The sequence below is a fragment of the Nuphar pumila genome, chromosome 12, assembly GCF_984573655.1.
Source record: "Nuphar pumila chromosome 12, dmNupPumi1.hap1.1, whole genome shotgun sequence".
NCBI classification, from domain to species: domain Eukaryota; kingdom Viridiplantae; phylum Streptophyta; class Magnoliopsida; order Nymphaeales; family Nymphaeaceae; genus Nuphar; species Nuphar pumila.
The window spans coordinates 34153437-34297615 of record NC_143260.1 but is presented as its reverse complement, the minus strand read 5'-3'; the positions used below and the strand labels follow the sequence as shown (position 1 = coordinate 34297615).

At 37.6% G+C, this 144179-nt stretch overlaps 4 protein-coding genes and 2 pseudogenes across 6 annotated transcripts in view; 3 read left to right on the top strand and 3 right to left on the bottom strand.

Annotated features, from left to right (window-relative positions):
• Positions 1-8306, bottom strand: part of LOC149820640 (inositol phosphorylceramide glucuronosyltransferase 1-like) — a 9303-nt gene extending 997 nt beyond the window's left edge. The window contains exons 1-9 of the mRNA XM_089983332.1: positions 7966-8306; positions 6907-7027; positions 6589-6774; positions 2304-2461; positions 1404-1511; positions 1143-1280; positions 841-978; positions 385-634; positions 155-278 (exon numbers count right to left, since the gene is read on the bottom strand). Coding sequence (XP_089839458.1) covers positions 155-278; positions 385-634; positions 841-978; positions 1143-1280; positions 1404-1511; positions 2304-2461; positions 6589-6774; positions 6907-7027; positions 7966-8202 — 1460 coding nt within the window. The 5' untranslated portion in view covers positions 8203-8306. The remainder of the gene's footprint in view (positions 1-154; positions 279-384; positions 635-840; positions 979-1142; positions 1281-1403; positions 1512-2303; positions 2462-6588; positions 6775-6906; positions 7028-7965) is intronic.
• An 8843-nt stretch (positions 8307-17149) lies between these two features.
• LOC149820639 (high mobility group B protein 15-like) lies at positions 17150-20407 on the top strand. The gene is made up of 3 exons (XM_089981839.1): positions 17150-17373; positions 19481-19587; positions 20007-20407. The coding sequence occupies exons 1-3, from the start codon at positions 17150-17152 to the stop codon at positions 20405-20407; spliced, it is 732 nt and encodes a 243-aa protein (XP_089837965.1).
• Positions 20408-26656: 6249 nt separating this feature from the next.
• LOC149820638 (uncharacterized) lies at positions 26657-92552 on the bottom strand. Of its 2 annotated transcripts, none has more exons than XM_089983816.1 (16): positions 92226-92552; positions 91777-91971; positions 90264-90338; positions 89972-90136; positions 89552-89715; positions 73830-74045; positions 68970-69096; positions 59665-59853; positions 58824-58910; positions 58540-58697; positions 30077-30196; positions 28469-28694; positions 28019-28078; positions 27767-27940; positions 27475-27584; positions 26657-27041 (listed from the first exon to the last, which is right to left on the bottom strand). In XM_089983816.1, exons 1-16 carry the CDS (start codon positions 92409-92411, stop codon positions 26975-26977), a joined length of 2319 nt encoding a protein of 772 aa, XP_089839942.1. In that variant the 5' UTR covers positions 92412-92552; the 3' UTR covers positions 26657-26974. The 2 variants fall into 2 exon arrangements, with proteins under 2 accessions (XP_089839942.1, XP_089839941.1); XM_089983815.1 differs by having other exon boundaries at positions 26657-27015.
• Positions 92553-102425: 9873 nt separating this feature from the next.
• Positions 102426-104414, top strand: LOC149820637 (pentatricopeptide repeat-containing protein At5g66520 pseudogene; annotated as a pseudogene).
• Positions 104415-139072: 34658 nt separating this feature from the next.
• Positions 139073-140298, top strand: LOC149820636 (calcium-binding protein CP1 pseudogene; annotated as a pseudogene). Its single transcript, XR_016426534.1, has one exon. The product of XR_016426534.1 is annotated as a calcium-binding protein CP1 pseudogene (transcript).
• Positions 140299-142541: 2243 nt separating this feature from the next.
• SLD5 (DNA replication protein-like protein) overlaps positions 142542-144179 on the bottom strand; it is a 15236-nt gene continuing 13598 nt past the window's right edge. Inside the window, exons 5-6 of the mRNA XM_089981838.1 lie at positions 144170-144179; positions 142542-142683 (exon numbers count right to left, since the gene is read on the bottom strand). The exon at positions 144170-144179 is cut by the window's right edge and continues 66 nt beyond it. Coding sequence (XP_089837964.1) covers positions 142584-142683; positions 144170-144179 — 110 coding nt within the window. The 3' untranslated portion in view covers positions 142542-142583. The remainder of the gene's footprint in view (positions 142684-144169) is intronic.

Here is a 144179-nt window from a genome sequence, read left to right as displayed (position 1 = left end):
GTTGATGAAACTGTGGTATCATTAAGATTTATGAGGGTATAAATTTGTGTGAAACTTGTCTGTGTATGTTTGCGTGCACCAACATAAAATCAAACAGGTATAGGGTTCATGCGCACAATTATGAAATAAAGCACCAACTGCTAAATGTGCTTACCTGAAAAATAGGGCGCTGATCCCAAAGAGTAAAGGCAAGGATGGGGCAACGATAGCAAGAACTGCCATCCCTATCCAGTAGAAAGCTGTGGCATTATCACAGCTAGACAGTTGACGTTGATTACCTACATAAGGATTAAAATTGTAAAAAAGGGGAAAATGAACGAGATAACACAAGTAATATGAAGATGAACCGGAAGGCATAAAATGAAGATGAACAGAAAAGCATACCCTTCATAGCTCCTCCAGAAGCAGAAGATTCCTTCCCTAACTCACAAATGAAACGGAGATAGCTTCCAAACATGATGAAGAACAACGTGAACGTCCATTCATACAACAAGAGTAAACCCGTCCATGGCATCACATTCCTTGGCACAATCAGAAATGTGAAACCAAGGGACAATATGCAGGTCCCAAAGCACATGAAAACAGAGATGCTACCGAGGAACGAGGGCAGCTTTAAATCTGTACTGTTTGAGAACTGCAACAGAAGAAAGGAATTCTTTTACCGTACAGCAATATGTTAAAGAATTAAGGAAACCAGCAGAAGCTCAGGTATAAGTTGTAATAAGCTGTTACTAGAAAGTGTAGATGTCAGTAATTCAATTTTGAACAAACACAAAGATCATGTCTAGTGAAATGAGTAACCAGGACAAGCAAATTGTGCAAATGAGAGAGAGAGAGAACCTGTTGTTGACCAGATGCAATAGCAGATGAAGAAATCCCAATAGCTGAATAACCACTCCCAGATCTATAATTGAAGCAAATATTTCTCATATAATTCATGGAGCTAGTACAAAAAGTGCCAACTTTTTCCTTCCCTGCCTGTCAAATTAAGGTCATGTTCAGAACCGTAAACACATTCCCTCGTCGCTTCATCCAAAATATCATCTTTATATATATATATATATATATATATATATATATATATATATATATAGAGAGAGAGAGAGAGGTGAATAAAAAAAAGGACTGAGATGCACTTTGACCTGGTGATATGATTTGTAGCAACAAATGCACACAACAATAAATGGAAGAAGAAAGAGAATTTTGACAAGCTGCTGCTCTGTGGGATGACTTCCACCTCCTGTCCCTGGAAGTGATTCCTCAAGCCGTATCCGGACTTCCTTCCACAGCAAAACAATCAGAAAGAGCTTTCACTTGAATTTCATTTAACTATAAAACATTAACAGAGGTGCCAAACATATCTAGGCCTCGAGGGCATAAATCAGGAAAAGGCAAGCAAGTACCTGCCAAACATCAACAGGCTTCAGGAGCCAAGCTGTCCACCAGTCCCATGGCTTAAGAGGCCCAAGGGTGTAATGAATAATTCTTAATTCCCTCTCATCAACCATCCACTGCATATATAAGCCAAGGAATAAAAATGTTTCTTTCGCAAATGAGACCAAAAAGAAAAATCTATGCATGTTTTCAAAAGGTGGAAGCTTTCAATTATTCTCTAACCTAGATCATCAACCAATATGAACGAGGAAAAAGAAACCAGTGACAGAAGTTGCTCTGAACGTTGTTATCACGCTAAGAAGATATTTTTTCACAACATAATTTTGCGATCTGGGGCTTGTTCCAAGAAAGAAAAAGTAGCTTGTATAAAACACCTAAACATGGGGATGCAGAAACATCTAAACATGCAACCAGAAAAGGCGTAAAGAGATCCAGAAAGAAGAACAAATAACAAAATTACACTATTTCATCACCACAAAGGTCTGCAATATCAGCTTCTTCGATTAGGTCTGAGCAAGAAAAAGCTTATTAAACCACAAACTTTGGAATTTCTGCCTGTCTGCAACAAGCTAAAATCTACTTACTATTTTTCCAAGATTATTTATAACAATATCAGGCTAGAATTACTGCATTCAGGTTTGCTGTCGAAACAGTCTTCATGAAAAAAATTTCTAAAACAGTATTTGTCACAATATCAGACTAGAATTACTTACTGTATTCAAGTTCGATATACAACAGTCTTCATGAACTAATTTTCTAAAACATCGTTTGGTGATGTTTATTAACACAACCTGATGGCAATGACCTCAAACAAAAAACTCAATAAAAGAGGAGCAGTATATGATAGAAAATCCACCAAATATCAGAGACAGGTAGATGATTAATACAATACAGAACAGAGCAACTACCTTATTTGCAAGCATGTACAACCCCACATCTGCATTATATAGAGTTGAAAGTCGCTGCATTTCAGGCTTCAAAGTCATCTCATTCACTGAAGCATTCGGCTCAAAAATGTGTGCATTGGCAAAACCAGTGTAATAAGAATTAAGGAATCCTTGATCTCCTATTAACATCATAGAATATGGGGTTACAAACTTAAGACAGACTGAGAGATACAACTGACAACAAAGTGAAAAAGAAAAGGACAATGCAGCATCATGAAGATAACATGGATGATAGAGAAGTCACGCTAGATCATGGAGACATCAAGCCTGAAAATATCCTGCCATTGTTTTAACAGTTACAAACAAGTATTTTGTTAAAATAATCTATATATGTCTACATATCTTAATTATGGAGTAGTTAGATGTTCTCAAAAAATTACACAATGCTGAAAGTGAGAAATGATATCTAAGCTGTACAACCAAAGGAGAGAAAAAGAGAAGCAACTGAAAAAATAGGACAAAGTACTGTACAAGTTTGTTTCTGAGGGCAATGTGCAATGAAGAGAATCACCAAGACCTAGAAGAATAACTCTGCCTTCTGAAACATTGAAAGGTCTCACAAGTGTAACAACCACAGTCGCATTAATCAATTAAGATTGAATCATCAAAACCACCCTTTTAGTACTAGCATCAGTCCCCTTCTATAACTCTCTTTTTTTCTTTTGTCTTTATTGAAGAACAAAGATACTCCAATTATTAAGTTTGGAAGTTATCGCATGATTCTCAAGTTAAATATGCATGCACATGCATATGCATAGAAATGTGCAAAACCTTGTTGCAAATGAGCAGCCATTGACTTCCAGCACAAATGATATCTTGCTGCCATGATGGATTGGTGAAAGGTAGCTTGGATGATAACTTCAAATATGCTTAACAAGTAGATAAAATTTTAGAAAATTGGCATGAGGATGACACCTCCATAAACTCCTTCTATAGAGTCTATGTCACACGGACACACCACTTAGGTACTGAATTGTGTGTCAATACGACACGGCACGGATTTGGACATGTGACACATTGTGATTCGCATAGGACATGGTCCACACCAATGTTGTGAATAGCATCAAGGTGTAGCGAGGTGTAAGACCCGCTCGTGAAGCGAGGCATAAGCCTCGAGGCATAAAGCGTAAGCTTCACAAAAAATATTAAAAAGTCAACTAAATAAATAAAAAATTTAAATATGCATTATTTATGTTCTATTAATGAATAATTGGATAAAGTGAAGAATCTACACTAAATTATAAAACAAATTCCAAGCAACGACTACACAAATACCTGCTTGTTCAAGAATACAAATTGCATGGAGAAAGAAAATTGTTTTCAATAATTATAAGCTAAACATCAGCAACTGCCACTTGTGCCAATCATCATTTCATCAATATCTCAGATACACCAGATAACATTTGTCAATTCATAATTCATTAAGGAGAACATACACACAAACTTGTAGATCAACAAAGGGAGCACTTAGCACACACACTCAACTACATTTACATGTACACTACAGTAATACACATGCAAATGTCGATTGGACTTAGCCTATGCCAAAAAGTAAGCAGGAATAATTTTTTATGACTGCTAATAACAGAAGCACCACATAAAACCAATGGAACAGAGAAAACTGCATTGATTACAATTCAATCTTCTCAAGTAAATTGAACTTGTTGCAGTAACAAAATGAAAATGAAGGCCAATCGAATTACAGCCATTAAGTAATAAGACAAGAAAAGAGAGATGGAAGACAACATAGACCATTTTTATCTTTTTCTGAACATGTTAGATACCAGGGATTTTTTTAAAGTTATGAAGATTGGTAGGTAGTAGCTGTTAAAGGATCCGTTTGATTAACACAATGTCTTGATGTTTATGCAGCAACTTAAGTATAAATTACTACAAACACATGGTGAATCTATAAATTTCACATGACAAATTCGTGGTTTCTGTTCTTTTTCATAATATTTTGAATGCTACTCTTTCACAATCCGTTTGACTAACAAAATTTTTTATTGATTTTTCAGGTTAGATTTTTTACTTGAGCTTGGTGATAGAAAGGCAAGCCCCAACAATCACTGAACTTTAGTTATATACAAATACAAGTTTTCTCAATAAAATATACAAATAAAAAATGAAAGAATAAGAAGAAAAAAACCGATAAAAGAAGGAACAGAGAAGAAAAAAAAGAAATATAGAAAAAAACATAGAAGAAAAAGAAGGGGGTTACGAGAAGAAAAAACGAAAGAAGGAGATGGGAAGAAAGGGGGAAAAGAAAAAGGAAGAAAAAAGGGAAAAAAGAAGAAGAAGAAGAAAGGGGAAAAAGAAAAGGAAGAAGAAGAAAGAATGAATGAAGGAGATGGGAAGAAAGGGGAAAAAGGAAAAAGAAGAAAAAGGAGAAAAAGAAAAAGAAGAAGAAGAAGAAAAAAAGAAATAAGGACAACCTCACCGGAAAATCTCGCTGATGTACCATCAGTTGGTCACCGGAAAATCTCACGGAACAGCGAGAGACAGTGTGTGTGTGTGTGTGTGTGTGTGTGAACCGTCAGTCGGTCGCCAGAACAGCGGGTCAGTAGCCAGAAAATCTCGTCAGTGGAGAAGGGGAGACGATGCCCTAAACCCCTTCTCCTTTTCATGTTTTTCATAAAAAGTTTTTTTTTATTTTTTAACAACATTAAGATGGTCAAATAGGGCCTTTGACCACATTTGACCACCTTATATACGAGGCATGCGCCACATGTGTGAGGCACATGCCTCATACCCTAATGTGCTTTGTAGGTGCGCAACGAGGCATAATATGCTGTGTCTCGCTTCGAGGCGCACAATTTATGCCTCGAAGCGCGCTTTTAACAACTATGGTTAACACGGTGTCTGACACAGCCAACATGTATGACACGGCATCCAACATGTATGACATGGTGTCCAACACGTATGACATGGTGACCAGCACGACCAATACTGTGTCTGACACAGTCAATATATGCCTTTAAATAATTTTTATTTTTAATGTATAATATATATATATATATATATATTATATGTAATTATATAAATATATATAATATATACGGCCGTGTCCCTGAATCCTAATTTTTGAAAATTGCCATATCATACCAAGTAAATCTGTGTTGTGCACCTACATGTGCATCCATGTGACACGGGCACAATCAAGTAATTCAGATCAGTTAAAAGACTTGAATGTAATGCATCTATTAAGCCTCAAGTACCCAGACAAAAATGCAATCTAGTTAACACTTAATAACCAGCTACAGTAACAAGTCAATTAGCTGCAAAACAAACCATTAAGAAATTATTCAAGTGAGAACACAACTCTCACAATTCCATATTGATAGACTTAAGGTAGAGCTTGTAATTGTATTCAATGGGAATGATATCTGTCGGGCGATATGATGTATTAAAACAAAATATGAGGCCAGATAACCATTTTCTCCCAACTCTGGGCATCAGTTTCCATCTCAACAAAGGCCTCTCTACATGTTTCAAACAAAACTATTACATAAATAATAAAGAGAAGCAGAGATAAAGAAAAGGATAACACAATAAACCCTACTTTATGAGGTAAAAAGATAAACATGATGCAAGGACAACAATCTAAATATTTATAAAATAGGGCAGAATGGAGAGAGCAGAAAAAGGTATTAGAAAGGCAGAAAGTCATTTCTCACAACTTCTACCCTGGTTAACCTTACCAGTTTTAAAAAAGTACTGGAGATGGAATTTGGTTGCTGGAATAACCATGCGAAAACTTTAGATGGCCATTTGACATGTGTTTCTATGTTTCCGCAAAAAGTTATCTGGAAAATTGAGTTGCTGACAAATTGTGAAGATGCATGTTTGCCTCCAATAATGAAATAATACAAAGCAAAAAGAGAACCTCCTGCAAACCTTTGGGGATAGTCTAGTCACATGAACGTGCAGAAATATGCACTCTCAGTAAATGATACCAATCAAAATTAATCGTTTTTCCTAGAAAAAATAATCAAGCATTGACCAGATGCAACACATTAATAAATGAAGGACGGTGCTGAATAAGGTTTCTGCAGGTTGTAACCATAGAACTTTACATACAAGTGCGAAGGAGAATTACAGACCAGCACAGACATAACATTGAACACAATGTAACAAACAGATGCTAAATTTCCAAAAGCTTGCAATTGGAGAGTTTTGAATGTGAGTGCAGAAATAAATTGTAATGGAATGTATCGAATCAAGTAGAGATGAGAATAAGTAAAACCTCCAGTGTAAGAAGGCAATGTGTTCACTTTGCTTATCATGTCTTTGAAGACAGTTTCTGATGGATCCACTACCAGCACACCAGAATTCAATCTTTCAGAATGCTTCAAATTTGCACAGAATTTTCCACATTTGAAAAGGTCTTCAATGCTTCTGAGTACAATGGTGTCAGCATCAAGGTACACAACTGTAAAAATCAAAGGTTACCATATAAGGCACGTGAGGGCAGCATATGACCACGCTGCCTGAAAAGAACAGCATGGACACGTAAAAAGGAAATTCTAACAAAAATGAATTTAATAAAAAGATGGGAAATTGCCTTTCGTGTACTGTGTCAAGTTGAATATTCTTAGCTTTGTATAAACCCCCCAAAATCTCTTTGGTCTTTTAAGATTCGGATTAGCCAGTAAACTTATGGACTCTACAATCCATCCATCAGCCTGAGCAACAAATACCAAGGTTAGACAATGTCTATCAGAGGCCGAGGGAAAAAGAAGGATATCAAGAGCTTCTAGAACAAAATAAAAAAGGGTACCCCACCAGTCGGTCATTCAAAAATATCTAACCATTTAAATGCTTCTTTCTTGCAAATTAACCAAGCATCGCAGCACCATACACTAGCATAACAAGAAGTTGTGAAACATATCCAACATTAAAGGAAACAATAAGACAAATAGGGTCTCAACTGATCAGAATCAAATCAATAACAAGGCACTAGTAGGTCACCAGCATTCTAAACTTCTAGTTCGCAATTCTGGTGCTGACGTCACTCTATTACTGGTTCCAACACTTTTTTTTTAGAGAGAGAGAGAGAGAGATTACAAACACATTCTGAGTGCTGCTTCACTGGCCACTCCATGCTACTGTAAGTACGTATTCATGTAAAATAAAACCTAAAACCTCCTCGAAGCAGACAAATATAATTATGAAGCAGAAACCTCACTGAACTCAAATCTAAACTATCTCAAAGAGTTCTTTTTCTTCAATAGGATACCAAAATCCATCAATAGTTCGTTACGGCGTTACGCCTACACGTTTTTCATCTAAAAACAATGACACATACCTCTTTTTTCGATTCATTCTATTGATTTTTGGCGGAAAAAAATATCGTCATGATCAAGCAATTTCCCTTGCTAACATACAAAACAATAGAGAATAGTTCCTCTCTATTGAAGGCAAAACGAATCGCAATTCACTAACAATTATACTAAAGGAATCGAAAAGAAAAAAGAGAAAACCCATTAAACTCATTCATCAAGGCAAAAATATGCAAAAGAACGGCAAAAAAACGCATTCGTTTCTCAATCTATCCGAACCTCTCCTGCAAATTCGGAGTCGGGGGTTTCCGAATTCCCGGAAAATGAGCACGGGAGCTTACCCGGAGGAGTTCCTTCGCGTAATCGGAGACGCCATCGGAGACGAGCACGACCATGTCCTTCTTCGTCCCAGTGTCCCGGATCGACTTCCCGAGCACGCGGACGCCGAGCAGGAACTCGTCGCCGTACAGGAGCGTCGCGTACGCCTCATCGGACCGCGGACTCTGGAGGCAAGATCCCGATCGGAGAAACGCGCACAAGATCGCGACGAGGACGAAGGAGCGAGCGGCCGATCCCATCTTTTTCGCGTTCCGAAAGGAACCCTAAAACGGGATCGAGAAACGAAGGGTCGATGAGCTTCGTCCCCGCGGAGGAAAAACACCAGAGATCCCGAATTTCACCTCCGCGGCGGAGCCCTAGCGGTCGAAGCCAAACGGGATTTTGGTGCATTACAGGGGCGGCGGAGACAGTTCAGGAGCAGACGCGGTCACCTGGCGGGTCGGGTCTCGACTGATCTTTGGTGAGACCCGGACCGAACACTCCTGATCCAATAAGTTTCCTGGTCGGGCCTAGGCCCAGTCTGCACAATGACTCCATACCCATAAGAACCAAGGAGAACAGGACGGGATTAGTCAGGGGTAGGGATGTCAACGGATTGGGCTTACTCTGACCCGACCCGGACCAAATCCTATAGGGTCCAGGTATCGATTAAGATTGGGGTCCGGATCCGGAGGTCCCCTTAATACATGGAACCGAGTATAGTTTTTGAAATTTTATACCAGACCCAGGCCCAACCCAAGTTCCGATTAAGACCCGCAATTTATATTATTTTACCAGGTATGGTATGGGTCTGATTCATTTAAGCTCTTATCGGGCCTGGTATGATTTCTCTTATAGTAGACCAGATTTGACCCGGGTTTAAACCAAACCTGACCCCTTTGACACCCCTAGCCAGGAGTACCCTCATCGTAAGGGTCCGCTAGGACTCTGCTCATCTGGTAGGGGCACTAGTGAATGCCACCAAGTTGACCAGACATTACGAGTTCCAAATCCACATGAAAGATTTCTAAACGCAAGGTCGAAGTTGAGTGTACTCCTTGGTAAACAGGCGCAAACCTTAAGGGTTTTATCAACCGGATGTCAGCCAATGTGCTAACTGTGAATAAGGCTTTTTCCTTTTTCGGCCTAGCCCTAAATAAAAAAAAAAAGTTCCATCGGATGCTATTTGTTTGCTCATGTTCTAAATGAACCCCACAACTATTTAAAGGTGTTAATGCTTTATATAGATGTGCATGAGCAAAGCAAGCCAAAAATTGTGGTGGTTGGATGCCTGTTAGGGTTGGTAAACAAGCTGAGCTCGGAAGTGTTCAAGTTTGGCTAATTGTTGTGGCGAGTCAAGCCAAGTTCAAGCTCATAATGAAATTGAGTTAACCAAGCTGAGTTGGAGGTGGAAACGACTTGTTAATAGAAAAAATACATTGTTTTAGAGATAGAAAAAAGATGATTGAAAAAAATGCATTTTTAACAGCCAGAAGTAGTAAGATTTTACCAACCTAAACTTTTTTAAGAGCCAGAAGTTATACAACGATATCATTGGGATTTGAACTTGCAACGTCTCAACACAAAGTGGCGTGCACTAGTGGCCATTATTGTGAGAGGCGTACGCCTTAGTACCTGAAGCGTACGCCTCAGAGGCGAGGCGCACACTCAAGGTACTGAGGCGTTGCTGTGATGCGCAAATTGCCCCTCATCACAGTTCCCCGGTTACAAATTCCCCGGTGGCGAACTTCGCCGTTGGCTGCTCAGTCTTCTCTGACCACCGGATGCGGGGCCCCCTCGCTTCTGTACCAGCTGGGCGCGTGGTCCTTATCCTACGGCCTCCCCTCCCACCGCTTCACTTCCAGTCTAGTTGTGAGAGGCGTACGCCTTAGTACCTAAGGCGTACGCCTCAGAGGCGAAGCGCAGGCTCAACGCCTCGCTTCGCCTCATCGCATTTAACAACCTTGCTAGTGGCTCCTACCAGACAAGCGGAGCCCCGTTGGTGACTATTCGTCGTGTTCTTGTGTTGACCGTCGCGCACAGGTGATCTGTAAGACAGCTGGATGCCAAAATCCAATTGGAAATTTAAAAAGATAACAATGTAATTTTGTGAGTTATTCATATGTAATGAAAACATCATGACGATTCCATGTTTTTTTTTTTAAAGGCAAGTTGGGGTTAAGCAGACGCCTATCAGATATCTCTTAAGCCTCCTGTGGCAGAGGGATTCGAACTTGGGCCTTCAGCTTGGCACAGGACCCCGCTTACCAAATGGGATACCACCTCGGTGGTACTTTCAAAGACAGCTAGGCTAAAGAAAACAAACCAAAATCTTTTGGAAAAATTTGGCACAAATTTACAGGCAAAAACACATTGATTTGGTTGGCCTAAAGAATCCAAAAAAATTGCCCCCTGATAAATCAGATGTGAAATCCACAAATAAATGAAAATTAACGGCATTCCTTCTCTAACAATCATGTTTTTCATAGATAGGAATTTACATATTAAAATTTTATCATTCATTGAGTGAGTGACATGTTTTGGATTATGAATTTTCAATATTTTGATGCGCTTTTGAAAGCACTAAAAAATAACGGCCCACAATACTTTGTGTTGTAGGGTTTTAAATGCATTGTGAGCCATCAATTTCTTTATGTTTTGAAAAACATGATTAGCTGTTCCAGATCCAAACCGTTTGCATCCCTAACCTAAATGAAATGAACCTACTTATACACAAATAAATTTATATAGACCCAAACCTTCGTACCAAACAGATAAAAATCTAAACAAAATCCCACTTACCGACTTAAACCTTACATGAATAATAACATAATTCCAATTATATGAAATTAATTAATAAAAAACATTCTAATTGTTTAGAGCAAAAATATCTAGTTTGAGTTAAGTTTGAATTGAAACCCTCATACGAATGCAAATTCTTCTCTTATGAATTGTATAGATTGATATCTAAAAGAGAGGAAGGAGGACCGTCCAACCAAAGGAAGGTAAAAAATTTACAATCAACGACCATATGATGGCTTCCCTTCTCCAATGCTTGAGCATCTCATCGACCAGAACTCATATATTTGTTTTTTATAATTATTTAGTAAGAAATATACTTTACATGAAGACTTTCCCTCTTTTCTACCTGAAGTATTACCTCCAACTGGGCTTAACTCTGTAGAATCAAGATTCGAATTCAAATTGCTTACGATTGACTTTCTTTCAAGGAAGCTATCAATTTCCTTGATATGGACGAGAAAGAAAATATTCTTGATATTGCGAGAGCTATTGGTGAAAGAATATTGATAAAAGAATTTCACAAAATTAAAGAAAATTCTTGATAAATTTGGCAGTCTGATATCCTGGGATTCTTTTCTCATGATGATCTTTCTGCACTCTTTTTTTTTAGCAGATTCGAGCTCTCTTGGATTTTTTGGGAATTACATCATCCTTCATTTTGGAGATGTCCTGACTTGTCTCTCTCTTTTTTTTGGGGGGGGGGAAGGGTACGCCACAAACTCCTTCATCTCAGAGATGTTCCGATCCTTCTTTTCTCTCAGGGATTATCATGATAGTTATTGGCTCTTTGGTAGGAAATCTCTTGATGATAGCTGGAATTAAATATCTTTTAGGGTTTGTCGGTAGGCTCATCACACTCGCCTTCATCTTGACGGTGATCTGAACTTTTCCTGGAAGGATCCGTCACAAACTCCGTCATCTTGGAGATGATCCAAATCTTCTTTGGCCCCGGGGGTCGACTAGCTTAATTTGCCTTCATCTTGACGACAATTGAGAGATCCCTTTTTGCAGATATTTAATTGCAGCTTGGGTGTTTGAGGAGATATGGAGATTGAGTGGATTTTTTCTGTATCACCCAGGATATTTCGACTGCTTTATTTTTCAAAAATGATCCTTAAAACCGTGCCATTGACTGCGATCAATATCAATCACTCATGGCTTTGCAACAACATTGAATTATCTTTGATGGCCATATCGCAAATTTATTCTTCATCCTTTTGGTTGGCCAATAAAAAGATTTTGAACTTTGAATCTTTTTTCGTGAAAGCCTTGTCCTTTCGGAAGTAATACTGAAGGTATTTTGAGATAATAATTTTGTGCAATAAAGATTTTTAAAATCAACAAATATTCGACGACAAATTGGCAAGATTTTCTTGAAATCCTTTGTGAAAGCGAGCATTTGAAGCACAACGCAACACATCCATGACAAAAATTCTCTTCTCCTTTCCCCAAATGAGAAGATTCAAAAATTAGAATTGGGAATTACTCCTCTCTTCCCTGAAGAGGAGGTGTTTGCAAAACGAACTTTCGAAGAGAAATTAAGCTTTCGTCAAAACTTCCTAACATTAGGCTTCTCTTATGGAAGGAGGGCCGGAATTGGTGAGGTTGGTAAATTGGTCATGAAGGAACAAGTTCATCACACTCTCCCTGAAAAGAGGGTCCTTCATGATGAAATGGCCTAGTCTGAAATTATGGGGCCACAAGGAAAGCAAGTCTTCGTCGAGTCTCTCCCTATAAAAAGGGTTTCTTGTGTGAAATTTGGAAAGCAGCCAAAAATTATAAAACCCACATCTTGGATCTGACCCATTTTCATCCTCAATTTAGGTGCGTAATACAATGAAAGAATTGGGTTGAGTACAAGTGGGTTCAAGTCTTGAGGGCTGCCACCAAAGTATTCCCTTCCTCAGTGCCTAGCGATGTATACGGTTCAGATTCGGGTCAAATGTGGCAAATACCAGATCCGGCTAATCCGAAACGGATTCAAGTTCATATTTGGATTCAGATGGTGAAAAGTTCATACCAAATCTGTTTTTTTACATGTAATTGGATTCGGATATCCATTAGATTTGGATAGCCTTCGGAATTTCCCATAAGCTCCTGCAATTGAATCATCATGTTGCAGGAGCTTATGAGAAATTTATATATTGGAGGCCAACTTATCGCAGTTTCACATTTAACCACTTCATGTTTCAAATATTTAAGATGAACACTCATTTTTTTAGGAAATTATCATCGCAGTTATCGGCCCTGAATCATTTGGCCACCGATTCAGCTGTATCGAGCCCGATACCGATACTCAACTGAATGGTTCTGTATCGGCCCAAAAGTCATAAAAATTTATTATGTATGAATCATAACATGACACATGTTAAAACTATTAAAATAATAGTAAAACTTAATTTTTAATATTTTTTCATTTATTAAAATAGCTGATTTACCCCAGAATTGTATCGGTTTTCTACGATACGATGCATATCAGCGATACAGGCCGATACACACCGATATTGATAACATTGGTTTTAACGATTCCCTTTTCAAATCAGGTGGTGGTTATTGAGAGAATGAAGATGGTGGTTCTGTAGATTATCTGAGAAGTTGGTATATAGAAACTGAGGAAGGCATTTAGTTGCAGATGAGATAGCTACACACATAGGGGTGCAAAAGTGTCGGGTTTGGTTTGGACACAGTTAAAACCAGACCCAAACCTGATTTGAGATGCTGGTATCGAGTCTTGACCCAGGTCCAATCAGACCCAACATAAGAGAAATCATACCCGGATCCTATAAGGATTATATGAACCAAACCCATACCATACCCGGTAAAATAAAAAATTTATTCTTTTTACATTGAAAAATAATATATAGATCTTTGTCGGAACTCTGGTCGGTTCTGGGTCTGGTATGAAATTTCAAAAACCATAACTGGCTCTATATATTAATCGGACCCTTCAGGTGCAACCTGAATTCTAATAGGACCATATTTATCACCAAGGTTAGGCCTGGGTCAAACCTGACCCATTGACACCCTACACACAAACACGTGTGGACACACGTGCACATACAGACACAACTTGTTTTGCAGTAGAATGTTGCAATGAAAACCAATGAGCACATTCTAGTGAGTAGGCCATAAAAGATCAGCGATATTTATTTTTTCTGATGAACATTTGATTTTTTTCAGCTTTAACATATATATGAGAAACATAACTGTAATAGTAACATTGAAGGAAAATATTGAGACTCAGATCCAAAACCTTGTTAATCACTTGGGCTGATTTTCTATCCATTTGTCCTTATCAATAAAATCCATGCTTACAAACTCTTTAAGTTGGACTTCCCACTTTACACGATTGGCAGTGCTTGAACAGGCCCAGAAACATGCACTCTCTCCATAAAATAGGTTACTGGCATCACACAAGCAGATGACAAAGAAATAAATGACTTAATTAAAGTCTAAAATATAAAAACAACAATAAAAAGCAAAAGCAATAGTTAAACACATGCATAACCACAGTAATTAGCCTTGGACAGTTTATTTTTTAGAATATATATCTATTCAAACATGGAACATGCATAAAATCTAGTCCAGTTTTAATAGTTCATGTCGACTCTTTCATAAAGAAGATGAGCAAAACCTTATCTGGCAACCCAAGGAGTAGCTATTAGCTATTCATGTTGATTATGGAGAAATCTTTAGCCATGATCATAATGAGATAAGAGACTTGCGGGATTGACATGAGAAGATAGTAGGCCATCGGCCCCAGGCCCATTTAGAGCTCGGCCTGCTGGGCTTTAAGTGCGGCTGGGCTTTTGCCTGGTTTTTAACGGGCTGGGATTTGAAGAGCAATCCATGACGGGCCCAATGGGCCAATGTGAAGCGGGTTGGGCTCAGCCCTGGCCCAAATCCAATTAATTAGTGTAACTAATTAGGTAAATAATAAATAACTAACAAGTTTTCATGTACCCAACTAATTATCTTTCTAGTTTTTATAAAATTAATGCAACTAATTAAATAAATAATAATAGTCACTAAGTTACTATGTAAATAATTAAATTCTTTAATTCTTATATCATTAAAAATTAATACTCGAACCCAGAGGGTAGCTAATGGGTTCGGGCTTAAAACCTTGATCCAAACTCGGCCCATGGTAAGCTGGGTCAGCTTGGCCCATCGGGCCACCCAGACCGTTGCCCAGCCCTAGAAGGTAGGAATGGCCCGGAAGTGAACTTCATGCTAATATAAAGCACATGGATACTTTAAATGGTGTAGAGAAACAAAGATAATGCAATGTAAAACCAGATTCATATGCTAAGAAGACTTACTCTGTTGTCTGAGCCATTGAATTTTATCCATCTGGAACAACATCAGACATACTTGTGTTGGAAAATATTACTCTTGAATAGTTTTTACATGCTCTACCAAGGTATGCTTTCCCAAAGACACCAACTCTGCATCCATGATCCATCAAACACAAAACCACTAGGATCTCCTTCATTTTATCTGTTATTGCTCCAATTACAGGGTGGCTAGTGTACTTCACAACAAGATCACAGTCCTGCATAGACATGCACACAATTGTCATAAGGACACGGGACACGCCATTGTTGTGTGATTTTCCGTTAGACATGACACGGCAGTGAATTGGAGTATCCCTGTGACAGCCACAGAGTAAGACCTATAAACCATCTCAACATCCATGAAGTGCTTCATGCACCAGAATTTTGAAAACAGGCAAATTCTTCACCTGGTACAGCAACTGCCCGAATCCGAAGATGAAATCAGTAACAAGCGCTGAAGAAGCATCTCCCCAGGTAATCATTCAATGTATCCTGGAAGCCATAGAATCCAAAAATGCCGACCAATAGCCGCCAATGGTTGCTGCAACAGCCGGAGCAGTGGCTGTGACTGTTGGCGTGAAAGAATTCTTGGAACAGAAATAAAACAGGATTCACACATTAATTCAGCCAAAACACAGATTGTAACAAAATGGTCTTGCCATTTACATTGCCACAAAATCGGTAGCTGTTACAGTGAAGGTGGCACTGTCTTCTGTAGGACTATCAGAGGGTGCATGGCCTCCCCAAACAATGGTTGGTCTGAACTTTTCCATCAACATCAAGAATGATGAAGGGCTTGTTGGGTGGTATGTTGACCTTCTCACTGAGGCCAAATTAAGCCCAGGGATGAGGATCACTCCAACAACCATGAATTAATCAACAATGGAACTATACTAACATAAACCAATATGAAGCTCTACCAAAACCACTGAAAATAATCAACAATGAAGCTACACTAACATAAACCAACAGGAAGCTTAAAAAATCACTGAAAAATCACAATGAAACTACATAACATAAACCAACATGAAATTCTCAACAAAGATACTTTTATTTTTTGTTAATCCAAGGGGAAAACACCCCTCCTCAAACCTCCCCCTCCCCCCCCCCCCAAAACAAAAAAAAAATCACCGCTATGGTTGGTAGGTCCCCCCTGCCCACCAAGAAGTACACCTGACTTGGACCTTACAGCAAAAGATGCCACCCATGGGTTTCGAACTTGTGACATCTCTTCAACTTGATGACATTCACAAGTCGCTCCTAAAAGATGAGCAGAGCTCATGTGAGCAACAACAAAGATACATTTACATGTGAACTCATGTAGAAAAAACTACAGAAAAGTGAAGATGCTACTGGTATGTCCCAGCCTTGACATGAATAGGTCTGGACCTAGATCTGATCGGCTCCACCACAAGAAAAACCATACTCGGATCTCATTATGGTTATGTGAACCCGACCCAGTACATACTCGATAAAATGAAAATGTTTAGTCTATTTTACATTTAAAAATCACGGGTTTTAATCAGAACTCAGGTCGGATCAGGGTCTGCTATGACATTTCTCAATTCTTAAACCATACCCGGCTTCATATACAAATCAAACCCTTTTGGTTCAACACAGTTTCTAGTCAGACCTCCTTTGTCACCAAACCCTGACCCTGTAGGGTTTGGTACAGTTAGGGTTTGAGTCAAACCCGATCCATTGACACCCCTAACCTACTCCCAAGTATGCCAAGACTCTCACCTAACTCTCCCATGACTCGATCCAAACCTGGTGGGTTTGGTCCGAGTCAAATTGCTTGAGATTAAAACCGAACAAGCCGAACCTGAACGGGATCCCCGGACTCGAGCCGAGACCGAATCCACATGGATTAGTTCGAAATGCGCACCCCGATAAATGTTCGAATTTCAGCCGTCGATCCGATTAAAAACAATTCTTTACCGTCGATGCGTTACACGTGGTCCGCTACAATAAATACCCCTCCCATGACCATGACGACCCGCTCTCTCTCTCTCTCTCTTTGGAGCATAGAGCTCTCTCTCCTCTGCGTGACATTCCCGCCCAAACGATGCACGAAATTTCCGACGAAACACTAATTCGGGACGTCTTTGCACTCGCCGGAAACCGTTCCAGTGCCGCTTCGGAGGGACCCGAGGGTGCCGGATTCGATTTTCCGGCGAGAGTTTCGCTGGAGAACCTCCCCGTGGACCACGACGCTCTCGTGAGAAACGAGGCGTTGTTCTACGAAAAGCTTCGTGAATTCCACGCTTCTTTTCCTGAAGAGAAACTAACGTGAGTAGTCAGTTTCCCAGGGTTCTAGTCCCTTCCCTCGTAACGGGCTTCAAATCCTTCTTTTCGTTGTTCTTGCAGAAAATTGGTGTTTTTCTTTGTGTAATTCTTGAGTTTTGGTTGGATGAATCGTTTAGTTTTACTTCGGATCGTTATTTTAATCGAAATGTGTTACTCGGATCCTTAGTTTTTCGTTGCAATTGCAGATCATTGATGGGTTTTTTTGGTGGGATTATGGTAATCTCATTTATTCCATAGTCTGGTTTGGGATCTTCATTGTTGTTTTCTGTTTTGACTTTGCTGTTAATTTCTTTCTTGTGAAGAATGTTTTGATATTTTAGGACGAAAAAGTTTTGTTTTTGTTGTTTTGAGTCTTATTTGTGGAAGCAATTGGCTATTGGGAAACATTGATTGTTTTGCATTTTATTATGGAGTTGAAAAGAGTGCCAAGATGCTTCCATGGTGTTCTTTGTGTGTCACTTAATGTTGTAATATAAAGCGGGCTTGAATATAGGATATTTTGTTTATTCTTGCCGTTTGTTTCCATTCTAGAATTCGAGGACAAAGGCATTGAATTGTTCATTTGAATGAAATTTCCTGAAATTTGCATATGCTATTATTTTTTTATACCCATTGGTTCTGAGAAATGCTTTAGCAAAAATATTTCAGGAGTGCTCTGCAATACCAAGTATGTTTTATCCTGCTATAAACCAGAGGTAATGAGAGGTTTCAATTTTGGTAGTGTGGGAGCTGCGGGCAAGGCTTTGGACTTGTATATCTTTTACAAAGAAGTAACTGCACGAGGAGGAATTTGAACGGGTAAACTGTTTGTCCTTTGACACTTTTCCTTTGTAGATCTTTGCGCAGTGGCACCGAGAATACCTGAAATGTATTTTTCTCATTTTTCGCATCCTTTGATTTCCTGAAGCTTGCAGTAGAAAAAAGTCATGCTTCTAATCTAATTTTATTAATGCAAAGTTTCTGTCTATTATTACTAAAAAGAGTCCATTCTGTTCTTTATATTGTTCATGTAATCGGGCATCTAGCTACTAACGGTGATTGAGGATGAGCTTGTTGATCTCTTACATAATGCGCTTACTAAAAAATGTGTATTTCATGTTTTTGTGATTTGAAAATGGTATGTCTGGTCTAGTATCCATTTTGATCCAGACAAGCTTATGTTGTTGCATTTTATCCAATCTGGTGCTACTGCAGAGGTGATATATTTTGTTATAATTTCCCAATAATTTGTGGTTTTCCCATTTAAGTAAACTTTTGGACTTGGCGATTGACTGATTATTGTGAGCTTGCACCAGAAATGTTAACCAAAAACATTCACTTAGATGTTTGCTATGGAACGACATGGGTGTGTTCTTGTTCTGTTACCATGATAGAACTTCTTGCTTCTTTTACATTTTGTATGTGCACTTTCCTATAGCTTGTTGATACTATATTAGGTACTGTTTATCATGTACTTGTCCTCTAACGTCAGCTTGAATGAAGGGCGGTCGGGTACAAGAGCATGCTTTTGACATTTTTAGCAGCAAGAAGGGCAGGAACCTCTGGGATCTACTGTTCAGCTTTCATGTTTGTAAATTTTTTATATTTGCAACAAACACTCCATAACCTGAAGCTATACTGTTCTTGGGCATGTTATGACAAGTTCTGAGTAATTAAAAAATCTGTGTATTGGGACGACCTATTAAGGTCATTCATGCATGGCAGGATTCCAAGTATGTCCTAGATTCTATTGTGGGTTTCAAGCTTGTGAAGAATGCCCCCTGTATATCTATATGCATGTAGACACCCACATCGATGGCTAAGATTTTCATAATGGGTTACTCATGCTTTCAGATTTTACTATAATACCAATTTCATAGCATTCTTCTATCGCATGTTTCTGAGTTTTTACTGTACCATACAAAATTAAAAAAATTTGTGCAAGTACTTTCCCATTTGCATCTGATATACATCTTTTTGTAGTCCTCAGATAGATGGCCACCCTAAGGTCATATTCAAATTCGATTTGACTATTTTTCATGAATTTACGTTTAGGTTATTAAGGAGAAGGGATGGGATGAAGTTGCATCGCTTTAAACTTGACGTGCAGGATTCCAGATCCATCATTTACATTCCAAAAGCACTACATGGATCTGCTTTATCACTTTGAACAAGTTTACTACTTTCAGATGCAAGGGAAGCTGCCTCCACCTCCTGGTAAGTGAAATGATTGAGTTTCCTCTACCCAATGAATAGTTTTGATCATCATGTGCTAATGTGCCGATATAGATGTACGTGATCATCAGAGATTCCTTTGTCAAAATAGTACGTGTAACTCTACATTCTTTTATGGCAGGACTATTGCTGATGCCTGCTAAGAATTCAACAACCAAGCAATGTAACGAGGATTCTTCATCACTGAAAAGGAAACACAGGAATGACCCCAACTCTCTCTCTCTCTCTCTCTCTCTCTCTCTCTCTCTCTCTCTCTCTCTCTCTCTCTCTGCAGGCATGAAAAGTTGGCTTATGATGTGGTTACTGACCTTGTTTTTCTAAGCATTTATGTTCTCTTTCTCCTGGAAGTAGTTTGCATTTAATAAGTTTGCATTGTTCTTGCCTTCTGGGCTTACTCTCAGCCGATCCAGGATCTCTTCCTAGCAAGACTGTGAGTGGCGTAATCAAAACCAGGCTTGATGGTGGTTATCTTGTTTCAGTCACAGTTGGCTCTGAGAAACTGAGTGGCTTACTATACAATGCAACAGAAGGTGAAAAGGAACAATTTGCCACTGTCCCTGGGCTCATGAGTGATGTAGATTCCGCAACCAAAAGTGAGCCAGTCGGACTGGAGGTCTGTGTGACAACCTCGAAGAGAAAGCAAAATACAAATGCTAAGAAAGACCCAGATGCTCCACGGGGAATTCGCACATCTTATCACTTCTTTTGCGCTGAACAGCGTGAGCATCTGAAGAAGAGGAACCAGGGATCAACAGGAGGGATAAGGAAGATGGCAACAGATACATGGAAATGCTTTTCATAAAGTGAGAAAATGGTAAATGCGGTTTCTTTTTTCTCCCATTAAACATGTTAAATTATCTAGAGTCTAGACTGCTGGAAGTTTGAAGCTCGAACTTCTTGATTGGCAACTTTGATCTCTGCTACTCACCATATAAATGTGTATCCGGTTCTTTTATGATGACATAAAAATGATTCTTTTTTTGCAAAATCTCTCTCTCTCTCTCCACATAAGCACATGCACCCTGAAGAAATCTTTTTTCCAAGAGTCGTTGGTTAGAATGCTAAAATTAACCATTTTGGCCACTTTTGTTGCTCTATCCTTGCAAAACAGGTGCACTATTTCCCTTCATACTCATTGCAGCTGTGTATCCTCATGTTGGGTCCAACCCTATCCCTCATTAATGGTACGGGGAAGTGAATTAGCCACTCACTTATCATTAATGCAGAAGAAGTTGAAGGGTCCCTATCCCCTCATTTAATGATGTGGGGAAGTGAAATAGCCACCTAACTCCCATTAATGCAGGAAGTTGAAGGGTTAAAACCCCTTCGGTTTCTGGAATGAGTCTAGAAGGCTCACTTCTAGAAAGTTCATATCTAGAAGACTCTATGTCATCTATAAATAGGGGTGCAGAGGCTGTGTGCTGGAAGGAGAAGGGTAGAGTGGCTGTGTGCAGTGTGCAGAGAGAGAAGAAGTAAGAGAGAGAGAGAGTAGAAAGAAGAAAATGAAGGAAGAAGGTTCGCCACCACGCATTGATCCTTAGAGAGAGGTGTTGGTTGTGGTGTGGGCTTTAACTCGGGTTGTGCACCCGAGAGGTAATCTTGTATTCATTTCTTCCTGTGATTTCTTTGTTGTTATTATCTTTAGCTTTGGGCAAGCTGTTGTCCGAATGGGAAACACAGGAACGTCAGAAATTGTAGGTATTGGAGATATTCATTTCCAGACCAGTCTTAGGTACATGTTGGTGCTCAAGGATGTCAGACATGTTCCAGACTTGAGGTTGAATTTGCTTTCAGTAGGAAAGCTTGATGAAGAGGGTAAAAGCAGTGTTTTTAGCCAAGGACAGTGGAAACTCAGCAGCGGGTCATTGGTTCAGGCCAGAGGAAAGAGATGTTGTACTCTTTACAAGATGCAAGGCAAGGTATGCAAGGGACAGTTGAATACAACTGAGGACTCTTCTATTGATTTGTGGCACAATCGATTAGGCCACATGAATGAGAAGGGCTTGCAGATTCTTGCTAAGAGGGAGCAACTCCCAGAGTTAAAAGGTACACGTCTAAACCCATTGTTCATTGCTTAACTGGTAAGCAATATAGAGTATCCTTTGTTAGAAATGCCTTTCATAGAAAATCTCACATTCTGGAGCGAGTTTATACTGATGTTTGTGGTCCTCTGAGAACAAAAGTTGTTAATGGTTTTACTGATGTGAAAACTTTCAGTGGTGCACTTTATTTTGTTACTTTTATAGATGACTTCTCCAGGAAGGTTTGGGCATACCCTCTGAAAACAAAGGATCAGGTTCTTAATGTATTCAAGCAATTCCATGCTATGGTTGAGAGAGAAACATGAAAACAACTGAAATGCATCAGGTCAGATAATGGTGGCGAGTACACAGGTCCATTCCATGAATATTGTAAAATTCATGAAATTCGTCATGAGTTGACAGTTCCAGGTACCCCACAACACAATGCAATTGCAGAAAGGATGAATCGTACAATTACAGAAAGAATCAGGTGTATGCTTGCACAGTCCAAGCTGCCAAAGAAATTCTGGGGTGAGGCCTTAAGGACAACAGCTAATGTGATCAACTTGTTTCCTGCTTATGTCTTAGCAAATGATGTTGCAGATAGGGTATGATCAGGAAAGGATGTGTCTTACAAGCACCTGAGGGTATTTGGATGCAGGGCATTTGCACATATCTCCAAGGAGGAGAGGTCCAAGCTTGATGATAAGACGAGGCAATGCATTTTTCTGGGATATGGTGATGCCGAATTCGACTACAGGCTATGGGATCCAGAGAAGCAGAAGGTATTCAGATCCAAAGATGTGGTATTCTTTGAAGACCAGACACTTGAAGATATCAAGAAAGAGGTGTCAATTCAGACTTCTGCAGGTGGATCTATCCACTTAGATCCAGTTACTCCTCCAGTGGCACAAGTAGAAGGAAGAACAATGCAGGAAGATGATGCATAGGCAGATGTTGATTTACCCGCAGGCCATGTTGAGCAGGAAGAAGTTAGAGAACAATCTCTTCCAGAACCCCAATTGAGAAGATCTTTCAGAGAGTCACAACCTTCTAGAAGGTACTCTCCACATGAGTATGTGATGCTTACTGATGCAGGTGAATCAGAGAGTTACCAGGAAGCACAAGAGTGTGAGCAGAAAGAGCAATGGCTAATAGCTATGCACTATGAGATTGATGCATTGCAGAAGAACCACACTTATAATTTGGTGGAACTACCAGAAGACAGAAAGGCCTTGAAGAACAAGTGGGTTTTCAGGTTGAAGACTCAAGAACAATGTTCTCAACCAAAGTACAAAGCTAGATTGGTTGTGAAAGGCTTTGGTCAAAAGCAAGGTATTGACTTTGATGAGATTTTCTCTCCTGTTGTTAAAATGTCTTCTATTTGTGTTGCTCTAGGTATTGCTGCTAGCCTGGACTTGGAGATTGAGCAGCTAGATGTGAAGACTGCTTTTCTCCATGGTGATTTGGAGGAGGAAATATACATGGAGCAACCAGAAGGCTTTAAAGTCAAAGGTAAAGAAAATCTTGTATGCAGGTTTAAAAAAGAGTTTGTATGGGCTGAAGCAAGCTCCAAGACAGTGGTACAAGAAATTTGATTCATTTATGGTTGAAAATGAATACAATAGATCGGTTGCAGATCATTGTGTCTACATAAAATGGTTCGGTGAGAATTTTATTATTCTCTTGTTATATGTTGATGATATGCTTATCCTTGGAAAAGATATGTCTATAATTGGCAGGCTTAAGAAGGAACTGAGTAAGACCTTTGCAATGAAGGACATGGGGCCAGCAAAGGAAATATTGGGCATGCAGATCTCTCGTGATAGAAAAACCAAGAAGATATGGTTATCGCAGGAGAAATACATCGAAAATGTGTTGGACAAGTTCAGTATGAACAATGCAAAACCAGTTGGTTCTCCTTTTGCAGGTCACTTTAAGCTGAACTCGGAGCAGAGTCCATCAAGTGACGAGGAGAAGGAGAAAATGAAGAAAGTTCCTTATGCTTCAGCAGTCGAAAGCTTGATGTACGCGATGGTATGTACGAGACCAGACATCGCATATGCAGTAGGTGTTGTTAGTAGATTCCTTGCAAATCCAGGAAAAGAGCATTGGGCAGCAGTAAAGTGGATCTTTAGATATCTCAAAGGGAGCTCCAAAGTTTGTTTAAGCTTTGGTGGTGGATCACCTGTCTTGACAGGTTACACAGATGCAGATATGGCTGGAGATATTGATACGAGGAAGTCCACATCTGGTTTTGTACTCACTTTTGCAGGGGGAGTTGTGTCATGACAGTCAAAATTGCAAAGGTGTATTGCTTTGTCTACTACTGAGGCATAGTACATTGCTCTTACAGAAGCTTGCAAAGAGATGTTGTGGATGAGAAGATTCTTAATGGAGTTGGGTTTTGAGCAAGACAAGTACTTGGTGTACTGCGACAGTCAGAGTGCCATTCATCTCGCCAAGAATCTGAGTTTTCACTCAAAGTCAAAGCATATAGATATCAGGTATCATTGGATCCGAGATGTGTTTGAGAAAAATTTGCTTCATCTTGCAAAGATCTCCACAAATGATAATGGTGCAGATATGCTAACAAAGGCCTTACCGATGAAGAAACAAAATAATGTCGGCAATTGGCCGACATGAACTTCAGTTGATTAGTTGAATTGGAGTATCGCCTTGGGCTGGAGGGGGAGATTGTTGGGTCCAGCCCTATCCCTCATTAATGATATGGGGAAGTGGATTAGTCACCCACTTGTCATTAATGCAGAAGAAGTTGAAGGGTTAGCCCTATCCCCTAATTTAATGATGTGGGGAAGTGGAATAGCCATCTAACTCCCATTAATGCAGGAAGTTGAAGGGTTAAAACCCCTTCGATTTCTGGAATGAGTCTAGAAGGCTCACTTCTAGAAGGTTCATATGTAGAAGACTCTATGTCATCTATAAATAGGGGTGCAGAGGTTGTGTGCTGGAAGAAGAAGGGTAGAGTGGTTGTGTGCAGTGTGCAGAGAGAGAAGAAGTAAGAGAGAGAGAGTAGAAAGAAGAAAATGAAGGAAGAAGGTTCGTCACCACGCATTGATCCTCAGAGAGAGGTGTTGGTTGTGGTGTGGGCTTTGACTCGGGTTGTGCACCCGAGAGGTAATCTTGTATTCATTTTTTCTTGTGATTTCTTTGTTGTTATTATCTGTAGCTTTGGGCAAGCTATTGGACACTGTACTCTCTACTTTCATTATAGTGGATTATTCTCTCCGTGTTCTGTGGATGTAGGTCGTGTTGACCGAATCACGTAAACCCTTGTGTTGTGATTTGATTGTGCCTTTGTTAGATCCTATATTGCTTCCACATATTTTTTGTTATCTTAATTTCTCTACACCTCATTGTGTTCCTTTGAATTTCTTCTCGTAGCCATCATACCTGGAGATGAGTCGGCAGGACAAAGAAAGATATTGTCGGGAAGTGCAGGCCCCATGAAAAGCACCAGAAAGAAGAAAGTGTCAGTGGCGTGGGCATGGCCTCAGTCGATGAGCAAGCACGGCAGGCGAAGCATCGGCCTTATTATCTACAAGAAAATGACAATTGCTACCGTGTATCGTTGGATATGGAGGCAGAAACCGAATTCTCCGGCGGTCTTCTACCGGACGTCCAAGCGTTGGCCAATGATCTCTTTTGCTCAGGCAAGTTGATGGACGAATCTGAGCTGTTGGATCATGTAAACAGGGCATGGAATGCAAACACAGACGTTTTCAGCGGCCTTCCATTGTTTGACAGTGCGTTCATCTGAGCATGGAGGTTTGCATAGAGTGCTCATCTTTTGCATGGTGGGAAATGCACGACTGTAAATCCAAAATCTTCTCCAAATGACAGCGGTTTTTGTGGGAGGGGATGGTGCTGCCTGGTTTTTGTTGGGATCTGCATGGTCTTGTCATATGCTGTTGTGCTGGCTGATGATGTTGAGAGATTTAGGCAGCATGGAGGGAGCATGGTGATTCCTTTCTGTATTTTGGGTGGGGTTTGAGGTTTCCCCTTTTGGGTTGTATCTGAAATGGAAAAAGAAAGAATTGGGCACAGTGAGGCTTTCATGTACAGAATTGCAGTTTGTTTGTTTTTTTCTTTGTTATCCATCTCAGTTTGGATGAAAATAAGGGCTAACCTTTTGAGTGCAGATCTGGTAAAACCGGGTTTTTACTGTGTTACCACCACCGCTTGGTGACCAAAGTTGATCGGATTTGATTGAACCTCCAACCCGATCCTAGGCATTAGTCTAGGATATGGATCTTAAAATAAGACCTGGTTGTTTTTCGAATGGCATTTGGATTTATGTGATAGGGCTTTTCTGGATTGGGATTCAGACTCGGATTGGTTTCAGATTTGCGTTCAGCTTTGAATCAAATCTAATTACTTTGTAATTTTTACACCATTTCCAGTCTACAAAGGAGATACCATTCTCACCTTTCTCATTTGCGTAAGCTACCTTCTCAACGTCATTTCCTCAAACCACCACGGTAGTTTGAGAGCACATTTAACCCAAATCCTCAAGTCCCATCCAGCTACCACCACCCAAACAGAGCCTAAAAGTTTGAACGCCCTGAAATGCTGGTGAATACTTTGCAGATGAGCCCATCGGAAAAGGCCTGATCATTATCAAAACCCCACAAAATCTTTTTCGAGTTCCCATGATTCATTCCTCTCAATCTCACGTGGGTTCAAGCCATCAAACTCTGGTGTCACAAAACTTGATTTAAATGATCAATAGATGATTGTGAACATCTTAATCTCGTACCAACGCTTGTCTGATAGGAGCAACTAGTGCACGTCACCTTGTGTTGGGACGTTGCAGGTTCAAAACACAATGGTATAATAACTGGTAGGAGTCTGCCTAACTCCAGCTTGACTTTCAAAAAAGAAAAATCTTAATCTCGCGTGGGTTCAAGCCCGAAAATATGCTCCCAAAGAGAATTTGTAAATCAGTAAAGGTATTTAAATCAAGCACCACTAAAAAAATGCACTAGCACAGAACAAAAAGAATGTTCTACCTGTATACCTTCCTTGCATTCACAATAAAAATGATAAGCTGCAACAGTGCCTCAATACACATCTAACGCTCACACATTTCCTTTTCAGACTTTTTTGTTGAGAACAGAAACAAAAGCATAAGGTTGGCAGGCACTAAAAAAAATGTTAGTGCAAATTCTGACTAAGTCCTTTTCTTATCCTGCTAATCAGTTATCTATTGGGAGATGAAAAGAAAATTACTACGAAATAAACAAGGAACCCAGCGATGAGTATCCCTCCGTAGATGAATGTTTGCGAGGCTTGCACAGGCATCTTATACTTGATTTCGCAGCAACTCATCTTCTCCTTCTCCGATGCCAAAACACGGTCAACATACCTGAAGCATAAAATGGGAAAATGGGACTGAAAAAGACATGAGGTGATTGACACAAGCTAAGGATATGTCGTGGAAAGCAGACATGAGATGAGACAACATTCAGGTGACGGAGGTCCGCATGGAAATTACCCTTTTAATTTGCATGAATCTTGCATGATAAACAACACATACTAAAAGATGGCGACAAAAATGTACATGCAACCAAAAAGACGATACACAATCAATAATGATTGAACACCATGACTGAAAATCTATCAACTAGTATGGATTGTGATTTCAAATCTTCTATATACAGTACAAAATTATCATAATCTTATATGAAGATGTCACGAACTGACAACACCTCCCTGATTTAAAGTGAGGTAGAAAGGCAAAGGAAGTGAAGAATCAATCTATAATATTCTGTAAAGGCTTATATACAAAAAGCATAGGGAGGATTTAATGAATAGAACTACTTACTGCTGCGTAAATATAGTGCTTTGGAATATGTCTGAGCTGTTCAGGTGAGCATCCTCCAACCGATGATCATATAATAGTGATGAAAGATCCACAAGTTGCTCTTCAAGGCTCTGTCGTGAAGAAACACCAGGATGTCATAAATGTTGTGCATCTAAGCACCATGTAATTGTCAGGAACTCTCAAAACAAAAGAACCCCAGGAATGGCGTATTGGCAATTGGAAGCCAATCATTAGAGAAACTCCTTGTAATATATATGCATGTTCAGCAAACTGAAGAGGGAAAGGTTCTCACATCTAAATACTTCTCTAGACGCTCAACTAATTCGTGAGGGAGTGGTTCTGGTAAGTTGACTGTTTTCTTGTAGAACTTCTCCAGCCACAGCTCAGTGCCTGATTTCTTCTGTTTACCCTTGACTGGCTCACCAAGAGGGGTTTTAAGATATTCTCCGGCAAAAACTTGCACCGCCTGTAGCGATAAATATTCAGTCAAGTTAAAGAAGGCACAAAATAAATGTTGCTAGTATAGGATCAATAGATTCAATACCTCTGAAGTTTCACGTATTTTACGAAGAGAAGAATCAACCCGTGCATAGATTGTGTTCCTCTGCAACATAATGTGCAGTCAAAATTAATCTTTGAGGGGTTATATTAAGTAGGAAAAAGGGATGAAAGAAGAAAAGAAAACATCCCTGAACATCCTCGACAGAGGATGATAAATATATCAGCTGTTTAGTGCAAGTAGTTAAAGCTACACACACACACACACACACACACACACACACACACACGCACGCGCGCACAGAGAAATCGACTTTGGGCATTCTTTACGGGAAAAAAGGAAAGAAGTACAAGGCTAAGAATAAATATGTAAATGCTGAGAAGTCTTGGAGAAAAAACGAGCATAAATCATCACTAAAGAAAACCTCATTCAAGCAGATTCCTGAACCATAACAGTAGTAAGTGCATGACCAGTCTAGCAGAAATATAGTCTCACCAAAGCAATATCCTGAAGCATTTGGCTGATCTCAGATGAATTAGAGAATGGACCGAATGGATGACAGCCAGTGGCCCATAAAAAATTCATAATTGGACGCTCATGTACGTGTGAGGTCTTCTCATAAGGTGCACTCAGTCCGCCTACTACAGAAGCCAATCCAGCCAAAATATGGCGTTGGGCTAATGATGGCTGAGCATGTCTTCTCTCTGTTTCTGAAACATAGCTGCCACCACAAAACTGTAACTTTAAAAACTAACCAATTGTGGCCCACAGATAAAGATAAAAGCACATGCTATCAAATAACAAGCTCAAACCACAAGGAATATCTAAAAAAGGTGAGAAGTCACTTCACATATAAAGAACAAAGTTCCTCACTAAAACCCTGATTTTCTAATGAACAATTTCATATCCCCAAATAATACCACAATGAACACATAAAATATTGGCATATAATTAAAGCCTATAGCTTTTCAAGAAAATGAATTTTCAGCTGATAGCAAAGGCAGAAACATGAACTCTGGAAAATGAAATTGGAAATCAGGGATTGCTGCAGGGGTATCTATGTCAATGTAATAAGGGTATTTTAGTCTTTTACTTATGTAGGGGTATTATGGTCATTTTACATGTCAATGTAATAGGGGTATTTTTATATTTATATTTTTGTTTTTATTGTAAATATTAAATAGGCCATAGGCCCTATGGTAAAGTGCCATAGAGAAGTTGGGATCTCCCCAACGGCTACATTTCTAGACGTTGGGGAGGCCCCAACGGCTATATGGTCCTCCTCTTGTATATATAGGGGTTGAAACCCCTCCTCATTTTAGTGTTTTTGCTAAGAGCATTTCTTCAATACAATCCTATATTTTTATGTATGTTGTGTGCCTTTAAGTGGCTCATTTGTGTGGATTTGTGCTCATGTAATTGACCCATAAGTGGTCATTGTGACTGTGTATGTGGTCATTGTGATTGTGTATGTCCATAAGTGACATTATTGTATTCCATTACAATCTATACAAAACGTTAATAACTTGCTAACAGAGTTAACCTCATTTAATAATGGCCACATGGTATGGATTATTCTTTCAACCTTCTACATCTTTATTTGCTTAACGGACAAAGGAAAAAAAAACTCAGGAGTATGACACCATAGCCTATATTTTCTCAATCTCCAGGAACACAGTAAGCAATATCCAAATTCATGAAATCATCTTCAGTGCTACCTTTTCACTTCAATATGAAAGAGCAACTTACCGTTAGAAGAAATCCTGAATACACAATGTCTGCATCCAAGAAAAATCATGCAGAAAGCAGTGAATGCCATAAAGCCAATGGCATGAAACACTCTTAACCATTATATAATCATTGAATGGTTTATTTCTAGCCTACACACACTGATTTAGGCATTACACAGAGACAAAACCACCAAATAATTCTGTTAAAAGGAAGAATGTGTACCCAAAAAGGCAAATTTTCTTTCACACATTTAACAAGGAACCATGCTGATATCAAAAGACTGAATTGATAAAGGAAAAAAAACACAGATGATGCTAGAAATTCCAAATATTGGGAATATACACGCAATCTAGTAAAATATGTGACACTTGCCTCAAAGGTATCTTGTCATTATTATGCTGAAGAACAATTACAACATCATTGCTTGTCCACACCAAACTTTCATCATCCATCAGAAGGTCCGCATCAACATCAGCTAATGACAGTACAAAGCTATTAAGATACAAAACAACAAACATTTTTTTAGGTTAATACATACTTCATCCATAATTAAAGGTGATAAATTATAGTGAAGAAATCAAGATGGTTACCAGATACAATCACATTAAAACTAGAAGGAATCATTTGCCAGAACCACCTATCACAATTCACAGTAGGCCATAACACTCATTCGCAGAAATTCGCTGTGTTAAAAAAACATAGCTGGTCCTTTTGGGAGACCACCTCATTTTGTATGCAAAAACATCTCCTTTGCAAAACTGGCACAAAGACTTAGTTGTTAAAGGTGCCGCCTAGGCATCCTAGGTGAGCTAGGCACAGCCCCACCACCTTGGGGACTAGGTCCGGGCGGTGCGGTCCTATTTTAGCAACTAGGCGGTGCCTAGGCTTGGACTGCCCAAGCTTAAGCCTAGGTTGGTCCCTTTTTTTACGTTGAGCTTAAGATCCATATAAAAGGGGAAAAGGGCCCTAATTCGCCCCTTTTCCTTTTTCACTCTCTCTCTCTCTATCTATCTATCTCTCACAGACACTGTTAGGTTTTTGCAAGAAGAAGAGGTACCGGGTACTCTCTCTCTCTCTCTCTCTCTCTCTCTCTCTCTCTCTCTCTCTCTCTCTCTCTCTCTCTCTGTTCACAAAAACATTTTTTCCTTTTCCTTTCTGTTGAGACTAAGATGTTTTTAGTAAATAAGTTTTTCTAAACTAGAGGTTATTTGAATCTTATTCTTTAATGAGGGACCTGGGTGTAATTTTGTTCCTTGGACTCTCTCTATTTAATATAGAGATTAGCCCTAATTGAATAACAAGTTCTATTATTCTCCAGCCGTCTCTCTCTCTCTCTCTCTCTCTCTCTCTCTCTCTCTCTCTCTCTTCCTCTTTCTCTCTCTCTACCTCGGTTTCTGCGCTTCTCACCTTACCTGCAACATGGCATTAGAGCCATCGTCCTTGGGAGCGTGAGCTCGTGCCCTGCGCCAAGTTCGAGTGATTACGGAAAAATGTGTGATCGGTCTATGTTTTGAAATAAGTAATACAGATCTGAGATCTGACAAATGTCATGACTCAGATCTGTAATCAGAGCTATTGTTTATGGTGGATATCTATATACATGTTGATAAGTAAGAGTTCTGAGCAAAAGTCGTGAAACTGATCTCTCTCTTGGCTGTCGAGATTTATATTGTTGGGAGATGCTGTCGTGAATTACTTTATTTATGTTGATAAATACGCAGCTGTCATGAAACTGATTTCTCTCTTGGCTGTCGTGATTTATATTGCTAGGAGATGCTGTCGTGAATTCCTTTATTTATGTTGATAAATACGCAGCTGTCGTGAAACCTATTTCTCTCTTGGCTGTCGTGATTTATATTGCTGGGAGTCGTGAAACTGATATTATTTTTGGCTGTCGTGGTTTATATTGCTGGGAGTTGCCGTCGTGAATTCCTTTTGGCTGGTTGATAAATACGCAGCTGTCGTGAATACCTTTATCTATGTTGATAAGTACAAGTGTTGTGCAGAAGTCGTGAAATTGATTTTTTTTTTGCTGTCATGAGGTATATGGCTGGGAGCAGATGTCGTGAGTTAAATTTTTTTTTTATGTTATTGTTGGTTGTGCTCAGATTCTATTTAGCAAGCAGCTGGGTGTTGTGTAGTGATCTTTTTGATTCATCAGGCATTATGTATATGGCTGGGAGCAGATGTCGCGTGATTCCCTGATGTGCTGGAAAAAAAAATTTGTTTGTGGGAACCGTGTCTTTTGAAGTGGGATTCTGTGTTGGGCACTGTGGTATCACACTCTAAGTCGTGTGTTGGGTGCTGCTACTAGTTGTAGTAGTGGAGAATGTGTGATGATAACACACTCTAAGTCGTGTTGGATGTGTGATCTTGATTTACAGCCTATAGTCATCCTTGGTTGAGGTGAAAGGTTTTGGTCAAGTTTCTTTAAAATTATATTTGGAGTTTGGATCTGAACAGTCGAAGGTCGTGTTTCTCAGATTTCATTGGTGAAGTCAAAACTTGATACAGTCAGGCTTGTTGTTGATTGTGGGTATGCGCGTGTGGTTGCTCCTGCATTTTGTGAATCAAGCCCATTAGTTTATATTATGGCTCAAGTGATTAAATCAGATGCAGATTCCTCCAATGATTGTGTAACTCTTAGCAGGGCTGAATATGACGAGCTCCTTGCTTTACTATCATCCAATTCAAAGTCTTTTGTTGCGGAGGTTGTGTGCTCGGCAGGTGATGGCCTATCTGCTCAAGGTGGTAGGTGGGTCATTGATTTTGGAGCCTCTGGTCACTTGTGCGGAAACTCGAGCAATTTTTTGAGTTTAAAACCTGTGACAGGTCAGAAAGGGGTACATCTTGCTGATGGTAGCTCTTCCCCAATTGTAGGGCAGGGAAACATGTCTATTACCCCTACTCTTCAATTGTCACATGTTCTTCATGCTCCTTCGTTTCCACAGAATTTATTATCAGTCAGTCGAATGACAAAAGAGTTGAATTGTAGAGTGATTTTTGATCCTATGGGATGCACCTCTCAGGACTTGCTGACGGGGAGAAGGATTGGTGGTGGCTATGAGGAAGGTGGTCTGTATTACCTTCACCAACCAGAGGTTTCGGCCCACTCTGTTGTTACATCATCCTCAAGTCCTCTATTGTGGCATCATCGTTTGGGTCACCTTCCAGTGACAAAACTTCGTCGTGTCATTCCTCATATACCTCCCTCAGTTTCTTTTCAGCGTGAAACATGTCAATTGGGAAAACATTGTCGAAGCTCTTTTCCCTCCAGTCAGAATCCATCAAGTCAAGGATTGTTTAATCTTCTTCATGTAGATGTGTGGGGTCCGAGTAGGATTCCGAATAGGTCTCAATGTCGTTATTATCTAGTTATTGTTGATGACTTCTCGAGACTATCGTGGGTGTTCCTGTTAAAAGATCGGTCTCAAGGTCCTGTCATTCTTAAATCTTTAATTGCAGAGATAAAAACTCAATTTGACATATGTGTTAAAATTATTCGCACCGATAATGCTCTTGAGTTCAAATCCAAAGACTTACTTCAATTCTACTCTGGTAATGGGATTCAACCTCAATTTACATGTCCCCATACCTCCCAGCAAAATGGGGTGGCTGAGAGGAAACATAGACAAATCTTTAATGTTGCTCGGTGCCTTATGATTCAATCAAATATGCCTGCTACATACTGGGGCGATGCGGTTTTGACAGTCGGGTTTCTTATAAATTGCATGTCGTCCAGTTCTGTAGAAGACCAGATCCTAATTCAAATTCTCCATCCAGAGGCTCCTCTCTTTCCTATCCCCCCTAAAGTTTTTGGATGTGTGTGTTTTGTGCATAAGCTGGGTCCTGATCGAGATAAACTTGCTGCGCAGTCTATTAAATGTGTTTTCCTTGGGTATCCTAAAAACCAAAAAGGATATCGTTGCTATGACCCTATATCTCATAAAGAGTATGTCAGTGCGGACGTTACCTTCTTTGAGTCTAGTCCTTATTTTTCGAGTACTACTCCAAGGTTACAAGAGAGTCAGGGTGATGTTTTTCCTCTGCCAATTCCCCCTTTTCCTTTAGAGTCGTTCACTCCAAAGCCTGTGGCTCCATCCTCTGGGGAGTCTCGATACAGAAACCCTCCTATAGTGTATACTCACAGGTTACCACCTACCTCCATGCCCCCATTATCTTCTTCTCCTGAGGCAAGTATCACTGAGCATACTGAAGTTTCTGCTATTGATGAGGATCTTCCTATTGCTCTGCGAAAAGGAAAAAGACAGTGCACCCTTCATCCCATTTCTCAGTTTGTTTCTGAAGTTAATCTTGGGGCTTCTATGAAGAAGTTTATCTCGGCTTTGTCTGCCTCCTCTGTTCCGCTTCATCACAGTCAGGCTCTATTCGACCCCAAATGGATGCAGGCTATGAAGGATGAGATGGATGCCCTATGTTCCAGGGACACTTGGGATTTGGTGGATCCTCCAACTGATGCAGATATTGTCGGCTGCAAATGGGTATATACCATTAAATATAACTCGGATGGGTCAATTGAACGGTACAAAGCACGGTTGGTTGCAAAAGGGTATACTCAGACTTATGGTGTTGACTTTTTTGAAACTTTCTCCCCAGTTGCTCGACTTGGCACGATTCGTCTTGTTCTTTCTGTTGTTGTGCACCATGGATGGCCCTTGTTTCAGTTGGATGTCAAGAATGCCTTCTTGTATGGGGATTTGCATGAAACTGTCTACATGCAACAACCCCCAGGCTTCGAGGTTCAGGGGGAGTGTAAGAAGGTGTGCAAGTTGAAGAAGGCTATTTATGGCCTGAAGCAGAGTCCAAGAGCATGGTTTCACAAATTATTTGAGGTAATGTCTAGTTTTGGCTTTGTTAGGTCAGCTTCAGATCACTCCTTGTTCATCAAGAAAACCAGTGTTGGAATTGTTGTTATGGTGGTATATGTCGATGACATCATATTAACAAGGAGCAGTGCCCAAGATATTTCTGCCACAAAAGATCATCTTCAGAAACACTTTGTTACTAAAGATCTTGGTCACCTTCGATATTTTATGGGTATCGAAGTTGCAAGAAACAAAGAGGGCTTAGTGTTGTCTCAAAGAAAGTATGTGTTGGACTTATTAAAAGAGACTGGAATGCTAGGAGCCAAGCCAGCTAATATTCCAATGGATCCCAAAACTCACATGTTCGATGAGAAGTCTGAGTATGTAGACAGTGCCAGCTTTAGATCCTTGGTGGGTAAGTTACTATATGTGACTGTTACTAGACCTGACATTTCATTAGCTGTGAGTAAAATCAGTCAGTTCATGGACAAACCTACAAAAGTTCACTGGGATGCAACTATGATGGTTATTCGGTACTTAAAGGCATCTCCTGGTAAATGTCTGTTGTTTAAACGAAATCCATCTTTGGACGTTGTTGCTTACACTGACGCGGATTATGCAGGATCTGTTGAAGATAGGAAGTCAACATCTCGATTTTGTGTGTTTGTGGGAGAAAATCTTGTTACCTGAAGGAGTAAGAAACAAACCGTTGTAGCCAGGTCGAGTGCTGAATCTGAATACCGAGCAATGGCCCAGACTGCAGCTGAGATTATGTGGGTAAAGTCAGTCTTGACCGAGCTTCAGGAGAAAGTATCCCTACCTATATTGATGATGTGTGACAATAGGGCTGCTACATATATTGCCAACAATCCAGTGTTTCATGAAAGGACTAAACATATTGAAGTTGACTGTCACTATGTTCGCGACTTGGTTCAGGCTGGGTATATCTGCACCGATCATGTATCTTCCGAAGATCAAGTAGCTGATGTTTTTACCAAAGCCCTGGCGAGACCAAATTTCTCAAAGTGTTGTGACAAGCTGAGCATGATTGATATCTATGCTCCAGCTTGAGGGGGAGTGTTGAGACTAAGATGTTTTTAGTAAAATGTTTTTAGTAAATAAGTTTTTCTAAACTAGAGGTTATTTGAATCTTATTCTTTAATGAGGGACCTGGGTGTAATTTTGTTCCTTGGACTCTCTCTATTTAATATAGAGATTAGCCCTAATTGAATAACAAGTTCTATTATTCTCCCGCCGTCTCTCTCTCTCTCTCTCTCTCTCTCTCTATATATATATATATATATATATATACCTCGGTTTCTGCGCTTCTCACCTTACCTGCAACACTTTCTTTTTCATTTTTTCCTTCCTCTTCCTTTTTTTCTTTTTCTTCCTGTTAATTATATTGTATTTCAGAATATATAATACAATATTATATGTTGAAAGATAGTATTATTAATACTGTATTTTAGCATATATATTATAATATGCTGAAATACAGTATTATTAATACTGTATTTCAGCATATTATATATGGATTTCTAGATCTCAAGATATAGGTTGTTTATTTAATTGTTCATTTGTTCTTCTTATTTGTCTATTGATTACTTTATGTCTATTGTTGTTAATTTGTTTGCATACATGATTTTGTTTTTTGTATATTGTTCATTCACATTATTAGTTGTATGGTTTGTTTATTTATTCTTCATTTTTTTGAGCAGATTATTTAATATAATTGTTTTACACATGTTATGTTTTGTCTATTGCTTATTGTTGATTGATTTTATGTTGTATACATGTTTGTTATTAATTTTAGCAGTTTGTTTACATATTTTGTGTGTGTGTTTTAATTTTTTTATTTGGGATACTGCCTAGGGGCTCACCGTCTAAGCTTTGCCTAGCGCCTTTGACAACTAAGCACAAGGATAATACCTATTTAAAATAGAATGAAATGTTGGGTGTTCCTTATGGGCAGCCTGCGCACAAATAGAAAAAAATACACAGAAGAAACTGTATTTGTGTAAAAACAGAAAAACAAGGGGGTTGGAGTACCTGATGCCGCCATTGTATAACTGTTGTAGGTGGAGGTCGACTGGAGCAGGGGAAAACCGGACTGGTGGTGACTGGAGCAGAGGATGCGGTTTCTCCTTAGCCGGACCGCGGCCCTCCACAAGCGCAGGCTGCCGAATGCAGTCAGTGAGCAGGACCGATTCCTGCGACCGGATGGAAATACTCCGAATGGAGAGGTAAGACTCTAAACCCTCTCTCGTATTTTCCTGTATGTGAAAACTATTTCTCACTTTGTATCTGCCGTGATAAGGGGGTCGCTCATGATACCCCTTTATAGGCACAGAGTGAGAACGGTTTGTGCAACCGTTCCCCCTCGATTCTGTGCGGGTTTAACGGAAGCGATCAATCCAGATGTGGGGATGAATCCACGTCGTGGATAACCACCACGTAAATCATGGTGATTAATCCAACATTCTCCCACTTGATCCGACGATAAACCCTTTAACAAGAAAACCTTATGAGAATAACTTGATGAATAGAATGGTCTTTTTATTCAATTCTATAGGTCCTTAGTTGAATCTCTAATCCTTATGAGATTAACAACAAAAATAATGAGAATCATGAACTGAAAGTGATCACTTTATTTATATGCATATGTCAAAAAGAGTTTAACAAGCCCATCCTCATTACATGTTCGGAATATAATCCCGGTGCTAGCCCTTTAGTAAGAGGATCAATGATCATCTCTTTGGTACCAATATTAACAATATGCACTAAATAATTCTTCGTCCTTTCTTTAACAACAAAATACTTCAATTTCATATGCTTACATGACGTAGTACTTTTGTTGTTAGAAAAGGACACCGCAACTTCATTATCACAATAGACCTTCAGTGGCTTCCCAATGGAATCAACCACTTTTAATTATGATATGAAGTTCTTTAACCATATAGCTTGCAAGGTAGTCTCATACAATGCTATGAATTCTGCCTCCATGGTGTGGGCAGCAGTGGTCGTCTATTTCCCACTCCTCCAAGAGATCGCGCCCCCAGCAAGTAAGAAGACATACCCAGTAGTAGACTTTCTACTATCAAGGCATCCTCCTAAGTCCGCATCTGAGTAGCCAATGACCTCGAGGTGATCAACTTTATGATACGTCAAGATATAATCTTTGGTCCCTTGTAAGTACCGCAAGACTTTCTTGGCAGCCTTCCAATAAGGTATATTTGGGTTAGACTGAAATCTGCCAAGCACCCCTACAGCAAAAAAAATATCTGGTCGAAAACATGTCTGCGCGTACTGCAAGCTGCCAACAACTGATGCATATGGATAAGCACTCATATGTGCTTTGTCAATATCGGCATATGGACAATCGTTTAGGCTCAACTTGTCACCTTTTGATATGGGAGTTGAACTAGGAGAACAATTCTCCATCCCATATCGCTTTAACACCTTATCCATATAGGATCGCTGGGAGAGGCCTAGAAAACCTTTTGCTCGGCCTCGACGGATCTCAATGCCAAGAACATAAGCAGCGTCACCCATATCTTTCATATCAAAATGTGATGCAAGAACTGTTTTGTCTCTGAAAGCAACTTTATATCGTTGGTTGCAAGTAAAATGTCATCCACATACAACATCAATATAATGAACTTACTCCCACCTTCCTTAAGGTATATACATTGATCAATAATGTTTTCTGTAAACTCGAAAGTCATAATGACTTAGGAAAATTTAATATACCACTGTCGGGAGGCCTGTTTAAATCCATATATTGATTTGTTGAGCTTACAAACCAGATGATCATTTTCAGAGAAACCAAGAGGTTGATCCATATATACCTCTTCATTCAGATCCCCGTTGAGAAACGTTGTTTTCACATCCATCTGGTGTAGCTCCAAGTCATAATGAGCTACAAGGGCCAAAATTATTCTCAATGACTCTTTAGTTGAGACAAGAGAAAATGTCTCATTATAGTCAATGCTCTCCATCTAGGTGAATCATTTAGCAACCAATCTTGTTTTATGTCTCTCTATGTTACATTTGGAGTCCTTCTTGGTCTTAAAGACTCATTTACACCCTACGGACTTTACTCCTTTAGGTAACTCGATAAGATCTCACACTTGATTTTTAGCCATAGAGTCTAACTCTTCTTTCACGGTTTCTATCCAATGTGTAGATTGTTTGTTTTCCACAGTTTCCATAACAGTCAACGGGTCATCATCCATATCTATGAAATCAGTGTTAGAAAGTGAGTTGGAATACATTGGGTTCAATAATGAACCCATACATATGCACGTGAAGTGCAAATATACCCATTAAAGGGAAACAACACAAGCACATAATGTGCTAACCCATAAAAAGGGGAAAATATGACATAAAGTCATAAGTTGCATATCATTGAAGAAACAATGGACAAGGGGTAAAAACCCCATTACAAATGGAGCATAAGCTCCCTCAAGAAGTAAGAAAATACAAAGGGGAGAGCCCCTATTTATAAGCAAGAAAAGGAGCCACAAAGGGGGCTCCCAAGAGAGTCGTTGGGAGCCCCCAACGGTCACATATGTGACCGTTGGAGGCTCCCCAACGACTCTTTGGGGAGCCTCCCTATGTGGCACAAAAGCCGAAAATTAAAAAGGGAAAAAAGAAGAAAAATAAAAAATAAAAATGGAAAATTACAAGCAATATTCCAAAGTGGAATATGCGCAAAACAGGAATTTACATAAATACCCTTTTGGGTGAATAAAGAATATATATTTATATTCATATATATATATAGAGAGAGAGATATACATATACATATATATATATATATGTATATGTATATATATATATATATGAATATAAATATATACGAGATTACAAATGACGATAATACACATTTTAACATCCCCCCTCAAACTTTGCGGGGAAAAAACCCGAAAGTTTGGAAAATCAAAGGGAAGTCTTGAGACGAAGTCCAATTCTTCAAAAGTCTTTAAGAAAAAACTCCATCTTTATGACAGTTTGAGCTAGGTCTTCAAGTCCAGTTCCCCATCGATCGAATCCATGATGCATCTAATGTTCCACATCTTTAGCGATCCTGTAGAGAATCAACAAAGAAACAAGTAAAACATATCTTTGCACTTTTACTCAAATGGACCATTTCTAACTAGCATAATTATGGATGACCTATGTTAGAAAGTATGCAAATTATGCAGAAATGACACTTAAAGTTTCAAAATCATACATCATGTTAAAACAAACTGAGCGGAAGCAAATTATGCAAAAATAAATTGCAAGAATGCATAATGCATTCATAAGGTCCAACATTGGACAAATATAACCCCATAATGGGGAATAACAAAATGATCCACAAAGGGATACTACAAGAAGCCTACGAAGAGGCATAAAATACCTATGCTTTATTGAATGAGAGCCCAAAAAAGGCCATAAAGAGCATATGCATATACTTATCATTAAATGAATTAATACTCAAAGAACTCATTAATGATCATGCTTCAAACATGTAATGAAGTCCCAAACAAGAGAAACGAAGTTTCCAAGCATACTTTAGGCAAAATAAACCCAAGAGTTCACAAGGTTTTAAAATTAATTATGAAAGTCACACTTAATTGACAAAAAACACATTCTACATATAAGGGTGGCAAAAACCATAAGCACTTAATATATCGATTAAATGCTAAGAAATCAACTTGATATGCATATCAAAAATATGATTCATTTGAAAAACACAAGTCATGAATGAAATTTTGCAAATTTCAACAATAGTTCATCAATTACAAACAACTACCTCATTAGTCCTTCAAGACCCATAAATCAAGTGTATAAGCTACTAGATCAAGAATATAAAGTCATTAAAGGCCAAAGACACACACAAAAGTGTGTAAAAGAACCTCTTGTCTACATATAATAATACTTGAAATAAGTGCATCTACGACAAGAACAAGAGAATACATGCCAACATGGACTAAAAAGTATCTCTTGTCTACGTAAAAAATACACTTAAACAAGAGTAATAAGTCAACCATGGGCTAAAACATAATACATCTTTTGTCTATATATGATAGCAATTGAAATGAGTGAAATAAGCCAACCATGGGCATACATCTTAAGCGACTAGAACAAGGACACAAACGCCAACATAGGCTAAAAATCACACACCATGGTGTGAATCAACGTGCCTTGTCTACATATAAAAACACTCAAGACAAGTGTATTCAGCTACTAGACCAAGAGAGCAAAAAGCCAACAACAACAACAACTACGCCTTCATCCCAAAACAATTGGGGTCAGCGATATGAACCAAAAAAGAAATTCATTTTGGGTCTTCCACATGAATCCTTTTCCTCCAATCATTTCTATCCAACGCCATGTCCTCGGTGAGGTTCAAAGCATTCATATCCTTTCCTATCATCTCCATCCAAGTCTTCCTAGGCCTACCCCGACCTCTTTTAACTAATATATTTTCCCATTTCTCCAACCTTCTAACTGGAGCATCATTAGGCCTTCGCCGAATATGTCCAAACCACCGTAAACGATTCTCTCGCATCTTATTTTCAATGGGTGCAACACCTACCTTCTTACGTATCTCTTCGTTCTGAATCTTATCTTTTATTGTATTTCCACACATCCATCTAAGCATCCGCATCTCAGCTACACTCATTTTTTGAATATGATGTCTCTTGGCAGCCCAACATTCCGTACCATATAGTAAAGCGGGTCTAATAGTCGTCCTATAAAACTTTCCCTTCAACCGCAATGGCATTCTACGATCGCACAGCACTCCAGTAGCACTTTTCCATTTCATCCACCCAACCTTTATCCTATGATTTACATCTCCATCAATTTCTCCATACTTTTGAATGATGGATCCCAAATATTTGAAATAATCATTCACCGGTATATCTTGCTCACCAAGCTTCACTACACTCCCATCACTACTTCGTTGCTTACTAAACCGACATTCCATATATTCAGTCTTACTCTTACTCAACTTAAAACCTCTAGCTTCCAATGTCTGTCTCCATAATTCTAACTTAGCATTAACCCCAGCTCTAGACTCATCAATCAAAACAATATCATCAGCAAACAACATACACCACAGTACATTTTCTTGAATTGATCTCGTAAGCTCATCCATCACTATCGCAAATAGGAAAGGGCTTAAAGCAGATCCTTGATGTAACCCAACCGTTATCGGAAAATTGGTTGTCACCCCTCCACAAGTGCGGACATTGGTTACTACTCCTTCATACATATCTTTAATTATACTAATGTACTTGAGAGAAACACCATTCTTCATCATTGTCCACCAGAGAACGTCCCTAGGTACTCTATCGTATGCCTTCTCTAAATCAATAAAAACCATATGCAAATCTTTGTTCCTCTCTCTATATCTTTCAATAAGTTGTCTAAGAAGATGTATAGCTTCTATAGTTGATCTTCCAGGCATAAAACCAAATTGATTCTCCGATATCATGACAACCTTCCTCAACCTAGACTCAATCACCCTCTCCCAAAGTTTCATAGTATGACTCATGAGTTTTATGTAATGAAATAAGCGGAAGAAACCAAGAATGCTAAAGCATTCACTATGTCCCACACGGACAAATGCAACAAGCACAAGAGAGAAAATCCACTAAGGGATATACAACGGGCCTTATAAAAAGGCTACACACATGAAAAATAATATCACTATTATTGAAGAGGAGCTCTCAAGAGCAATACAACATACATGGGGGGTTCCCCCTATTTATAAGAAAAGGAGACCAAAGGGGCTCCCAATAGAGTCGTTGGGAGCCCCCAACGGTCACATATGTGACCGTTGGGGGCCCCAACGACTCCATTGTGGGGCCCCTTTTCGGTATCCAAAAAATACATATTAAAAAATAAAAAGAAAAATAAAAAACAGTAAAATAAGAGAAACAAAATAAGTACCCCTATGGGGTACTTTGTGAAATGACCATATTACCCCTATCGGGTATTATGGTATTATTACATATGTTTTAACACCCCCCCTCAAACTTTACGGGGGAATGACCGAAAGTTTGCCAAGGAGGAACAAGGAGCGAGGAGCAGGCAGGGCTTTGGTGAAGAAATCAGCAAGTTGATATTCTGAAGTGACATATGGCAGTGTTACTGTCCCACGAAGATATTCATCACGTACATAATGACAATCCATTTCGATATGTTTCGTCCTCTTATGGAAAGTGTGGTTGCTGGCAATGTAGATAGCACTTTTGTTGTCGCAACAAAGCTTCGAAGCCCCGGTAATTTCGACTCCCATATCTTGAAGAAGACTTCGAAGCCACACCAGCTCCATTGTAGTGGTTGCCATAGCCCTGTATTCTGCTTCAGTAGAAGACAATGAGACTTTCTGTTGTTTCTTGCACCTCCAAGTAATTAGCGAATCTCCTAGGAATACACAAAAGCCAGTAGTTGAGATTCGATCATTTGGGTTTCCTCCCCAGTCAGCATCAGTATAAGCTAGTAAATCTAAGGAAGAGATTGAGGATAGGAATAGCCCTTTAGTCAAAGTATTTTTAATATATCGAATGATCCGGAGCACAACACTCATATGCACAGATGTAGGAGCATGCTGAAATTGGCTTGCAGAGTGCACAGCATGAGCAATATCGGGCCTGGTGATAGTCAGATAGGTGAGGGAGCCTATGAGTTGCCTGTAGGGCGTAGGATCGTCCAGCAGAACTCCATCCTCCAGTCTTAGTTTAGCATTGATAACCTCGGGAGTCTCCACCTTTTTATCATCTGAAATCCCAGATTTGGAGCATATGTCTGCAGCAAGCTTCATCTGTGACAGTATATACCCTCGAGGAGAGTATGCAACTTCTATGCCAAGAAAGTACCTGAGAAAACCCAGATCAGACATATCAAAATTATGTTTTAACATATTTTTAACTTTAAGAATACCGCTTTCATCATTGCCAGTGATGATCATATCATCAACATAAAGCAGAAGGATGATGATACTATTACCTGCATTTTTAACAAACAGAGCAGTGTCAGTATAACATGAGCGAAATCCCAATTGTAACATGATAGCACTAAATCTATCATACCAAGCCTTAGGGGCTTGTTTAAGACCATATAAGGCTTTTAATAACCGAAGGGTTTGACCTTGGTTAACACTGATTCCCGGCGGAGGATCCATATATACTTCTTCATTCAACTGACCATTAAGAAAGGCATTTTTAACATCTAATTGGAATATAGGCCATTTCTTAGATGATGCTACCGCAATTAAAGTTCTAACGCTTGTCATGCGAGCCACGGGAGCAAAAGTCTCCTCATAATCGATGCCATATTCTTGTGAGTATCCCTTAGCAACTAATCTAGCTTTATAGCGCTCTAGGGAACCATCACTTTTTGTTTTGACTTTGTAGACCCATCGACATCCTATAGCTTTCTTATTTGGAGGAAGGTGAACTATTTCCCAAGTTTTAGCTTTATTTAAAGCATCTAGTTCAACTTTCATTGCTTCAACCCAATGAGGTATACTTTTTGCTTGATTATAATGGGAGGGTTCATAGTAAGAATGCAAGGCTATTAGACAAGCTCTATATTTAGGTGAAAGAGTTTCATATGAGACAAACCTATTAGGTGAAATTGATTCTCTAGAAGAACGCCTAAGGGAGGTTTCTTCTAGGGGTTCATTAAGCCGCAAGAATTTTTCTAAAGCACTAATAGGTTGGGCTTCCTCACGCCGAGTGTATACTTGGAGATTGTCACCATTAGTTGGTGATACATCATCATCATGAGAATCATGAGTATTTTCTAAAATTTCCGGATGACTCAAAGAGTCATCATTTGAATCTTCTAAAAGATCATTGATAAACATATAATCAATTTCATTTGATTTTTCCAATATGTCAAATCCATTTTCATCTTCTAAAAAGGTTACATCTTTGGAGACAAATAACTTATTGTTTTTATGATCAAAGCATCTATAGCCTTTTTGATTTTCACCATATCCTAAAAATACACATTCTATCGCTTTAGGTGACAATTTATCTCTTTTATGTAAAAGAACAAAGCATTTACACCCAAAAATCCGAAGACGATTGTAGTCGGGTGTCATATTAAAAAGTTTTTCATAAGGAGAGATATTATTCAATTTTGAAGATGGCATCCTATTGATTAAATAGGTGGAGGTTAACACAGCTTCGGCCCAAAAATTTTTAGGAATATTTTTAGAAATGAGTAAGGATCTAGTGGTTTCCAAAATATGCCTATGTTTTCTTTCCGCTAGACCGTTTTGTTGAGGAGTTCTTGGGCAAGATTTTTGATGACAAATGCCATGTTGTTTTAGATATGCTTGAAAATCATTTGATAAGTATTCTCCACCCGAATCGGATCTAAGAATGGATATTTGACTTTGAAATTGATTTTGAATTTTTGCATGGAATTCTTTAAAGAAGTTAAAAACTTCCGATTTAAAGTTAAGAAAATAAATCCATACATATCTAGTATAATCATCAATAAAAGTAACATAATATGAATAACCACCTTTAGATAGAACCGGAGATGGCCCCCAAACATCGGAATGCACCAATTCAAAAGGTCTTGTTGTCACAAAGGATCTAATAGGAAAAGGAGTAGACTTCATTTTGCCAAAAATGCAATCTTTGCAATTGATATCTTTTTCTTTACAAAACTTGTGTCCAAAAGGAAAAAGATACATTTTAGAGTAACTTGGATGTCCAAGCCTTTTATGCCAAGTTTCAATATTTTTGTCTTGGACATAAGTACAAAATGAGGTATTTGGAAGCATTAAATTATCCATAAAATAAAGGTCTCCCTTCCTATGGCCTTGCCCAATCCGCTTCCCGGACCGGAGATCCTGCACAAAGCACCCTTGGGATGAGAAAGATATTTCACATCCATGGTCGGCTATTTGAGAAACGGAAAAGAGGTTAAGATTTAATTTTGGAACTATTCTAACTTTTGGAACAAGGAAATTTTGAACATTTTTAGAATCAAGAGTTCCAACACCATTTATTTTGAGAAAAGTTCCATCGGCCGTAGAGACACAAGACATTTTTGAATTGGTGTGCACATTGGTTAATGCATTTTCATGAGGGGTCATGTGAAAAGAAGCTCCGGAATCTAAAATCCAAGAGTACGTACCGGGAGGTGATGATGAGGCAATGGCGGCACCGGAGGTGGAAGAAGTGACCTTTAAGATTTGTTGAAGAGCCAAGGAGATTTGTCCAAGAGTGTCTTTGAGATCCCCGTTCTTGCCGTCATCTTCTTTGGTGGTGGATTCTTCAACGGAAGCCACCTTTGGCTTGAATGCCCCATTTAGCTTTGGGCAAACGGGTTTAATATGTCCCGGCTCATAACAATGGTGACATATAATCATTTTTCTTCCACCACTCCCTTGCTTACCAAAATGAGGTGGTTTGTATGTTTTAACATGATTGTCGGGTTTAGATACGGCAAGAACTTCCTCTATGCTTTTACCCATGCTATGCCTAGTCTCTTCTTGAGTAATCTCGGCAATAGCTTCTTCTAAGGGAGGAAAAGTGGATCTATGGAGAAGTGAGGATCTCACTTGTTCAAATTCGGGACGAAGCCCAAATAAAAATTGCAACAATCTATCTTGTTCCATTTGTTTTTGTCTTAGAACCACATCCTCCATAGATACCCATTTAGGCTCTAAAAGAGCCAATTCATCCCAGAAAGGATTTAGAGCACTATAGTAATCTTGTATGCTCATGTCGCCTTGTTTTGTGGTTCTTACTTTTTCTTGCAAGAAATAAGCTCTTGCAAGATCCTTTTGGGTAAACATACCCTTCATAAAAAACCAAGCTTCATTTGCCCGGCGAAATTTTGCAATATTTGCACATACCTTAAGTTCGACATTATTCATAAACCATGCAAGGATTTTTGCATGGTTGCTCTCCCAATCTTCCATTTGATGATTATAATCTTCAATGGCCTTGAGACGAGCATCGCCTTCAAGTGCTTTCTCTTGATCTCCTTCCATCTTTGTGAGCTTAAGTTGGGGTTCCGGAACGGTTCCCATAACATAACCCCAAAGCTTCTTGCCTTTGAGATTATTCTCGATTGCGGATGCCCACATCATGTAATTTTTTCCATTGAGTTTGAATGATAGATCGATCTTGACTTCCATTGATACACAAGGAAGATGTGAGAAAGAAAGGAAGTAGAGAGAGACAAGATTTTACCTTTAGAAGATCTTATGGCTCTTATACCATGTAATGAAATAAGCGGAAGAAACCAAGAATGCTAAAGCATTCACTATGTCCCACACGGACAAATGCAACAAGCACAAGAGAGAAAATCCACTAAGGGATATACAACGGGCCTTATAAAAAGGCTACACACATGAAAAATAATATCACTATTATTGAAGAGGAGCTCTCAAGAGCAATACAACATACATGGGGGGTTCCCCCTATTTATAAGAAAAGGAGACCAAAGGGGCTCCCAATAGAGTCGTTGGGAGCCCCCAACGGTCACATATGTGACCGTTGGGGGCCCCAACGACTCCATTGTGGGGCCCCTTTTCGGTATCCAAAAAATACATATTAAAAAATAAAAAGAAAAATAAAAAACAGTAAAATAAGAGAAACAAAATAAGTACCCCTATGGGGTACTTTGTGAAATGACCATAATACCCCTATCGGGTATTATGGTATTATTACATATGTTTTAACATTTTATACCACGATAGTTTGTGCAATCTTGTATATCACCCTTATACTTATATAAAGGCACCAAAGTACTCTTCCTCCACTCATTAGGCATCTTATATGTTCGCCAAATCAAGTTAAAAAGATTTGTCAACCATTCTAAACCTTTCTCTCCCAAGCATTTCCAAGCCTCGATAGGTATACCATCTGGGCCAACTGCCCTTCTTGATTTCATTTTCTTCAAAGCCTCTGCAATTTCTTTCTTTTGAATCTTGCGCATGAAGTCACGATTTATAGAGCAAAAAGCCAACAAAGGGCTAAAAACACACGAAGGTGTAATAAAATTCTTGTCTACATATGATGACACTTAGATAATGGGCATAAAAGAAAAAGACTTTTGAGGCAATAAACTTGTAATGAAAATAAACCTCGAATAAAACAATACTCCTTTTAAAATGAATTCTTATAACAATAACATGCATGTAAAAAAATATCTTCAACAAGATACTATAATCGATAAAGTAAAATTCTTGAAAATAAATGTGTGAACATACGCACACCAAGAACATATGAAACACTTGTGCAAAAAGGCACAAAATCACAAATGTGCAAATGCACTCATAATTTTCATAAACAATAGAAGGTTGGGCAATAATCCCTAAAACCTTGATTTCAATATACCTTAAAACATTTTAAGGTTTCAAACATCATATACCCATCACATTTATATATAAATAAGAGCATCCATAAGATCAATGGCCAACATCAAACTAGTGACACACTCATATACCAAATCATTCTAGAGTCCCAAGGTGCCCATAACTCACCTCAACCCCCATCTATAATATGGTAAGTGGACAATCTAAAAAGACATAACAACGAGTGTCACACTCATAATTAGAGATCATATACCAAATCATTCTAGAGTCCCAAGGTGCCCATAACTCACCTCAACCACCATCTATAATATGGCAATTTGGACAATCTAAAATAATATAACACGAGGTGCCCATAACTCACCTCAACAAACATCTCTAATAAAACAATAATAAGGCCAAAACAATGATGCATTAAATAACATGTGATGGACAAATATAAATGCCACAAAAAGGCAATAAACACTTTAGGAATCATTTTTCAAAGAAAAGAGGACCGATTAAAAAAGGTCCAATAATCAATAATGTGCTTTATAACAACAATTTTGCATAAACACAAATTATGCTTAATCTTCAAACAAGTCATTTATACCAAAAACTTATTAAGCAATAAACACAACAACATAAAGAATTCATCAAGACACTCAAACTTTTAATCAAAGAAATCATAAGAACCGTAATGGTTCACAAAGAAGGCTTTAACACAATACTCAAGGAAAGAATATTTAAAACACTTGAAAATTTATAGATTTAGGGATTAAGTCCCATACAACAATTTTAAAAAATCCTTTGATTGTGATGAGATATGCGGAAACATACAAAGTGCTAACAGCACTTACAATGATTTAAAAATGACTCAATATCTAAATTCATTATATTTTTCACAAAAAGAAATGTGCATAAAGGCTCCATAATGCAAAAATGTCTACGAAGAGACAATATACATGTAAGCACAAAAGGCTTTATAAAAGATGTGCACGAAGGCACTCATACAATACTTGAACAAATACACACCAAGGTGTAAACAAACATGCACTAAGGCATGTATTTCATAAAAAAAGAGGGAATGCATACAAGCGCAAATATTTGAGAAACAAATGTGCACAAAATACAAAAATACACAAAAGTGACAAAGTATGCACTTTATAAAAAGAGCAACAACAACAACAACAACTACGCCTTCATCCCAAAACAATTGGGGTCAGCGATATGAACCAAAAAAGAAATTCATTTTGGGTCTTCCACATGAATCCTTTTCCTCCAATCATTTCTATCCAACGCCATGTCCTCGGTGAGGTTCAAAGCATTCATATCCTTTCCTATCATCTTCATCCAAGTCTTCCTAGGCCTACCCCGACCTCTTTTAACTAATATATTTTCCCATTTCTCCAACCTTCTAACTGGAGCATCATTAGGCCTTCGCCGAATATGTCCAAACCACCGTAAACGATTCTCTCGCATCTTATTTTCAATGGGTGCAACACCTACCTTCTTACGTATCTCTTCGTTCCGAATCTTATCTTTTATTGTATTTCCACACATCCATCTAAGCATCCGCATCTCAGCTACACTCATTTTTTGAATATGATGTCTCTTGGCAGCCCAACATTCCGTACCATATAGTAAAGCGGGTCTAATAGTCGTCCTATAAAACTTTCCCTTCAACCGCAATGGCATTCTACGATCGCACAGCACTCCAGTAGCACTTTTCCATTTCATCCACCCAACCTTTATCCTATGATTTACATCTCCATCAATTTCTCCATACTTTTGAATGATGGATCCCAAATATTTGAAATAATCATTCACCGGTATATCTTGCTCACCAAGCTTCACTACACTCCCATCACTACTTCGTTGCTTACTAAACCGACATTCCATATATTCAGTCTTACTCTTACTCAACTTAAAACCTCTAGCTTCCAATGTCTGTCTCCATAATTCTAACTTAGCATTAACCCCAGCTCTAGACTCATCAATCAAAACAATATCATCAGCAAACAACATACACCACGGTACATTTTCTTGAATTGATCTCGTAAGCTCATCCATCACTATCGCAAATAGGAAAGGGCTTAAAGCAGATCCTTGATGTAACCCAACCGTTATCGAAAAATTGGTTGTCACCCCTCCACAAGTGCGGACATTGGTTACTACTCCTTCATACATATCTTTAATTATACTAATGTACTTGAGAGAAACACCTTTCTTCATCATTGTCCACCAGAGAACGTCCCTAGGTACTCTATCGTATGCCTTCTCTAAATCAATAAAAACCATATGCAAATCTTTGTTCCTCTCTCTATATCTTTCAATAAGTTGTCTAAGAAGATGTATAGCTTCCATAGTTGATCTTCCAGGCATAAAACCAAATTGATTCTCCGATACCATGACAACCTTCCTCAACCTAGACTCAATCACCCTCTCCCAAAGTTTCATAGTATGACTCATGAGTTTTATACCACGATAGTTTGTGCAATCTTGTATATCACCCTTATTCTTATATAAAGGCACCAAAGTACTCTTCCTCCACTCATTAGGCATCTTATTTGTTCGCCAAATCAAGTTAAAAAGATTTGTCAACCATTCTAAACCTTTCTCTCCCAAGCATTTCCAAGCCTCGATAGGTATACCATCCGGGCCAACTGCCCTTCTTGATTTCATTTTCTTCAAAGCCTCTGCAATTTCTTTCTTTTGAATCTTACGTATGAAGTCACGATTCATCTCATGAAAAGGAATGGAGAAGTCTCCAAGATCTTGAGCATGACTATCATTAAATAGCTTATCAAAATAATCTTTCCATCTCTCCTTAATCTCCTCATCTTTGACTAAAACCCTTTGTGTTTCATCTTTGATACATCTAACCATACCCAAATCCTTCGATTTCCTATCTCTCATCTTTGCAAGCCTATAAATATCCTTCTCGCCTTCTTTGGTATCCAACTTGTCATAAACCTCCTTATATACCTTAGCCCTCGCGTTTCAAACAACTTTTTTAGCTTCCTTCTTTGCTATCATATACTTCTCCAAATTCTCATTATCACGACTCTTACTTAGATTTCTATAACACTCTCTTTTAACCTTAATAGCTAATTTGACATCCTCGTTCCACCATGATGTATCCTTACCTAGTGGTGCACCGCCTTTAGACTCACCCAATACCTCCTTAGCTACTTTATAAAAAGAGCAATGCTTGAAATTCTCAAACTTTAACAATTGCAATTGAGGACAAAGAAAACCATATTATGGCCAATGTAGGCATTTTTAAAAGATATTATTAAGAGGTTCTGAAACCTTATGAAAAATACAAACCAACAAGTTTATAAAGATGAAAAAATGAAATCATTTATACCAAAAGGATGCAATAGATGAACTATGCACTCTATGTAGTGTGAGAAATTCCTTTTTTTAAAAAATCTTTCCTAATGGTTTATCATAAACAATTTTTCAAAAAAGAAACATTGAAAAACTTTTAGGAGTTCTTATAAGTTATCATTAACAAGAACTACTTTAGGATTCAACAAAGATTTTAGATGTGAGAGATTTTCATATAAGGATTATATCAAATTTTTCAAAAAATGCACTAAAATTCATAATAAAAAAGAGGAACTCAAATCAAATTAGGGTTCATATGAGAATTAAGAAATTTTAAGCAAAGATCATTACTTTAGCAAGAAATCATATATATAATTTTAAAAATTAACTTATAGGTCAAGCATGAGATACTTATGTAAGAATTATAAATCTCACATAATTGAAGGTAATTTTAAAAACCATAAATTGGTATTATATGCGATGAGTAGTTAGATAGACGCAAATTATATATTTGAACAACAAACGAGTTCACCAAATTTGAGGGAGATATTTCTAAAATATACGAGCATACGAAATGTGAAAAGACATAATTCAACTATCATAACCATTAAACGAACAAACTATATGCAAGAAACATATTTTCAAATGCATAATACTTTAAGAAAAGGGATACATACCGAATAACTTCAAAACAAAAAGGAAGAGCAATGAATACTTCACCATTTCTTGAGCGACACGCTTTCCGTTGCACCCAAGGACAACCCCATTGTGACCTTGCTCTGATACCATGTTAGAAAGTGAGTTGGAATACATTGGGTTCAATAATGAACCCATACATATGCACGTGAAGTGCAAATATACCCATTAAAGGGAAACAACACAAGCACATAATGTGCTAACCCATAAAACCCATAAAAAGGGAAAAATATGACATAAAGTCATAAGTTGCATATCATTGAAGAAACAATGGACAAGGGGTAAAAACCCCATTACAAATGGAGCATAAGCTCCCTCAAGAAGTAAGAAAATACAAAGGGGAGAGCCCCTATTTATAAGAAAGAAAAGGAGCCACAAAGGGGGCTCCCAAGAGAGTCGTTGGGAGCCCCCAACGGTCACATATGTGACCGTTGGAGGCTCCCCAACGACTCTTTGGGGAGCCTCCCTATGTGGCACAAAAGCCGAAAATTAAAAAGGGAAAAAAGAAGAAAAATAAAAAATAAAAATGGAAAATTACAAGCAATATTCCAAAGTGGAATATGCGCAAAACAGGAATTTACATAAATACCCTTTTGGGTGAATAAAGAATATATATTTATATTCATATATATATAGATATACATATATATATATATATATATATATATATGTATCTATATATATATATGAATATAAATATATACGAGATTACAAATGACGATAATACACATATTTTAACAATCACCAGGCTCCTGAAGGTACACCACATAATCAGGATGTATGGCAGATCTCCTAATTCTTGTGGATCTGCAAACCGGTCGTTCTTCAGGCTTAGATTGAACCTGATCATCCTGTTCGTGTTGTTCCGCATTGTCCACAATAGGTTCACTTTAGATTTGTGCATCAACAACCGAATGGTCAACCACATCATCATTAGGAATAATAATGTAGTATCTTTCGATGTTTTCCTTAATAGGTGACGAAACTGGATCTTGTACTTCCTCAAAACCAAGGTTTTGAAGTACACTTAATCCTACTGAACCATCTTCAAGGAATTTTGCCTTATATGTTTCAACAATCTGTAGTGAATGAGATGGGAAATAAAACTTGTACCCTTTTGATCTTTCTGGATAACCAATGAAATATCCACTGGTTGTTCTTGGATCAAAGGCTTTAATGCGGGGGTTATACAACTTAGCCTCTGCAGAACATCCCCATATGTGCATATAAGATAAAGATGGTTTCCTACCTGTCCACAACTCGTAAGGAGTTTTAGGCACAAATTTTGTAGGTACCTTATTTAAAATATGCACAGTTGTCCTTAAGGCTTCACCCCACAACTTAATGAGAAGTGTTGAATAATTCAACATAGCTCTGACCATTTCTTTAAGCATTAAATTTTTCCTTTCAGCTACATCATTCTGATAAGCACTACCAGGCATGGTATATTGAGGCATAATGCCTTCCTTTTTGAGAAATCGCACTAATGGACCTTCCCTTTGCCCCATCTCAGTAAACCTACTATAATATTTGTCACCTCTATCAGACCTGACTATTTTAATAACTTTATCGGTTTACTCCTTTAAGTAACTCGACAAGATCTCACATCAGGTTTTTCAAAGATCAAGTAGAGATACATATACCGAGAATAGTCATCAATAAAGGTGACAAAATATTTTTCGCCTGTGTAACAGGGAAAAAAGAGTTCACATACATCTGTGTAACTATCTTTAATATCTCACTACTGCGTTTGGCACCCTCTTTATATGTATTTGTATGCTTAGCCTTTATGCAATCAACACATGGGTCATTGTCGGTAAAATCTAGAGATTTCAAGATCCCTTTATTTATGAGTCTCTTTATTCTCTTTTCAGAGATATGACCCAACCTTCGATGTCAAATCATGTAAGATTTATCATTTATCAAGCTACGTTTATTTTCAACCAATGCGTATTCAGAAGTCAGGGACTCCTGAGTTTGGATCTTCACGTTCAATCTATATAAACCATCATAAACTGATGCAGAACCAATTTCAATTGAATTTCTATAAATGAACAATTTGAAATTTTCAAACTTAAAACAATATCCAAATTTATCCAATTTCGAAATTAAAATTATGTTTCTACTATATAATTGAATATAAAAGACATCATGAAGATCCAAAACTACGCTTGTATCTAGAGTAATCCTGTAGGTTCCAACACCCTTCACATGTGAACGCATTTTATTTCCCAAGTAGATGCTCTTCTCATGCATTGTTGGTTCCCTTCTGCTCAGAAAGGGCTGTATACAGTTGGAAATATGAACACTAGCACCAGAATCCATCCACTAGTCCATCCACCAGCTATTTTCAAGAATTTGTAATAAATTACATTCATGAGAAACAAATGACAAATTACCTCTCTTTTTCAACCACTTTTTGTACTTTATGCAATTTATCTTTCTGTGTCTCTTCTTCTTGCAAAAGAAACACTTTATAGGATCAGAGTCGGATTGTTTGCCTTGGGATGTCTTATCCCCTGTTGGTTTCTTTCTAGCATTTCTCTTAAATGCATTCTTTTTTTGTCTTACCTTGGATGCATGAGAAGTCATATGTGCACTCTGCATCTTCTCACCTTTCAACCTCTCTTCTTATTCAACACACTTGGACATAAGTTCATTGAACATTCATTCGTCATTATATGTGTTGTAAGAGATTTTGAAAGGTCCATACTCCAAGGGTAAGGACGCTAGAACTAAATGCGCTAGGAAAGAATCAGAGATGGTGAGCTTCATGTCATTTAGCTAAGACGCTATGTTCATCATTTCCAAAATGTGCTGGCGAATGTTTCTCCCTCCAATATATTTCATAGATATGAGTTTAGACATCAGGGTACTGGCTCTGACCTTATTTGAACTCACAAATTGTGCTTCAATAGCACTTAAAAACTCTCTAATTGTCCTGCATTGTGGTATGACACTACGAATATTCTTAGCCACCTTAGATTGCAAAAGCAACAGGCTAAGTCTATTCGAGCGATCCTACTTCTCAAAAGCAGTCTTTTGATTAATAGTGCTTTGATCAGTTAGAGCAGCAGGTTCTTCTATCCTTAGGGCCAGATCCAGATTCATATACCCTAATGTAAAAAGTAGAGTCTTTTTTCAATCACTAAAATTTGATCCATCTAAAAAAGATATACAGCTAGAGTCATCTAAAATCACAGGACTAGAAACTGCGCTACAAAAGACATATATCAAGAAGCATTTGTACGAGACTAAAACTTTAATGGAAAAAGCAAAAGAATAAAGGCCCTTAATATGCTTATTTTCAGGCGAGTGAAGGGGGTCATCGGAGTCCTACTTTGGTAAAAGCTTCGACATGCGAAACCACTTCGCCTACCGACCATATTCGATAAAACTAAGGTTCTTGTGAAGTTAGACCATCGACACAAGGTACCTTTGGATGTATCTCGACACATTTACCTTATTCCACCCTACTTATATTTCAAACACGATAAAACAACCTTTGGGTCGTTTATCGTTTCATAAATCTAAGTACAACAGTAATATTGGCTAAAACCATATGATAGTACAAAGTTTTGACAACATACGTGTATTCAGTCACTTTAGTGACATGAATTCACTAAGTCATCTAGTTATCCTTGATGCCAATACTATACACACATTTATGCATGCATAATTACAAATAAAATGCATGAACAATAACAAAAGTCAAGCTTAAATGGGTAAAACCCTGGGTCCTCAAGCAGGAACCGGTCTGAAACAGTCCCGAGCCGGTTATCCAAAGGTCTGAACCAGTTCTGAACCTTATGAACCAGTGTCAAGTATGAACAAAGGTTCATAAAAACCCTATAACCGTATGCCAAAATCCATGTATTTTCTTATATTTATGAAAACAGGGTTTTAGCATCTCGGAACCGGTGAGAAACTGGAAAGAACCGGTCAAAAACGGCCCTGAACCGGTCCCGAAAGGGGCTGAATCATTCCCTGATCTAGTTCAGGCCAAATAGTATCTGGATCCTACTGAATTTGGGTCAGAACCAGTTCAAACTGGATCCGGGTCGGACCCGGCTTTAACTGAATCTGGGTCGAACCCGGCTTTAACTGAATCCGGGTCGAACCCAGCTTGAACTAGATTCGGATCTGACCCGACATATAATCAGATCTGGGTCTCACCTGATTTTAACTTGATCCGAGTCGAACCCGGGTCCTGACCCGGTATATAATCAGATCTGGGTCTGATCTGGTTTTAACTTGATCCGGGTCGCACCCAGTATATAATCAGATTCGGGTCTGACCCGGTTTTAACTTGATCCGGATCGGACCCGATATATAACTGGATCCGGGTCTGACCCGATATATAATCAGATATGGGTCTGACCCAGTTTTAACTTGATCCGGGTCGAACCCGGTATATAACCAGATCCGGGTATGACCCGGTTTTAACTTGATCTGGGTCGGACCTGGTTTATAACCGGATCCAGGTCAGACCCGGCATGAACTGAATCCGGGTCTGAACCTGTACTGGACCCGATCCGGTTCCATCCGATTAAAAACAAAACTGTAAAACAGAAAACCCGAGGGTTTTCTGTTTTCTGCAAAAGGTGGTTAGGGTTAACCCAAATCGCCGACGGCGACCCATGCCGCCTGCCAGTGACCCATGTCGCCACACCTGTCGACGACCAATGTCGCCACACCTGCCAGCGACCTTCACGAAGCTCGGACCGGCGCTGCACCTCTCGTCGCCCGACGGTAGAGGAAATAGGGAAAAAAGTTATTTTTTTTTAAACCCTTGTGCGTTGCCGGACAGATGCCGACCATTAGATCGGCGACATTCTGCGGCATCCACCGGCGATGGCTGATGCTCCTGTAGCCCAACGACCACAGGTAAAAATCTGAAACCCCCTTTTTTTTGTTTTGTCGCCCTACGGCGACCAACTGTAGCGTCGCCCCACGGCGACCTGCATTGCCGAACGACCAGGACGCACCCCGCGCAACGGATGCGGGGTGTGAGCCCATAACCCATTGTTGGGTGTTCCTTATGGGCAGCCTGCGCACAAACAGAAAAAAATACACAGCAGAAACTGTATCTGTGTAAAAACAGAAAAACAAGGGGGTTGGAGTACCTGATGCCGTCATTATATAACTGTTGTAGGTGGAGGTCGACTGGAGCAGGGGAAAACCGGACTGGTGGTGACTGGAGCAAAGGATGTGGTTTCTCCTCAGCCGGACTGCGGCCCTCAACAAGCGCAGGCTGCCAGATGCAGTCAGTGAACAGGACCGATTCCCGCGACCGGATGGAAATACTCCAAATGGAGAGGTAAGACTCTAAACCCTCTCTCGTATTTCCCTGTATGTGAAAACTATTTTTCACTCTGTATCTGCAGTGATAAGGGGGTCGCTCATGATACCCCTTTATAGGCACAGAGTGGGAACGGTTTGTGCAACCGTTCCCCCTTGATTATGTGTGGGTTTAACGAAAGCGATCAATCCAGATGTGGGGATGAATCCACATCGTGGATAACCACCACGTAAATCATGGTGGTTAATCCAACATGAAATACCTTAACAAATAAAAAGTCTTTGGATTAAAAATCTCATTGAGACAACCTTTTTTTTAATTTAGCTGACCATGATGAAATCAGAATGACAGCATGGATCTCCTCCAGCTATGACGCAGTAAACCAAAATTGTCGGAAGTCTGAAATTGACAGAGAAGGAAGCAGCACAGAAGAGGAAGGTAGGAAGTGGAAGTGACAAGTGAAGGTTTTCTAAGTTCACAGTTAAGGGGGTAGCAGGAAGTGACAAACCAGTGTCTAAGAAGGAAGTTACGTAGAATTCAAAAGAAAAAGAGTTAAGCTGTCATACTACATGACATTCAGATATTACCACTGCATCCAAGATTTTCTAACTAAATTTTTTGGTCTTAAAAATAAATAGATGTTAAAATCATACCCATGTGACCAAAAGCAATCTTCTTATTCTTAATCTATACAATTATAAAGTTAGGTCATTATTGTAAATTAAATACAACAAAAAAACAAATTTATAATGCCTTAAATCTAGCAAAAACCATAATTACTAATATTTTACTAAATAGCAAACAATACATGAACTTCAACATATAAATATAGAATCGCATGTAAAAGAGAGCATACTAGTGTACATGTTTCTACAATGAGAAGAAAATTCTGAATGTTCTTTCCTTTGACTTCTCTGTCCATGAATTATTCAAGATATTACGCCGATACATCCCAGTGACTTGAAGAAGATATAGAAAATGGATTGTCATTTATAATCTAAATAGGAGTATATCCCTTTCCCATAGGAATTCAATTCGTTGTTTATATAAAAGTGTCGTTTCGCTTCTTGATGGTAGTGTGATTTCTCATGTCAAAAATCCAACATATTCACAGATGTGTGTCAAATGAGATGGCAAACTAACTTCGGAAGTGCCTAGGTTGACTCCTGAAAATACGTAGAAACTTCCATAACAGAACTCACAACTCAAGATCTCATGACCGATTTATAACAGTTACTGCTAGATCAACAGTTCCAACAGAAGAGGTATTTCTGAAAGAAAAAAAGAATTCATACCTGAGAATTTTAACTTCATGCAAAAATTAGTTAAGGTCATAACCTATACTTACACAGGTACAACTCTGGTCCCGTAGGTTCTATACAGATTCCCATGTTTCTGCTTCTTACTCCTCTTCTTATCTTTGGCAGAGGTAGGGCTGTAAGTAGCCCAAAGTGGCCGATGCTTGATTATGGAATCATCTGAGTCAGCAGACTCGTCCATCCAGTGCTGAGAAGTCACAACTCAACCTAATAAATTCTTAAGTACAAGACATTGAAAACAATAAAACCAAAGCCTGAATTTTTGTTCTCAATGGAATCATATAAAAATAAAAAGAGAGTAAACACCACCAACCTGGCGAAGGAAAAATTTATTTGAGAGGGAAGGATCAGAAACCTCAAGCAAACCAGCAGCAAGCACATCAGCTGATCGTTCCATTTCCTACAAATTAATAATCTTCCACACAAGATTAGAATGAAAAGAAGAAGTTACCACTATATGGGAGAGAGTATAGTTCTAAGTTTCTAACACTGAGAAGCAAAGCAAAAGAAAGATTTAACATCACCTGAAGCCAAAACATGGGAGAGAGCATAGTTTTAAGTCTCTCTCCTCCCTTCTAATGCTACCCTCTTTAGGGAGGGGGTAGTACACATTAAGTCTTACATAACCTGAAGCCAAAACAGGGCCACACTCAGTGTGGCACCTCTTGGCCCATAACAGGGCGTCCAAACCAAAGTGGTGGATTCTCCCATAATCAAGGAAAAAAACAGAGTTGAAATGTTGGGAAGGGACAGAAGGTACATATAGATAAAATTACAAAGAAGCCACCACCTATGATAACATGCATGGGAAACTAAAGTTACATCACTTTCACGTGAAGGATATAAAACTTCTCACGTTTGCAACCTGACCCATACAAGACCCTACCTAGAGGTTCTAGCTTTAGGCTTTCTACTCAGTTCCATCTCAGTGTCAACCTTGAGACTATGCCACATGCCTGATTAATCCAGAACAATGTTCTTTTCAGAATTATTAGAAAAGATTTCAAGGTGATCAAATTTTATTTCACAATAGCACCTATTATTCACGGGAACAAGTGACGTGAATAACTACACCTATAGCCAACAGAGGCATTTCTGAATGCCAGCTAGTGACAAATTTGCATCTAAAAAATCCACGGTAAGATTGGACTTACTTCTTTGAGAATTGCACCATCCAAGAAAGTTTTAGTGTGAACATGGAAGCGACCATCCTTCTTTGTCTCTTGGAGAGAGTGACCACGTAATGCTTTTGATACTGCAATTGCCAACTTTTCATGGCGATGTAGTGCATGAGCACCTCCAACAATAACTACTTCTTGCCCAGCATGAACCAGTTTTCTCACCTAATATTGAAAAACGGGTAGAACAACAAAGCAGTTTCAGCTCCAAGATTATCATATCAGGCATGTTAAATTCCATTATCATAACCACGGTGGCAGAACCATCAATAGTTTAAAATATCACAATATTACAAAGATATAATGAGGAAACAATTAAAAAGATCAAATAGCACTATTTTGAATTGTTGATTTTGTTGCTGTATGTGAAAATTTATTTTAAGATAATACTTATCAAGATTTTCCAAGATTTATAGAAAATCCTAAATGACATATTTCTAGGATTGTTTCGAATGTGGCCATAACAAAGATGAAAACATTAAGTCAAGATTTTGTGTAGTGAAAATATCAATCAAAGTGGAGGAAGACAAAAGAATATAACTAAATCTGATCCAAAACAAAAACAATCACACATGATATTAAGGCACACATTCAGGAGTAACCACAAAGCTATGTCACATGGGTGCGGGTGCAGGGGTGCGGCACTTTCAAAAACCTAGGGTGCGGGGGTGCAGCAGGGGCAAAAATGTAAAAAAAAATTATATATATATAAGGGGGGTCCAAAATTGAAACTTCTAAATAAAATCATTTAAAACTTCAAAATATGGGTTTAATTTACACGTTGGACTTTAGGAGACCTTTCCTATTCTCAATGAAAGCTTTTAATTTCCAAGAATCTAAATAAAATCATTTAAAATTTCAAAATATGGGTTTAATTTACACGTTGGACTTTAGGAGACCTTTCCTATTCTCAATGAAAGCTTTTAATTTCCAAGATAGATTTTAGGAAATAGTTTTCTATTATCAACACTTTCCAAAGCTGCCTTGTTGAGAAACTCGTTTTATGTTTTTGGTGGATGAGAGGAAGTTTTATTACTATTAAATGAGAGAGAGAGAGAGAGTTTAATGAGAATTTATTCACTTGAAAATAATGTTGTTCAATGCATTTTAAATGAATTTAAAGCAAGGGTCTCTTTTTTTTATTTTCGAAAGCAGATTTTTTTTAATAAAAAAATGGACCAAAATGACCTTAGGTGCATTGACCGCACCAAGGGTCGGGTTGACCGCACTGGGTGCCGCACCCGCACGCGCACCCGCGTCGCGTCGATGCGGCACCTATCTTGGTGAATCCCTGTGACATAGCCACAAAGGCAATATCAAGATGTTATTGTAATGAAATGGATCAAATCCAATAAACATGCAAGAACACACTTTTAATCAAGTAGAATACTTGATTGAATCATCAAACCACCCACACAAGGGTCAAATAAATTTGTTATTGCATAGAGACACTCATAAAATGAGTTGAGAAATACAAGGCCTCATGTGGCCTATTTATGATACAAGAGTCTTAAAGGGACAACGTCATATTCATGACCGTTGGGAGCAGCTCCAACAGTCACTTTGGAGCTGCTCCAAAAAGTACAAAAAAACAAAAAGAAGAAACAGGTTGTCAGCCCATTAGGGGCTGACGCCTATTACAGTAAAAAGACTGAAATACCCTTGATGGGTATTTTGATATATATATATATATATATATATATATATATATATATATATATATATATATATATATATATATATATATATATATATATATATATATATATATATATAAAGTGTACATATTTTAACACCCCCCCTCAAACTCAAGGTGGGACAACCGAGAGTTTGCCAAGTAGAAAATGAAATCTAGGTGAAGGAAGTGCCTTAGTGAAGAAGTCCACTAGTTGGTATTCTGAGGGAACGTACGGCAATGTGATAGTCTTTTTCAAAAATTCTTCACGAACATAATGGCAATCCATTTCAATATGTTTTGTCCTCTCATGAAATGTATGATTGCTTGCAATGTAGACGACGCTCTTGTTGTCACAACATAGTCTAGAGGGTTCTGCAATGTGAATTCTCAGGTCTTCTAGTAGTTGTCGTAACCATACTAACTCAGATGTGGTTGTTGTCATGGCATAATACTCAGGTTCAGTGGAGGAAAGCGACACCTTCTGTTGCTTCTTACATCGCCATGAGATTAAGGAATCACTTACAAACACGCATAAACCAATGGTTGAGCGTCTATCATTTACATTCTCTCCCCAATCAGAATCAAAATATGCAATGATTTCTAACGAGAAAGAGGATGATAAAAACAATTCATGATTAATAGAATTCTTAATATATCTAACAATTCTCATTACAGCACTCATATGTACTGTAATAGGAGCATGTTGAAATTGACTAATAGAATGCATAGCATGAGAGATATCAGGACGAGTAATGAAAAGATAAGACAAAGATCCAATCATTTGTCCGTAGGGAGTTGGATATTGTAGAGGCTCGCCATCATCTTTCTTCATTTTGGCATTTATGACCTCTGGAGTATCAACTCGTTTTTCATCTAAAAGTCCTGATCGTTCAATGCTCTACTGCATATTTAGTTTGTGACAAAAAATAACCACGAAGTGAGTAGGCAACTTCTATTCCAAGAAAATACCGCAAAAAGCCAAGATCTGTCATATCAAAGTTGGCTTTAAGCATATCTTTGATATGATTAACTCCCTGTGTATCACCTCCTGTGATTATCATGTCATCTACGTAAAGCGTTAAGATCATCATCCCTGCATTGGAAGACTTAACAAACAATGTATTGTCAGTAAAACAAGATTTAAAATGAAATTGTGTCATCACATTATTGAACCTATCATACCAAGCTTTGGAAGCTTGTTTTAAGCCATACAAGGCTTCACGTAACCGAAGAGTTTTCTCGTGTGCTAAGTTCAAGCCCGGTGGATGATCCATGTAAACCTCATCGTCCAGATTATCATTCAAAACGCATTTTTTACATCCATTTAAAATATAGGTCATTTTTTAATCGAGGCTATAGCAATGAGAGTTCTAACAGTTGTCATTCGAGCAACTGGGGCAAACGTCTTATCGTAATCAATTTTATATTCTTGATTGTATTCCTTGGCTACTAACCTAGCTTTGTATCATTCTAATGTTCCATCACATTTGATTTTTATCTTGTACACCCATCTACATCCTATAGTTTTCCTTCCTTTAGGTAATGTTTGGATTTTTCAAGTTTTTGCTTTTTCCAAGGTTTCTAATTCATCATTCATGGCCTTAATCTATTCTAGATGATGTTTAGCCTCATGATAAGAATGTGGTTCGGAATATGAGTGTATGGCCATTAAGCATAATCTATACCTTGGTTCAAAAGAATCATAACATACAAATCTACTAAGGGCTTTTGAAATTCTTATGGATTTTCTAAAACTAGAAGAATCTACTTCTTGATTTTGAGAATATCTTTTTAAAGCACATGGTGGATGATCTTCGGTACGTCGAGCATAGGTTTGTATATCATTGTGAGATGGGTCTATATCATTAAGACCCCAATTCAAATTCTCATTTGCATTATGTGTGTCTTCATTTCTACTCTCATATGTGTTATGAATATTTTTAAGTCGTTCATGTTCATTGACAAGATAAAAAAGAAACGAGTAGTCACAACTTTCTTAGATTTTTTTCTTGCAAAAACCAATTTCATTTAAAAAAAATAACATTTTGAGAAACATACAATTTGTTTCTTTTAATGTCATAACATCTATATCCGTTTTGGCTTTCGCTGTAACCTTAAGAAACACAAGGGATTACTTTTAGAGAAAATTTATCATTCTTATTGTTAAAGACAAAGCATTTGCATCAAAAGACCCTTAAACCTTTTATAATTGGGAGATGTTTTAAAAAGTTTTTCAATAGGAGAGATATTTTCAATGTTTTTGAAATGCATTTTATTTATCAAATAGACTGTCGTAAGGGCAACTTCGGCCCAAAAAGCTTTTAGAACATTTCTAGATACAAGAAGTGTTATAGTGGTTTCAATAATGTGTCTATGTTTCCTCTCGGCTAGTCCATTTTGTTGAAGAGTGTATGAATACGATTTTTGGTGAATAATTTCATTTAGGTCAAGATAATTTTCGAATTCTTTTGACACAAATTCTCTCCTGTTATCAGTTCTAAAGATTTGAACATTAGTTTTAAATTGATTCTTAATATAAGAATGAAATATTTTCAAACATTCAAATACTTCTGATTTTTGTTTTAGAAAAAATATCCAAGAATGTCTACTATAGTCATCTACAAACACAACATAATAAGATACCCTTCCTTTGGATACGACTGGAGTCGGTTGTTACGACAATGAAGCCATACATGGTACTTCAAGTACAAGGTTTTGATGATGAGCAAGTGGAATCAACTGTATTTCAGCTAAGGCTATGAAGAAATTGAAGAATTCGGTGAAGAATCCTTGAAGACTAGTGTGCAAATGTTTAATTCATTAAAAGTCTTAGATTCTTGTAAGAGCCTTACTTAGAGTGCATATTTAGGTTGCATTTCACCTTAAAAGTCTTTAGAAAAACTTTTCTAAAAGAAACTCTTTTGAAAATCTTTTTAGAAAACTCTTTTCTTAAATTTTCATGTTTATTAGTCGACCAATAGACTTATCAGTCGACTAATCCTTTCGCGCCATATTTTCTAAAAAGTCATTTTTGTCAAATTAGTCGACCGAAGGTTTTATCAGTCGACTGGACAGAATGTATTTTTTCTGGAAAATTAGCAGCAGTCGACTAATGGTTTTTCAGTCGACTGAACAGAACATTGTTTTCTGGAAAATTTAGCAGCAGTCGACTAATGCTTTTTATCAGTCGACTGAACAGAATGTTTGTTTTTCAGAAGTTTTTAGCAGCAGTCGACTAAAAGGTTTTTCAGTCTACTGATGATATTATCAGTCGACTAACTTTTCTCAAGTCGACTAAGTTTCAAAAGTTCAGATTTTCAAACGGCTCGATTAACAGATCAGTCGACCGACGATAACTGTCAGTCTATTAATAACTAACTATTAGTCGACTAACTGATGTTTCAGTCGACTAATTTTGTCGTTTTCCTGAAACTTCAAAAAGGCGTGTCTTTTCATTTTTCAAACGTTTTGATCGTTCAAAATGGACAGTTTTGACACCCTTTCATACTCTCAACGTATGAAATATTTTAACTATAAATATGAGTGCATTCTACACTCAAAAACATCAAATTCAATAGAATTATATTGAATTACTTCTTGCTTTTCACTCCTATTCATTCAAGTATTTGTTTTCTCACTCACGTGATATTTTCACTTCAGTTTTTCACTCAAATCACTTTGAGAGATAGTGAATTCGTGAGTAGAGTATTTCAACAACCTCAATGGCCAATTGCATTTCATTTGCATTCAAAATGAAGGCTCATAGGTTGTATTGTAAGTTGTTATTTCTTTTGTGTAAAAAGGACTCCTTGGTGTAAAGGAGTTGTTTGCTTTCAGTAGGGTTGTTACTGAAAGTGGGACCGGTTATGGTCTGTGTGATCTTGTAGTTTACAAGGTTGATAGTGGAAAATCTCAAGCTGGTTTTTGCTTGGGGACTGGATGTAGGTCGGGTTTGACCGAACCAGGATAAAATCTTGTGTTCTTTGTGTGTTTGCTTTGAGATTTGCAAAATCATTCAATATTCCGCAGAAATTTTTAAAAGCACTATTCACCCCCCCCCCTCTAGTGCTCGTTGCCTCGATCCTAGTGCACTTTCATCGGTCTCCATACATCCAAATGTACTAACTCAAGTGGGTTTTTAGTTATAAAATGTCTTGGTCTAAAGGGCAAATACTTCATTTTCTCAAGAATACAATCTTCACACGCAAAATTTCTTTCTTTATAATTTGAAAGAAATGGAAACAAGTATAATTTGGTCACGCTAGGATGTCCTAGTCTTTGGTGCCAAATTTCTATATCTTTCTTTTCCCCAAAATTACAAAACAGTTGTTTTGATAACTCAAGATTGTCCACGACATAAAAATCTCCTCTTCTATGGCCTCGCCCAATCGGCTTCCCAGACTGAAGATCCGGTATTAGACAATCATTAGACGAAAATAGTACTTTGCAACCATAGTCCGTAATTAAGGATGGCAGGGGGAAAGCGGGGCCCTGCTCCGCCTCGCCCCGTTTGGACCGGGGATGAAGGGTATGAAACGGGGATGGAGGCGGGGACAAAGGTTAAAATCCATCCCCGTTCGGGGATGGACTTACACTTTTCCCCGCCTCGCCCCGTCCCCGCCATGATCCTCGCCTAACCCCACCCCGCCCCATCCCCAGTCTTTCTAAAAGATGGCAATAGACTACGGGGAAACGGGGCCCTGCCCCGCTTCATCCCCGTTTGAACCGAGGATGGAGGACATGAGACGGGGATGAAGGCGGGGGTGGAGGTTAAAATCCATCCCCGTGCGGGGATGGAGGCGGGGATGGAGGTTCTAATCTTGAAACGGGGCTGGGGTGGAGACCCTGTCCCCCGCCCCGGTCCATTGCCATCCCTATCCGTAATTTGAGAAACTGATAAAAGATTTAAATTTAATTTTGATACTACTCTAATATTTGGTATGTGAAAGATTGAATGTTTTTGAAAAATCCCAAAACTTTTGATTTTCAAGGATGTTTCATCTGCACTTGAAACATAAGAGTCATTTGGGTTAAACTTACATTCAGACAATATAGACTCATTTGGTGTCATATTAAAGGAAGCACCGGAATCAAGGATCCAAGAGGTCTTACCATGGTCACCACTTGTAGATATGGCCGCTCCCAAAAAAGAGAGAGTTTGAGCTTTAAGCATGGGTTGTAGTGCCTCCATTAGTTGAGCCAAAGAGAGCGAGACAATATACTTGGAGTCATCTATATCACTCATTTCACTCGAAACAACTCTTTCTTTATGATCATCCTTCTTTCTTTTGAGACAAAAATGCTTGATATATCCTGGTTCGTAACAATGATAACAAATTATCTTTCCACCTTTTTTGTATTCATGATGACCCCTCTTTTCATTCCTCTCATAGTTGTTGGGGTTTCTTCTATTCTCATTTTTTACAAAATAAGGAGATTTATAGCTTCTAGTATGATTACCGGGCTTTGACATGGCAAGAACAAATTCTTCATCTTTTAAAGCGGAAGGCTTCTTTAATCTATTTTCCTCCATAGTCAATTCTTCAAGAGTTTTCACTATGGATGGTATACCTCCTCTATGAAAAAGAGTCGGCTTTGTTCCTTCAAATTCGGGTCTAAGCCCATTAATAAATTGGTAGAAATGCTCTGTTTTAATTTGGTTTTCACGAAGTTCTACATCTTGTGGGCAATGTCATTTTGGCTCAAGAAAAGTCAATTCATCTCAAAGAAGAGAGGGTGCAATGTAGTATTTCCTAATGCTCATCTCTCCTTGAGTCATAGTTCTTACCTTATTTTGAACATTACATATGTGTACAATATCTTTAATACTATACATATCTTTAATATATTTTCACGCATCACTAGCGAAATCAAATTTCGCCAAACTAGAACACTTGTGCATTACCACACTATTGATGAGCCATCCAATTATCTTGGAATAACCCATCATCTATTCCTTCCATCTTTTTTCATAGTCGAAAATCGTTTTACCTATTTTCTCTCCTTGAAGAGTCACTTCCTTCCCATTCTCAATTTTTGTAAGAATGAGTTTAGGCACTTTTTTGGTGCCGTCCACCAAACCCCAAAGTCCTTTTTCCCATATTTTGTGTTTCACTATGGATGCCCACATTACATAGTTTGTATCATTTAGGCGTACAGGAACGGAGATTATTACTTCCCTCTCATTCTCTATTTCTTTACAATGTAAAGAGAAAAAGGTAGAGAAAGAGAGTAAGAGAAGAAAGAGAAAGAAAACGTAATACAAGACTTGCTTGAGAGATAGCATGATTCCCGATGCAACAATCCATGATTCGTCGTATCCGTCGAGCTCATGATCCTCCTCTTGATACTATCAAGATCTTTCCTCTAAAGAATTGCTTTTGGACCACCAAAGCTTTGATACCGTGTAATAAAATGGATCTAATCCAATTAAGTAGAATACTTAATTGAATCATCAAACCACCCACACAAGGGTCAAATTTGATTGAATCATCAAACCACCCACAAGGGTCAAATAAATTTGTTACACTCATAAAATGAGTTTAGAAATATAAGGCCTCATGTGGCCTATTTATAATACAAGAGCCTTAAAGGGAGCAGCCCAAAGTGGGCTGCTCCCAACGGCCATATTTATGACTGTTGGGAGCAGCTCCAACAGTTACTTTGGAGCTGCTCCAAAAAGTGCAAAAAACAAAAAGAAAAAACAAGTTGTCAGTCCCTAATGGGGTGACGCCTATTACAGTGAAAAGACTGAAATACCCTTGATGGGTATTTCGGTATATATATATATGAGTGTACATATTTTAACAGCTATGGATACTCTCGTAGCAATGTCAAATATGCGTCTAGGTAAAGACTAGGACGGGCACAGGCCCAAACCTATACACAATTGCCACATTCCTGGACAAGGATTGTTAAAAAGAATTTGGTCCAGGAAAAGCAGAGCCTGATCCCCTACCAATCCTGCCTAGTTCCAGGTCCAGTCCTGCAGTGGCCTCAACTTTGGGCCCAAACTTTGCCGATTCCACACTGGGTAGCCAAAGACCATCAAGATGCCCAGTCGTGCTGCTTGGATTAAGAGTTTCTGACATGATACTCATCCTTTAGATGCATCCCAGCAATGGATTAGGAGTTTCCGACATGATACTCATCCTTTAGATGCACCCCAGAAATGGACTCTATGTGCTTTGTCAGTACTCATCAAATTCACACTTGCCACACCCTGTCTACTATTCTAACCTAGTCGCCTTTTATTACAGACACGTCCATTCATGATTATAACTCTTGAAGTTTTGTTATGCACATGGATATGTTTTAGATCAATTTAGATTTACCTAAATGAACTCAGATTCATGGCATGAAAACACACGCATATGCATGAACATGCCTACAGGATCATTTCAAATAACTAATCAAAAAATCAGAGACCAAAAATTACTCCAACCTAGGCATGTAAAATCACCAGCAAATGTGTATTAAGTTTTGCAAAAAGAACCCAGAGAACATTTTTAGACGAGAAGATTAAAGGACACTAAATCTTCATCAAGAACTTAAAGAAGCTAAAGCTTGGCTACAAAAATTATCCATGACGCAAGAGACATACCTCTCTCTCAATCGCTTGAATATCAATGCTGTAATTATGGCCAACATCAAACAAATGATAGCGGTTGTGATTTTGCAGGATGATTATAGGTACAAGTAGCCGTGTGTTCAGCTCAAGAGTTTCAAACCTGCATAAAATAGAGATGTGCAATTCAATTGTGACCAAGATACAAACACAATGAAGACAATTTTCATTTCTTCACATCCTAAAACTATGAAGAGACAATTTCCAGTTCTTCAGAATTGGTTATCAATTTGACTTCATATTCTTGAAACAATTTGTCTAAAGAATATTACGGAGAAAAGGAACTAATCAATTTTACAACAACAATAAGACTGCTCTTGAATTCATGAATCCTCGAGTAACATAGATTAAAAAGGTCACCACAGAATCCCTTGTGCGCTACTCCGTTGATTTCTCAAAGGAAATCCACTAGTTAATTCATTTTATGGTACAAAGAATATGATTATTGAGAGTGTTGCTCTATCAACTTGAATAACTAGAGCTGCTGAGCTTAAAGGGTCAGAGTTACTCCTTGGAATGAGTATACAAGCTATACATGCTAATCATCGGTAATCCATGAATTTCACGCTACAGCATCCCTTGGAACAGACTTTCCGCTACCAAAAACCATTAATGACAAAAAGAATAGGCTGTGAACATATCCCCTCTTCTTGTAGACCAACACCTTGAAGCCACTGGAGACAGAATAATACCAAATGAATGGAAATAGCCTGTTAGAATTACCATCACCTCCATACACCATGGTCCATGGACCATGTCTGCTGTGCCACCACATAGATAATGTTCGATCCTTCCAAGGGTGATAAAAGATTGCTGCAGAGATGCAGCAATCTAAATTGTAATCATGCCATTACTGGCGATATAAATATGTGAAGTTCCAACAAGAAGGATTACATATGATTGAGTTTCCTGCCATCTTCAAGTATGCTTCTTATGAAAGTATATAAATTTTTGAAAGCCGAGGAGGTGTTTGAACCCACCATCCCCTTTAGGGAAAGTAAATAACACAATATAACATAATCAGATTAAGTTCACTTTTGTGAGTATGATAAAAAGATAACTTCTTTAGAAAACTACAGACAATTAGGGAACATCTCTGCACGTTTGCAAAATAATATTAAAGGATGCAGATTTGGCATTGTTACTACCCCCAATCAATAGATGATAAAGATTAATTATTAAGAAAAATGGCTCATAACACCTAACAACCATCTTTTCAGGAACCACATCGCCCGACCAAACCACAAAACAAGAAACCATACCTTAATTCAGAATTCCCAACACTCCATTAAGACTACAACACCATTATAATGAAGTCAAAAAGGACCAATAAAGGCTCATTTAAACCACAGTATGCCAGTGGCGAGATCCAAGGAAGGTTTCATCCTGTCCCAGTGCAAGTATGTCATGTTCCAACTCAAATATGACAGGTTTCCTTGCTGCAAAATCAGCAGACACCTCTCTGGAACAATGACATAACCTTTTCAACGATCAAGGAGGTCATATAGGGAATCCATCTTCATTCAGGAAATTGGCTGGAAGACTTCTTTGGGCACAAACTTCGACTTCATTCTGATTTCCTTCCTAACTAACTTTCTATTCTTTCTGGCAAAGGAAAGACTCAAAACTCACCGTGCATGACTGAATGATCTCCCTAACTTTACCCATTCAGATTTTTTATTCCTCTGCCCAGACTCTGGACGATTGAAGCTGAATGCCCCTTCCTCTCCTCCTGCGGTGCAACCAAGCAAGCAGTTAAACCGTCTTCTGAGTCATTGGTGCACACCAGCTTTGAGGGGTTTGATGATGACCCAGAATGAAAAGCAGGCTTCCCCTGAGTATCCTTTTTGGGAAGGGATTGAGTATGTGTGATCCCTCTCCAATAGAAGGCTAAGGCACATAGTCGCAACCCGAAAAAAAGGCATTGTTGTGTTTATCTCAAAGTCAAAGTCACCCTCTCGAAGAACCGAACACAATTTTGAGGAATGACCAAGGCTACGAAGCGGGGAGGGGGGAGGGGGTTGAAAGGCTACCTATCCAGTAGCGTCATTACCAAAGGCTTAGCAAGAAAGAAAGCCTATCAAGTGGTCTACGCTTGACTCCACAACTCCAACTTCCGATTGAATACATACAGAAAGAACGGAACGCTACCAATGTGTTTATGAACCAAGGATGGTTTTGCCCTCTTGTTGTTCCAAGCAAGAAAGCACCCATTCACTTCAAATAATAGTTGTAGTTGTAAGATGTTTGTATTGGAGTTTCCACGAGATTTCACAGAGAAAACACAAAGAAGGAGAAGTGGGGAAGCAAAGAACTTCATTGGCAAGAAAAGATAAAGTACACACTCTTATGAGGGTCGATATTTCATGGTTTCACAAAGGGACAAAAATTGTTTGACTCTAGCCAACAAATAAAAAATATAACAATGCCCTCATAAATAATCTTATGTACAATTAGAAAGAGGGAAGCACACTACTTAACATATATATGGTACACATCCATATTATGAAGCCCACACTCTCCAACATTTTGCGTATCCATCGAAAAGAATGCATTGGATGGATGCTTAGGCATTGAGAAGGAAGGACACTTTCAGAGGTGAAAGACTATGGGGAGATACCATTTGTGATCCATGGATCTCCGATCGAAAAACAGTATCCAAGCTCCATGGCTAGTCTGCACTCTTAGGACTTTTCAAACTTAGCGAACTGAAACATCTAAGTAGCTAAAGGAAGGGAAATCAACCAAGACCCTGTTAGTAGCCGCAAGCAAGAGTGGATTGGAGGAGAAAAAGAAAGGCGAAGACCACTTCACTATTGTGAAGCAAAGCATTGAAATAGTTCTTTCATATTGTGTTAGCGAAGCGGAACGAAGCTCAGGTGCGGAACCTTCCCCTACTATAGATAGACTGAGCTACACGAAAGTGCATAGTAGCAAAGCTTCATAGACAAGGCTCGTTCTATGCGTAAGTACTACACTCAATGCGTAAGTACTACACTCACAGCAGTGTAGGGTAGCACAAGCTAATTGGGGTAACAAGTAGGTTTCATTTGATTTGTTGTGGATTGGATGATGGAAAAACTGTTGGTGAGAAGCGGGAATCGGAAAGCTGAAGCGGGAAGCAAGACACTTCCAAAATTTTAGGAAGCGAGAAGCGCAAGACGACTTAGAAGCGAACTAGGAATCGTCTCGGAAGCGAGAAGAGAAGTGAACTGGAAGTGAAGGAGGAGCGAAAAAAGAGGGAAAAAAATGAAAACACAAAAAAATAATGAAAAAAGGGGAAGCGAGCTTCCCTTCTCAATTTTTTTTGTGCTTCCCAGCATGTTTCTGAAATGCCACGATTCGCGCTTCCGAAATGCGCTTTCCCATGTCCTATGATGCTTCCGGTAACCCTGGTTGGTCCTATGAAAAGGTTGGAAGATCTAGACAAAGAAGGTGATAACCCTCTAGATTTGTTCCCATGGTTTGATCATTCTCAATAAAACATGGCATGTTTTAATAATGATCACTTTTACGTGAGAAAGGGGGACCACCCTCTAAGCCTAAGTATTCCACAATGGCCGATAGCATAAAAGTACCATAAGGGAAAGGTGAAAAGAACCCTATGACGGGAGTGAAATAGAGAACCTGATGTCCGATGAGAACAATCAGTCGAAGGAGCGGAGCTTAGAGCCGACAGGCGCACTCACTCTAACGGCGTACCTTTTGCATAATGGGTCAGCAAGGAAATGGGAACAGCGACTTAAGATCAATTCAACGATTGATGTGGGATGACAAAAGTATTCATATTAGGATTTCTCAACTTGGAGCAGACCCAGACTGAAAAAAATTTCAAGCCACAAGCAAAGGCCTGAGATGAGAATAACCAAAACCCGTAGTACAATTTATGAGAAAACAGTATAGAATTATTAAAAACGTGAATGTGCAACATGGAGCACAAACAGCAGAAAGTGCAAACTGCATGGAACTGGATTACCTAAAAAGTGATGCCCACTGGTTGATCATTGGGACAAAGAGAAAGTCACAGGATTTAATAATGATATTAACTTCTCCCATCTCAATATACGTGATACAGTCTATCAGAACTAAGCTCTAAAACATATGATTTCAATGAAATATACTCAGCAACAAACTTCCCTTGAATTTGTCTGAAAAACCAATTTCTCTACCTGAATTATACCACAAGAAGCAACAGCCAGTCCAGCAGTCCAAAGAATGAATAGAAAGAGTCAACAGCATAAACTAGTGCATTACAATAAGAATGTCAGTTTTTTTAAGATTCAGACAGACATTGTTAGCCATAAACAGAGAACATGAAAACAGGGTGTCAAGATAAATTTTCATCTACCAACTCGAGCAATCACCCTAAATAACCTTAAAATGTCAAGAAATCTAAAATCATGATTATTTTTAAGGATTCAACTACATGTATTTTAGATTTTCTATAACTGAGTTTGCAATTGACAAAGGCATCAATAAACAAGCAAAAAAACCATAATGGAACACTCAGTAATGACATGTATAATTAGTGCAAAATGACATCTTTCGGTGCACCCTACATGACCAAGAAACTGGGGAAAAAGAAACAATACAACATCAAGTATCATGTCACTTAGAAAGTGTTGGCAAATTCTCTGTGTGAGAACATGTCATGTCTGATACTGCATGTATGTTGTGTACATGCATTTGGAAGTAGTGCATTCTCAAGGATCATCATCCTTTTAGATTAAACCACCCAAAGAATAGTGCTTAAGAGTGCTCTATAAACTAAAATACCATCTACAAAAGCTACAGTATGCAGACAGCTGCAGAAAAAGAAAGACCAAAGAAAATTACCGAACATCTGGTGCCATAACATGCTCAATGGTGGTTGAAACCAGAGCTGCCAGCTGTCCAACAAAGACATCCTGAGTAGAACTAACGCTCACAAGTTGGTCCCTTGGAAAAATCAAATTTCGTAGCCTAGGAATTGTCTTATAACTGACACTTCCTTCTTCAGTTTCTATCTTTCCATATGTGCAAGGGCCTGCTGAAAGGTCGATCACAACATATCTGCATAGTGTATAAAACTTTCAATTTCCAAAATTACAAAAACATAAAAGACACAAAAAACATGTATTACAATTTACAATAGAAGAACAAGGGATATCATTGAAGTTATGAGTCGTGGAAAAACAAAGGACAAGGATGTTCAAACTTCAGCCCATGTCAGTCACATGCATCCACACACACACACACACACACACACACACCTATGGACTTGGCTAAAGGTGGCAGCTGGAAGCATGAACACAATGAAGAAACCGAAAAGAGAAATTTCCACAAGACTTTATGAACCATAAAGTGACTCCAGGTTCACTCAAGAGTATAATCATTAGGTGTCATAGGTGATGATATTAGATATTTCCCTCAAAACAGAACATTAGGAATTCAATTAAGTTTGAGAAAACCAATAAAAAGGTCAACTAATGTAGAACCAAAATGATCAATCAAACAATTTCATTACATTCCATTAATGAAAAGCTGCAAAAAAACATATATGCCCAAACATATCCCAAGCAAAGTTCACCACATAGGAGAGGTAGCACCTTAGCCCTGTCCCCAACAACTTGATTGGATATGTCTCTTGCATTCAATGATTTCTCTGTGTAAGTATTCTTATTCCTTTTCTCCAGAATCACTGACTGAACCCACCACCCAAAAACAACCTAAAACCAAGCCCCTTAATGATGCTATATTGCAACCCTTTGGCTTACTGACATTCAGTCTCTTCTGCCTTTTCTATTACAGTGAAAGGTAGGAATGTCTCATCATCAGTTCAGCCATAAACTCTTCAAGAAAATGGAAGTTCCACACATAAACATCCCCCATTAGACAGCAACATTATCAAAAGCAAATTGAGGATAAGGCACCATATTGGAAACAAGAATAATTGGAAGAGAAAGATATTAAGAACTTCTCTAATGAACCCATCTCATGAAACAGCTGATATGCATACACACACCAACATACAGAGATAAGGCACCAGAAGATCTCTACCTCTAAACCTGTGATTGTTCATCCACCGAGTATAATATTTTGTTTCTATAACAAAACCATTCACACAGAATTGTGGATAAGAGCATGGATGGTGAATGCAGATGTTCAATAGTGACAAAAATAAACAGAGTGCATGAATAAATTGGGAAACTGAAGATCATTGGTCCAGACTTTGCAGGATGACTCAAGATATGAGTATTCATGGTACCCTCTTCAATTTGGTTATACAGTCTGTAAAATTGTCTATGAAAAGACAATACGCATACGAGCACAAATAATATAGAAAAGATGTACACGAAGGCACTCTCACAACACTTGAACAAAATACGCAAAAGCGTAAAAATAATAAACATGCACAATGGCATGTATTTTATAGAAAGAACCGAATGCTTGAGTCTCTCAAGCTTATTTTACAACAAGGGGGAACACCCCTATTTATACAAGAGAGAAGAGGGGCTAGAGGGGGCTCCCCAAAGGAGTCGTTGGGGAGCTCCCAATGGTCACAATTGTGACCGTTGGCCCCCCAACGACTCTATTGGGGAGACCCCCAATGCTCCTTTTTGGAAAAACAAAAAAGGAAAAATAAAAAATAAAAAGAATTAAAAATAAAAGGAAAAATTACAGCATATTCCAAATGGAATATGCGCAAAATGTAAAAGGACTAAAATACCCTTTTCGGGTAAAAGGAGAAAAAAATGTATAAATATATATACTTATATATAGAGATATGTATACATATAACATATGTATATGTATCTCTATTTATATAAGTATATATATTTATACTTACAATAATGTTTTTGAGTATACATTTTAACACCCCCCCTCAAACTTACGGTGTGATAACCGCAAGTTTGTCAAGGAAATGAAATCTAGGCGAACAAAGAGCTTTTGTGAAGAAGTCCGCAAGTTGATACTCAGACGTCACGTATGGTAGATCAATGACCTTCTTCAAGTATTCTTCCCTGACATAATGGCAGTCCATCTCTATATGCTTTGTTCGCTCGTGAAATGTGTGGTTTTTGGCAATGTAGATTGCACTTTTATTGTCACAGCATAGCTTTGTTGGTTCTTTGACAATTACTCCCATATCTTTCAAAAGACGTCGAATCCAAACTATTTTCATGGTGGTGGATGTCATGGCTCTGTATTTGGCTTCAGTGGATGATAAGGAGACCTTCTGTTGCTTTTTACATCGCCACGAGATCAAAGATTCTCCTAAGAAAATACAAAAACCAGTGGTGGAGTGACGGTTACTAGGATCACCTCCCCAATCTGAGTCGGTATAAGCAAGTAATTTTAAATCAGAAGAAGAAGATAGAAATACTCCCTTATTTACTGTACCCTTCAAGTATCTGATGATGCGAAGAACAACACTCATATGAACGGTTGTGGGAGCGTGCTGAAACTGACTGGCAATGTGAATAGCATGAGACAAGTCAGGTCGAGTAATGCTAAGATACATTAATGAACCTACCAACTGCCTGTAAGGGGTAGGATCGGTTAAGGGAACACCATCGTCAATTTTCATTTTTGCTCCCACAACTTCAGGAGTTTCGCATACTTTGTCATCCGAAATCCCGGATTTGTCAATAATCTCACAAGCAAGTTTAGACTGAGATAGAAAATAACCACGTTGCGAATAGGCAACCTCAATTCCAAGAAAATATGTCAGAAAACCTAAGTCTGACATCTCAAATTTTGAAGTCAAGACGGACTTAATACCCTTGACTCCTTGAACATCATCACCTGTTATTAACATGTCATCAACGTAGAGTAACAAAATTACAATCCCTGCATTAGATTTTCTAGTAAACAAAGCAGTGTCAGTATAACATGATGAAAAACCATTTTCCAACATTACACTGGTAAATCTATCATACCAGGCTTTGGGGGCCTGCTTTAAACCATAGAGAGCCTTACGAAGACGAAGAACTTTATCTTTAGGAATTATCATGCTTGGTGGGGCATCCATATATACTTCTTCGTTAAGATCACCATTTAAAAAGGCATTTTTAACATCCATTTGAAAAATGTTCCAATTTTTAATAGATGCAATAGTAATAAGACACCTAACGGTAACCATCCGAGCTACAGGGGCAAAGGTTTCTTCGTAATCAATTTCATACTCTTGCCCATACCCTTTTGCAACTAAGCGAGCTTTATACCTTTCTAGAGAACCATCACTCTTAGTTTTAACTTTAAAAACCCATCGACAACCTATAGTTTTCTTTCCTATAGGTAGAGTTTGAAAATCCCAAGTTTCTGCCCTTTTAAGAGTATTAAGTTCACTTTGCATGGCTTCTTGCCATTCTATACATTTTTTAGCTTCTTCAAAATTTCTTGGTTCGAAATAAGAATGAATGGCACTAAGACAAGCCCTATATCGGGGTGAAAAAGAATCAAACGATACAAAGCGAGTTGGAGGTCTTCTATTCCTTTCAGATCTTCTATGGTCAAGAGGGGTCGAAAGCTCACTATATTGATCAATAGCACTTCTAAAAGTGTCTTGGTTTCTACGAGAGTAGGTTATAGGTTCACTTGGAACTCTACTTTCTGGATCATTGAGTGAACTATGTTCACCAATATTTTCATCATTTTCCTCATCCTGGTTTAATGATACATCATCATCACTGGATATGTCATCATTACTAGATAATAAGTCGAATAAGGAGCAATCAAAATTTTCTTGTTGAGAAACATTTTTTTCAAAACCACTCTCATTTTCTAAAAAAGTTACATTTCTAGAGACATATAGCTTATCCTCTCGAAGGTTATAACAACGAAAACCTTTTTGAGTTTCGGAATAACCAAGAAAAGCACAAGGAATAGCCTTGGGAGAAAGCCTGTCATTCTTATCCGTAAGCATGAAACACTTACATCCGAAGACTCTTAACCTATTATAATCAGGTTCAAGCTTATGTAATATCTCAAAGGGAGATATTTTACTTAATAACCTAGATGGTAGGCGATTTATCAAATAAACAAAAGCAAGGGCTGCTTCAGCCCAAAAGTTTTTAGGAATATTTTGAGATATAAGAAGAGTCTTAGTGGTCTCAATAATGTGCCTATGTTTTCTTTCAGCCAACCCATTCTGTTGAGGTGTTTTAGGACAAGACCTTTGGTGAATAATACCGTGATCCTCAAGATATACCTTAAATTGATTGGAGAGATATTCTCCCCCAGAGTCACTTCTAAAAATCTTTATGTTGCTGTTGAATTGATTCTTAATCATTGAGTGAAAATTTTTAAAACATGAAAACACTTCATGTTTAAACTTAAGAAAATATATCCACGAGTATCTGGAAAAATCATCCACAAATATTACGTAATAAGAAAAACCTCCTTTTGAAACAACAGGTGCAGGTCCCCAAACATCTGAATGAACAATTTCGAAAGTTTTAGAAGAGAACATAGTTCTTTGCTCAAAAGGTAAGCTTCGCATTTTTCCGAGAATGCAGTCATTACAAGAAAAAGAGCTTTTACATAGGTCTTTTGCAAAATGTAAATATGATAACTTGGTGATATTAGGATGACCAAGTCTTTTGTGCCACACATTTATATCTTTATGTCGGGCAACATTACACAAAACTTTTGGAACTTGAAGAGATTCCATATAGTATAGATCTCCTCTTCTAAAGTCTTCCCCAATCAATTTCCCGGACTGGCGATCCTGTATTAAGCATTTATCACAAGAGAATTTAATATCGCAGCCATGGTCCATGAGTTGAGAAACATAGAGGAGGTTTAAGTTAAGTTTAGGTATAAATCTGATTTTTGAAATAGAAAATTCTTGAGTTTCAAAATTACCTATTCCTTTAATTTCAAGAGAGGTTCCATCAGCAGTGGAGACATAAGATGGGGAACCATTTTTCAAATAATCGGAAAGAGAAAAAATGTTTGGGGACATATGAAAGGATGCACCAGAGTCCAAAAGCCAAGAGATTTTACCTGGAGAGGAAGAAGTGGATAAGGCCGCACCGGAGGTAGATCCCTTGAGGAGAGGTTGAAGAGCTTCCACTATTTGATTTATAGAAAGGGTCCCACTCGAAGATGCCTCATCCTTCTGCGGTACACCAGTGGTAGCCATAGCTAGAAGTTTCTTCCATTTAGGACATACGGGTTTGATGTGCCCCGGTTCTTTACAAAAATCACAAATAGTTTTGCTATAGTCCATTCTTCCTCTTTGACCACTATTTTCACCTTGATTTTGAAATTTAAAGTGAGGGGGACGATAGGTTCTTACATTGTTTTCGGGTCTTGATACGGCATTGACCTCACTATGTTCTTCAATATTACAAGGGACCGCAAGGACATTTGATCCTTGTTTACATAAATTCATACGAGTCTCTTCACCACTTAACTTGGTGAGAACATCTTCAAGAAAATGAGGAGAGAAAGATGAGAGAAGAGATGGCCTTCTTTTGAAGGTAGTACTTATAAGAGAGATCCCTTGAGGTGTACATTTTTTCAAGATAATGCCAAGCTTCCGATGCCTTTTTGAATTTAATAATGTTGGCATTAATCTTGGTTTCCACGGATGAGAAGAACCATGAAAGAATCTTGAAATTCTTCATTTCCCATTCATCGTGTTTCTTGGAGTATTCTTTAAGAGCTTTGGTTCTTTCTTCTCCCTCAAGAATCTTGATTTCGCCTCCATTTACTATGGTAATCTTGGGTTCCGGTTCCGGAATTGTGCCAAGAACATATCTCCATAGGCCTTTCCCTTTTATATGGGCCTCCATATTTCCGGCCCAAACATGATAGTTGGACCCATTTAATTTGAAACCAAGAGCAAAATGGGACTCTTTTTCGCCCATTAGAGAGAAAAGAGATAGAAAAAAAAGCGTACCAACACAATATTTCCAACACCAACTTTGCACAAGATTCTTCTAAAATATTTGAAAAGAAAGATCCACCACTTCAAACTTCAAAGATCGGAAGGCACGTTTTTCGAGGCACTCGAAAAAAAGAGAATCCCACGATCTTCAATAATCAACCTTGCTCTGATACCATGTAAAATTGTCTATGAAAAGACAATACGCATACGAGCACAAATAATATAGAAAAGATGTACACGAAGGCACTCTCACAACACTTGAACAAAATACGCAAAAGCGTAAAAATAATAAACATGCACAATGGCATGTATTTTATAGAAAGAACCGAATGCTTGTCTCGCAAGCTTATTTTACAACAAGGGGGAACACCCCTATTTATACAAGAGAAAAGAGGGGCTAGAGGGGGCTCCCCAAAGGAGTCGTTAAGGAGCTCCCAACGGTCACAATTGTGACCGTTGGGGGCTCCCCAACGACTCTATTGGGGAGACCCCCAATGCTCCTTTTTGGAAAAACAAAAAAGGAAAAATAAAAAATAAAAAGAAAAATTACAGCATATTCCAAATGGAATATGCGCAAAATGTAAAAGGACTAAAATACCCTTTTCGGGTAAAAGGAGAAAAAAATGTATAAATATATATACTTATATATAGAGATACGTATACATATAACATATGTATACGTATCTCTATTTATATAAGTATATATATTTATACTTACAATAATGTTTTTGAGTATACATTTTAACACAGTCAACCAGAAGATCAATGTTTTCATCCCTCTCAGTAATGATAAAAATTGGGACTAATGTTGATCATTAGTGTCGTTCTCCATCAACATGAACTGTAGCCAACACCTAGTGAAGATGCAACTGATGCTTGCTTAGTTAATTACACATTGATACTTTCTGGAAGTAGGATAGGTGGATTTGTGTAAATGACTCAACAGCAGCTCTCCCGCACCCTAAAGAATTATCATGGTTTATGGTCCAATCAAAACCATTAGATCACTTACACGGTTACACCATTATTAATAGTAACATATTTGCATATTTCAACCGATACAAGTTATCCCTTGTGCATAGAGCAAGGTTGTAAGTATTGTATCGTTACCCGTATCGGTCGGACCCAAAATAAGATACGTATCGTATCGTAAAAAATTATAATTTTTTAACACATTTTTTTCAAAAAATCTAAAAAAAATCATGAAAATTCAGAAAAAAATTAGCAAAAAATTTAAAAAAAATGATAACACATGAAACGATGATGAATTGCACAAAATACAACCATAAAATCACATATGAACCATTTATGTCTCTATGAGCTGCATAAGACATCATCAAACATCAACTATCTCACAAGAACAATGCAAAATATTAAACATCTTGCAATTAAGAACATGTCACAAGACTCATACTTTCATATTACATAAATAAATATATTATGGCAATAGTTGCACTCGATTTTCAATCGGTTTCCACTCATTACTTGAGTGCCCCATTGTCAAGCCGGATCATCTGATGCTATGTTTGAGTGTGGAGCATGATTTCTACCTTGATATAAATCTCTAATTTTCGCATATCTAACTTTGCGAGGGGTTACAATGGGCAGCGCCCCCCGAGGCAAAAAAAAATGAAAGGTAGTTTTGTAATATTACTCATAATACTAAGAGATTTTTTACTTTAATCTACTACATTTAGTGAAAAATGGTAAAAATGCACTCTTACTAGAGCAAACCGCAAAATCCCTCTCTCTTGTGCATAGATCGGCTCCTAAATCGCTCTGATGACTTCTAGGGTGAGTGAATACCCCTCTAATGGCCTCTACGCAAATGAGGGAGTCAGCCCTCTATAGGTCTTTAAAATCCAAAAAGGCAAAAGGATGATTCGGCCTTTTTTTAATTGTGTCAATATTGTACCGTACGATACGGCCCGTATCGTGTCAATATTGTACCATACGATACAGGTCATATCGTACGATACATGCACGTATCGTATGATTAGTTGTCAAAGGTGGCGCCTAGGCACAGCCCCACCGCCTAGGCGATAAGGTTTGGGCGGTGAGACCTCATATTTATGCCTAGGTGTAAGCCTAGGTCGGTCTTAGTTTTTTTTTTCGTGAACTATTGTCAACATGTATAAAAGGGGAAAAAGGGTCTCTTTTTCCCTTTTTACTCCCATTTTACATCTCTCGGTTCTCTCTCGCAGCCTCACTAAAGCAGAGAAAAAGAATAAGAAGCTCTCCTCCCTCTGGCCTCTACAAGTACGGGTACCTCTCTCTCTCTCTCTCTCTCTCTCTCTCTCTCTTGTTTATTGAAAAATGTAAGGCAGGCAGGATTTTTTTTGCTTCAATATGGGTTTTTTGTCTTAAAAAAAAGTTATAACGACTCAATCTGACCGCATATATCTCTTCAACAGGTCTTTGCCATACGGATCAGGCCCTAGATCATGCTTTTCAGTGTAAGTACGTGAGTTTTTTTTAAAGGCGCAAGTACATGAGTTTTTGAATCATGAAGTTTATGCACAATTTTCGCCATTGATTTTTTGAAGCTCTAAAAAAACCTGCTAACATGTTGCAATCACATGATTCAAAACCTATTTCCTATAAAAAAAGATTACATTACTCACATTGATAGGGTTAGATTTACAAAAAACAAATGAAAATGAGTGGTTTTTGCTTAGTAGTTTTGCTGAGTAGTTAATTAGTTATATACCTGTATTAGTACCAAACATAGTTACTAAAAGATTCTTGTTACATAAAAAAGCAAATTTCAAAAGCCACAAACTCCTTGCACCCTCAAGATAAGGGGAAGCTATAAGAAGTCTGCTCCTCTTTAGCTGTATGCCCACTTCTTCATTTGATTCTTAAATTGATTTCCCCTCACTTTTAACGTTTTTTTCTCGCTTGTTGATGCTAGTAGTGTATTTTGGAGGTGTTAGATGTTCTGATGAGATGGAAAGGCCATGCAGCTTCTTAGTGGGTGTTCACTTTTTGGAGGTGTTAGATGTTAGATGTTAGGTGTTAGATAATATGCTAATAAATGACATGCATATCTCACAAGATAATATGTTATTATAGTTGTTGTTATAGTTATCTCCTTTGCAACTTTAAGTGGCAAATCATAGGATTCTTTGTTCTTTTACTCAACTTTTCTGATAATGATTTTTTTTGGGTGATGTTTGTGAAAACATTGAACAAAGGAATGAATGTTATTACTGATAGTGCTGGTTCCTTATTGTTATCTTGTATGTTAGTTGCTATTAGTTAACCATTTGTTCTTTTTTTTCGGCAAAAGATACTGGTTTCCCGCAGCTGATCAACTTTTTCATTAAGATGTCAGTTTAGTGCTCCATTTGTCATGCACTTGTGAAATATCTACACATACATTGATTCTTGAATGGAAGTCACATATATATGTAGAATCAAGGGTGTTAATATTTGATATTATCATACTAGTAGTGTATTTTGGAGGTGTTAAATGTTCTGTTGAGATGGAAAGGTCCTGCAGATTTTAGTGGGTGTTCACTTTTTGGAAGTGTTAGATGTTAGGTGTGAATTTTTCATTGAGCATCTGATAAACTACTGAATATTACATTACTGTATGTTTTGGGAGAAATATTAATTTTATTAACATGCTGTTAATGCTTTCTTAATTTTTATTTGTTTTTGTGAATTTTTCTATAAAAATTCAAAAGCATGTTTAGACTATTACTTATGTAATATATTCTATATTTATATATGTGTCAATGTATGTTTCTATGAAAAGATTAATTCATATTTTGAGTTTATGTTAATTGTTGCATACTTGCTTACCCTTTTTAATTTAGCGAACTTGTTTCTTTTTTTTAGATTCTTATCATTTTTTAGAACAACAATGGAAGGGGTTTCTTCTACAAGTGCTAGTGGGTCCACTCCAAGCCCGACATTTTCAAATTTGGATAATATGTAAAACTTCAAGCGAAAATCAAGTGATCCAACATGGAAGTGGCCTATATTAAGGACAAACAAGATTCGAATTCTGTGATGTGCCTTGAATGTGGATCAACTTATAAAGGATGCATATATAGAATAAAGTAGCATCTACTTGGGATTGGAAGAAATGTGAAGGCTTGTGATAAAACAATGGCAGAAATCAAGCAAGTACTTTCTAAGTACATGGAAGAATCAAAGAAGAAGAAAGATAAAAAAAATAAGAAAGAATCAATTAATATATATATATGAAAGAAGTGAACTGGTGAAGGACATGCTACAGTTTTGCAGACGGAGGGGCAGCCAAGTAGTACATTCGGCCTGAGACCACCATAGGCAAAAGGGCTTATGGATCTATACTTTCGAAGTAATCCAGTAGAGAAATAAAAACAAGCAAACAAATAAACCATGCTAAAAAATCATTTCAAAAAGTAAGAAAGGGAAACAGTGTGCAAGTACATTAGTAGGTGGTTTTATGACGGTCGAATACCTTTTAATACAACGAAATTGCCTTCATTTTATAATATAATTGAAGTTATATGCCAATTTGAACCAGAGATGAAGCCTTTATCATATCATGAGCTGCGAGAATCACTTTTGAATAAAGAATTGAAGAAAACGAAAGAGTTTTTGGACCAATACAAAGTGCATTGGTCCAAATATGAATATAGCATAATGTTAGATGGCTGAACTGATAAAAAATAGTGTACATATTAATTTTTTTTCCTTTGGGAACAATGTTTTTGAAATCGGTTGATGCATCAAATGAAGTAAAATATGCAAATTTATTTTTTGCAATGTTTAATGATATTGTTGAAGAAGTTGGGGAGAAGAATGTGGTTCAAGTTGTTACCGATAATGCCTCCAACTACGTCAAAGCAGGTAAGTTGTTGACGGATAATAAAAAACATTTATTTTAGACTCCTTGTGTTGCACATAGTATAGATATGATGTTGGAAGATATAGGAGAATTGAAAGAGTTAGACATTTTTAAAAAAGCAAGGCAATTAGTACTATTCATATACAAACATACTCAAGTGTTGAGTATGATGAGAGCACACACACAAAGAGACTTACATAGGTCTAGGTCGATAGTGACGAGATTTGCTACTAGATTTTTTACTCTAGAAAGCATATATAATTGCAAAAAGACCTAAGGTTCATGTTTATTAGAGATGATTGGGCAAAAAGTAGTTTCTCAAAAACGTCAGTTGGTTGGTAAAATATGTGAAAGCATGATTTTGAATTCAAAATTTTGGAAGGGAGTGAGTCGTGCTCTGAAAACAATAGCCCCTTTGATTGGTGTGCTTTGATTGATTGATAGTGATGAAAAACCTGTTATGGACTATGTCACAGGGATTCAACTAGCAGGGTGCCATACCCGCATCGACGTGACACGGGTGCAGGTGCGGCACCGGGTGCGGTCAACCCAACCCTAGGTGCGGTCAACGCATCCAGGGTCATTTTGGTCCAATTTTTCGGACTTAAAAAAAATGCCAAGAATTTTTTTTTAATACAGGGATTCTCCAACTAGGTGTCATACCCGCACCCGATGCGGTCAACCTGACCCTGGGTACAGTCAACGCACCTAGGGTCATTTATGTCCAACTTTTGAACTATATATATATATATAATTTATTTATTTATTTTATTTTTTTTGCCGCACCCCCGCACTCGGGTTTTTTGAAAGTGTCGCATCCCCGCACCCGCACCCGCACCCATGTGACATAGGTGATGGTTCTTTTTGTGAAGGTTATTTTAAAACCTTATTTTATCGTTGAAAGCGTTTTGAAAAATGATCAATCAAGTAATAAAACCGACTTTCCACGAATGTGGCGAGTACGGATCGAATCCACAAGGAACATGATACATTCAAATTAAATCTAAAACTTTAATTTATTAATATCACAAATGTTTACAACTATGTTAACATTACAATTCAAATTGAATGACAATCTAAAAATGAAAATGAACTGAAACAGATTGCTAAGTCTTCTCCGGATCGCCAGGAGTAATTGATAGTTGCAATATGATGCATTTGTTAGATAATTGCAACTTTATTATTTATTGTCTTAGATACATGTTTTATTTTATCAATGATGACATAAATCTTATTTTTTGATAAAATAAAAATATATAATTACATTTTTGCTTCCCTTTCAATTCTTATTCGTTTCCCTTTCACTTCTCACTTGAATCATATGTCGCTTCCTTCTTTGCTTCTTAGGTCGCTTACGATTCGCTTCCTAGGTCGCTTCTGAGACGTTTCTTGGTTCGCTCGTAAGTTGTCTCGCGCTTCCCGCTTCCTAAAATTTTAGAAGTGCCTCACTTCCCGCTCCCGCTTCCTCGACTGGCAACTCTGGTTTGGATTTATTTTGTAAGCACATATGAATGTGACCCTTGCAAGTTAAAATATATATATATATATATATTTTTTTTTTTGTTTCAGCTATGTCAGGGGGGCTGCCTAGTCCTGACAGCAAGCACACAGGCCCATCAGCTAGGCCGATGCACGAGCTGTCAGGCCCAGCCGATGGATTCGGCTGGGCTGGCTCGGCTAACCCGGGCTGGCAGGGACTGGCGGAACCCAGTCCAGCCCTTGGGCCGAACTGGGATAGGCCTGGCAGTCCATTGCCAGGCCCGGCCAAAGTCTGCCCAGACCAGACCCAGCTGACCCTAGTCGGCTGGGCCTGTTTGGGACCTCAATCGACCTAGTTGTCAAAAAAAAAGAACAAAACCCCGACTGATCTGTTGTTGGTTGGGTTGAGTATTTTTAAAGAAAAAAAAAAGGGTTTCTACACATGGGTTACCTATCCAGTTAAAATTCCATATATTGCATTTGAATTGTATGGAACAGATATATTCAAAAAGGTTAAGATTTTATGTGCATACGTTGGGTTGAGTATTAACATGAGCAACAGTTTGTGTATATATATTTAAGGCAAGTGTTGTTATGAATGCACTAAGAATATGCATTGATGTTCATTTCTATGAGAAACAGTTCATTAGTAGTATGGGCACTTGATGCGAGAGCAATTTGATGAGAACATGCACACTTAATGAAAAGATGCATTTAGATGAATATGCATACTCGAAGAAAACATGCATTGACTTGAATACGCATACGATGAAAACATGCAATTGACATGACTACGCAAAATGAATGGGAGCATATATTTGCCTTGAATAGGTGCATTACATGAAAGCTTGCACATGTCACTATTATATAAATTGAATATAAACATGCTTCGAAACATTCTTGTTCCATGTGCATAGTTGAAATCCGCATCTATGACTGCGCATTTAGAAAGCATGTGATCGATTTCATGTATGGCATGTTGTCATGGTTTTTGGCATATGGTGCATCGATGAATCAATATGAATCATTGTGGGCCCGGTGGGCTTCGAGCTATGGTTTGCTCCTTCATTATTTACTTTTAAATGCATCGCAAAAATCATATTTATTTTTATTGCACTGTATTGCATTGTTTCATGTGTTTTCACGGGCAGGAGTCCCGTAATGACTCTCGCAGAGGTAGATGCGAGTTTTTGACTTTGCTTTTGCATACTGAATTGCAAAACTTAATAAGTGGTTTTTAATAAAAAGATAATGAATAAGAATTGTCTAATATATGTTCTGAGATCTTCCATCGAAAGAATGAGCATCTTAGAGATTCGGTTTTGGAAGACCACGAAGATACAAAAACTCCGTGTGCGTTACTTATTACCCTTTAACCCGATATTGAGGTTCTTTCTCCTGACCACGGTTTTAGGGAGAGTCTATCACTTTACCTGTGGGTGGTATATAGACACAGTTGTTGTTTTGGTATACCAAAAAAGTAGCATTATTGGATGTGAAGAATCTTAGTGTCCCGACATTAGATGTGGAGGTCTAATGTTCCGAAGATGATTCGGTCGAGGGCTAAGTTTGGAACCCAGTAATAAAATACAACTTTTGTGCCAAGTTACCCTGAGAACCCTACTTGACCTAAGAAAATTGTACTTGTTTGGTGTATCCGCAAGCAACGGTAATTAAAAAGAGGAACTTAAATTGTATGCATTTAATAGGAACATGCATATAAAATGAAAACTATAATAAAATATAATAAATTATTTATACATTGCACTGAAGTCATGTATATTCCTGTTATGCATTAGATCATGCATGTTTACTTGTTCTCTTAATTGTTACATGTTAGTGAATGTTTAATAATTGTTCTTTATTGCATCAATGTTTAATTGAATTATGAATTTGTCATAATGACATACCTCTAAGTTATTGCATGAATCTTATATGTATTCTTTATGCTCATTTATTTCATTAGAGGTACCTGTACGCAGAATTTCTTAGATTCTGACACCCTACTTCTGTGGTTTTTCGCAGTCGCAGGAGATCAGTGAAATGACTACCTTCTGGGAGAACTACGAGTGTCACACTTTTGCTAGACAGTTCACAGAGAGACAATGTGGCTCAGTTTTCTTTTATTTACTTTTATGTCATTAAAATAACTTGATATGCCTCTTGCAATTATTGTTAAATACTCTTTCTTTCATAATTAATAAATAATTAGTTGATATGGTTTTGGGTGATAAATGTAAGATTTCTTGTGGTGTGTTTGGCTATCCAATTGGGAGTGGAACGGTACAGGCCCCGGGTCTCTGGGAATATTTTCACAATTGATTTAAAAAAAATGCATTTTTAAGGGGTATGAGTTGGGGTCGTTACAAAGCCTCACCTATGATTTTAAGGGGCTCACGGCCTATGTTTCGCCTAGCGCCTATGACAACTAAGATCGTATGATACGATATGTACTTGCGATACGAGTGTTTATCGTATCAATATTCCTCATAGTAACAATACGTATCATATCGATATTCATCATAGATTATGTTATTCCAAGCAAATAAGAGAAGCTACACCATTTAAACTAAATCTAGGTAACACACTCGAGATAATTAAAAACTGACTTTGGTTCACTTGAAAAATGTGGTTTGAGAAACTATATGGGGAGCAGTTCAACCCATATAAGTTATATTCCTTGTGCATAGAGTATGCTATTCCAAGAAAATAAGAGAAGCTACACCATTTAAACTAAAGTTTGGCATATATCGATACTAACTGTTCATAATTTGGTAACTTTGACTCTGTTGGACCCTGGGAAATTGACAGAGCCAACTGCTAGTATTCGTACATGAGATTATCCTGGTCAATATAGACACATTCATCCAATTGACATATCTGATGGAATCAATTTTGGACTTATTCACCCTTAGTTATTTATGCAAGGGTTGGTGATTGCGGGGAGGCGGGGGTTGGGGGGGTCAATAGAGATCCTGCCTTTACGAATATGAGAGACCAAAAGATGTAAAAATGGTTTATTTATCACCAAGTGGAGATTAATACTATATGGGAAATTTATTGGCGTTGAATCGGGTATTCAAGAAGAAATAGGTCCAGCCCATCAATAGAAAATCATTTAAATTAGATGTAGCATAATTGGAAAAAGAGCAAAGTTTTTTAAATTTCTTTTCTCCTGTTATATCATTTCCAAAGGGCCACAAGGTTATTTTCCATGTGTCAAAAACAAACTGTAATAGCTGGATCAACATATCACTGCCACAACCTGGTTGAGATCTCATGATGACTAATATGTGCCTTATGTAAGATTACTAAAACATGTTATAGTTACAAGCAATTGCAAACCACATTTACCTGCCAGAACCCAACCAAACTTGAGATGCACCACCTCCATTATATCTGTAACGATAAATATAATCACCCTCTTGTTTCTTTAGCTCTTCATCTGTGAGTTCATTCATTCTATCATACATTAGCCTGTCAAGATTGATGTCTTTGTTTCTAGGATCCATTCTGACCTGCAAAAGAAGGAGAAGCAGTACAAAACTATCATAACTACAATCTTAAAAGAATAAAGGCAAAAAGCTTCAAATCTATTCAGAATGTACATTTATCAACTGAACAAATAACAGCAGGAAACATCAGTAGCATATCTTATCTCACAAGGTAAGCATCAAAGGCAGACAGAACAGGGTTACATCCTATACTAATTACACATTCTAGATATTGGAAATTTGGAACTTAGGACACAAAAAAGTAGAGACATGCTTTTACCTTATCAAAATTTACAATGAATATAACACTAGGTACAGGCCGATCCTTCTCAGCCATAGAGGACATGCTTTCCAGATCAAACATGAAGGAGTATAATTTTTTAAACACAGGCTCCACTTTTGTTGCTTCCACCTCAAAAACAGGTAATTCCCTCCCGTATTCACTCTGGAGTGCAAAAGAACAGTGGTTTTACTTCAGTAATTGTGCCAGCAACCTCATTTATGAGATTATACCAAGCAGTACCGATGTAAAATGAAAAAAACGCATAGCTTGATGAAAGTACAATAATTACCTCTCTTGCAGTTCCAGCAGGAACCATGGCCTCCTTCAATAATTTCTCAAGGGCTATAAGTTCTTGCTGTCCCACCTGGCATCAATGTTTACAAGGCATATATGCTCATTTTAAGATGGCAAAAACTCAGCATCAGGAAAAATCTAAACAAATATAGATTTTACCATTACCTAAACATTCCCAAATTTTAAATTATGATGATGAAGGTGTTGCAGACTTGCAGCACCTAAGGAAAAGAAAGAGAGAGAGAGAAAGAGACTACAGAAGCTTCCATGGAAGCCAAATTTCACATCAAAATGCCACATACCAAAACCTTGTAACTGTAAATTGGGATATAGAGGAGAAATAAAACTATAGAAGCTCAGAGATTTCATGGGAGAAGAATTTCACCTCGAACTTCAGGACACCAAACACTAGAGCAGAGAGAGATAAACTACAGAAGCTCAGATTTTCCATGGAAGCCAAATTTCACATCGAAATGCCACATACTGAAACCTTGTAACTGTAGATTGGGATATAGAGGAGAAATAAAACTATAGAAACTCAGAAATTCCATGGAGCCGAACTTCATCTCGAACTTTAGGACACCAAACACTAGAGCATAGAGAAAGAAACTACAGAAGCTCAGATTTTACATGGAAGCCAAATTTCACATCGAAATGCCACGTAACGATAACCTTGTAACTGAAAATTGGGATATAGAGGAGAAATAAAACTATAGAAGCTCAGAGATTCCATGGGAGCTGAATTTCACCTCAAACTTTAGGACACCAAACACTACACCAGAGTAGGCAAGCAACTACAGAAGCTCAGAGATTGCATGGGAGCTGAATTTCACCTCAAACTTTAGGACACCAAACACTAGAGCAGACAATAGGACTTCCTCAATTTAGATTGCATTACCGGTCCATGTGGCAAAAACAGAACATTCTATCTATTTTCATTCCGAGCATATTAAGTCATATCGGAATCATAGTTTGGATCAACAATGCTTTTAATTATGCAATCGATTGGTGAGACTTTTATCATCTGGGCATGTTCTGATAAAACTACTACCTACGAGACACAATGTTAGTACCCATCTTTCAATTTCATGCATTGTCAATGATTCTGCACCACTTTAACAGAACAAACACGGGAAAGTATTTGTATGCACCTACCTACTCTTTTACTTGACAAAGTGAACAGCCACGCTTGCTTAAAGAGTGAGGACGCACAGCCAGAAATTTGACCAACCCGAAACCCAACCAAGACAATCGCAAGATCACACGGACACAAATGACCCAAAGAAAATCCAAATTTCGACCAACCCGAAACCCTATCAAAACAATCGCAGGATCACATGGACGCAACCCAAAGAAAATCCAATTCTCAATCAAACCAATGCGCAAAAACATCACTATGCCACAATCTCAACTGCTCTCCATCATCAGAATCTCCAAAAGGAAAACTAACCAACAACACATCGAATCCTTCATATCCTAAACAAAGCAAGCAATATTCAACAACGTACAGGGAAAACATTGTAGAACATCCGGTGCTCAATATCTAGCAGCTCGCCCGTCTCCAAACAGGCAGGCCGACGCGTCGGGAAACTAATCTTCAGAAACTCCTCCAGTTTATGTGCATCCAGCGCGTATCTGTACCCTCCGTCCCCGTTAAACCCGACCAGAACAACGTTGACCTCCAGCGGGACTTGAAACGGGACCTGAGAAAAACGAAAAACACTATTCTTCAATTAGAAAGCCCTATAAATCGAATCTCGAGTCATCGATCTCCGATTCAGCAATTACAGTAACGAACTTCGAAAATTGCGTAATATACAACTGAAACTATTCTCCGAAGTCGAAATCCATTGAGGAAACTCTAAGAAGAACAAAAAATACATACAGAAAAATGCCCGATCAAAACGAAAACCTGCAGAAAAAAATCGGAGGAGAAGAATTAGGGTTTCTGGATCACCTCCGCGCGGGTATGAAGCATCCGGTGGAGCTCATGCCGGATGTCGTCCTTGACGTCGTGGAAGGCGCCGTGGTGCCACTGAGGGTGGCCGGGATCTCGCCGGAAAGCTTGCCGGATGGCGACGGATTGCGATACGAGAAGGAAGAGGGAGAGGAGGGAGAGGATCGAGGGTGGAACGGGTGCCATCTCTGAGACGGGAAGACGGGTCGCTTGGAAGCATTCGAAGAGTGGACCTCACTCCCTCATCGTTCCCTCCCTCTCCCTTCGATGGATTTTCTTTTGCGCCATTCCTACCTCTGGGAAGGGTGGTGTATGTTCGCCCCCCGATGATTCACTGAATCCAGCGTCTGTGTTAGGGGCTTTGAATGAGCACCCGGTATACAAGCACACGGGGCTCGTATTTCCGTGTATGTTGACATAACTTTGCATCGGACTCTGGTGTTATTGCAAAGACTTCAGTACCATTTCTTGCTATTCTTCTCATAAACTGATGGTTTGAGAAAATGACAAAAATATCTTTCATTTAAAAAAGAAAAAACAAACAGTTTAAAAAAAAGATAAACATGTTCTTCATCCAAAAAGTCGAGGATGATGTTGACTCTTCAAAGTCTTCTTCTTCTTTTTCCGTAAAACACTGTAAAACCCCCTCTCGCTCTATAGAGAAGAAATCAAGGGAAGCAAAAAGTTCTTCCTAGAGAAGACCATGAACATCAACCATCTCACTATCTTCTCTCTTTACATTTCTGCACATCCAACAGACGATCCTACATTGCTTCATCGTCATCTTCTTCTTCCTTCTTCTTTCTCTGTTCAAAAAAGGACAAACATGTCCTCCATCCAGAAAGTCGAGGATGATGTTGACTCTTCAAAGTCTTCTTCTTTCTCTGTTCAAAAAAAGGACAAACATGTTCTTTATCCAGAAAGTCGAGGATGATGTTGACTCTTCAAAGTCTTTTTCTTCTTTCTCCGTAAAACACTGTAAAACCCTCTCTCTCTCTATAGAGAAGAAATCAAGGGAAGCAAAGAGTTCTTCCTGGAGAAGGCCATGAACATCAATCATCTCACTCTCTCTCCCTTCTCTCTCTACTTCTCTGCACATCCAACAGACGATCCTACATTGCTCCATCGTCATCTTCTTCTTCTTACTTCTTCGTAAAACACTGTAAAACCCTCTCTCTCTCTAAAGAAGAAATCAATGAAGGTAAAGAGTTCCTCCTGGAGAAGGCCATGAACACCAACCCTCTCACTCTCTCTCCCTTCTTTCTCTACTTCTGTGCTTGATTTAGAGTTTTTGCCCTTACAGGAGGGGGGTCCGGGGGCTCCCCCCCGGCGCGGTTGGGCCTTCCAACAATGATTTGTAGTATTATCGGGCTTTCTTATATCAATTTGTAGTATTTTCAGGTCTCCAACAAAACGTTATAGTGATTTTCGGAAGACACTACAAATCGCTATAGCGATTTGCAGAAGACACTACAAATTGCAAATCGCTATAGCGATTTATAGTGTTTTTCGTAAATCGCTATAGCGATTTGTAGATTCTTACGCAAATCGCTATAGCGATTTGTAGATTCTTTCGCAAATCGCTATAGCGATTTGTAGTGTCTTTCGCAAATCGCTATAGCGATTAATAGTGTTATTCAGTAAGCAAATCGCTGTAAATCGCTACCCGAATTAGGACCAACTTGTCAGGGCTATATCTCCCTAACCGGAGGTCATATTCCAAATCCGTAAATAGTGGTGTCTTCGTTATTGAGTCTAGTTTATTTCTGTAAATTTTCAGTGATTTCTATTGTCATTTCATTCCTCATTTTAACTTCAACGATACATTACAACCATAATCATCAAAAGAAAGATTGCCCAAGTTAAGAGTCTTGAGAGAGTAGAGGAGGGTCTCACCACCCACCGAACAACAAAAAATACAACGATTCAACTTCAAGTGCAGTAAGGACCCAGAGTCAAATAAATTTAGAGGCAGCTCATCAGTAAGGACCCACAACAGTCAATGTACAGGTCAGTCGGTGCTTGATGGAGCAATGTAGGATCTTCTGATGGATGTGCACAGAAGCAGAAATAGAAGGGAGAGAGTGAGAGGGTTGATGAGCCCCCGGACCCCCCTCCTGTAAGGGCAAAAGGCCATGAACACGCTGGGAGGAGCCCTCAGACCCCCCTTCTGTAAGGGGCCCTCAGACCCCCCTTTATGTAAGGGTAAAAACTCTAAATAAGACTCCTCAACTCTTCAAGTTGAATGATGCTACCCACACTGGGAGGAGCCCCCAGACCCCTCTCCTGTAAGGGTAAAAACTTTGAATCAGGATTTACAACTCATTTAGTTGAATGATGCTACCCACGCTGGGATGAGCCCCCAAACCCTCATCCTGTAAGGGTAAAAACTCTGAATCAGGCTCCACAACAGTCAATGCGCAGGTCAGTCGGTGCTTGATGGAGCAATGTATGATCTTCTAATGGATGTGCACAGAAGCAGAAATAGAAGGGAGAGAAAGAGAGTGGGAGTTGAATGATGCTACCCACGCTGGGATGAGCCCCCAAACCCTCCTCCTGTAAGGGTAAAAACTTTGAATCAGGCTCCACAACAGTCAATGTGCAGGTCAGTCGGTGCTTGATGGAGCAATGTATGATCTTCTAATGGATGTGCACAGAAGCAAAAATAGAAGGGAGAGAGAGAGAGAGTGAGAGGGTTGATGTTCATGGCCTCCTCTAGGGGAGATTTCTTTCTCGGATAATCTTGGAGTGCAGAGACTGAGTCTTAAATAATCATCTTCGGGGCACTTAAGTCTTTACAACCACTTCTTTTCAAGAATCGTCATTTTTTTTTTGCACCAATGGAGGAGAGGGTACTTAAGTCTTTGCAATCGCATCAAACTCCAATGCTAATTAATGCTGACAAACATGGGGATACGAGACGCACATGCTTACATACGTGGTGCTCTTTGGGACCCCCGAACATGAGATGTAGCTAACTGCCCTATTCGGGGGGGGACATATAACCTGCTTTGATACCTGTGTGAGGGGTTTATTCAGCGCCGTAAACGGGTCAGAACCAAGCGGGTCTTGATTTAAGTCTCAATTGAATGTGGATCTTATCCAGATCTACTGGAATCAGTTTGGATCTTGAGAAACTGGTCTTGATGTAACCGAGTCTGATTTGGTTCAGATGTAGGCATTATAGTCAAGGTAAACAGTACAGTTTCGGATCGAATGTGGCCAATACCAATTAGATGTTGGTCAAATGGGTTTGGACTCAGATGGTGAAAAGCTCATACTAAATCTGTTTTTTTTTTACGTGTAATCAGATTCAGAAATCCATCAAATCTGGATATCTGTCAAATTCAATAGCAACATATCAAAACCATGTCTACATCTAGGGATGGCAATGGACTGGGGCAGGGGACAGGGTCTCCACCCCCACCCCGTCTCAAGATTAGAACCTTCATCCCTGCCTCCACCCCGCACGGGGATGGATTTTAACCTCCACCCCCGTTTCATGACCTCCATCCCCGGTTCAAACGGGGATGAGGCGGTGCGGGGCCCCATTTCCCCGTAGTCTATTGCCATCCTTTAGAAGGACGGGGGATGGGGCGCGGTGGGGCTAGGCGGGGATCATGGCAGGGACGGGGCAGGTTGGGGAAAAGTGTAAGTCCATCCCCGCCTCCATCCCCGAACGGGGATGGATTTTAACCTTCGTCCCGGCCTCCATCCCCATTTCATACCCTTCATCCCCGATCCAAACGGGGCGGGGCCCCGCTTCCCTCCGGTCCACTGCCTCCCTATCTACATCCTATTATAATCAGATATGGTTTTAGCTTAGCAAATCTGACTAAATAAAGTAGGATAAACGAACCATTGACATAATTGAATCAAACCTAATTGGATTCATAGTCGGATTCAAGATTGGTTGAAAAGGCTAATACCCTTTCTAGGTCTGACTAGCTTACATAACTAAATGGAGGTATATTTTATGTGCAACCAGATAAACAGGTTAGATTTGATTTGGACGTACTGATCATTAAATCCAACCTAATTAGAGTGTCGCCGAATCAGATTTGGAGTCTAAATTGAAAGGTTCAGTCAAGTATGGATCCAACTAGCTTAAACAACTAATCTAATGTAGATTTTAAGTAACGCAGGTAAAAGGGCTTAGGGGTGGGCAACGGACCACCACTCATATATATATATATATATATATATATATATATATATATAGAGAGAGAGAGAGAGAGAGAGAGAGAGAGAATATGAGAAATGGAAATACCATAACTAATATGTGAACTAGGATTTTTATGAATTTTTTTGTTCTTTTTCCTTTAATCTAACAATAGAGATAGGATGCATGTTTGGTTTTATAAGAACCTGCTCTTGGATAGTCCAATTTTGATGCATAAACAAGTTTTTTTAAGGCTTTAAAATCAATAGCTCTTAATCGTCATAAATATTCAAGCATTCAAAAATCACATCTTTTCATCCAAAATACACCATCCAATGGTTGATTCCTAGCAAACTCACCATGTCAAGTGCATCCACATGGTTGGATTTGAAAAAAAAGGGATGAAAATGCCCATATTCACCTTCTGCAAAGAGGGAGAGACAAAGAGCAGGATCTAATTCTCAATGAAAGGATCCTTATTTCACATTTTTCATCAGGCAAGGGTTAATATAACGAAGACTTATGCTATATGCTATTATAACTTATTTCTGCCAGGAAAAAAAGTGCAGTACCAATAAATTCATGGGATATTATTTATAAAATGGTTCCATTGAGTCTCACATCGGTTATAGAATTAATTATTATTATTATGAAACCCATATGAGATACAAAAGAATAGGACATTCTATTTTGCGATATTTGAGAATCACTGACAATACCTTGGCGTAGATCCAAGATAATCCTTTGTTTCATAGCCTTGGGGCTATTTACCATGTTGACAAATATTGTGATATTTATGAAAATCTTGCGAAAAAAAAATGTGAGATTTTATGTAAACGTTTTGAAGGGTTAAATCTCACGAGATTTACAAAATCTCGCAAGATTTTTGGTTTGTGACAATTTCTCGCGATATTATCGCGAGATTTACTAAATCTCACGATAATATCGTGAGTTTTTTGTCACACGTTATTTTTCACGGTCTTAATGGTTAAGAGTCAGACTTAACCCTAACCCTAGACTCTACTCTAGCATGTTTGCAAAAATCGTCCGACTGCAAAAACCCTTGAAACCCTTCACACTTGTTTGCAAAAAACAACAACGTTGTGACCTTGAGATATCTGAGAGGGAACAACCGTTAGACTACAAGTCTGCAACAGCCAAGCCAATAGGTTCATCTCTCTCTCAGTTTTTTTATGGTTATGTTTTTTGCAGATTGGTTACGTTTTTCTGTAGTTTTCAGGGGTTTTATCGTTTTGAGCCTACAGATTCTTAGGAATTTTCAGGGTTTTTATTGTTTTATTGTATTACAGAGAAGAGCGTGGATACAACAACTACACCTTCATCCCAAAACAATTGGGGTCGGCGATATGAACAAACAAAGAAAATCATTATGGGTCTTCCGCATGAATCCTTCTCGGTGAGGTTCAAAGCATTCATATCCTTTCTTATCACCTCCATCCATGTCTTCCTAGGCCTACCCCGACCTCTTTTAACTAATATATTTCCCATTTCTCCATCCTTCTAACTGGAGCATCATTAGGCCTTCGTCGAATATGTCCAAACCATCGTAAACGATTCTCTCATCTTATTTTCAATGGGTGCAACACCTACTTTCTTACGTATCTCCTTGTTCTGAATCTTATCTTTTATTGTATTTCCACACATCCATCTCAGCATACGCATCTCAGCTACATTCATTTTTTGAATATGATGTCCCTTGGCAGTCCAACATTCCGTACTATATAGTAAAGTGGGCCTAATAGTCGTCCTATAAAACTTTCCCTTCAACCGCAATGACATTCTACGATCGCACAACACTCCAGTTGCACTCTTCCATTTCATCCACCAAACCTTTATCCTATGATTTACATCTCCATCAATTTCTCCATACTTTTGAATGATAGATCCCAAATATTTGAAAGAATCATCCACCGGTATTTCGTGCTCACCAAACTTAACTACACTCCCATCACTACTTCATTGCTTACTAAACTGACATTCCATGTATTCTGTTTTACTCTTACTCAACTTAAAACCTCTTGCTTCCAATGTCTGTCTCCATAATTCTAACTTAGCATTAACCCCAGCTCTAGACTCATCAATCAAAACAATATCATCAGCAAACAACATACACCATGACACATTTTCTTGAATTGATCTCGTAAGCTCATCCATCACTATAGCAAATAGGAAAGGGCTTAAAGCAGATCCTTGATGTAACCCAACCGTTATAGGAAAATTGGTTGTCACCCCTCCACAAGTGCGGACATTGGTTACTACTCCTTCATACATATCTTTAATTATACTAATGTACTTGAGAGAAACACCTTTCTTCATCATTGTCCATCAGAGAACGTCCCTAGGTACTCTATCGTAAGCCTTCTCCAAATCAATAAAAACCATATGCAAATCTTTGTTCCTCTCTCTATTAATAAAATGGTGGGATGATACTTTCTAAATCCTTTTTGCTTTTCAATTTCTTCTTTCAACAACGAATTTAGGAAATGGTCTCTATGATCCAGAAATCGATTCTCTATAATTTCATCTTGTGGGTAATCGAGGGTTGTAGTGTTAAAATCTTGACTGACTTGATGCTCAACAAAGTATTCCATGACAACAAAGGGTTCAAAACACCTTTCAGCATAATGAGCATCGATTGAGTGGTTTGCAGTGGAGGTGAAAATGATAGAAGTTGATCTTGGGTGTTGAATTATTGGACAAAATGATTGATGCAACTATCTTGTTTATAGATTGTGGATAGTTTTAGCATCAGTGGTGAGCATTTTTTCTTTTTGTGATTGTCTTGAAGAACACTCAGTCGTTTTCAAGCTTCATCAATTTAACCCACAAAGTGCCAGCTAACAAGGTTCTGAACCCGAGTCATCAAAGAAGGACCCATCAAAAACTGATCAACTAATCCAGCGATCATTTTTTCCAATACATATGCTCTGTATAAATAGGGTAGCTCTAGGCCTATGCTCAATTCATTAAATGGGTCCAAATCCGAGTATAGATTTTTTTTCTACTAGAAATATGGAGTTTGGCAGATCCTTTTGTTAGGCATTACTTGTTTTTGTTTTCATAGCAAATGTTCCTATTTTGCAAAATATAGCAATTAAAATAATTAGTCAATCATGCAGTGCATCTGCCTGTGAAAGAATGCATTTGAAGTGGCACATAAAAAAAAGAAACCATCTTGAGCCAACAACTCTTATTGATTTAGTTTATGTGCGCATGAACATGCATATGCATAAGACTTCAGTTAAAAAAAAACAAAAGATTCTCGACCTATTATATACGACGACATTGATGCATTTGCATATGGTTCAATTGAAGAAAGGAACGAAGAGAAAACAAAAGATGAGGAAGATGAGAAGGATGATAGCATTGACGGTCAAGGAATTGATGAAGACACTTTTAATTCCACTCTTGATTTCTTAGTTAACAACAAATGAATAGTCTTTTTTGTATAAACTTGAATCATTATGATATTTGTTTTCTCATGAACTTGTAGTCAATTTGTTTTTGTTCTTGTTTTAGTTTATGCTTGATACTTATTTGAATGAAAGTACATTTGATGCAAATGCTTGATACTTATTAGATATGGTTAGAAGGATTGAAAATAAATTTTATACTTTTTTCATGTAAAATTAGATTAGTTTATTTTATTTGATTTTTTTAATTTATAGTTTTTTTTGAGAATTTATTTGATTTTTTATTTTTTCCCAAGATTTTACCAAAAAAATTCAAGAAATATTCAAAAGTTGAAGATCTCCCAAGAAATTTACTGTCGAGAAATTGCAGTTTTAAACTGTTGTCACCATGCTATCTACAACCAGCCTATACGTTTCCAGGGAAGAGAGGTATTGTCCATCCATCTATCCCAATAAGCCACTTATCGAATCATTGCAATTGAAATGGGCATTTCCATCCCTTTTTTGCAAATCCAAACATGTGGATGTACTTGGTGAATTTGCTACGAATCAACCACTGGATCACATATTTTTTATGAAAAATGTGTTTTTGAATGCTTGAATATTTGTGAAGATTATGAGCCATTGATTTTAAAGCCTTAAAAAAAATTATTTATGCATCAAAATTGGACTATTCATGAGCAAGTTCTTAAAAGAAAAACACATTTATACAGTTAGATTCAAGAGAAAAGAACAAAAAATCTATGAAAATAGTGGTTCACATATTAGTTGTCTTATTTTCAGTTCTCATATTCTAGTGATTATATATATATATATATATATATATATATATATATATATATATATATATATATATATATATATATATATATATATATATATATATATATATAAGTGAGGGGGCCGAGTAAATTGGTTTTTAGCCTAACTGTTGCCCACCAATAAGAGGAGAGTGTTAGCGAGGAAGGAAGAAGAAGATTCTGGCTATAACGATGCATGACAGGGGTTTTACTTGCAAGTTCAATATTTTTTGGAAAATAGGATATGCTTTTTTAATAAATAAAAACTATTATTTATTTTTTAATGTTAAAAATGCATTTTTATTAAAATATAACTCTAAAACAATAAAAAACTAATAGAATATATCTGTACGTGACAGTGTCCATGTCCCCATGTCCGTTCGTGTAACGAGGGACACACCACCAAAATGGTGTACCTGTGGTTTCACGTATCCAACTTTGGGGTACTTTTCAATTTTGATTCAAATTGTGATGAAATCTGAAACCGTTCATTACATGGATGCACAACCTACGTAATCCCATTAAATTCAGTTGAATTGGATATCTGATCCAAATCCAAACAGTTGGCATCCTGAATGATGTAGTGTTGGTAATGGTTTGGATATGCCTTGATAAAGACCCTAACGAATTCTGTAGAACTTGGCACAATAAGTGAGTAGCAGATGGACGCGAGTCAGGTGGACATAAATAAGTGGATGTAAATTAGGGGTGCAAACGGATCAGATCCAGAATAGTTAAACACTTGAAGAGTCGGATCTGGAACAACCAATAAGAGCACAAAAGTAAGAAAATTTTAGGAAAGTGAAAGTAGGAAAAAAAAAGTACATATTTTTTCAAGAATGAAAAAAATTCAATTTGTTTTAAAGTATATTTTTATTGAAAAATTCATCCACTTGAAGGTGAAAAAAATCTTTGCTGTCAAAAGTTTTCTCTCTTTACCACGGGCCAGCGGGGGTAGAAGCAGCTCAGTGCACGTCATAGTGACAAATATCGCAAGATTTATCAAAATCTCGCGTCGTGAGAAATTGCCTGAAAGTTTAAAAACGGCAATTTCTTGCGATATTTTCAAAATATTGCAAGATTTATGAAAAAACATAAATGCCATGATTTAAACGTTATATTTATGTTTTAAATGGCTATTTATCACCAAAAAAACTTATATTTTTATTTTTAAATAATTGTTACTAATATTTTCTTATAAAAAATAAATTTTATATATTTTAATTCATTGCCAAAAAAATACTAGATTTATGAAAAAATTCAATTTCTCGCGAGTTTTTGAAAAACGAGAAATTGCCGTTTAAAACGTTTGTCACTATGGTGCACGTCACCTTGTGTTGGGATGTTGCAGGTTCAAAACCCAATGATATAGTTGTATGGTAGAGGTCTGCCCCAGCTTGCCTCTGTCAGTGCATGTCTAGGGATAGCAGTGGACCGGAGGAAACGGCCCCGTTCCGCCTCTCCTGGTTTGAACTGGGGATTGAGGACATGAAACGGGAATAAAGGCGGGGATTGAGGTTAAAATCAAAACCTGTGTGAGGATGGTGGGAAGGCAGAATTTTGAAACGGGGCGCGGGTGGAGTCCTTATCCCCCGCAGCACGTCTCCTTGGAGTGGGACGTTGCAGGTTCAAACCCCAGCTATACGTTGAATAGTAACTGGTGGGGTCTGACTAACTCCAGCTTGCCTTAAAAAAAAAAAGAGGCCGTCTTCTGGCTACTCCATACCAATCATTCTCATTCTCCCATCGTCAATAAGAGATACCAGCGATGATTTTTGCCACCATTCCCCAATTGCAATAGCAAATGGAGGCACCCCAAGTGTGCCTCTCTGCAAATCTACCACCGCCACCACCACAACCCCAACACAACTTCTCATTCACCCATACAATCCTAAACCTTTTGGATTCTAACTCCTTGTCCTTGCACCAAATCAAGCAGACCCATGCCCAAATCATCAGAAATGGTCTGGCCAAAGACAATTACTTCATGTCTGCTCTTGCCAAGCACAGTGCAGTGTCCAGTTTCTGCAGTATCGGCTATGCACTCCAAGTGTTCGACGAAACTGCTCGTCCAAACATTTTCATATGGAATACCATGATCAGAGCATGCCTTCAAAAGAATGCACCAAGAGAAGCCATCTTCTTATACTGTAAGATGGCAGTGCAAGACACTGTGCCCAATAAGTACACCTTGCCTGTTGTGTTCAAGGCTTGCTGTGTTGCTAGGGCGATCGAAGAAGGGATGCAGGTGCACGCCCATGTGCTGAAACAGGGCCTATGGAAAGATGGTCACATTCAGAGTGCTGCAATTCAGATGTATGCATCTTGCGGACGTATAACGGAAGCGCGTCGGCTGCTTGACCAGTGTCCTGAATCAGATGCGGTGTCATGGAATGCGATGATTGATGGGTACCTGAAACAGGGGAATTTGGAGGCAGCCGGGGAGCTCTTTGAGCAGATGCCATGCAGAAGCATTGGTTCTTGGAATGCTATGATCACCGGACATGCGAGATGTGGGATGATCGAGTCTGCACGGGAAATGTTCGACGAAATGCTTGAGAGAGATGATGTAACTTGGAGTGCAATGATTGATGGTTATCTTCAAAATGGGCATTTTGAGGATGCCTTGGAAGTCTTCCAACAGATGCAGATGGCAGGGATTCAGCCAAAAAGGTTCGTGCTGTCGAGCGTGCTTTCTGCCTGTGCAAATTTGGGTGCCTTGGATCAAGGAAGATGGGTCCATGCTTACATAGAAAGGAACAAAATGCAGCTCGATGCTGTTCTAGGGACAGCAGTTGTAGATATGTATGCAAAGTGTGGGTGTCTACCAATGGCATTGAAGATCTTTGAAAAAATCAGTAAAAAAGAGGTCTTCACTTGGAATGCTATGATCAGTGGGCTTGCAATGCATGGGCATGCCAAAGATGCAATCGAGATGTTTCTTAGATTGCCGAATGAAAAAGTGAGGCCGAATGGGATAACTTTTGTTGGTGTACTAAGTGCCTGTGCTCATGCAGGCATGGTAGAAGAGGGGTTCCACTACTTCAATTCCATGAAGTATGAACACAGGATAGACCCAATGATTGAACATTATGGATGCATGGTTGATCTATTAGGCAGGGTGGGTAGATTAGACGAGGCCAAGAAAATTATCAGTTCTATGCCCATGAAACCAAATGCAGCTGTGTGGGGAGCTTTGTTGGGTGCTTGTAAGATTCATGGTGATGTCAAACTGGGTGAGAAAGTGGGGAAGCTTTTGCTAGAGTTGGAACCAGAAAACAGTGGTAGATATGCTCTGTTATCAAATATTTATGCTGCAGCCGCTAGGTGGGACGATGTTTCGATGCTTAGAAGATTGATGAAAGATAAGGGGATAAAGACTGTTCCTGGATACAGTTTGATCCAACTGGATGGCATGACTCACAAATTTGTTATGGGTGATGGATCACACCCACATATGCAGAAGATATATTTGATGTTGGAAGAGATACTAACAAAGTTGAAGTTGGCTGGGTACCTGCCAAACACTACCCAGGTGTTGCTTGACATGGATGAGGAAGAGAAGGAAAGTGCATTGTGCTACCACAGTGAGAAATTAGCTATTGCTTTTGGAATACTTAACACAGCTCCAGGAACACCTATCAGAATCATTAAAAACCTTCGTGTGTGTGAGGATTGCCACTCTGCAACCAAGTTCATTTCACAGGTTTATAGACGCGAGATAATAGTAAGAGATCGTGTCCGCTATCACTGTTTCAGAGATGGTTGGTGCACTTGCATGGACTTTTGGTAAATTGTGGAGATTATTTATTTATTTATTATTATTATCTATGAGTAATGCTAGGGTGCTCCAAGGGCGCCTACTCCCACATACTAGAAATCATAGTTGTAGTCCTGTAGATTGTATCTTCTCAATCAGATTAACAGCCTCTAACCTCTAGGACTGATTTGCAAGGGTTAATGAATAGGCAAGGACCAATTTGTAAAATGGCACAAGGCAATGACTACTTTTCAAATCGGCTATAAGGCAGGGACCAATTAGCAAAAAACCCTAAATTTTATATGAGAATTGAGATAAGGTTCGATGTGATTGCACTTGCTGCACCTGATCACCCATCACCTTCTGGATACAACCTGTGAACTGTGGGGAAGATGGTGGGTGATCTGGTGCAGCAGCACACTAAAAGTGTGCAGTCACATTGCACCTGATCCTCCCATACCGTTCTTGCATGACATCCCATTTAAAAAACAAAACAAAATAAAAGGTTTTCATGTCATGTCCCAAAATGAATGGCATCCAAGTTGCTCTTCTTGGCTGAGGACCATCTCCTTAGAGTATAATATGAAACTTATTGTGTTACATATGGAATATGGATATGAAATTTTTGTTAATTTACTTTATTTTTCCTTTTGAAGCCAAGTATTCGCCTTTGCCCGAGATTAACCTAGGCATATTAACGTGAGCATAAATATTATTTTGCCAATATTTGGAGACATGATTGCCTATCACAAACAAATGTTTGTTTTTAGTGCTTTTTGAAAAAAAAATGTCCGTACTGCACAACAAAAATAATGTGTTTTCCAAAAACCTTAAAAAAATTTAAAATCTGCCTCTGTCAAAAGACCTTCACCTTTAGCACATGCTGATATGCTAACTTTCTTCTCAAATATTCAAATATGCAAATTTTCTCTCATATTTGCAAATTTTAATTCAAATATACCAAATTTTTCACACATTTGCTAACATCCTCTCTCTTGTCTATCACTTATGCGATTTTTAGTAAAAAGGAGTTTGTTGAAAAAAAAACCGAGACTTCTACAGTGTGGTGAGCATTTAGTGACACTTCAAAAGTGCCAATAAAGTTTTTGCGACGTTTCAAGAGCACGATGGGCCTTTAGTAACACATCAAAAGCACATATTTGGAGAAAAGTCACAAGATTGAGTACGCCATTCACATATTTGAGAAAAAAATTACATATTTGGGAGAACATTTGCATATTCTCATATTTTGAGAGAAAAATCACAAATCTATGGGAGAAAATTCATAAATAAATGAGAAAATTAATGCATTTGAATATTTGAAAGATAAGTTTGCATATTTTGAGAAAATTCACATGTGTAAAGGGTGAAAGACAAAATAAAAGATAAAACAAAAAAAATAAATCAGAGGAACCTCTCTTTCGTCACAAGGAGGGGCCATATGAAGATCACTGGAACAAATGTGAGAGTGATTCTCATGGGGCTGAACCAAATATGGTCTAAGAGACTATAAAAGTAAGAAATGAACCAAATATGGTCTAAGAGACTATAAAAGTAAGAAAAGACTTCTTTCAATTTTCTTTCTCTGAAAAAGAAAAAAAAAAGAAAAAAAAGAGAAGGTAAGATGCATATTGAATTTACACTTATTTTATTTTATTTTTTAAACAACACTAGATCTTGAGACCACATCTTGCTTCTTGCATCTCGATGATACAAGGTTTTCCCGAATGAAGATGCAATATCTAGTTGTAGATCTTCTATCACCTTTAGATCCTGCCCAATCGACACCATTGTATGTTTTTACCCTGAAATGATTATTATTTGCATAAAAGATTCCTTTCTAAGGATTCTTTTTCAGGTACCTCAAGACCCTAAAGACACTTTGCATGTGAAGGTTACTTGGGGCCATAGTGACAAACAAATTTTTTCTGACAAAATCTTGTTTTTCAAAAATTTGTGAGAAATTGAAATTTTTTCATAAATCTCACATTTTTTGGCAAAATACCGACAATAAAAAAATAAATTTAAAAATAAAAAAAAAATTTATAAGACAATATTAATAAAATTAATTAAAAATAAAAATACAAGATTTTTTCATGATAAATAGCCATTTAAAACATAAATATTGTATTTAAATCACAATATTTATGTTTTTTCATAAATCTCACGATATTTTGAAAATCTCAAGAGAATTTGTCGTTTTAAAATTTCAAGCAATTTCTCGTATTATCGTGAGATTTTCATAAATCTCCCGATATGTGTCACTATGCTTGGGGGCATACACTTATTTCATTTGGTGAGTCTACTGCACTTTTCTGCTTAGGTGAGTAATTTTGGTACTCTTCCATTATCTAGTTGGTTTCAACCCCTCTTGGAGATAATCCTTCATAATGAACCCATCTCTTCTTTAAAGAACAAGGAATGCCTTCCTTATTGATGATAACCTCATCATCAATGGCCTCTTGCCAGTAACTCTCAGGTCCTACTAATTAATTATCTTCTTTCATGCTTGAATACACTTGTTTTTTTAAGGTGAACATGTATCTCATATTCTGCTTGATGTTTGTGCATGTTGTAGAACCAAAACAAGCACAAAAAGAACGAAATCTTTAGTTTGGATTAGGGCTAAAAACTGTTAATTTGTGACCTCACATTGTGAATGAGGCGTGGTTGTGTGATTGGGCCGAACACATTACTTTTGTATTGGGGGAGGGGAGGCGTCGACCCCACTCTTAAAGGAGTGGGCAGGCACTAGGTGGCTCACAAAGGTTGGGGCCAAACACCTAATGGTGTTCATTCCTGAGTGGGCAGCTAGATAGCCGGTATAGAGATGGGTGCAAACCTAACTGGCTACATTTAGTTGAAAAGTTTTTTGTTTTTTTTGAAAGGCAAGCTAGTGTTAGGTAAACTCGAGTTGAGATCAAAAGACTGGCTAAGTGCCTTGGTTATGTGTCATGGCCAATCACATGACAACATTGTGTGGCGCCCATAGCTTCACATGAAATAATGTTACGTGATTGGCTGTGTAAACACCTCAAATTTTTCAGTTTCATTCCAGACATTCTTTTTCGCAAATGCCAAACCCCTGTAGGGCAGCGTAGAGTCTCACACCTAGGTTTATCCCAGTCTAGAGGTCAGTTTACCTTATTTTGACAATAAAATTACCATTTTACTCCCGAGTTACCCTTAAGCTTTTTTGTCAGTCAGACCTAGCCAAGCTTATTTTAAGTTTAGAACAGTTAGAATGTCTGTCATTTCTAGCTCCCCTAAGCTCACGGTGAGCGAATCCTGATCATTTTTGACAATTTCAGCTAAAATTGGTTTATTTCTCGCAAAATAAGTTCATTCTAGCTCGAATTTTATCCAAATTATCCTTGAGACAGCCAATTCTGGTAGATCCTATCTCCTTGAGTCTAATTTAAGCTCACTAGAAGTTCAAATAGCCCAGTTCTAGTTCAAAGTCACTTTTTACACACTCGAACCTTTGTTTCAGCTCATTTTAGCGCATTTGAGCTCAATTCCGTGCAAATTCAGCTAACTCTAGTTGGTTGAGCTAGTGTTCTAGCTCCGAATTTAGTTCACTTGAGTATAACTGACTTCTGATTCAGTTCATTTTAATCTTATCCAGTTTAAATTAGTTCAACCCAGTCTAGTATCGTGTTTCTACCCCTACAGGGCAAACACAAAAAAATAAAAATTTACTAAGGACACTATTTCTATCATTTTTCTAAATTGGGACAAGTCCCAATTCAGACTCGAATCAATTTCTTCATCTGATATTTTATCAATATCTGAGATCCAATCCATTTCAACTTGGATAGTGGATTCAATGCTAGATCTGGTGTCTAATTTTTATCCCAGACTTGGATCTTTCGTCTGATTTACTCTATAATCCATATTCAGAGTCCAATTTATTCATTGAACCTGGAATATCCCATCAAATATCAAGGATCCAATTAATCATTTTGGATCCATTTCTATCTGGATCCACCTTCTGATCCATTTAAAAGGATAATTGAATCGATTTCTGACATCTAAACTCAAACTCAGATTCACCTCATCATTTGATATCTGAGATCTAATTTCATTTCTTGGATTTTAATCCAGATGTAAGATCCAATCCTATTTACAGGCTTGATCCAATATCCAAATCCAAATTCCATCACAAGACTTGATCTTTCATTTCAAATTCATTTTGTAAATCTATTTTCAGGGTTCGATTACCAATTCGAACCAATTCCTTCAATCGAGATCCAAATCTATTTTTTATTCAAAACCTCGAATCCAGATCCTTTTCAAAATTCAATTTTATTCTAATTTCAAAATCAACTCTTGGATTTCAAATTCAAAATTTTATGAAATCTTTTGAAAAATACCCTGGATCCAATTTACAATTCAAACTGGATTTTAAAATATCAAAATAGATCCAGATCCAAATTCAAAATCCAATTTTTATCCTAACTCAATTCTTTATTCGAATTCAGAATCCCAGTTCCAAAAATAATTCTTGAAATTTCAAATGCAAATTCAATGTTTTTGCAAAAATTTTCAAAATTCAATATGGATCTAGTTTTAATTTGGATTTCGAAAATCAAAATGGATCTTAAACCCAATTAAGATCCTTTATTTCAAATCCACTTTTATTTCCATCATTTCCCCCTTTTATCCTTCATTTTTAGTTTTTGAAATAAAAAATAAAAAAAATAATAATAAAAAATATTTTTTCTAAAGGGAGCGCCACTTGGCATTTTCAAATTAAAAACAATTTCGTTTTAAAAATCCCTTTTCTTTGTTAAAAACCTTTGTTTTAAAATCATTTTAACTTCACCCCTTCATTTTAAAACCCACATGGGCACCACTTGCAAAAGTGGTGACATGTGTCATATTTTAGCCAAAATACTATTTTTAGCCACTTGATTTTTTTTAAAATGACCCACATGGGGTTGCCCCCCCCCCCCCCCCCCCATGTGAGCTCTCTTGACACCTCAACTTTAAGCCCCAAAACATCTTAAATGTTAATTGCCTAAACTACCCCCACTTTTGGCTATAAATAAAAGCCAAAAGGGGAGGGGGGGGGGGAGTCGACCACCTCTTTTCTTATTTTTCATTTTGGTTTTTGGTGGTGGCTGAAGTGAAGAAGAAGGAGTTTCCCCATCAGCCCTCAAGGTAGGCTCTCTCTCTCCTCTCTTCTAATTCTTTTCCTCTTTCTTCTTTTATTTTATTTTTCAATTTCTCTAAGTGTCGCCCCCCGCTTCTCTTCTTTTTCTTTCAATAGCTTTTTTAATTTCATAAGTAGCAATGCCGATCTACCTAAGTTCTATATTAATCTTTATTTTATGCTTTTGATCCATTCAAATTACAATTTAATTTGTGCATTTTCATTTTATCCATTAGAATTATGAGATTTGATCTTCCATAGATCAAATCTTATTTTCAATTGTTTAAATCAATTTTAAATTGTGCCCCAATGCTTTCAATTTAATTTTTAGATGTTTTAATTCTGTTTTTTACATCATGTTCATCATCATCCATGATCTGAAATGATAGATTTCATTCTTGATCATTAGATCAATTCATTAATGAGGTTCTATCTCATTCAATCATGTTTAGATGATATTTTAAATTCTGGTTTGATTTTAATTTCATCAATTTGCATATAGTTAGATATTATTTTAATCTAATTTTTTACTGCATCTTCAGTCATGTGTTTTCGGGATCTTTACTAAAAATCAGATTAATCTGAGTTGATTTGACCCACTTTAAAAATCAGGATTCGGGCCTTGTCATTTTCTTTGTCTGGATTTGACCCGAAATAGCACCAACTTGCCGAAGTGATTTATCAAAAACTGGATATGATCTCTTTGATCCATAAAAAGTGGTGTCTCCGGCATTAAATCTAGTTTGTTCATGCCAAATTTCATCAATTTCTATAGACTTTTCATGCCTGATTTTGGTCAGAAACAATGACCCTATTATACTATATCACTTTAATGGCTTAGATTTTACTCTATTTTGTCAGAGCATATCTCCCTAATGGGAGATTATTTTCGAGATCTGTAAAAAGGACCTTTTTCGTTTGCATGTCTAATTCATTTTTGTAAAATTTTAATAATTTCTATGGTTAATTTCTATTTCTTTTGCATTTAAAATCAAAACCCTGTCTGTTTGCAATCTTAGGCGTTGCTCAGACCTAGGATCGATGTATTGCAATCATATCTCATTAATGGAAGATCATTTTTCAGATCTATAAAAAGGAGTCTTCTTCTTAGAATGTCTAGTTTATGCATACTAATTTTCATAAATATTTATTTTCTTTTCATCTGCCATTTAGATAAAAAATCAAACCCTGTTATTTTTCTTTGTCAGGCTTTGTACAGGTTTTGGGTCAACTTCATTAGATTGGATCAGATCTCTCCAATGGGGGATTATTTTTAAGATCTGTAAAAGAAACTTTTCTCCTCTACATGTCTAGTCTGCTTCTGTAAATTTTTATCATTTTCTATAGCATTTCATATTTGATTTTGGTCGATAATCAAAACCCTATCATTTTGACTCATTAAGCATTACTTAAATCTTATCTTATTTTGTTTGGATTAACTCTCTCTAATGAAAAATCACTTTCAAAATATGTAAAAAAAAGTTTTATTTCATTTTGTGTCTAGTTTATCCATGTTAAATTTCATAAACTTTCTTGATCATTTAATATTCTAATTCTGCTAAAAATCGGAAATGGTTACAAAACTTCAAGTTCTGTAACAAGACCATTTTCTGAGATAAAACAGTGACTTCCCAAGGTCACAATGTTCAAACAAAGATTTATTATCTATTTCTATAAATTGGAGTGGTTTCCTGATTGAATTGAGCATTTTCTTTCACAATTTTGAGAGAAATTGAGTCAGTTTAGCCTCTGAAACACCAAAATTACAAAAACTTGTCTACTAAAATCCAATTCCCTATTTCTAGAATTAATTCTCTATTGTTTTAGTCATATCTCAAGTTTTTAAAATGATTTTGAAGTTACGTAAACAGGAGATGTTTCTATGATGTGTAATGAATCCATGTATTCATTTTTAACTCAATTTGAGCTGTTTTAGACCTTCATTCACTCGAAATTCTCTGACAGGTCTCTTTGTAAATCCTGTTTTTTGCAAAATCCTATTTTAATTGGATAACAAACCCTAATTTTGCTTTTTCTATAATCTTTTCTTGCGTTTTTCAATTCTAGAGTGTCTCTAAGATTGTTAGGAGTCTCAACATCAATTTTCATAATTTTTTATGATCATTTGACCATTCATTCATTGCAATTTTCAAAACCGTTTTTATAAAAAAACATTGTTCTTGTTAAAATGAAGTTAAATTGGGCATTTTAACATTTTAAAATTATTTTTCAAATGCAATTCATATATTTCATAAATTAAAAATATTTTTCATCAACTTAGAATGCCTTAGCTTCATTTTAACAAAGTTTAGAGTTTATTTGTCTTTATTTTCAATAATTTTCAATATTAATTTTATAAAATCTTTAATTTCAAGGTTAAATTCATTTTAAATCCAAATTTTAAAGTGAATTCATATATTTCAAAACTTAATTTCAAAAATTTGAACTCCAAAACATCATTGTTAAATGTTTTGCAAAGTCATGCATCATTTGCATTTATTTTGTTTTATTTTTCTTTATTTTTAGGGCATAAAAGACTAATTTTAGTTATTTTCCTCAATTTTCCAATAATTGAAGGAAAAATCATAAAAGCCTACATTTATTTCTAACAAATTGGCTAATTTTTCAGGAATTCTCTATTTTATTATTTCATTAGTTGATGTATTAATTCAAAAGGTTGTAATAAATCAATTAATGAGAATTTTACTTTATGCTTAGTTTAGAATGAATGATCATATAGTTTAATTTTAATTTTTCATAATTAATTGTTGCATTTTAATCTTTTTATTTTAAATACACTATGGTGAAACACGAATGACACGTGCACCATTTAATAAAGGATAAATAAAACTAAGTAAAGTTCGTATTTGTGGCCATAGTCAGAATATGAATAATACTTAAAATTAGTATTCTTTATTAAATAAAATTCAACCTACACTCTTAGGTCATTTTTTTTTAAATCATGAATTTTAAAAATCAATTTCACTTTTATTCCTTTATTAGAATTCAAATAAAAGTTAATTCAAAGTATATTTGTTGTCATAGTCCTGGAAATATAGAAAATTAACTTTATTTTAATTTTGTAAAGGCATAAAAAATCTCTTTTCTAAAAATAAAGTTTTAAATAAAAGGAATTTTCAATAAAATTCCTTAAAAACCCTTTTATGAAATAATGCATTCATCATTTAGGATAGAATTGCATCATTATTTTCTATTTTCAAAATCATTCAAAATATTATCAATTTCCAAATATTTTCCAAGTGATTTTGAAATATTTTCAAGTTTATTTCAAAACATTTTCAAATTCCCAATCAAATTCAAAAGGTTTTCGATTTTAAACTTCAATTTCTACTTTGATTTCAAATTCTTTTTATTCAATTTTCAATTTCAAATTTCAAAATAAACCCAATTTTAAACTTCAAACTCAAATCTACTTTCAATTTCAACTTTAAATTCTAATTTCAAATTTCAAATTCCAACTTCGATTTTTAAATCCCAATTTCAATTTCTACTTTGATTTTGATTTTCAATTTCAATTTTAAATTCCAAATTCAATTTCAAATCCAAAATTTGATTACCAAATTAATTCTGATTTCAAATTCAATTCCAAATTTCAAATGCAATTTTGATTTTTAAATCCTGATTTTGAATCAATTTTAAATTCCAACTTTTAATTTCTTTAAATTCTATCTTCAATTTCTACTTCAATCTCGATTTCAATGTCAAATTCAAATTCAATTTCAACTTTTAGTTCAAATTCCATTTAAATTTTAATTTCAAATCCATTTCAGAATCAAATTTCAAATTTCTTTTTCAATCTCAAATCAATTTCGAAATGAATTGGAATTTCAGTTCTGAAATATTTTCAAAGCAAGAATCATATCAAAACAATTTTCCAAAGCATACACCATATTTTCAAAATTAACATTTTCTGAAAAATCACATCACAAACATGATTTTATGTGCATTTAGGACTTAGAATAATTTTTTAGGCAAATTTAAAGAAAGTAAAGGCATAAATTCGATCATTGGTTTAATTACCCATGGTAAAAGCGCTAGGAACGATTGAACTTCGTATCGACGAGTGAGCCCCGTCTCCCCATTTTTCCACAAATTTGAAAATGGTGGCGAGTTATTTAAAAAAAAATCTTTTTCAAAAGTTCAAGTGGACCTTGTGAGAGTTTTCCTTCCCTAAAAAGAAAGAAATTTTTTTGCAACGATCACACTGTGTCAAACAGGCATGGCAGATACCCGCTCCCTGAATCCCCAGCAGACTCTTATCAGTTATACAACTATACCATTGGGTTTTGAATCTACTACGTCCCAACAACACTAGTTGCTCCTACTAGACAAGTGAAGCCCCTCGTTGGTTAGTCAAATGAAAAGTTACCCCCACTTGTGGTTTACCTCACGGGAGGGCAGCCTCATCAAGCGAGCCCATTCTTGGTGAGCGTTATCATTAAGAGAAGAAGAAGAAGAAAGAAAGGAGGAGATGTACATCTCCAACGCTAATATCTTTTTTTATATTTACATGGAGAACTTGCCCCCAAGAACAGAGACCTAGCAGCATTAGCTTTGCTCGCCATACTTATGGTCACTGTCCTAGCAGCGTAAAAACTCTGCGAGCTTATTCCTTGTGCCCAGGGAGACACCACGCTTTGGCTTGTGCAAGGGATGACACCTATGAGATTTGAACCTAGAGTGCCTCGTTAGCGGCCTGGGCTCCCCTCCATGCCAAACTCTTTTGGGGTGATCCATAAGATCTACACATTAACCATGCATTAACAAAAAAAGAAGAAGAAAAAAATAAGAGAAAGGAAAAGTTGTTTACTTGGGACATCCCACAGCTTGAACATGAAATATTCTAAGTCTTCCACCACAATTTTTATGCAATCTGTGATGGATGAAGACCCTTTATGGTTCTTCTCCCATAGATAACAATCTATGAGTTGCTCATACAAATCTGTAAACAACATGAACAGAAAAACCAACATCTTGTTCTCTCTCCACTCTATTTTCCTCCTTATTGGAAACCTATCGCGGTCCTCTTCTGGTGTGCAGCGGAGATAGAGAATACATACAGATCACAAAGTATTGGTGATATCAACATGAAGATGGTGGAGAACTCTAGAGGGAGTGTAATCATTGTAGTAACAATAAAAGTTATGCATTGCTATAGAAGAGGGTGGGGTTGATGATTTCATGAATGTGTATTTATAGTGAGGGAGTGTAGCCAAGAGTCTAACTTGAAGAAGATGTCTACTTTTTGGTGTGTTCTTGTGAAGTCTATTTAGAGAGAGACTAAAAAAATGATGTTATGTTATCATTTGAGAGTTTATTTGTTTAATATTGTCATTTAGTTGCCTAATTCAATGTGCTTTAGTGCCCTAATCGTCTTACTCAACCTATTACTTAAGCTTTCTAGTCAAACCAGTCACCATTCGGGTATGACCCGATTCAGATCCATATAGAGTTTGGTTTGGGTCTGATTGGATATTAGTGTTAGATCCAATTTGTGAAGCTCCGAAATCCCTAACCCAAAATTTTTATCAAAATTTTTCATTTTTTAAAACTTTTAAGCAGTAAAAAAATAATTATTTTAACCTTGGGGTTATGCAAACTCCAGGCGGGTGACAATCACCCACAAAAAAAAAACCCAATAAGTCAAAAAAGTCAGAAAGTCAAACAATTGTATTTACTTCAGAGTTCATTATACAAAAATATAGGATCAAAACAATATATATATACAAAACATCCTAAGCTGGCCGATAATCCTCTGGAAGTCTGGTTTAGGATACTATCACTTTCTCACATCATCCACTGTCCATGCGCCAATCACCTAAAAATTCTCTTTAATAAAATCCTAGTAGGTAATTATATAAATTTTAGGTAAAATCACATATAATTTTAGTTAAAGCAGGAGTACAACTAAAGCATGATCTCAATAAAACATGAGTACAATTAAGACATAAATATAATGCAAGTCAAGAGCACTTTGCCTATGAAGGAGAATCATTTTAAGAGTGTGTGTATACATGCATCATTCATCATTCATAATTACCCTGGCGTTATTATCCATTTAAGAACACTTTGCCAATGAAGGCAGATACATATATCATGCATACGAGTGAACATATATATACAGGTCACATATTACACACAATATGATATTCAATTTACATTACTTGTAGTTCCTTTAAACCTTGGCTTTGTCTTGAGCCAAACATATGTTACATATCAGAAATTTTTAGGCTTTACAAATACACGTATCCATGTGGCCCTTAGTGTTTTGCGAACCCTAACTCGATGGTTGATCTTAATCATTTATGTAAGCATGAAATGATAAGTGTAAAACTTGTAAATGATGGCATGTAAATACAAAATATTACATGAGGATTCATTATTTTATGTAAGCTATTGCATGTGTAAAGGAAGTAAGATATATGAGCCATTACACTTGATTTTCAGAAAAGAGCATGGTGTATGAATATTTCAATCACATGAATAAGGAGTCATTTGAGTATGAGTCGACTTTTAGCAAACATGAGTCGATCCTCGCTAAACAAAGGGATTATTGCCCAAGTCAAGGGTGGACTTGTGTAGTGCAGGAGTCGACCCTAACATGGTATAAGTCTAATTCAATCTTAACATCAGTCGACTTGCCTAGCTAAGAGTCTACTCTTGTTATGTAATTGATTGAGCAGGGGTCAACTCTTTATTCAAGGGTCGACCTTTGCAGTAACAAGTATAGGCCGGGGGTCGACTCTTTCTATAGGAATCGTGCAAGGGTCGACTCCTGCAAAGCAAATGTCGATCATGCCAGAACATCAGGGAGTGCAGGGGTCGACACTTTCTTCAAGGGTCGACCCTTGCAGAAGCTAACAAAGGCTGGGGGGTCCACCCACTACAGGGGTCGACTCTTTCTTCAAAGAGTTAACCCTTGCAGCAGTACAACATAAGCAGGAGTCAACTCCTTTCCTTAAGGGTTGACCCTCCAGAGTGTAAGGGTCAACCCTCTGCAGAGCAGAGGTCGACCCTTCCATACCAAACACAACAAGGAATAGTGGCCGACTCCTGTAGTCCACCCTTGTTACAAACAGGGAATTGCATGGCATGAATCTAGCCCGAGCAAGGAAAAGCTCAGTATTTTTTTTAGAAATACAAATTTAAAACATAGTTTGTGAAATCACATACAGATTCACAAGCATTCGGTATAAAAATCTACCTTGTACGAGCATAAACAAAGATAAGTGTGCACGATTGCCTTAATGCTTGTGCTAAAACTTGGGTTTGTGCATTGAGGTGGCAGCAATGGTAGAGATACAATGTAGCAAGGTGGCTAAGCAGGGTGTTCAGGTGGTGGTGGAGTTGAATTGAAGTATGCAGCTCGATGATGTGTGGTGGTGAAACTAAAGAATTACCAAAACAAGAGGGAAATAATAGGTAGGATCAGTGGCGGAGCCAGAGGTGGGCATGGGTGGGCGATCGCCCACCCCAGAATTAGAAACCGAGTCGAAATATGATACGACTCAGGTCTTCTTTTTTATTCTGCACGATTTGGTGGTTGCATTCTTTCCTTGGGAATGCTTGTCGAAGAAGATTAGAGCAGGGTGGTGCAGGAGTGGAGATCAAGCCTCCCTGCGATACAGAGTACCCTATGGCACCCAGATGCAAGAGACGGTGGACATGGGATGGAGCCAGCCGAGGGAGTTGCTCCACCTCATGCTGTGGCGAGGACCGTCTCCTCCGAGAGGGAGCTGAGGAGGCACCTCAGTTGGAAGACCTTCGGCTTGTTGCTGGATCACCACCGAGAAGGAGGTGGCTCAACTACCGAAACAGGCTTTCGATCTCAATCTATGATCTTCACCACCACGGAGGCTTCGAGCCATTGCGCCACCGATAGAGGTCGATCATCACCACCCAAAGTCTGCCCACCCAACGAAAAACTTCTGGCTCCGCCACTGGGTAGGATAGATGAGGGAGTGAGAGAGTTAAAGAGGGAGAGTGAGAGATAGTTAGAGAGGGAGAGAAGAGGCTCTCATATGAGCTGATGAGAATGAAAATGGGGGTATGATGGTATTTATAGTGGGGAGAATAAAGGGAGGGGAGGTGACGAGTGTTGAAAATCATTCTAACACTTGGTGGCTCTCATTCATAAAGTGTTTAATGAAATCAACACTTGGTGAAGGGTGAATACGTGTTTATGCCTTAGTAGAGTGGGTCTTGGGCCTGGGTCGGGTCTTAAGTGATCCGGTCGAGGTTGGGAGCTGGCCTTTCAAATTATCTTCTGGGTCGTTTGGAGACTTCGAAATCTCCTGTTTTGCTGAATGCTTTTTCAAACCAGGTATTTTGGCAAGGAAAGAAAATCTCCTCCACAGATTCAGAGACAAGGCCTTCTCACTGTTAGAGAACATGTCCTTTGTATGGTCAAGTATTCAGAGGAAGCTGTAGCAATGCGATGGAGATGGATGGTGCCTTGGTTTCCTCCTCAACTGGGTTGGACACGTGTTCTGCTACATTTTTCAGCATGAATGGAGCTTTGGCTGTACCATACGTACCCATACGGGTAATTTTGTGAAAGCTGGATGCTTTTTCAAACCAGGTATTTTGGTGGATAAGCAATGGAGCGGTTGGCCCTTGATCCTATCCTTGGTGGGGCAAAACACAAATGTCGTGTTAATTACAAGGAGAGTTGACCTGGAAGCATGCATGTCACACTCCAATTTTTACCAAACATTTTTTTTTAAACCTTGGTAAAATACTTTTAGCTTTATTTAAAAACATAAAAGCAGGATATTTTTAAACCATTTCAATCAAACTCAGATCACTATCCAGAATGAATTTGAGCACTTATTAAAAAATGATCATATTTCATTTATTTACAAAATATACGAGTTTTTACGTCACAACCCAAAAATCCCAAAAGGTTCTCGAGAAAGAAGCCTCAGAGTTCATCTGTCAAGATCCATGAGCCTCCAGTGTTCATTGCATTTTATTCTGCCTTCGCTTTAGTTCTTAAAATTTTTAATGAGGATGGTGAGAAACATCTTTTGTAAAGTCCCACTACTCAATGATTACTAGTGAGTATGAGTAAAAACAAAAAATTCATTTGATAAAGATCTTTAATTCTCAAATATGAAGCTTCAACCGCTCTCATAGGAGTTTACCTTCAGGTTTACTTAACACAAGAAAACAACTTAAAAAGAGTCGACTCACCCCAACTGAGGTCAACTCACAAACTAAAGAGCATACACATAAAATGAGTCAACCCTGAAAACTCAAGAGTCGACCCTCAGAAACAAGCCTAACATCAATGAACCAAAATACAAAACTCAAGGGTATACCCTTGAAAATACAGAACATCAATTACACAAGAAGAGTCAACTCTCCAAACACAGAGGTCGGCTTTCAAAACAAAAAATCATAACTATATTAAAAAAGAGTCGACTCTCCAACCACAGGGGTCAACCTTCAACTATAACCAAACCTCAATTCAAAACAAATAAAGGTCGACCCTCCCAACTCAGTAGTTGACCCTCAGTGCCCAAGGCACTAACTCACAGACTCATGTCATGCCTATTTTTACATGCATGAATATTTTATTAAATCTTTTATTTAATTATTTGTATTTTATATGCGATGCTTAACATACATATTCTTGTTACGATCTCATTTTCTATTCAAGGAACACCATTCCTCTGGCCCCTGTGGGCATCTTGGGCTTGTTTAAGGGTGTTTATTCAACCAGTACCTTATATATTTTAACTCTTGAAAAATACCGAAACACTTGCACCAGAGTTCAAGACCCTTCATCAAGGCATCCCTCTCCCTCAAACCCAGAATATAGGAACCTTATCATTTTCTGGAGTTAACGTAGAGCACTGCTAGGTACATTGCAGCAGATCCACCTCTACCTCGAGTATCCAAGTTCAGTGTCTCCTAATCCTTATAGCTAGAGACAATATACAATTGACCAACTAGTGTTACATGCTTTGCCACAAGGTTGTTACTAATGCTTGTTCACATTTGACATGCTCGCTCCAACCACATACTTTGGCAAACATAAATCAATAATTTAGTATAGCTTATTTTTAATTAATTCTTTATGCATAATATTGTACCCTCTTAGTACCTTGGGCCAATGTCCACACTAAACTGACATCATTCCTATATCATGCATTCAATCATGTATGAACATTCTTGTAATACAAGAACAAAAATCTCATATTCACATAAGTATTACATTTTGTATTGCAACACTTGCAAATATTAACACAAGCAAGTCGTGCGTGCAAAAATCACATAGTGCTACACTTACACTGCTGACAGAACATCACTCTTCTTACCAAAAAATACTGAAAAAAATATGCACAAACTTATGCATGATACCATGCATGCATGCTCATATACTCATGCATTTAAACTTAAACTGGGTCCCTCATTAAACCACCTGACATAATTTCATGCAATAACCCAAAAATATCATAAACATAAGCCTTTCAGTCTATTCTTGGAGTGATTCACTTGAATCCCAGACTTAACTGCCCAAACTCGAACTCAAAACACCAAGAAAACTCATTTGGGGAACTAAGGACTTGACTCTGGAAGTTCAGAACTCGTCGTTCTTAAATCAGGGGTCAACTATTTTTTAGAAAGAGTTGATTCTCTTTATCACTTTGAATGAACTCCCCAAAATATGAAAACTCCTCCAAATTGTGGATTAAACATATTTAGCTCCTTCTCCCTGCAAATGTCTCAACTAGTTTTTTGAGAAGAGAAGAAGATGGAGGTGAGGGAGACAAGTGTGGAGAGATGAGAGAATGAGAAGAGAGGGAAGAAGGGCGATATGCATAAAGAGATATTAGCTTAGCTTAGGTTTAAAACCCTTATATAGGATTAAAAACACTCAGACGGTGGGAGTTGAGTTATCTCTCTTTAATGATAGTTGACCCCCACTGATTAAGATTAACTATTGGATCTTCATAACTTTTTCATACCCATTTTTCTCTTTTTTGCAAACTTAATTACAAGAATGCAAGAATCCTTAAAAACCAATGACTATTTCAAGAATTCCTTCTTTGTTTTTATGACAAAATAACCTAACTCTTTACTAGGAATATTGGGCATGTCCCTTTTCCCAAAAAGCCCATCATCTTTTAAAAAATGATGATTAATCCAAATGGTGTCTATCCAAACCCGAATTCGACTGGTTTAAGACCGAAATCCATGAGAAATGAATATTTATCGATAATAAAACATTTATAACTGAAGTTTATCATTTGTAAAATCTTAAAAAAGTGGAAATGTTGCTATGCACAACCAAGTTTTTGGAAGGTTTCTGGTCATCTATTCTTATCCCTATAGAAGTGAGACAAATTTTCTATAGGTTTGATAGAATTTCTGTATAGAGAACAAAATTTAATTCAAAATGTATAAACATCTAGCACACTTAATAAATGCAAAAGAAACCAAAAATTATGAAAGGATCACGCTCCGGATTGGTTCCTGGGGAGATGCATGAATTTTTGTAACAGTCATTTATATTGAATACAATCTAATCAGGGTTCAACTAAGCTCAACTTATCTTTAAAAAAAAATGGTAGTTTTTTCTTCTAAAATTAAAAATTAATGTTTTTTGTTTCACCCTTTTGGTATGCTTGTGAGATGGGTTGGATCTAAGATTTGAGTGCCCAACTGTGATTTGGGAAATGAAAAGAAGACCTTACTACGAATTAAACAGGTTGGGCAGTGACAATGAAAACATGGGTTTACATTTGGGTTGCTTAGAGCGTGTTTGGTGGTGCAAGACTTATTATCTCATTTTGGCATGGGTCTCACCTGAACTAACAAAGATGAGGATAATATGGTTGTGTGGAAATATCACCTGTTTATGCAAAAAGAGGGTTTTTTTCTACAACAGACAAATTAACACACCCATAATGTATTCTCTATTCCAATTATGATATGAGTCCTCCAGTACTGGGTCTACTGTAAATGGCTAATATCTACTTTAAAAAAAGTAAAAAATGAACCTATTTTGGTGTATCTCATTATATTTGTTTACCTAATTCTTATCCAAGTCCAATTAGAAACAACCATTTTTTAAAATCCAACCCATGCTTGGATATATTTTACCTATGTCTGGCAAGATCCATACAATTCAGTTTAGACTCAAATCGCAATCCATGTAAATATGTGAATTGGTTCTTTTAGTGAAACCCAGAACTGAATCAAAATTTTAGGGTTCTCATACCAAGAAACTGAACCATGCCCTGTCTGTATATTTTTAACAAGAATTTAGTTTGGTTGTGATCTAAATATGTTTTGCTCAAAGCCTAGTCAATTCCGGCAAATTAGAGTTGAGAAATGAACCGAGCAAGTTTGCCGCTCAACTCGGCTCAGCTCGTAAGAAGCTTGGCTTGTATTGACTCGTTTTACATATTATATGTATTTATATATTATATTATATTATATATATAATGCATATTATGTAGGTTTTATACATATACTACATATATGCACTTTTATATTTTATATATTATCAAGCTTTAAAGAACACTTAGAAAACATTTTTTTAGAAAATGAGCCAACTCATGATCATATAAAGCACAATTGTAACAAACTCAAGCTCAACTCAGCATGTAATGAGCCCAGAATCTGAGCCTGAGCAAGGGTGTACCCTTAGGAGGTGTTTGATTGGGTAGGATGCTCAAAATGTGTGTCTGTTCAGTTTAGAAATGTTGTTTTAGTTCCAACCCCCTTCCCCCATTATAGTTAAAATACGGACGAGGGGGGTGGGATGGGGGTTCAATAAGGAAAAAATGAGATATGGGGGTACCCCCAACCTCTTCCTCACCTCTCATCTTCTCTCCTCCTCCCCCAAACTGCTTTCGGTGACTCTCTATTCTGATTTTTGAAGAGGGCGTGTGAATTAGAGTTTGATTGATTAGGGCTTTCGAATTAAGGTTTTGTAAACACCTCAATTTTGACTAGGTTATTATGAAAATTTGTTGGATTAAACTTTTGGTCTCCAAAAAAAAAAAAAATAGACTTTTGTTAAAAATATCAATTAAACTAGAAGATCTTAGCTTTCCAACAAGCTAAAAATCATATCAATATGATATTGGAGTAGGAAGTTATGATGAAAAATTATAATTTATTCAATTAAAAACTCTTTTTAATGGTAAGGCCTTCTTTGAGTACATGTTTTACCACCAAAATGATTAATTTAATTTTTTACTTAAAATATGATTTAAATTTGAGAATGTTAGCTATCCAACACATTAAATGTTGGCCCAATCTAGCATTTGGACAGAAAGTTATGGTCAAAACAAGTTATCATGTCATAACACATTTAAAGTATGACCAAATTTAAGTGTGGAGATCCAAAATTTTATTATTCAATCCATAGAAAATCTCTAGAAACCTCATTCACATATGTCATTTGGATAGAAACCACCCAAAAGCCTATCCCTGTCTTCCTAGAGCAAAAAAAAAAATTATAATCATATCTTACCCAAAGCCTTATCCCAAAGAGAACTCTTCTTGGATGACTCTTATCATCTATAAGGATAAGAACAAATCCATTTATGTTGAATTTAAACCTATTAATTTTTTAATTCATATCCAATATAGAATTCTTACAAATAGGTGTTACTCTATATAGTTTGTGTGGATCAAAAAAACTGAAAATCTCATACCGAAGTGTTGACCTAAATAATAAGCCTACCCAAGCCCTGCCTGCACTCTATCCCAAAACCATCGAAGAACAATCAAACCTATGTGGAGGTGCTGATGGATGAAAAAGAGTATAAAAGCTAAACGGGCCTTCGAGTTTGAAAAATATACTTTTTAGATCAATTTATCTCTTTTTATTTATTTATTTATTTAGTTCTTTATTCATTTCAATAGACATATACTTTTTTTTATTCTATTGCAACTCAGCATTTCTCGACGGTGTGCTTCATGCTACGAAAATTGAGAAATTGGTTTGGACTTTATCTTTTCTTTGGGCAAAGAACGATCAAGACTTGCATATGTCGTCCCTACATCTTTCAAAAGGATTTTAAGAATCTGGGTAAGTCAAATCTTTCTCAACTTCTAAATTTGTATCAACAAGTTTGAATTAGGGTTCCAATATAAAGATTTTTGAATTAGGGTTTGATTTGATTAGAGCTTTTTATATATACATTTTTGATAAAAAAAAATAGTATTTGGATTCAATTTGAGATCCATATCGAGGGCTAAAATCTCTAATAAACATGTTCAAACATTGATATGGTGGGGCAAATCAGGTTGTACATTATGGAGAAAAGTTATTTGTGTAACGCCCCAAAATTTAACCCAAATTTTGAGAATTTTTTTTAGACAACAAAAATATTCGAATTTAAACAAGCTAAGCATTTCAGGCGTGTCACAGAAATCCTCAAAGCAATTACCATTCATTTCATTTCCAATAGAAGTTTAAAACATAATATCAGAGTTCAGAAACTAAATTACATAATTATAATAACCAAATTAAAATTTAACATCCTGAGAACACAATAAATCATGCATCTTGATCCGTACACCATCCCGCAACCGCTCTTTGACTTTTACTCTTCTCCTAAAAAATATTAAAATAATTTATGTCAGACTACAACCAGTTTGCGTAGGAGAATACTATGATTTTATAGATGTATTATGTAACAAGTATGCATTGTTTTTGCTTAATTATAGACAGTGAAACATTATACTAAACATGGCATAAAGAAACAAGTAACATGAAAATAATTTATTGCATATCACTATTCTAACTTGCAAAAATATAACATGAATTAACATCTAATTAGATAAGTAAACACTGGTTTAAATACTTAATCACATGCTCAATTATCTAATCAAAAGTTAACAAGTTCAATTCATGTTCTATTAACTAATCACATGTTGTAAATAACTAATAACATGTTTAAATTATTGTTTCTCTTGAATTATCCCGCGGGTACTCGCAGACCAAGGCAATCGTAACAGAAGAGAACATTCGGGGGTTTGTTATGCATTGGTGTTTTATTAACCTGAATATCTAACTGAAACTAAAATCTTAAGGGAGTGGTTGAATAACCGAGAAAACCTCTCAAATGCCCAAACAACATGATGTATCCATAACTTTTGTAGAAGAACTTGGAGCTACCGCCTAAGACAAGTTGGTAGTCTGGGTCCCCTAACTTCAAAAACTGGGGACCAACGAGCCATTGTCGCTCGAAGCAAGAAACACATGTCTCTGGAGTTCTGTACTACCTACCCTCTCTAAGGTAAGCCCGAGTATGAGTGGGTTGCTCTCTGGTCGGGGGTCAACCTCGGCAGGGGGTCAACCCCTTGTCATGTTCGGCAGGGGGTCGACCCCGGCAGGCGCTCGACCCCGTCAGGGGGTCGACCCCGGCAAGGAAAAGCCCTTTCCCATTGCACCCTCTCCTTCATTGCGCTCGACTTCAACCCTCACACCTCTCCATCCGCAGCCTCCTGAGCCTCTCCCATGTCCGTCGAAGCCTCATCGGAGTCACCTACATGTGCCTCCAATCGCCAGAGCCACCTCAACTCATCTTCCACAAGAGCTGAGCCTCGTTGAATGCTCAACGGGGCCCCTCCACACCTCATTTTCCAAACGGCGCAGCCCATTAGGTCTGATAATAAAAATATAATTATAAAAAGTAAAGTTCTAATGTTAAGTGCATTTTCAACATCAAGAAAGTTTGATTTCACATTTAGAAAAACAAATTTTTCATTTTTGAGAAGTGTCATTATAAGGTTTCATAAGCATAAAAAAGTTGTTTGAAACAAACTTCTTACCTTCCTCATGGCAATTTCTGCCATCCCTAGTATTCATCGGTTCTTTGTAAAGGTTTTTTTCTCCATTACAATGGGGAGGTCATCCGAATGACTTCTAACTGGTTCAAGTCATGAGCAGTGATGTGTTGTTAATGGATAGAACCTAGAAGTAACCAGCGTGGTGAAACTCGAGCAGTACTATAGTTAGGTGTGAGCATCAGAGGTGGATGAGATAGGAGATTTGGTTCCTATGCTAGGCTAAGTTGGATTAGCTAGGCTAGAGGTATTAGGTCTAGTGCAGATAATTCAATAGTGTAGTTATGTCTAGATCTCATACGTCATATACTGGAATACTGGTGGGGTAGACCCCAATTTATAACTTTTCTAGCAAATTTAGTCACAATTCCTACAAATATGATATTCGTGGATCCATATTCGCCCAAGGATGAGTTGGCAGGATCCTATTGTCCTAAGTTTGAAAGGGTTTTTTTCATGGTGACTTCATTTTAAAACAACATTTTTTTGTGCAGATTTTTCAACGGAAGCAGCTCGTGCTCAGCCACTTGTGGTAAGTAAGGGACAAAAACAATGCAAATCGGGTAAATACCCGTGGTGAGTAAGTGATGCAAGCGTATCACATGTTATTTAATTTATTAGATGTAACACTTTATTGTTCACACACTCACCTAGTTGTTAACATTTAGGGTTGCTTTGTTAGAGTTCGGAGATCATGCTGAGCATGATTTTAATGTATGAATATTGAAGTGTTCTTATTTTTGGAGTACGGAGTCCATGCTAGGCATGATAGTAGTTAGTGAGATATTGAAGTGTGTTTGTTGCAGGTACATGTTTGCCATTTGTTTGATATGAATGATTACAATGTATTGCAATGTTTGATGTAATTGTATCCATGCTTGCATGTAGTTACTTTCATTTTGATTATGACTTCCATGTGAAATTGTATAATGAAAGCATGTTTCAAATGATTGTATCGTGTCATTAATAGTTTGCACATGAAAATATTAAGTTATAAAAGCATGCATCAAAATTCTTGTTATTGTATGACATCATATATTGCATGATAAATTTGATATGTTCTTCATCGTAGCATTCTGATTGTTCCCTTTTAATTCGTTAGGCTATTATTCGTAACTTCATAAAAAAATGACTGCAAACCGTGAATGGATGTACCGTAGGATAGTGAACAATGAGTTATCGCATGAATATATGGATGATGTTGACAGTTTTATTGAATTTACAACGGCAAGTGTCAGTGCAGTGGATTCTACAGGTCAGATTAGGTGTCTCTGCAAGATTTGTAAGAATAATCGATTTGTAGAACCCCATAGCGTTAGACATCACCTATACAGAAAGGGTTTTGTGAGTGATTATCAGAACTGGATGTTTCATGGAGAAGAATTTAGAAACGATTTTGATGCACGGGTGAATGTGGTGCACGATAATCTATATACGGATTTGATATTTGATGCCGCAGAAACAGAACTAGGTTCTGCTATGAGTTCTAGTGATGTAAAAACTGTCGTAGATGAAGAATCACCAAACAATGCAGCTAGTAGATTTTATGATTTACTTAGAGATGTTGATGAGCCACTTTGGAACGGTTGTGAGAGTCACACTATCTTGTCTGCAGTTCTTCAACTAATGAATTTGAAGTCCGAGTATAATTTGAGTCAATCATGTTTTAACCGTTTGTGCATGACTTTGAAGAGTATGTTGCCCAAAGATGAGAAATTGCCACAAAATTTCTATTGTGCGAAAGTTATGGTCAATGCTCTAGGTATGGGTTACAAAAAGATTGATGCTTGTCCAAATCACTGCATGTTGTATTTTAAAGAGCAAAAAACAACATATCATGCCCGTCATGTGGGCATCCTCGGTTCAAGCCAAAGACAAGAGGCAATGGTAGCACGAGATCAAAAGAAGTTTCATACAAGTCGTTCTGCTACTTTTTTATCACTCCTAGATTGCAACGATTGTATATGTCTTCAAGGTCAGCTAAACACATGAGATGACATGCAAATAAAGTTCGACACGATAAAAACAAGATCACGCATCCTGTTGACGCTGAAGCTTGGAAGCACTTTGATCGTACTCATTGAAACTTCGCAATGGAAGTGCAAAATGTTAGACTCGGTTTATATACAGATGGATTTAATCCATTTGGGGGTAGATCAACTCCATACTCATGTTGGCCAGTATTTGTAACTCCATACAACCTTCCACCAAGCTTGTGTATGAAACATCCAAATCTTTAATTGTCTCTGCTGATCCCTGGTCCGACCTCATCTGGCCAAAATCTTGCCATTGATTGATGAACTAAAAGTACTGTGGGATGACGGTGTTACAACGTATGATGCCCACAAAAAATAAAATTTCAACATGAAGGTCGTTGTTCTATGGATAATCAGTGACTTCCCTGCATATGGTATGCTATCTGGTTGGAGCACACATGGGAGGTTGGCTTGTCCGTACTGCATGAAGGATTCCAAAGCTTTTAGATTGAGGCATGCAAGGAAGCCTTGCTGGTTTGAGTGCCATCGTCGATTTCTACCCAGCGATTATCCGTTCCGACGACAAAAGAATGTGTTTAAAGCAGGCACAATTGAAACAGAAGGTCCATCCTCAAGATTGTCTGGCATAGAGATTCTAAGAAGATTGCGATACTTTCCAGATGTATTAACAGATGCCCGCAGTCCTACACCCTTCCGTGGATTTGGGAAGGATCACAATTCGACGAAGAAAACTATTTTTTGGGAACTACCGTATTGGCCGACCCTATTGATACAACATAATTTGGATGTGATGCATGTAGAGAAAAATGTGTTTGATAATGTGTTCAATACAGTAATGAATATTAAAGGAAAAACGAAGGATAATCCGAAGGTCCGTATGGATTTAAAATTAAAATGCAAAAGACCAGAATTGGAACTCAAAGAGTATAATGGCAAAGTACTGAAACCAAAGGCAAATTACGTGCTCGGACCTGATCAAATAAAATATGTATGTCAATGGTTGAGACAACTGAGATTTCCAGATGGATATGTCTCTAACATTGCTCGGGCTGTGAAGATTGACGATGGACAGTTATATGGGTTGAAGAGCCATGACTGCCATATTTTTATGCAATGATTGATACCCCTATCATTCCATGATATGTTAGACAAACATATATGGGGGGTATTGTCTGAGTTGAGCAAATTTTTTAGAACATTGTGCGCATCAGAGGTCGTAGTATCAGATGTAAAGAATCTCGAGGACTCTGTCATCACCATTGTTTGTCTGCTAGAAAATATATTTCCGCCAGCATTTTTCGATGTTATGAAACATTTGATCATACATCTGCCATATGAACTAAGGGTTGGTGGCCCTGTGCAATATCGATGGATGTACCCATTTTAAAGGTATATGTTTTTTTATATTTGTCTCTTTAATGACAGATATTTCAAATTCGAAATGTATATTCTTGTCAGATGCATGTTCGACCTAAAAAAAAAGGTTCGTAATAAAGCAAGAGTAGAAGACTCTATTTGTGAGGCGTACACTTTAGAAGAGATTTCAAATTTCTCATCTATATACTTCGAACCTCATATTCCAACATGTTACACATGCCCGCCCCGTAACGATGATGGAGAACAAGTAACTGTAGCTGACAAGCTGTTGATATTTCAACCACTTGGGCATGCATTTGGTAGTTGCTGATCAAGGCCATTGACAGATCGAGAGCAAGATGCAGCACACATCTATATTCTTTTTACTTGCTCAGCGATCGACCCATACATTGAGTAAGTATATGTATATGCAACTCAATTATAAATCTTTTTATGTACTATATGTGGATACATGGCTCGGTAATATAAGTATTTGTGGTTTGCAGACGATTTGATCTGGAGTTGCAAAGCGAAGTTTCACATCTCACTGATGCAGAAGTACAAAAAGAACGTGAAACTAAGTTTGTGAAGTGGTTGAAACAGTTGGTAAAGAAGCTAACATAAATTTTGTACTTATAAACAACTCTAACTTACTGAATTGATCGTGATCATAATCATTGTTTATGTCTATGCGTAGGTTCGCCATGGTGATGTTAAAGATCAAGGAATATGTGATTTAGAAAATGGTCCGACCAAAGTTGTGGAATGCTACAACGGGTATATCGTAAATGATTATCGATTCCATACAAAAGATTACGGTATAAACAAATCAACGATAAATAATGGCGTGTGTGTCAAGGGTAGCAGCTACGACGAAAATGAACATGATTACTACGGTGTTATAGAGGAAATAATGAAGTTGACTTACTTAGGCATGAATAACAAGGTAACTTTATTCAAGTGTCATTGGTTTGATCCAACTGCAACAAGATTCAACAAAGCTTCAGGCATTGTGGAGGTGAATCATAAATCCAGGTTTGGAACATATGAACCATTCATATTAGCCTCGCAAGCTCAACAAGTTTATTATACTTCATATCCGAGTATAAAAAAATCAGATAGAAATGAATGGTGGGCAGTTTGCAAGGTGAAGTCCAAACTATACCCCGAGTATGATCAGTTACAGAAAGATGAGTTAGCTGAAGACAGCGATTACTATCAATCAGATGATGTCTTTGACTTCGCTTATGGTCACGATGTTGCGCATGATATGTATGTCATATCTCCATTGGCCGATGAAACATTCATAAAGGAATGTGATCCAAATGATGTACCAAGTGGATGGGCAAACAATGAAGAAGAAGAAGAAGAAGAAAGTCAAACTAGTGACGAGGAAGAATTCTCAAGCTAGTGGGCAAAATCTTATACTACAAACCTCTATTTAAATGCATTGCAGTACTAGATGTGAGTTGTATTGCAATACTTGGTGTGAATGATTAAAAATTTTATTTGAATGTATTGTAATACTTGATACGAATGATTCGAATGCATTGCAATACTTGATGTGAATGATTTGAATTATTTGAATGTATTGTAATACTTGATGCGAATGCATGAGTTGTATTGCAACACTTGATGTGAATGAATAAAAAATTTATTTGAATGTATTGTGATACTTGATACGAATTATTTGAATGCATTGTAATACTTGATGTGAATGATTTGAATTATTTGAATGTATTGTAATACTTGATACGAATGATTCGAATGCATTGCAATACTTGATGTGAATGATTTAAATTATTTGAATGTATTATAATTTATGCAATGAATGATTTGAATTATTGCAATACTTGATGTGAATGATTTGAATTATTTGAATGCATTGTAATACTTGATGCGAATGATTTGAATGCATTGCAATGCTTGATGTGAATGACTTGAATGCATTGCAATACCTGATATGAATGATTTGAATTATAGTAATACTTGATGCGAATGACTTAAATGTATTGTAATACTTGATGTGAATTATTTGAATGTATTATATGACATATGTTATTTGTTAGAATATGGTTCGTGGAGGTTACAGTGGTCGCTCATCCAGTAGTAGCCAGGCCCAACCTTCATTTTCACGGGCTCCTGTGATAGGTATATTGATTAACTAATTGGATGCTTGATTAGTTCAAATGCGCATTCTGAGAACTTCTAACGTATTTTTTTACAGATGATGTTTCGCCTATAGACGACCCACCTACACCAGTTGATCACACAAGTCAGGAGCCAACACAGGAAGCAAGGTCTTCTCAGTCTGGCACAAGAAGACTCATTCGAATAGTGTATATCGATAATCGACTGTAAATATTTTGTTTTCAATTATTGCATATCTTATAAATATTTTATATTGATATTTACTGTGTAACAATTCATGTGCATCATGAGGTTTGAGCCACAAGAAGTAGTACGAGAGATTAGAAATTCACTTCTTCAACATCTACCAGGACCGGTTGCTCAATGGAAAGAGTACCCAAAGGAGGTGTAAGACAGATTGTGGTCCTCATTCACGGTATACAGTTGTTCCTCATAGTTAATGTGTTTCATATTTAATTTATTTAGGTAATGTCTACTAACTTTCTGAAAATATTTGTAGGCTTTGAATCGCTTCGCAACTATGGTGAAAAAAAAATGATGCAAGGAAGGTGTGGCAGAAGGTGGTTGCCAATCGATTTGCAGACATGCTGCACACTATGAAGACTGCAGCAAAAAAAACATCTGACCTAGTAGATGATCCATTACTGTGGAAGGGCCATGGCCTTATTACTATCAGGAGAGATTACTGGGATGAAATGTGCGATAAGTGGGTGGGAGATGCATTTAGAAATCGCTCTTCGAAGGCTGCACAAAATCGATCGAAGATGCCCGAAGCCCATCTACACACAAGTGGATATAAGACATTTGAGAGCCACCTGAAGAAAATGGTAACTCATCAATATATAATATTAATTTTATAAGTATTGTTGCAAACTTGTGTACTAAATTTTTTGTCATTTAACTTCGCAGGAAACAGAAAAAGGAGGCAGTGTAACATATAAGGATGTGTTTGTTGAAACACATAAACGAAAGACCACGGGAGTCTTCGTATCAGAGAAGGCCAGAACGACAACGGTATGTATTTATTCTATTAATAATCGTTGCAATATATATGCAAGTTATCATAATGTTATCATTAATTATTAATGAATACTTTAAACATTATTTTGTAGGAGGCATATGAGCAACAAATGGTAGAGCGATATGGCGATGACGCTACTCAACATCCATCATTTGATCATACAGCATGGGTGACTGCAGCAGGTGAACCCAAAAAAGGTTGTGTGTTCAGGTTTGAGAGTAATATGAACACTTCACCAGTTATTGCTTCTTTCAGTTACGACTCACCGACTTCTTGCGCCGACATAAGCTCCAAGGAGCAGACTATTCTTTCTGGTGATGATGTGCGCCAGATCGTTACGGAATCACTGAATAACTACTTCCATGACACAGTCGCCCCCTTTCTCCGAAATGAGATCAACAATCTTGTTCTGAACAAAGTATCTTCGATTCTAGGTCCCTCTCAGGTATAATCACATATTCAGTTTTTTGTCTGCCTTAGAACACATATGAGCATAATCGAATAACATATATAACTTTTTTCCTGCCTTAAAGCACATATGAGCATGATAAAATCACATATAGAGTTTTTTGCCTGCCTTAGAGCACATATGAGCATGCTATATTAACATATAGAGTTTTTTTATTGCCTTAGAGCACATATGAGCATGCTATAATCACATATAATTTTTTTTGCCTGCCTTAGAGCACATATGAGCATGCTATAATCACATATTCAGTTTTTTGACTGCGTAAGAACACATATGAGCATGATAGAATCACATATAAAGTTTTTTTTACTGCCTTAGAACACATATGAGCATGTTATAATCACATATTCAGTTTTTTGACTGCCTAAGAACACATATAAGCATGTTATAATCACATATTCAGTTTTTTGACTGCCTTAGCACACATATGAGCATGATAGAATCACATATAGAGTTTTTTTATTGCCTTAGAGCACATATGAGCATGCTATAATCACATATAATTTTTTTGCCTACCTTAGAGCACATATGAGCATGCTATAATCACATATTCAGTTTTTTGACTGTCTAAGAACACATATGAGCATGATAGAATCACATATAAAGTTTTTTTGACTGCCTTAGAACGCATATGAGCATGCTATAATCATATATTCAGTTTTTTGACTACCTAAGAACACATATGAGCATGTTATAATCACATATTCAGTTTTTTGACTGCCTTAGCACAAATATGAGCATGATAGAATCACATATAGAGTTTTTTTATTGCCTTAGAGCACATATGAGCATGCTATAATCACATATAAATTTTTTTGCTTGCCTTAGAGCACATATGAGCATGCTATAATCACATATTCAGTTTTTTGACTGCCTAAGAACACATATGAGCATGATAGAATTACATATAAAGTTTTTTTGACTGCATTAGAACACATATGAGCATGCTATAATCACATATTCAGTTTTTTTACTACCTAAGAACACATATGAGCATGTTATAGTCACATATTCGGTTTTTTGACTGCCTTAGCACACATATGAGCATGATAGAATCACATATAGAGTTTTCTTATTGCCTTAAAGCACATATGAGCATGCTATAATAACATATAGAGTTTTTTTATTGCCTTAGAGCACATATGAGCATGCTATAATCACATATAAAGTTTTTTTGCCTGCCTTAGAGCACATATGAGCATGCTATAATCACATATTCAATTTTTTGACTACCTTAAAATACATATGAGCATGCACAAATCACATATAGAGTTTTTTTACTGCCTTAGAACATATATCTTTTATGATAGAATCACATATAAATTTTTTTGCTTTGCCTGCCTTAGAGCACATATGAGCATGCTATAATCACATATTCAATTTTTTGACTGCCTTAGCACACATACGAGCATGATCGAATCACATATATAGTTTTTTGCCTGCCTTAAAGCACATCTGAACATGGTAGAATCAATATAGAGTTTTTCTAGTTGTCTTAGAACACATATAACATGCTATAATCACATATTCAATTTTTTGACTGCTTTAGCACACATATGAGCATGATAGAATCACATATATAACTTTTTGCCTGCCTTAGAGCACATATGAGCATGATAGAATCACATATAGAGTTTTTTATTGCCTTAGAACATACATGAGCACATGATAGAATCACATATAGTGTGTAATTTATTTCATTATATTTTGTTTATCAATACTGACTGTTCTTTTCTTGTGTAGGCTGCTAGCGATAATCAGCGTAGCGGAGCTGAAGGGACAGATAAAGGCAATGAACAAGAAGACGCACAAAATCTTGGCGATGATTAGAGAACTGTGTTGAAAAAGTTTTATTTTTTTATGTTTCCTAATTGTAAATAATTAAACTTGTTAATTTTAAGGTGGAACGATTAATTGTTGTAGATTCTTTTTATATGCAATTTTTTGTGTGGTTTGTTTTTTATTTAAAGAAAATATAAATTGTACAGGAAATATAGATTGTACCGTTCTCGGTATTTAATTTTCAAATAAATTTTTTTTCGTGTTTGCGACGGATTAGCGACGGAACCATCCGTCGCTATTCATATAAATCTAGCGACGGCCTAGCGACGGACGTAAATCCGTCGCCAAACTGTGGTCGTCGTTTAGTACCGGCGGATTGGTGACGGAATACAGCGCTCGTTAGTCCGTCGCAATTAGCGACGGACCTGGCGACAGAATAAATTCGTCGCCAGTTAGCATCGAAAAATTCGCGACGTAAGCATACCGTCGTTTCGTCGTCGCTAATCCGTCGCTACGCCTTTTAGCGACGGAATGTGATCGTCGCTAATCTACTGTTGTGTTGTAGTGGTATACCAATATCTATATGTCTACCAACATATATATATATATATATATATATATATATATATATATATATATATATATATATATATATATATATATATATATATATATATATATATATATATATCACTTTCAACATAAATGTATACCAATATCATTATTAGTATACATGTCCTGTTTGATGTTTTCCTCCAAACCCATCTCCAATCCACCTGCGTCCTCCCGTACACTCCATGTGCCACTTCCACTCTCTCGACCATGAATCCTAGCTACGCCCCTCACCACTCCTATAACCACCTCTACAAAATTCTGTTCTTGATAGTTATTTGTTACCTGAACCAGTCCGGTACTGCCAGGTGGTGGGGTCCCCAATCCCCACAAGTCTTTCTAGTGTTCATTTTCTTAATGAATGGCAATCAACTGTTGCGAATTGGATGGCTGGAAATTCTTGAAACATTGTTTTGTTTAATGGCTTTTGGGTGTTATTCATGGGAGACTAGGGTGCTCTTCTGTCCAAGGTCTTTTGACCTCTGAAAGCCTGTTTGAATATTTTCTCATTTTATTTATGATTCATTGGCGAAGACTCTAGAGTCTAGAAACTTGGTGCCCAAGACTTGCAAACACAACAAATTTGACTTCACATGCTCTGTGTCAAAGAGTATCGGAAGCAAATAACTCAGAATTTTTGGTAGCTAAGGATTTGGATGGTTGGTGTTTGTTTGTTTTATGTGCCAGTCTAAATAGAACAGGTCTCGGTTTTGTTCCCGGTACCCATACATACCGACTTCTAAACCAATTCTTGATCTTGTATAGATCTTGGATCCATTATCCAAAATGCATGAGATTGTTGTATAGGAAACAGATTCATTAGCTGTCATGGTCCAAACCCGTCAGCCTATTCACAATTTCTCATTTTCCTACATGAAACCTCAATCGGCCCATACTCCACCCAAATTTTTTGTATGGTTACGTGACTCACATCACATATGGATCGGGTTCGTTTAGTCCTCTTATCTGAACTTGGTACATTATGTTAGGACACAAACCCTTTAAAAGTAAGATCCAAAATACATATTTCTACGAATTTGGATATGGAATTATTAAGATTAATTGTTGAATCCAATAGGATCTGGTTTAGTATTTTATACCAAATCTACGTTCACATTGCTTTGGATTAGTAGTATTTTATACCAAATCTATGTTAAAGTTTGGATCAAATCCAACACATGCACTTTTACACGTAAAATGCTTGTTTTGTTGCCCTCTTTTTTAAGGTACCAGCTGCCATGTACGTTTTAGATCCAAAATCAATGCTACCTTTTAAAATCTCCTCCGGATCCGGACATGGAGTCAGACGTGCATATTTCAGGTCATGCAAATATGACTTGTGTCTACGAACCCACGTAGGGATGTCAACAGGTCAGGTATAACCAGATACCTGACCCGAATATGAGTGCATTAGGCAGGTTTGTAAGCCAATTTTGGATACAATTAATAACCGGATCTGGCATTGGTATTAACTTTTGCATTCAAACCTGAACCCGTATCTCAAAACCCCACCCGATTAAGTGTAAATACCTGGTTTTAAGCTAGTTGGATTTGGGTTTGGTTTTACCTTTTTTCATTTTTAGTCTGAATCCTATTAGGCCAAACCCGTTTAAGTTGGACTTAGTAATGCCTAAATCCATCCCGAATCCGACCCGTTTACATCCCCACCACGATACCCCCAACGTCTTTACGAATTTGTACTTAAAAAAAAACGTGATTTGATGGCCGATATAATTTTGAAAAAATGCAATATTTTCAAAATATCACATATTCTGAAAATATCGTTTTTTCTCAAATTAACGTGAAAACAGTTTTTGTGTTGCTTTTTATTTTGTTTACAATTTGTACATTTTTATAGTTTATATGTCTTTTACATATTTTTTTATGATTGTAAAAAATCAAAAATGTTGATGTACGCCCTTTGCTGCGGTGCCCAAGCTGCGTATACTAACTGGTTGGCAAGGGCTAGGGGTCATAGTGACAAAAGTTTTTATCGGCAATTTTTTGTTTTTCAAAAACTCATGAGAAATTGAAAAAAATCCATAAATCTTGCATTTTTTGGGCAAAATCTCAGCAATAAAAAATAATTTTAAAAATATAAAAATGATTTTTATAAGAAAATATTAATAACATTTATTAATATCGTGTTTAAATGGCAATAAATAGCCATTTAAAACGTAAATATCACGTTTAAATCGTGGTATTTATGTTTTTTTCACAAATCTTGCGAGATTTTGAAAATCTCGTGAGAAATTGCTGTTTTAAACTTTCAGGCAATTTCTCACGATATTATTGCGAGATTTTTCATAAATTTTGCGATATTTGTCACTATGGTGGATCGGGGCAGGGGACAAAGTCTCCACCTCCACCCCGATTCAAAATCCTACCCTCCATCCTTGGCTTCATCCCCGCACAGGTTTTGATTTTAACCTTCATCCCCATTTCATATCCTCCATTCACGGTCCAAACGGTCCACTGCTATCCCTAAAGAAGGATTGTCACCACCGTCCATCACTTCAATAACTACTATTCCTGCCTTCACAATAAACATTAATGGCGATTAAAGTGATGAACGGTGGTGATTTCAAAACACCAAAAAATTGTATTTTGTCAAATTACTTCATCCGTCCTCACTCTCGATGGATACCTGACCTGATGTCAATCTATGAGCGAGGCAGTTTTTTTTCTGGGTATCAATGAGCAAAAAAAAAAATCAAAATATTTAAATATCGCGAGATTTCGCTTCGTTGAGATTTTCCAGATAATGGGCTCTGCGGACAACTATGACACACGGACACGCCAGATCAGCTGCTTGATACGATTGGATACACCGACTCGGACACAACACTACATACGATCTTTTTTTTATATTTTTAAATAATATTTTACTTTTATTTCAATAAAATTTATTTTAACATAAATTATTTTATTTGTTATTATTTTTTATAATGAAAAACCCTCTCTGAAGCCAAGAAAACCCAAGTAAGGCCCAACGCCATGGCTACTCTGCCTTAAGTGGCCCACTTCTGAAATCTATGGACACACGTGTGCGTCAATGGGGTTTGATTAGTGTCTTTGTATCCGTATCGATAACACGGTATCACATCATAAATTTTTAATAAACTTTTTTATAAAAATCTAAAAAAATAACATAAATTATAAAAAAATCATATCACATAAGACAACGATGAATTACATAAAATGCAACTATAAATTCGCATATGAAAGCAACTACATAATTTAAATTAATAACAAACTATGAAACAATGTAAATAAAAGACAACTACTTAATTTAAATTTTAAACACAATTAAAGTCTTATATTTAATCAATAAGAGTTCATGTTACATTTAACCAACGTCTTACATGCCGTTAGGGTCTGGGTATGATGATAAATAATAAGACCCGAGTCTGGACCCAAAGGTTCGAATAGTACGTGGACCTGGGTACACTTTGTGAAATTTTATATCAGACCCAGACCCGACCTGATTAAGACCCACATTTTTTTAATGTAAAAATGATAAAAATATGGTTTTATCGAGTATGGTCCAGGTAGGTCTGGTTCATGTAGTTTTTATCGGGTTTGTATTTGATTTTTTTTATAGTGGACTCGATTAAACCTAGGTTCGGATTCGATACCATACCCCAAAACTGGGTCCAAGTCTGATACCACTTGGGTCAAAAACAACCCTGACCCATTGTATCAATGGGTTGGGTTTGGTTTGGACCCAGGTAATATCAGACTTGGACCCATTTTCGGGTATGGTATCGAATTTGGACCCGGGTTTAATCAATTCCACTAAAGGAAAACCATACCCAGACCCGATAAGAACTACATGAACCAAACTCGGATCATACCGGGTAAAACCATATTTTTTATCATTTTTACATTAAAAAATTATGGGTCTTAATCGAAACTCCAGTCAGGTCCGGGCCTAGTATAAAATTTTACAAACTATAGCCGGGTTCATGTATTAAAGACCTTCAGGTCCAGACTCGGGACTTTGTATTTATTACCGTACCGGATCCTATAGAGTTTGGTTTGCGTAGGGTGCGGGTAAACCAGACCCGTTGACACACCAACTCACAAGTCACAACCACTCCGATGGCCACACAGGCGGTGGTAAAATTAAGTTTTTATTGTTTAAAAAAAAAAAATCCCGCGTCTACCTACTCATTTTCTGAGAAGGTTTTCGAACTTTCGGACATCTTACGGATGACATCACGCCACACGTCCCCAAAATTGTCCGCACCAGAACACCCCCAGTCTCTATATAAGCCAAGCCCCTCCTCGGTCCTCTCATTTCCCGTCCATCCCTTGCAAATACTGCGGTTCATTATGTGCCCTTCCGAGAGGCACCCGCCGTCCGCGGCCGCCGGAAAATCCGACCTGAGGGACGCGTTCGTCGTGCTCGACGCGGACGGTGACGGCCGAATCGGCCCCGACGACCTCCGGGCCTTCTACTCCGGTTTCTCTGGCAGCTGCGCTGCCGACGACGAAGAGATCGGATCGATGATCTCGATCGCGGACGCCAACAAGAACGGGTTCGTCGAGCTCGACGAGTTCGAGCGGCTGCTGAGCAGCCGGCTGCGGCCGGAGGATGCCGAGCAGCGGGCGCTGGAGGACGCCTTCCGGGTCATGGACCGCGACGGCGACGGGGTCGTGGGGTTCTCTGACCTAAAGGGATACATGAGCTGGGCGGGATTCCCGGCGAGCGACAGAGAGATCAGGGCGATGCTGCGGATGGGCGACGGCGACGGCGACGAGACGACGGGGATCTCGTGCGATGCCTTGGTCAGGATCCTGACCGTCGATCTGGGTAGAGGAGGTCGTTGAAGGGCGCGTTTTGATCGGACGTTTTTTTTGTTGTTTCGATTCTCGATCGAGCGTTGCTTGGGTCGCTTCTTAGTCATTAAAAAACGAGTTTGTCATACGCATACTTATCTTCGTTATACAATACAAAGTTTTTTTTCATACAAACCCGTAACAATATCAAGAGGATGGGGTTTCAGCTTTTCAATTGGTGCATGCTTTGTCGACACAACATCTATTTTGGTCGTGTGAAGTGTTTTTAGAATTATTTTTTAAAACTTAAGGGTTCTATCAATTGTACGGCAGGATGGTAGATCTTATCCTCAGCCCTGTTATAATTAGACGAAAAAAAAAGTGAAGGATTATTTAAAAAGTTTGGTTATTTACAGTGTGATATGGTTCATATGAATGGTCAGAAATGATGCTATTTTTTAAGATATCCTGTTCAACCTTAACCGTTTGACTCATAAGGTCTTGGCTGATGTATATGCTATCTTGTATATGCTATCTTCTGCATATAAAGACCTGCTTCTGTCGTCAACCCATCTTCGTCTGGATGTTTGTGGTTTAGATGAGTTTTATGTTTTGTGTTTGAGTTTTTTCTGTTTTTTTTGTAAATGGTGTTTTCATGTTTTATGTTTTGGTGTTGTGTTTGTGCTTGTGAGACTCAAGGCTTTGTTGAGTTTCACTTTTAAGTAATGTTGATAGCTTTTGGGTTCTCTCTCTCTCCCTTATTTGTGGGCCATATGGGATGAAAAAAAGAGTCAGACTAATATAATTAAAGGACCACAATAGCAGATGGAACAAGTTATAATTTGATTATGTTCAATTTGGTGGTCACGGTTCAAGTTTCGTAACAAAAAGATAGGAGGCTTCCTGATTATAATAGAAAAAATGCTAAAATCTAGGAATTTTAGATCTTGGTCCACATCCAGATACTGAAGTTAGAGACCGTGTCAGGTTAGAGGGATCGTCGACGGTAATTTAGATTATGTTCATCAATTAAATGAACGGCAGGCCAAACACGACCATTTTTTTCTTATTTTCAGCCGCTGATTATTTTGTGCGCTTTAAATGGGTCTCACAGAGACTTTCAGAGCCATTTATTGTAGATGAACGGCATTTAAAGCTATCAATTCCTTACGACCAAATTGTTGAAAAATAAAATAAAGATTGAATGAATACAAATAAGAGAAAGCCTACCCACTAAAAAACATGCCAAAGAAAAAATTTGGGTGTTTTTTTCAAAATTCTGCCTGTACACGTGTTCATCACAAATCAAAATCAAGGATCATGAATTTTGGATAGAAAAAATGGTATTTAAAGCATAAAAAAAAATTATGAAAATTATATGCTATTAATTTTTGAAACTTATAAAAACCTATCCTGCATCGAATCAAATGCTCTACGAACTGAACAAGCATATAGATCACATCCTATCAGAATTTTAAAAAAAAATCAAGAATTAAAAAAAATCTAAAAAAATGTGTGGTGGATAAATTTGACATGTTTTTGGGAGAAGCAGATCTGGTCAGGCTGAAAATGAGCGTTTTTGCTCATGCGGACATCGTGGCCATCCGATTTGCATTTTAAAAAGCTCAAAAGTCAACAAAACCACGTGGCATTCATCCAAAATGCAAACAGACGGCCAAGATGTCCGCATGAGCAAAAACGCTCATTTTCAGCATGACCTGATCTGCTTCCTCACGTGGGTAGGTTTCCATTCTTCATATAAATAAAATTATAATATAGGAAGAAAAAAGAAAAAACACACTAAATATACGTGAATCAATCAAAAGCTTACATAAAAAGCTTTGACACCCTCTTTGTTTCTCTTTTTTTTTCATTTTATTTAATTTTTCAACTCACATATTTTTTATAAAGTATATGATTCAAATAAATATTTTTTTTATAATTAATATAAAAATTAATCAAGATGAGATAAAGTTGAGTAATTGATAGACGAAAATCTTGAAAACTGCAATTGCCCTCCGAAGAAAACAACCAACTTCACGTTATTATCGATTCCAACACAAATTCCCTAGAGTGTTTCACACATTAGTTGGGCCCTATGGTTTAGGGTATGTACTGCAAGGTATATAATCTTGTTTGCTCTTCTATGCTTTTGCACCCCCACGAGTGTCAAACTTTTGCCGTTTGGAAGTCACAAGAAATTGATGTTTTAAACTTTCAAGTAATTTCTCACGATATTTTCATGAGATTTTCATAAATTTCTCAATATTTGTCACTGTGATCACTGGATCTTCTCCCATAAATACCACTCTCTTGTTTTGTGTCAGCCTTCGCTGAGCCATTTCTAAGGATGTATGCTGTTGGTACAGTCAAAGCAAACTTGACCATAATAAGGTAACTCATCGGGGCTTAACAGATTAGTTATCTATCCTTAAAGTTCTTAATCTTCTTTCGAGTTATTTATATAAAAGAAAGAAGATAAAGTGACTGATATTCTTCCAAGTTATTTATATAAAAGAATCTAAAATCCAGACCAGATCCAACGAACTAGAGTTGAATCCAGGATGAATATTCGATCCAAAAAACAACAACAGGAAACTAAAGTTTGACAGGGTTTGATATGCATCTGCAAATAGATCTGATAGAAAACACTATCCTAAATCTGGATGGAGAAAGTATGATAAAATGGATTGTACTCTGACACGAATACACATCCTGATCTTATTTTAAGATCCATATCGGTGAATAAGGTGTCGGACTGGGTTAGAAGTTCTGACCAAACCCGATTTACCTGGTACAATATCCCCGTATCCAATTCCAGACCAAATGACAAAAATCAGAAAAAGGGGAAAAAAAGTTCCATACCTTGATAACGTGAATAATTAAATTATTACAAACTTTGTTTATTCTTCTGAAATTGCATGCGTGACCAATCTTCCCATCTTCATGGACAACAAATAGTTTTGTGGTTGATGTTGGATGACATGCCAGGTGGCAGAACGTGATTGGACGAAAATAGGCATCTGGCATCTCAGACGAGGTCAATTCCCCCACTCTCCACAAGTGCCTTGATCGACTTGTACCGCAGGATGTAGAGATCATCAGCAACCAGGTCCACAATTTCCTCCCCACTGCCGTGTGTCAGAGTTAGATTGAGCACAAGATATCAAGCTTAATGCGCACGCACACATACACACACAAATTGGTTCCACTCATCCCCAATGGCATCCCTATCTTGATAAGCAAGTTTTTTTTTATCAAATCAGACTCCACAGATGCCCATCTACATCATTCATTTAGTAAAGATCGACCTTTAAATTGCTGAAATCTGACTTGTGTGCAGGACTTTTTAGCAGTTCAAAAACCAATGGTTGACAAAACACAAATTTTTGTAATTTAAAATGGAAAAAAATCCAATTGAAGGGTCGACTCCTATTAAATCAACCATGCTGAATTCATTTATAAGGTCAGATTTGATCAAAACTTGCACCATGAGATTTAAGAGGGGTATGAAGATGTGGAATGACATAGGAGATGAATGGAACCCGACTGTCTTCCCCCCCCCCCCGGGGGGGGGGAATAAATTAAGAGGGCATTTGCAACATCGAACGAGGACTGCCCGGATGCCAGTCAGACCCCGAGGATCCGACTCTGGTGACCAAAAGAAACGGGACAAAATGGCCCCAGTGGTGGCTGGATCACTTTCGTATCAAATGCAGGCTGCCCCAAAAAGTGGGACGCAATCATCCCACAGACGATTGTAGCCCTTGTTTCAAACATCCCCTAAGAGATGCTGAAGCACCAGGATTAACAATCACTGGATTGATCAACTCCGGTGACCCTACAAAGCTGATAAGCTGATGAATGGGGGTACTGGCTGTTATGCTTGTGTATTGATGCACGCTGGGCCAACAATTCTGCATTTGTGAAAACAATACTAAATCCTATATACTTTATGTAACTGAAGCCCTGCATTTTGAAACAGAAAGGGAAATCAGATTCCTGGTTTTTAGGGAATATGAAATCCTGCATTTGGGTCTATTGGATTTAGTGCCTGCTCCATGTGTAGATCTCATACTTGGTTCTCTGATCCAAGGGATTCAAGCACTCCCCTACAGCTCCACATTCAATCAAGCTACTTGTCTTTTGTCAGATACGATTGTGCATGTACTTGGGTTTCATATGATTATCTGATTCACATTTGAAAACTCAGTTCAGATCTGACCACATTAATGATTAGATCTGTAAGGATGCATGGAATCTGCGATAAACACCAATCAACTGGTTGAATATTTGAACCAATTCCAACCATTTGTCATTCCCACTGATCAGGGGCATACACATGCACACTTGCATAGACATGCAAGCCTCAGCCTTTGAGACGAGCGCCCTGCTCATATATCATGGATGAAAGCACCATGATTCACCTTCAAAACTGACAGCCTAAACTAACGGTAGGATCTAAATTTCATGCAGAAGCATAGCCTTTTGGCCATCCAATTTCAAGATAAAAAATCTGCATTTATGGCCTAACATGACGTGACTGAATTGCTAATGTAATGAAAATATCATGTGTACAAAAATAAAGGGATGGAGAGAGGGAGAGTTACTACTTACTAGTCATCCA

Excerpts from the sequence above, each read along its gene's own strand:
- LOC149820638 (XM_089983815.1), bottom strand. The coding sequence starts at position 92,411 with ATGGCACCCGTTCCACCCTCGATCCTCTCCCTCCTCTCCCTCTTCCTT. Across the intron at positions 89,716-89,971 it reads TCATTGTAAATTTTGATAAG|GTCAGAATGGATCCTAGAAA; the intron begins GTAAAAGCATGT and ends CTTCTTTTGCAG. Across the intron at positions 27,585-27,766 it reads GTCTAGAGAAGTATTTAGAT|AGCCTTGAAGAGCAACTTGT; the intron begins GTGAGAACCTTT and ends TCTTCACGACAG.
- LOC149820639 (XM_089981839.1), top strand. The coding sequence starts at position 17,150 with ATGCACGAAATTTCCGACGAAACACTAATTCGGGACGTCTTTGCACTC. Across the intron at positions 17,374-19,480 it reads TTTCCTGAAGAGAAACTAAC|GATTCCAGATCCATCATTTA; the intron begins GTGAGTAGTCAG and ends CTTGACGTGCAG. Across the intron at positions 19,588-20,006 it reads GAAGCTGCCTCCACCTCCTG|CCGATCCAGGATCTCTTCCT; the intron begins GTAAGTGAAATG and ends GCTTACTCTCAG.